The 112,886-nt window shown below is 34.1% G+C and overlaps 2 protein-coding genes and 1 long non-coding RNA gene across 5 annotated transcripts; 1 reads left to right on the forward strand and 2 right to left on the reverse strand.

Moving 5' to 3' along the window:
* Window positions 1-4,210: 4,210 nt before the first annotated feature.
* Window positions 4,211-10,185, reverse strand: LOC149925541 (uncharacterized). The gene is made up of 2 exons (XM_090160553.1): window positions 9,850-10,185; window positions 4,211-5,289 (listed from the first exon to the last, which is right to left on the reverse strand). The coding sequence occupies exon 2, from the start codon at window positions 4,829-4,831 to the stop codon at window positions 4,211-4,213; it is 621 nt and encodes a 206-aa protein (XP_090016679.1). The 5' UTR covers window positions 4,832-5,289; window positions 9,850-10,185.
* Window positions 10,186-10,448: 263 nt separating this feature from the next.
* LOC149925542 (ATP-binding cassette sub-family C member 1-like) lies at window positions 10,449-93,949 on the forward strand. Of its 3 annotated transcripts, XM_090159707.1 has the most exons (26): window positions 10,473-10,562; window positions 24,583-24,692; window positions 31,371-31,547; window positions 37,371-37,508; window positions 48,618-48,758; window positions 50,597-50,658; window positions 51,931-52,071; window positions 53,503-53,652; window positions 62,548-62,722; window positions 65,828-66,082; window positions 66,391-66,594; window positions 69,657-69,803; window positions 70,572-70,668; window positions 72,031-72,218; window positions 72,531-72,707; window positions 73,238-73,405; window positions 73,844-74,100; window positions 74,776-74,851; window positions 77,523-78,056; window positions 80,988-81,187; window positions 82,443-82,569; window positions 87,335-87,436; window positions 89,749-89,895; window positions 90,236-90,561; window positions 91,935-92,129; window positions 93,707-93,949. In XM_090159707.1, exons 2-26 carry the CDS (start codon window positions 24,645-24,647, stop codon window positions 93,822-93,824), a joined length of 4,350 nt encoding a protein of 1,449 aa, XP_090015833.1. In that variant the 5' UTR covers window positions 10,473-10,562; window positions 24,583-24,644; the 3' UTR covers window positions 93,825-93,949. The 3 variants fall into 3 exon arrangements, with proteins under 3 accessions (XP_090015835.1, XP_090015833.1, XP_090015834.1); XM_090159709.1 differs by lacking the exon at window positions 24,583-24,692 and having other exon boundaries at window positions 10,449-10,562; XM_090159708.1 differs by lacking the exon at window positions 10,473-10,562 and having other exon boundaries at window positions 24,202-24,692.
* LOC149925543 (uncharacterized) lies at window positions 22,729-24,411 on the reverse strand. The gene is made up of 3 exons (XR_016476826.1): window positions 24,034-24,411; window positions 22,940-23,111; window positions 22,729-22,876 (listed from the first exon to the last, which is right to left on the reverse strand). It is a non-coding gene; the product is annotated as an uncharacterized LOC149925543 (long non-coding RNA).
* Window positions 93,950-112,886: the final 18,937 nt, after the last annotated feature.

Consider the following 112,886-nt stretch of genomic DNA (forward strand, 5'->3'; position numbering starts at 1 on the left):
GAAACATGGCCTTGTACGGATAATTCCGCGGTGATGGCTATAGCACTTCGCTAAAAAGACTGGAGAGAAACAGATTTACGGGCGCTACGATTGTTTCGCAAATATACCGCTGCCGCCGGGATAGTCTTGCCATCCGCCGGGTTGAATTTTCATTAATGTTGGAAATGGGACTGTACTCGACCCATTCGCCACTTACTATACTGGCGTTAGTGAGCGGGACGTTGGAAAACTCCAATAGGTACTTCCATAAAATAACCATCAAAGTCCAATATAGAGTTTGTGCTACCGCAACTGGACTTACAACATTATTCGTTATACTGCCTAAGCTGTCATCAAAGTTCTGGCAGCAGTTTTCGGCAGGGGGCAAGACAGTTTGAGATGATTTTATATAAAGATCTATTCGGAGAAAATATCGGAGGGTTGAAGTAACGATTTTAGCTTCTTTCCGCTCGAGACCGAACTGATTATCCTTTTTCGTTTACGGTTTCTTTTATGCCCGACATTTTCTGTTTTACCACGTCATTCAATTCCAAAATGGTTTCCCTCCCCACTGTCGTGCCGTGACATTTAAGGGAGTCCTTAATCGGTACACCACTGGCGACGTCCGCCGCAACTCGTGCACCAGTTTTCCAAAACTTTTTTCCCAATAAAATGGCGCCCTTTTTCAAAAACGGGATAGCCCGTCGAAAGGCGGAGGCGATGAAATTTCCAAGAACGTAACCTCGCTGAACGGCGAGACCGTGATATACGGGTATAGCTCCATTACTCGACTGACAAGGCCCAATTGGCTTAAAATGTGCCGGTCGTAGTCCGACTGATTGATTAGTGAAGAGTTTTGATACTTCATGATGCGTTTCGTATAACGTTCAATATATGAATGAGGAGTGTACTAGGGCGGTCCTTATTTCGTTTATTTCTTAAATGTTGCAGTCTTACCCTCTAAATTTGTTCCAATGTTTGAAAACAGAATTCGTAAGAAATTTGGGGTAAATTGAAAATTCTCTATACCTTAGCATTATCCATATTTTTCGAGTTGGTTACTCTATCTCAAAATCAACCACTCTGTTGTTGAATATTTCATTAGATTATCTGGATTCCAACTGCTTTGGGTACTATCTCGCTCATAACGTTAATTTCGATGGATTGAAAAGTATTGGCGGAAACTGGCAGGTAGTGAGTGTAATGCGATATATCATAGTAATTATAAATGTACCAACCCCTTCTCCTAAAATAATTGCTGGTCGAATATTTTGGCGATTGGGACATACGGTTATTTGTGGTTATTCCAGGTAATGGAAGGGCCCGTCCTTTTACCGGGAGATCTTTGGTTCTGCGGGAAAGCGAGGAGTTCACAGCGCCCCTTTTACCCCCTATTGATGTACCGACGTGCCCAAGACCACTCGTTGGAATGTCAATTTATTGGAGTTTTAAATCCAATGTTAATCAGCAGAGCTACCCTACACTAACTAACTAACTAACAAAACTAGTAAGAAATCATAACGTAGTAATTTAAAAAGACAAACGTTTATTAAGAATGAATACTTTACAAGATGAACGACATATTAGGAGTGACGGTAATAATAAACGCTGTAAGCGAATATATATACACATAAGGTTAAAAAATAGTAAGATAAGATTAGTGATTAAAAATATATCTTATTTACAATAAACATTTTTTAACCTATTAAAAAAACTAAACGAGAAAAGCCGATAACGCTTTTTATCTTCAACACTCGCCCTCGTTGACGACTTTCTCGTACTGTCGTAAACTGAGATTCTGACGGTGGCGGGTGAAGACTTCTTTAGGCAGTGGCTTAGTGAAAATGTCGGCCAGCTGTTCTTCACTCGGGACATACATAACGTTGATGACGCCCTCTTCGACCAGTTCACGAACGTAGTACTGACGAATACTGATATGTTTCGTTCGGCGATGAAACTCAGGATTTCTGATGAGTTTAATGGCCCCTGCATTGTCGACTCGGAGTACGGGTACATCGTCGTCTACGTTGAGACCCAGGAAAGACTTGATTCGTTCAATCCAGACGACATCTTTCGCCGCTTCAGTGGCAGCTACCAGTTCAGCCTCTGTGGTTGATAGGGCAACGTATTGTTGCTTTCTGCTCGTCCAAATGACTGGAGTTGTACCAATTAGGCATAGTACTCCAGACGTTGAAAATCTCGTCTTTTCACAACCACCGTAATCAGCGTCGCTGTAGGGGATGGTTGTCATGGTATTCTCGGACTTGAATAAGAGACCCAGTGACTTGGTCCCTCTGAGATAACGAAAAATTCGTTTAACTCCATTCCAGTCAGCGACCTTTGGATTCGCCATTGCTTGGGTCGCTCGATTGACTGCGTATTCGATGTCAGGTCGTGTTCCTGTCGCTGCGTATCTGAGACTTCCAATGGCCGAGGCATATATGGTCGTTGACTCGAAACTCTCCTGACTTTGGTCGGTCGTGTCTTTACTGCCGATAGGAGTGCTCACTGGTTTACAATCTTGCATGTTGAACCTTTCAAGAACCTTCTCGATGTAGGCGCTTTGGTGTAAGAATACGGAGCCGTCGCTTAACTGATCGATTTTCCGACCAGGCGGAGGATCGACCATCTCGTAGACATCGAGTTTCTTCATCGCTGAGAGCTCGTCTGCCATTGCCTCCTGCCATTCTGTGGACTCGTTACTGGAACGTGCTTCGCTGGCAGTCTGTGGTAATGTGTCGCAGATCAGGAAGGCTTTATTTGTTGGATGACAGGTATGACACGACTGAACTTTCTTGAGAGTTGAGCGATCTCTGAGTACCGGACCACTCTTCTCAGAGCGGTTGTCTGACATTTCGTCAGAGACTGTTGCCTCATTGTGTCCGGTAGCCACGTCTTCCGACGCTTCGACGGATTTGGTTGTCTCGTCGTTTGAGTAGTCGGCAGCTCTGGTTGGCATGCCCGATGGTGCATTAGTGGCTCTGGTTGGTCCGTCTTTTGATGAGTTGGTGGCTCTGGTTGGCCGGTTTTCGCAAACGAAATCGTCGGTCAATTACTCGCCCTGGCTGGACAACTCCTCAGAGACAGGAATCCAGGAATCAGGAACGCACGTCTCGGGATTGAATTTGACATCTCCATCTGCATTGTCTTCATAGCCAACAAGGAAACCTTTATACGCCTTCCGAGACAGCGTCTTCCGCTTCTCTTTTGGTATGTGGACAAAGGACTCAGTGCCAAAGACACGCAGATGCTGGATCGATGGATTTGACTTCTCCGTCCATAACTCGTATGGGGTCTTCCCAGTAATGCAAGTCGGAGCTGTTCTATTCAGGACATAGACAGTCGTGTTTACCGCTTCAGCCCAGAGTTTCGGTGGTAGGTCTGATCTGGAGTGCAACATGGCTCGTACGGATTCCATAATTGTCCTGTTCTCTCTTTCAGCAACCCCGTTTTGTTCTGGCGTATATGGCATTGACTTGCGATGGTTAAGACCTTCTTTGGAAGTCCAACGATGAAACTCTTCATTGACATATTCGGTTCCATTGTCAGTGATCAGCTCTTGTACTGTGTGGTTTCGGGTTCGACAGAAAGCAAGGAATTCTTTGAAACAGTCAATGACTTCGGATTTCTTCGTTAGGAAGAATACGGCTCGAATACTGGAATACTCGTCTTTGAATAGGACGTAATATCTCTTCCCCTTCATGGACGGGGTAGGTGATGGTCCCCAGAGATCTGAGTGAATCCTTCACCCGGTTTCGTTGCCTTTTCCAGCCGAGTGCCGAAGCTGTGCCTCGTCATCTTGCCGTAGATGCACCCTTCACAGAGCTTATCAGAGCTCTGGTTGAGGACTGCATATCCGAGTCTTCTCAAGGTTGCTGCTACATGACGTTTATCCTAATGACCCATCCGCTCGTGCCAGACTTGTAAATCTGCTTTTCGGTCATTTCGAGGATCTGCTGCGATGTAAGCTGATTGGGATGGCTGCTTGACCATGACGTCCAGACGATACAAGTTCTCGACCCTACCAGGGACACAGAGGTTTCTCTTACCCCCGAGGACTTCATAGAGACCACAAGAATTTGCTGTAACTTTGAACTCCAGATTCTTGTTTCTCTTCATGGCGCTTTTTAATGAGAAAACGTTGCAGGCGAAATCGGGAATGTGCCAGACATTGTGGACGACATCTTGATATAGTTTCTTTCCGATCCGGAACTGAAACTTGATGTCTCCTTCACCATCCGATCTGGAGAGTTGCTGGTGTAGCAAACCTTCGGAAATTCAGGAACTTCGTGGCGTCGTTCGTAATATGCTGTGTAGCACCCGAATCAAAGTACCAGGCTTCTTCAGATGATGAACGTGCCACGAGACCGTCAGCTGCAATCAGACCCCCAATGCTTGCGTGGTTTCTGTCGTCATTACACGTCTTTCTAGAGGCTCGTTTCTGTCCCCGACAGTCTTCAGCAATGTGACCAAGCTTCCGGCAATTAGTACATTTTTGCTTACATCTTACGGTTTTCTTCTCATTTGAGGTGCCAGAGTAACTTCCGTTACTGCGTTTTACCATAAGACCAGAGGAATCTCCAAACGCGTCGTCCTCTTGAGTTGCACGGCCGATTAACAGACGTTCTAATTCTGCGACAGTCTGTTTCTCTGTAGGCATCGTATCCCAAAGCATACCAAATTCTCGGTATTCGTCCTGCGGTAGGGACTCGAAAACACAGGCGATGAGAATGCAGTCATCGAAGGATATGTCCTTTTCTGAATGTGCCGTTGAGAGAATATCTGCCCAAAGAGAGCACATCTGGGCAATGTGGGTAGCCATGTCGACATCAGGCGACTTCGTCGTGCGCATTAGCTGCGCCAGGAGCTTTCACAGACGATTGGACGATTTCTGCTCGAAGATTTCAAGTAGCTTATCCCACATCTCCTTCGGGGTGTCGCAGTTGGCGATCATGTTTTGGACCTTTTTGGACAAGGCTGACCAGATGATGCCACGGACTGTACTGAAAGCCACTCGGTACTTCTTGTTTGAAGTGTATTCAGATCTCTCTGCTACTGTTAATGGTTCCGTTGGTTCAAGCCATTCGCCAGTAAGGATCTCGTATACGTCTCGTACGGTTAGAATGTCGACGATTTGTCTTTTCCAACTCCTCCAATTCTCCGGACCTGATAGTTTCTCGACCTCTTGATGGTTACTAACGGAAACTGTTGACAGGATACGGATTACGGTGATGGTAACTGAAACCGGGATACAGCAGACTAGATCATCAGTATAGTAGTGGCGCAGTGGGAGCGTGCTGGGCCCATAACCTATTGGAGTTTTAAATCCAATGTTAATCAGCAGAGCTACCCTACACTAAACTAACTAACTAATAAAACTAGTAAGAAATCATAACGTAGTAATTTAAAAAGACAAACGTTTATTAAGAATGAATACATTACAAGATGAACGACATATTAGGAGTGACGGTAATAATAAATGCTGTAAGCGAATATATATACACATAAGGTTAAAAAATAGTAAGTGATTAAAAATATATCTTATTTACAATAAACATTTTTTAACCTATTAAAAAAACTAAACGAGAAAAGCCGATAACGCTTTTTATCTTCAACACAATTATATTTCTTATATTAATAATTTATTGTGTTTTTACGTATATATAATACGCGAGATAAATAACGCGAGTTTTTTTGAATAATGGTTATAACCTATATATCTATATTTTTATCGCGAGTACTGTCCAATTACTTAATTTGTTAATCTTTAAGTTAGTTAAATTAGTATTTAGATAGTTTTTAAGTTAATTTAAATGTTTGGTTAGGATATTAGGGTTAAAATTAATACATTTAGTGTTTGGAAATATAACAACTGGCTTCATACATTTCATTACAAATTTCTCCTAGACCCCAATTTATTAATGAGGACCCTCGCTAACCCCAGCATATAACGTTACGCGAGTAGTCCCGGGCGTATTAATTTATTATTACCTCCTTTTGTTTTTTTTTCATTGTAGCGGGGTACACAATAATAATTGCTGTCATTAAAGCAAATTTTAGAGATACTGTAATACCGGTCTTGGATAATACATTTTAAAATAATGAAATTCAGATTACAAAAGTTATGATTTCCCGGGGTACTTACTAAGATTTAAATTTATTATTCACGAAAATATTGGATGGAATTTAATAAGTTTGAAGCATATTTGAATAATAAAATAATTTAAAACTATAAATTATTATCTTTCGTTTTTCATTGTGGAAACATATTTTTTTTTCGTTAACCCTTAATACCTTTATCCCGTTAATTTATGGTTTTATATCAGCCATTTTCCCAGTCAACTGGTTGGGAGGGTTGTTGCCCTCTGTTTACCCTTATTCCTACGTTCCATGGTAAACCGAAACAAGGAAGTTTTAAAACCGCAATTTGGTAGAAAAGGTAAAACAAGTTGCCGAAAGGCAAAATACAAGTCCAGCGCTAGTTATTTGTGGAATGTCAATGCAGCTTAGTAGGCGGAAATATGTTTGATGTTTCGTGTATTGAACGGACTTGGTACGCGACGAATATAGGTTGAGGGATGAAAAAATTCTGATTTTTCCTACTAAAAAGGGTACCTTTAATTTCTAGTATCAGAATGATACAATATATACAATACAATTTATAATAAATATTTAAAAGAAGGAACTCATGGAATTTAATATTAAATGGATTGATAAAAAGTAAATTTAACATCAGATTAATCAGTAAGAAGAATAAAACCCTAAAAAATGAATTTAGCAAATTTAAACCAAAAATCCCATTGTTAGATAAAAAAGGTGTTGTCTATAAAATTAAGTGTAAAACGTGCAAAAACTGCTATATTGGGGAAACCCAAAGATCAGTTAAAATCAGGTTAAAAGAACATAAATATGCCTGTAATAAAAAGACACCCTAAATGGCATTGCCAAACATCTAATAGAAAATGATTATAAGCATGAAATTGACTGGGATAACCCAGAAATAATGTATTCTGAGTAAGATTATTTTAAACGTAAGTTTATTGAAGGTGTTTTTATAGCAAAAAAAGGGGAGGGGGGTTTAAATTTAAAGGAGGGTTTTGGAGAGGCCAAGTTTTGCGGCGTGATCACAAATAATAGATAACTAATATAAAAAATCTCAATGCACCTTTGTAAATAATAATAAAAAATAAGCTATGATGTCGGTATGTTTTTCTGTAAACGTTTTTAATTTAGTATGCCTGATGAAGTTGCTTGGACAGTCGAAAGCTTGCTGTGACTTTTTAGAAATAAAAAGTTTTATTAAATTCCATGAGTTCCTTCTTTAAATATTTTATTATAAATTCATCTACCATGGTATTAATAGGTTTTAAAGTTTTATACAATACAAATAATGGTATTTACTCAAGTGAAACCATTGAGTTGGGAATATTAATCTAGAGATCCAATCAAACACGAAACAAGGTTTTGAAAATTACGAATGTGCCGTCTCCTCTAAAATGACGAGAAAACGTTATCATATGACCCGTGGCGCCATCCATTATTTTTGAAAAAAAAATATTTTTGCCGTAAACGCGACTTATTTGAACGAACCATTGAGATATAGACGGCGCCACGGGTAGAATGATAAAGCAGACGGCAGTATTCTTATTTTTTAAAAACGTGTTTAGCGAAATACTGAAATCCGACGTTTTGATTGGACTTCTAGATTAATATTCCCAACTCAATGAGTGAAACAGGCTCCCGTCGATTTTTCAAAAGAAGTTTCGAATGAAAAATTAGTGGCTGGCAAAATACATCATAACTATTACATCGATAAAATATGATTTATAAATTAAGTAAATTGCCTTGGGCAAAACAGACTATCATTAATAAAATTAGAATTTGTAGAATAGTGCTATACCTCTGTTTATTATGTTACTTATGATGATTCAACAATTATCAAACCCTACTCCTAAATGAAATCATGAACTCGTAAGAATGGTTTTGATAGTATTCGCAACATAAAGTTCATATTTTAAACCTGAAAAACATTTTGCATATCACCTAGATTTCCATGTTAAATATACAACCTTAGATAGATGTAGATGTAAATAAAGAAAATGTAGATGTACATGAAATCTCTAAAAACTTGGAAATATTTTAGGGTTTAGACAATGAAAATTGAAATTCAATAAATAAAACGTTAAATAAAATATTTGTAAAATGCACATGCTGTATAATGCATCATATTTACACGGTTATACCAAGGATACAAAATCCTTGGTTATACAAGGTAAAATGTACAAATACGTATACTGCAGCAAAATATGTTACGTAAACTGCTACAAAATATGTTACGTATACTGCTACAAAATATGTTACGTATGCTGAAAAACAATTTTAGTTACATACGTATGCTGTTGTATAATGTATCTCAATTTACTAAAACTCAGATTTCCATTAGATACCGTACATACATGTACGTACGCTGTTGTACAATCTTATGTATCTGAATACTAAATTTCAGATTTCCATTAGATACCGTACATACATGTACGTACGCTGTTGTACAATCTTATGTATCTGAATACTAAATTTCAGATTTCCATTAGATACCGTACATACATGTACGTACGCTGTTGTACAATCTTATGTATCTGAATACTAAATTTCAAATTTCCATTAGATACCGTACATACATGTACGTACGCTGTTGTACAATCTTATGTATCTCAATACTAAATTTCAGATTTCCATTAGATACCGTAAAAATTAGTTACATACGTACGCTATTGTACCATGTATCTTAATACTAAATTTCAGATTTGCATTTGATACGTGTACAAACGTACAGTTACATACATATGCTGTTGTACAATCTATTACAATACTATATTTTAGATTTAGATTAGATGCATTTCATATACATACCTGGTAGGTCAAAACGGTCCAGTTCATTTAATACAAACTCATTAAGCCTATATTCATTAAGCCTATGATTAGGTAGGCTTATGGCACAACCTACTACAATTAGATATTATTGAAATTAACGTACCACAGAACAAGGACGGAATTGGAATGTAGTTTTCGAGGCGAAAGGAATGTGCTTACTTATCTTCATAACCTCGTAGACATTCACATATAGCTAACGGCCGCGTTGTACCTCTGACAATGGTTCCAGGTAATCCATTTCTCACCCCAAGTCGAATGGAATGTACCGGCTTCTCTTAATAACCTGGGAGATATTCACGGCTAGCTAGAGCCACTTTGTAGCTTTGACAATGGTTTCAGGTAATACGTTTTTCTCCGTTTTTACTATCAAAGCGTAAGTCCGGCACCGCCAATAGATGGCGCGCGCCGGACTAAAAACGGTACTGTCTCAGGTTCATAAACTTGAATCAAGATCTCAATTAGAAAAAAAGGTTGGTCTTAATGGAGTACTTTGCTAATTTAAAAATTTTAAAGTATTGTACAGCACAAAAGAAGCGTATCAAGTCTAAACGACCGAAATTTAATCGCAAATTATCCCCCTATTGGCAATTTAGTCAGTACATTAATTTGATAGCATAATTTAAGCAAGCTATAACAATGTATCACTTTATTAGAAAGAGTGTAGCCCTGAGATGAAAGGTCAAACTTCTGTCACTATTCTAAAACATAATAGAAAATTTTGCTGCCGGCGTTTTTCTCACAATAATAATTTTAAACACTTCGCTACGACTAATAACTGACGAAATAAAATAATATTTTGAAATTTTATTATCTACTCAATATTTCCAGCAATGAGCAATGAGAGTGCCTCATTGGAAAAACAAATCCACAATGGTTACCTTTACAAAATGTCCTCCATATACTAAACGCGTCATAGCTTGAAGTATTACTACTACATACCTTTGCCAATGTCACAAGTGTTACCGATCACGTAGCTCCATATACCTTAGGAATTCTCTTCTACGCGTATAGCGTTCAGTGAAGCTTTCGAAGTAAAAACACCTCTTCCACGTTTTACCGTAAGTAAAAACAACTTGGTTTTAATGTTTCGTTGGTTTCTTGAAATAAATATAGAAAACACTAATTAAATCGTAGGTCTGCCTGTAATTTATATGTTCCTTCGTGCCAAGGTGACCTTCGGGATTACATGGTCCGGAGCATAAGCGTTATTTCATAAGAAATCAAAGACTCAGAATCCTATCTGTCTCACAAAACCTAAATATTCGCCATTTAAACGTTCTCTGTTTCTTTCATAAAATATAAGAGATATTACTGCATCTTCAGGGTTATTTATAATATTAAAAATGCTTGAGTCTCAATTTATTTGCAAAGATAAGGAGAAACATGTACATTAGGGTAGTAAATGTGAAGACGAAAAAATCTCACTCTATCATCTTACAATTCTCAACAAAGATAACTCGAAAAGAGGTCATTTCAAGCTCTCTTTGTAATATATCTTTTTATAACATTAATTAATAGTTAAGTTATCGTTTTATATTGCAGTAACTACTTCGTTAATATATAGTTTACAAATATCTGGAAGGTTTTGAACCTAGTTTCTTGCAATGGAGGAAGATAATGGTTTCTATGGCCTGTGCGAAACGGTATTCTGGGTAAGTTCCGAAAGCTTTCCCAAGACTATTTTATTCGTATATCACTCATTCAGTATAATGTATGTTATTTTGTCCCTTAAACCTAGGAGCAACAAACACAACACCCCACACAAGGAGAACGCAACCCGTTAGCGTGTTTAAAGGCTAGCTGCGTTCTCCTTGTGTTTGTTGCTCCTAGCTTAAACCAATTTTAATCTTTAAGAGTTCAGGTGGTACTCATTAGGTTTTAATTTAAATTTGAAATGTCTCAGATCTTAGCCGTCTTTATAAGTTCCAATATATAAGAGATTATTTAAAGATAAATTTACCAAGAGCTGAATCAGTTTAATAGAACAGACAACAAATACCGTTGAAATATAAAATATTCGAAGTAAAAAAGATCAAATATTTCTAAAACACTAAGGTTTATTATGGAATAGGTTTAGATAGTTAAACGGTTGACAAATACTAGTTGTCGAAGAGGAAATTCAAAAAATTTAAATAACCTTTTCGGAATTCGATTATATTCCTCTACACTCTCAAAACAAAATGTGCAAACATAGTACAAAAATTGCACCCAAATCTCCGAAATAGAGCAATTTTCTAGGTTTGGAACGAAGATCCACATTTAACTATGTCGGCGGTGTTTTTTTTCATCTGTACACTAGCGTTTAATTTTAATTAATTTTAATTATGGCACTCTCAGACTCTCTCTAAGTCTCTTCTGGGTAATTGTCTCTTAGTTGTTTTAAAGTAAGTTTAAACTCACTATAATTTTTATCTTTTTCTTTAAATGCTCATTTGCAACTTTAATAGTCTAAACTATAACTGCATAAACAGCCAATAAATGGTTTCTTTGAGTGTCATTTATTGGATTGTGAGGGTAAATACATCTTTAGAGAGCTCGTTTTGGAAATTGTCTCATCAAATATAGTTTAATCGGAAATATGTGTCTGTTTTAAACTGGTATATCTCTCATGAATACACTTCTGTACAAATATGTAATATTTCTTCAGTGAAAAGCGAGTCCAGTGTTGTTCATGAAATAAGTGCAATTGAAATACAAAGTTATATTTTCCAAAATGTGTTGTAGTCCATCCAATAACAATGCGTGAATTTGTTTTATTTGATCCAAAGAAAATGTTGATCAAACTCGTGGTGTCCTGATTAAAACCGTAATGTTTTGTTCCTAAAATAGAGTAAGTATTATATCTTCGGTCTCAGATTTATATTCCCATATTTCTTAAAATAAAGTGTCATTTCTTCAATAAATATTCGTAGCATTTAAGCCCTTAAATTCTATCGTAGGCCCTAGACACTGTGCCTTATGGTAAGTCAGATCCTGGTAAGGGCGTGAGGGCACCAAAAGCCTAACTTGCCGGATGAAGTTTTTACTTTAAGCCAACCCTGTTCTGTTGTTATGCTAGATTCAGTGGGATTTCCCTGCTACAGATGAGATTCTATAGGCTGACACTGCTGCAGAATAGCTTTACAAGGACTAAATTGCTACAAACGACATTAATTAGGATCGCACTGCTTCAGACGATATTAACTAGGATCGCACAGCTTCAGACGACATTAATTAGGATCGCACTGCTTCAGACGACATTAATTAGGATCGCACTGCTTCAGACGAGATTAATTAGGATCGCACTGCTTCAGACGACATTAATTAGGATCGCACTGCTTCAGACGACATTAATTAGGATCACACTGCTTCAGACGAGATTAATTAGGATCGCACTGCTTCAGACGACATTAATTACACAGAAAAAACAACGTTTAGAAAATAAACGCCATTCTAAACGCCAAAATGCAACGCTCTTACAGTCATGTGTAAAAGCTATACATAAGTGTAGCAATTCTATTAAAAAAATGTTAAGTAAATACGAATCTCTTAATAAAAAATATTTTTTTTCTTTTGAAATGCCATAACTCAATTTGCCACAAGCCACTATATGGTTATAAAAAAACAACTACCGATAAAACTTGACACGTGTTACTCTTCTAAACGTACACTGTTAAAAATTACTGTAGCTTCCTGTTAAATTCCTGTTAAATTTTAACAGGTAAATTCCAGTACCAACTTTTACCGTTAGAGTTACTAGATAGTTGCTGTACGCAACAGCTATAGTCCTGTTCGTCGATTAACCGTTATATTAACAGTAAATTTTCGGTAATACCGTGTAACCGACGGCTTGAGCACGCCAGCTTGTGGAGGTTGCAGTTTTCACTAGTTTCAAAGTGTAACGGCTTTGCTGTGGTGCAATTGAAGATGATCGTATCACGGAACACAAATTATCATCAAATACAAAATAGTGAGTAGAATTTCATTATTTTAAAGTAATAATTAAGTTAATAATGGGGCCATTTTAGTTAAGTAGATATTTGTATTGTGTATTTGGTCAAGAATGTATTTATTTATGCTTGATTGGTATAAACAAATCGCCTAGGCGTAACTCAATAACGCGTCAATTTTTAAATTATCCCGTTAAACGCTATAATTTAAAACTTTAATTATGATTCTGAGTGATAAATTTGTATATATTATAGTTATCACTTTGAAGCAAAATAGCAGTTAAAAAAACACTGGTTTTTTAATGCTTGTTGGATTGAATGGATAAATTACTTCAGCTTTTATATAAATTATATAGGTAGGATAGAAAAAATCTTATTCAAAAGCTGAAGTATATTTTTTTATTTAACACCATCACTTAAAAACAACCTTGCCCAAGTCTGATAAGCTGCGTTGGGTAATTTTTCGATTCAATAATTGTAATTCTGGGAAAAAAATTGCATGCAATTAAGTTATCACATTGAAAGAAGCTTCAGTGTTTTCATAGTGAAATGTAAGGGAAGTTGGCTTTAAATATAGTGGAAAATTACCTTTGTTATTCTATGTTCACCCATTGAGTATGGTAACAGATGAAACAAAATTAATTAGCCAAACTAATACTGTAATATATGCAAAGTTTTCACTCAGAATCAAAATTATTGAATCCAAAAAATATTTAGCTATTTTATTATTACCCTACAGAGCTAGTCAGACTTAGGGAAGCTTGTTTTAAGATAAGTTAAAAATGAATTTGGAAAAAAAATTGCTTGAGCTTTTAAATTTACGATACAGATTGGATCACATTTAATGTGATGATTCTGAGTGAAAAATTTGCATAAGTCAAAGTTATTGGTTTGCAGTAAACTAGTGTTTTCAGGGTGAAATTTAAGGGAAGTTGCCGTTAAATATAGTTGAAAATTATCTTTTTAAGTCTGTGTTCACCCAATTAATATGTTAGGAAGTGAAAAAATTTCATATAGCAAGCTTTTATTAAATTTTATTTTGAAATTTTGGTATCCACCCTTTATCATATATTTAAAAGCTCAAGCATTTTTTTTCCAAATTCATTTTAACCAAATCTTAAAACAAGCTTCCCTACACATAACTGAACCAAGAAATATTTATCTACGTTATTAGTACTCTACACAACTACTCTGACTTGCACAAGGTTTTTAAAGTGATGGTTAAATTAGAATCAAAAAATAAATTATTTCAGGTTTTATATAAATGATATAGGGTGGATCCAAAAAAAATCTTATTTAAAAGCTGAAGTAATTTTTTTTAAATTGAACACCATCACTTAAAAAACAACCATGCCCAAGTCTGAATACCTGTGTTGGGTAATTCAAAGGTGGTTACATATTTTTTTCGATTCAATAATTGTAATTCTGGGGAAAAAAATTGCATGTAATAAAGTTATCGCATTGAAAGAAGCTTCAGTGTTTTCATAGTGAAATGTAAGGAAAGTTGGCTTTACATATAGTGGAAAATTACCTTTGTTATTCTATGTTCACCCATTGAGAATGTGATTCTGGGTGAAATGTAAGAGAAGTTGCCTTTAAATATCTTCAAAAATTATCTATCTTAGTCTGTGGTCACCCATTGAGTAAGCTAGGTGAAAAAAAATCCATTTAGCTCCCTTTTTAAAATTGAGTTTGAAATTTGGTTATCTATTTAAACTTTTTTACTAAAAATAATTGTAATTGTATTTTAATCACTACCGCTGAAAGAACCTGCCTAAAATCTTAATGACTATGCTTAATGTGCATATGTTTTTGGTTCAATAATTGTGATTTTGTATGAAGAATTTCCAGTTATTAAAATTATTATATTGTTTAGCTGCAGTACACTCATAGAAGACATTGAACACTGATGAAGAGTTTAATTCAAATTGAAAAATATTTTGGCTGAATTTATTAAAATCAAGATTGAGAAATGGAAACAGCTGGATTCCAGGATTTGACTAAAGTTTCATTTCGAGTATCTCCATCAATGGCAATCAAACAAGAAAGCTGAAGCTGATAATTTAAAAAAAACATCAATTGTTAAATTAAATTAAAGGTCTTTTTTTTCTGCCTGTTACCCTTTAAATTTACTTACCTGCCGCACAAATACCATGGTGGTAGGCCAACGTTTTCTGCAGTTGGCCTACCACCAGTATATTTGTGTGGCAGGAAAGTAAATTTAAAGGATGACAGGAAGAAGAAAACCTAACCCTTAGAGTATTAAATAGCAGAAAATTCACGTTTATAATTTAATTTCACCGAAATACAAGTGTTAACGAACGTTGACAGATTTTATTTTATTAATTGATTTGAAAATTTGAACTTTAAATTTTATAAATTGTATAAGTATTTTTAGTAAAAACAATCTTGGTGAGGTTTATGCACTTTTTGATGTTTTAAAAATTTTGTTCACATAAACTGATTTGATTCAATTGCTGTATCATGTTTTTCAAATAAAAAAGTTCACCAATAATTTAGTTTTATCTATTTAAATTTAAAATTGCCATTCATGTACAATTATCATGTAGTAATTAATATTTGGAATTAATTTTGGGTAGGCCTATAGCCCCAGCATAATTTTTGCGACAACAGGATAATAAAGTTCTATTGTTAAATTACCGTAAACGTAATGGGAAATTTCATGTTGGAACAACAGCAATTTAAAATTTACTGTTAATGGTACTTTATATTTATCGTGTCTAGAACAGGTTTTTACTTGCTACGGTTACAGGAAAAAATACCTGTAATTTTACAGGAATTTTCCTGGTAATTTTCTGCCAGGTAAATTCCTGTAAATTTTAACAGCAATTTTTAACAGTGTAACTATTATTATCTAAACGTTTTCCTAGACGCCAGCTTGCAACGCTCTCACAGACATGTGTAAAACCTAAACATATGTGGAACCATTTTATGTAAAACCTATACATGTACAAGCCTTTCGTGTGTAGTTCCGAAACGCGTTTAGACTACAAGCGAATATTTGATAAATCTAAAATTTTCAACTAAGTTCAAAAATTCTTTAAGATTTAGAAAATCTCAAAATATTTTAATTATTGTATTTAGATTTTTTGACTATTCTAAAGATTGTATTACATTGAAACAATACTAAAGAGACTTGAACGACTAGGAATGTTATCGCTTAATAATTTAAAACGAGTAAAAATATAGCAATGCTTTTAGTATGAACCAAGATTTTCATATATGGATGGTGGAAGATAGGTATCTTATAGGATGGTTTCACCCTTGACTGAAAGGTGGTTACTGGCAAAGTCAGATTATACATATACCTTTCACCTACTCATACTTTACTGACTGGCTACTTACTTACCTATAATCATACACTTACTCATTGTTTACTGCCTACACACCCACCTACAATCATACACTTACTCATTGTTTACTGCCTACACACCCACCTACAATCATACACTTACTCGTTGTTTACTGCCTACACACCTACCTACAATCATCCACCTACGCTTACCTACCTGCAATCACGCAGTACGGACAATTCTGTGGTGATGGCTTTAGCGTCCTGTCTCCCAATGACACGTGCACTTCGCTGAAAAGACTGCAGTTAAACAGATTTACGGGCGCTACGATTGTTTCGCGGTCAGCCGAACATACCGCCTTCGTCGAGATAGTCTTGCCATCCGCCGGGTCGACGACTCGAACTTGTAGACGGACTAACGTTTTTGACATGTCAATATACGTTTCGGAGTTTCTGGCCACGTTCAACGTAATTGTTGAATTTTCATTAATGTTGGAAATAGGACTGTACTCGACCCATTCGCCACTTACTATACTGGCGTTAGTGAGCGGGACGTTGGAAAACTCCAATAGGTACTTCCATAAAATAACCATCAAAGTCCAATATAGAGTTTGTGCTACCGCAACTGGACTTACAACATTATTCGTTATACTGCCTAAGCTGTCATCAAAGTTCTGGCAGCAGTGTTCGGCAGGGGGCAAGACAGTTTGAGATGATTTTATATAAAGATCTATTCGGAGAAAATATCGGAGGGTTGAAGTAACGATTTTCGCTTCTTCCCGCTCGAGACTGAACTGATTATCCTTTTTCGTTTACCGTTTCTTTTATGCCCGTTTCCGGACATTTTCTGTTTCACCACGTCATTCAATTCCAAAATGGTTTCCCTCCCCACTGTCGTGCCGTGACATTTAAGGGAGTCCTTAATCGGTACACCACTGGCGACGTCCGCCGCAACTCGTGCACCAGTTTTCCAAAACTTTTTTCCCAATAAAATGGCGCCCTTTTTCAAAAACGGGATAGCCCGTCGAAAGGCGGAGGCGATGAAATTTCCAAGAACGTAACCTCGCTGAATGGCGAGACCGTGATATACGGGTATAGCTCCATTACTCGACTGACAAGGCCCAATTGGCTTAAAATGTGCCGGTCGTAGTCCGACTGATTGATTAGTGAAGAGTTTTGATACTTCATGATGCGTTTCGTATAACGTTCACAATATGAATGAGGAGTGTTTATTTCTTAAATGTTGAAGTCTTACCCTCTAAATTTGTTCCAATGTTTGAAAACATAATTCGAAAGAAATTTGGGGTAAATTGAACACAATTTAGAGGTAGCTCAATGAGCTTGAAAATTCTTGATTTCTAATTTTTATCCATATTTTTCGAGTTGCTTACTATCTCAAAATCAACCACTCTGTTGTTGAATATGTCATTAGATTATCTGGATTCCAACTGCTTTGGGTACTATTACTGAAAATGACAAGGGTGTTCACTTACTTCGAGGTCTAAAGTGTAGATTTACGTGTACCTTTCCCCTTTCAAACTTGACGGGAACTCCCATCTCGCTCATAACGTTAATTTCGATGGATTGAAAAGTATTGGCGGAAACTAGCAGATAATGAGTGTAATGCGATATATCACACTGTTAAAAATAAAGGTTTTATTTTAGATGTCTAAAGTGCTTAAAACATTTTCCAATATTTAAGACCATTCAGGGTTTTACCATAGAATATATTTAAACCTTCTGCTCCCCAAATTCAGTCCTTTTGTGGAGTGTTTAAGTACTTATTTTACTCTCTTTTATACATTTTACTTCATAAATAGTAAGATGTTAATCCTTTTTACCTCTCCGAGGGGACAAAGTCCCCTAGGAGGGGTTATACAACGACCGTGTCTGTCTGTGGGTGGGTCTGTGGGTGGGTCTGTGGGTGTGTCTGTCTGTCAGGACTGCGAACGCGTTCGCATTTTCGGTGCAAAGTGTAATCACTGCGTACGCAGTTTCTCAAAGGGTTGGCAAAACCACCGTGTGACGGTGAGCGTTAACGGATGCATTTGCGGTTTGGTTTGGATGGTGTTTTTTCGCTCACCGTCGTGACGGTTTGGTGTATTACGTTTTTGTAATGTTTATGCGTAGGTTGTGAGTGTTGAATTTGTTGTGTTTGTGTTCTGATGGTTGTGCATGTTGAGTCTGTTGTGTTTATATGGGCGTTTTCTCTCCAACTTCTTCTTAATGACTTTGGGACGGACCGAGTGCTGAGTGTAATGCTACCTCTCAACGTCCAATGGCAGGGTTTCCACCAGTTGTACACGGTATTCGTCTTAGTATCAATTTGCGATCGCATCGGGCGGGATTTGAACCCGAGCCCTCCTGATTGACAGGCGGACGTTCTACCACAGAACCACCGACACTTGTTACACCTTATTGAAAATTAAACCTTCAGCTTTATCGGAAGCGTATTTAATAGAGTACGAAATTTTGGTTTAATTGAAATAGAATTGAAATTGAAATTATTGCATCGAAGAAATTCTAATTTAGCGTTTCTCTATTGATTAAAAACAAATGCGCCACCCAGGTTTCGAACCCAGACCATTCGGCTTGGCAGTCGAGCGCTCTACCACAGAACCACCGATAGCTGCTTAGATTCACTGAAATTAAGACCGGCATCGTAAGCATAATAGGTAATAAAGTCTTTTTTTATTAATGAATTTATGAAGGCCTAATCTGGTATTTTTTAAAGGTTAAATCTTGTTTTAGCGCAGTCAGCCGAGATTAGAGGGTTAAAGGGTAGACCCTGTGGGTGGTCCACTTTCTTAACGACCTATATATAGTTCTGTTAATTCATAGGAGATAATTTAACGAAATTGCTTTAAGAGGTGGCGGTTAGTCAAGTGGCTCTCTGTGCTTTGTTGATGGTAAGGTTTTTGCTTCTTGTAAATACATTTGGTGTGGATATTTGGATATCTACGATTTCTAACGCAGTCAATGATTTCTTGGGTGTGCGAGTCATTATATGATATTGGAAATTGGACGGCATTGGTCTTTTTCATGTGGTATGCGTCACAACGTCAACAGGAAGTGAACGAGTCGTCCACTACCAGATATCTACGGTATCTTCATCAAGGGCGAGTGTTGAAATAAAATGAGCGTTAAAGATGCGGCAAGTATTTCGTAAGCGAGTAATTCCAAAAAGCCTCTGTAGATATTTCTTTCATTAAAATTTGCTTCGTATTATATTTAACTGATAAACTTGTTCTGTAAAAGGGTTTAATTCAATTGTGCATTGTTATAGTACGTCTAACTTACTGTTGTAACTACTTAACTTATGATATTCTGAATAAATTAAAATTGGTCGTTCGTCTCAATTATTTTAATTATAATTAAAATTTTATACCGGGCGGGATAGAAATGGGTTAATATTTTTAACAAATAACTCTAAATTGCGGAGATATATCTTTAAGGGTTATCTCGAGAAATTAATACCACTAGGGACAATTCTACCGAGGAGAGGTATATTTTGGCTTGCCAACTTGTTAACTTTATTTTCAGTCCTTTATAGGCCCTTATTTAATTTTTTTATTATTATTCAATACGACTCAATAGATTAACCATTAACATGGCCAGATTAGGCTGGTTTTCGCTAGGGGGGAATAGTACTTGAACGAAGGGAGTTCATCACGTAAAGTATCATTTTATGCTTTCAGTTTTTTTATATACATATAGCAAGAATTCTTTGGTGCCGTTATTTGAGTTATAATAGTTTGACGCCATAATCAATATCCCCTATATTTAAATCTGTTATCAAATTTTTAAAGACTTAACCTTAGTTAAATATTCCTGGTGATTGTAATTTCTTCGCATTATGTTATTTTAAAGAAAATATTAAAAAAAATAACGTAGTATTCAAATACTAGTCTCGAAATTGGTCCATATCATTTTTTTCTACATTTAAGGGAATTAAATGGGTAGTCAAAAGGATTAAATGTTAGAACATAACTTTTTTATACCTTTACCACCAGGACTGGAAAAGGTTTATTCTTAGGGCTCGTTCCCTTTCAATACCCCAAAAGGTATTGTATTCAACATGAAAGAGTAAAATGGGTCTAAAATAATTGATTAGACCGTTTTCAGTAACCAAATGGTTTGAAATAAACTAAAAGTATAATTTTGGTCGTTTTATAAACCTTTATTTTTAACAGTGTATCTATATTTCTATCGCGAGCACTGTCCAATCTTTAAGTTAGTTAAATTAGTATTTAGATAGTTTTTAAGTTAATTTAAATGTTTGGTTAGGATATTAGGGTTAAAATTAATACATTTAGTGTTTGGCAATCTAACAACTGGCTTCATACATTTCACTACCAATTTTTCCTAGACCCCAATTTATTAATGAGGACCCTCGCTAACCCGAGCATATAACGTTACGTGAGTATTCCCCGAGGTAGGCCCGGGCGTATTAATTTATTATTACCTCCTTTTGTTTTTTTTAATTGTGGCGGGGTACACAATAATAATTGCCGTCATTAAAGCAAATTTTAGAGATACTGTAATACCCGAGGGGTCGGACATTCCCAAAAAAAGCGTACGGGATTTCGAAATCTCTGTGATTTCGCGATTTCGTCGAAGATTTTCGATTTCGTCGAAGATTTGCGATTTCGTCCAAGATTTTCGATTTCGTCGGAGATTTGCGATTTCGTCCAAGATTTTCGATTTCGTCGGAGATTTCGCGATTTCGTCAGAGATTTTGCGATTTCATAAGATTTCGCGATTTCATCAGATTTTGCGATTTCGTCAAAGATTTCGCGATTTTATTAGAGATTTCGCGATTTCATAAGATTTCGCGACTTCGTCAGAGATTTTGCGATTTCATCTAAGATTTCGCGACTTCGTCAGAGATTTTGCGATTTCATCTAAGATTTCGCGATCTCGTCAAAGATTTCGCGATTTCGTCTGCGATTTCACGATTTCGTCAAAGATTTCGCGATTTCGTCAGAGATTTCGCCATTCCGTCACAGATTTCGGGATTTCATAAGATTTTGCGATTTCGTCAGAGATTTTGAAATTTGGTCAGAGATTTTGTGATTTCGTCAGGGATTTCGCGATTTCGTCGGAGATTTCTTGCGAAGTGTACGGGATTTTGTACAAATGTCCGACCCCTCGGTAATACTGGTCTTGGATAGTACATTTTAAAATAATGAAATTCAGATTACAAAAGTTATGATTTCCCGGGGTACTTACTAGATTTAAATGTATTGGATGGAATTTAATAAGTTTGAAGCATATTTGAATAATAAAATAATTTAAAACCATAGACGTACATGTACGTGAGATCAATAAATTATTATCTTTCGTTTTTCATTATGGAAACATTTTTTTTTCCCGTTAACCCTTAATACCTTTATCCCGTTAATTTATGGTTTTATATCAGCCAATTTCCCAGTCAACTGGTTGGGAGGGTTGTTGCCCTCTGTTTACCCTTATTCCTACTTTCCATGGTAAACCGAAACAAGGAAGTTTTAAAACCGCAATTTGGTAGAAAAGGTAAAACAAGTTGCCGAAAGGCAAAATACAAGTCCAGCGCTAGTTATTTGTGGAATGTCAATGCAACTTAGTAGGCGGAAATATGTTTGATGTTTCGTGTATTGAACAGACTTGGTACGCGACGAATCTAGGTTGAGGGATGAAAAAATTCTGATTTTTCCTACTAAATAGGTACCTTTAATTTCTAGTATCAGAATGATACAATATATACAATACAAATAATGGTATTTACTCAAGTGATACCATTGAGTTGGGAATATTAATCTAGAGATCCAATCAAATCTGCTCCCCGCGAAACAAGGTTTTGAAAATTACGAATGACCCGTGGCGCCATCCATTATTTTTGTAAAAAAAATCTTTTTGCCGGAAAACGCGACTTATTTGAACGAACCATTGAGATATAGACGGCGCCACGGGTAGAATGATAAAGCAGACGGCAGTATTCTTATTTTTTTAAAACTTGTTTAACGAAATACTGAAATCCGACGTTTTGATTGGACCTCTAGATTAATATTCCCAACTCAATGAGTGAAACACGTACCCGAGCAGGCTACCGTCGATTTTTCAAAAGAAGTTTCGAATGAAAAATTAGTGGCTGGCAAAATACATCATAACTATTGCATAGATAAAATATGATTTATAAATTAAGTAAATTGCCTTGAAGAACAGTATCATACCTATGTTTATTATGTTACTTATGATGATTCAACAATTATCAAACCCTAATCTTAAATGAAATCATGAACTCGTAAGAATGGTTTTGATAGTATTCGCAACATAAATTTTATATTTTAAGACTGAAAAACATTTTGAATATCACCTAGATTTCCAGGTTAAATATACAACCTTAGATAGATGTAGATCTACATGAAATCTGCAAAAACTTGGACATTTTTTAGGCTTTAGACAATGAAAATTGAAATTCAACAAATAAAATGTTAAATAAAATATTTGTAAAATACACATGCTGTATAATGCATTATATTTACACGGTTATACCAAGGATATAAAATCCTTGGTTATACAAGGTAAAATGTACAAATACGTATATGGCTGTTCAATGAGTAGGTATACTGCTGCCAAATGTTACGTATACTGCAGCAAAATATGTTACGTAAACTGCGCCCTTTGTACCACCACTGCCCACTGGACGGGCGAAAAAGAAGAAATCAGGCGATAGTATCGGCACCTGGAAGATATAAATTGAAGCTTATTCCTTACCCCGTTCTCTCTCTACGCACCTCTCTCTTACCAAAGCAGCTGGCATCATGCATTGCGGGACGTGTTACGTTTCTATTTTCCGCCACCGGGCATGTCGTTAGTCCCTTGGTATGGCGGTAAGTCGCTTGTCTTTGACTTAACGTGCGCGGATCCTTTAGCTCCATCGTATTTGGCTAACCCTTCAATGGCCCCACTCTGGGTAGCTACCCAGGCCGAATCGAAGAAAAAAGCCAAATACTCGGGGTTAGAGAATCGTTTCCATTTCCAGGCTGTTGCCGTCGAGACCCTTTCGGTCATGACGGCCTGGAATTAATACACTCGAGGAAGGTTTGTTTGATCTACCATAATTGGTTACTTGTTGTTTCTAATAATATTTATTCTTGTACATTATCTTAATAAACCCCTATCAAAAGTCTAAACGACCGAAATTTAATCGCAAATTATACCCCTAGTGGCAATTTAGTCAATACATTAATTTGATAGCATAATTTAAGCAATGCAATATTTATCACATTATAATTAAGAACTCGACGGCCAAGCTATAACAACGTATCACTTTATTAGAAAGAGTGTAGCCCTGAGATGAAAGGTCAAGCTTCTGTCACTATTCTAAAACATATTAGAAAATTCTGCTGCCGGCGTTTTTCTCACAATCTAGGAGCAACAAACACAGCACTGTCCACACAAGGAGAACGCAACCCGTCAAAAGTCGTGGATTTTCTTGTGTACGTTTTTCATTGGCTAGACGCTTTAGCGCCTGCTGCCGTCGGAAGGGAAAAATTCGGAAAATGTCTCCCCCCCCCCCGCCCGTAAAACGTTCAGCGTAAAGGCTCGTGACGCTCGACCAATGAAATTCGTACACAACCCTTCGTTAGCGTATTTAAAGGCTAGCTGCGTTCTCCTTGTGTTTGTTGCTCCTAGCTCACAATAATAATTTTAAACACTTCGCTACGACTAATAACCGACGAAAAAAAATTATATTTTGAAATTTTATTATCTACTCAATATTTCCAGCAATGAGCGATAAGAGTGCCTCATTATAAAAACAAATCCACAATGGTTACCTTTACCAAATGTCTGGATTATACTAAACGCGTCATAGCATGAAGTATTACTACTACATACCTTTGCCATTGGTTATGTCACAAGTGTTACCGAACATGTAGCTCCATATGCCTTGGGAAATAATAAACAGCACTCTAGACGTAAATTCTCTTCTACGCGTATAGCGTTCAGTGTAGCTTTCGAAGTAAAAGCACCTCTTCCACGTTTTACCGTAAGTAAAAACAACTTGGTTTTAATGTTTCGTTGGATTCTTGAAATAAATATAGAATTTATATGTTCCTTCGTGCCAAGGTGACCTTCGGGATTACATGGTCTGGAGCATAAGCGTTAGGCCTATTTCATATGAAATCAAAGACCCAGAATCCTATCTGTCTCACAAAACGTAAATATTCGCCATTTAAACGTTCTCTGTTTCTTTCATAAAATATAAGAGATATTGCTGCATCTTCAGGGTTATTTATAATATTAAAAATGCTTGAGTCTCAATTTATTTGCAAAGATAAGGAGAAACATGTACATTAGGGTAGTAAATGTGAAGACGAAAAAATCTCACTCTATCATCTTACAATTATCAACAATCTCTCTGTAATATCTCTTTTTATATTGCAGTAACTGCTTCGTTAATACATAGTTTACAAATGTCTGGAAGGTTTTGAACCCAGTTTCTTGCAATGGAGGAAGATAATGGTTTCTATGGCATGTGCGAAACGGTGTTCTGGGTAAGTTCCGAAAGCTTTCCCAAGACTATTTTATTCGTATATCACTCATTCAGTATAATGTATGTTATTTTGTCCCTTAAACCTAGGAGCAACAAACACAACACCCCACACAAGGAGAACGCAACCCGTTAGCGTGTTTAAAGGCTAGCTGCGTTCTCCTTGTGTTTGTTGCTCCTAGCTTAAACCAATTTTAATCTTTAAGAGTTCAGGTGGTACTCATTAGGTTTTAATTTAAATTTGAAATGTCTCAGATCTTAGCCGTCTTTATAAGTTCCAATATATAAGAGATTATTTAAAGATAAATTTACCAAGAGCTGAATCAGTTTAATAGAACAGACAACAAATACCGTTGAAATATAAAATATTCGAAGTAAAAAAGATCAAATATTTCTAAAACACTAAGGTTTATTATGGAATAGGTTTAGATAGTTAAACGGTTGACAAATACTAGTTGTTGAAGATTAAATTTAAAAAAATTAAATGCGAATAGGGTACTTGCAACACATTTCCTGTTAACCTAATTACATTTTTCGAATAACATATACTTTGGGGAAAATATCTAATAGTTAAGCATCTCATTCTTCAGCCAACCAAAGTGTCAAAAGAATAAAACGTTTTTATTGCAAATACATGTATGTGCTGTAAAAATTGTACTAGTGCAATGAACCGAAAACATGGTTCAAGGCATTTTGAAAAACACCTCACGCCACTGCCATCTTAGCGATGTTAAGCATTTGATTAAAATTGTGGCTCCTCAACACTGCGAATAAAAATTTTATTACGAAACATATTTCACATTAACAGTAAATAATATCATAAGTTTATGATACCTCTGAGTAGTCAAATAGAACTATACTCTCCGCACTGTGTGTCAACGTAGCCTTAACATAAACCTGAACTGCCGAGGCCGACATTTCTCTAATCCCCTTTGCTGCGAGGCTAGCTTGAACGGCCTCAAAAGAGCGAAATTTCGATATTCCCTCGGTAAATTCGTTCCCCCGCATAGGAAAACAAACTGTTTTTTCTATTGGTTTATTTTTCTCATGTGACTCAACTAAAAGTCATGGTTATTGGCTAATGAAAGTAGCCGACAGTTTAAACGAGCGAATGAGAGCGATGTTTATATTGGATCTGTTGGAAATATAAACCTCTCAAGTGATAATAATAAATATGGCTAATTTGTGGGTAAAACCAACTCACGAGGAGACGACCAAAGGTGGTTCTCACCGATTTGGTTCAAAGTTGGGGGATTGTTAGACCTAGATGTAATATATGAAACCCGTTAAAGGGAAAAGTTACGCTGGGCTTCCGTTTTGCCATGGCAACCAAACATGTTTTTGACAACATAAAATAAGAAAAAGTCTATGTAAAATAAAATGCGAAAATGACAACTTATTGGCAAAACTTCAATAAATCAAAAAAAAACATATTTAAAAAAAAAAAAAAATTTAACATTTTTGGATTACTTTGGACAAATAGGTGGGGGATAAAAACCATTTTGGGTGAACTCGAGCGAATTTGAATAAATACGTCGAAATTTTAGGTATAATACAAAATATTTCTAAAACTTATGCCGTGATAACTGCCATATATTTTCGCCAATAAATCTTAAAATTTCTACATTACATTATCTGAACGATGTAAACAGATTTTTATATTTCGATAGAAAAACGACGGCATTTTATAAAATGGCGGATACAAATATAAATCAGGGTGCAATAAGTTAGGTAATTTGTATCCGATTAACCTAAGATTTTCTACGTTACATTATCTGCCCGAATGAATTCGTACTATAGATTTATATAGAAATCCGACACCATTTTGGAAAATGGCGGATATCAATAAAACTCATCGTGCGAGAAGTTCCGTAAATATTCGTCGATTAATCAGAAATTTTTTACGTTTCATTATCTGACCGAGTTAATTAGACCTATGGGTTTTCCAATAATAATCCGACGCCATTTTGAAAAATGGTGGATATAAATATAACTTATGATGCGATAACTGCCGAAATTATTTGTCGATTTACGTGAAATTTTCTACATTACATTATCTGATCGAATAAATAAGCCCCTTACACTGTGATATAAATATGACGCCATTTTACAAAATGGCAGATATCAATATCTCATAATGCGATAACTGCCGAAATTATTTGTCCAATTACTTGAAATTTCCTACTTTACATTACCTATTAAAGATAATAAATCCTATTAATTTTAATAAAATTCGAGGCCATTTTGGAAAATGGCGGATGTAATATAAGCTCCGTAATTATTCGACGATAAATCTGAATTTTTCTGTTTCATTAAATGATCGAATAAATAAGTCCTTTCTATTTTGAAAGAATTCCGAAGCCATTTTGCAAAATGGCGGCTGTCTGAGAATTTCCGTAATTATTCGTCAACTTTGGGGCTGTTCACAAATTACGTAACGCAGAAAAACAACTTTTTAGACTCCCCCCCTCCCCCTCGTAACAAAAAGTAACAAATGGAAAGACCCCTCTTGTCAAATTACGTAACAAATATCGACCCCCCCCCTTATATTATTATAGTACCTAACAACTAATATGCTGGTAATAAAGTACAATAAGATCAGGTACTACATTTTATTGTTTGTAATTTAAACTTGAAATGACAACTGTATTTTTATGCAACACTTTATACCCGCCCATGGGTTTTATTTTGGTGTCTTATCGAGGAACGCTTTTCCGTAAGCAGATATAAGGGACGTAAAAAGAGCGCTTTTGTCAATTTTTAACAATGAAAAATCAATCTAAACAGAAGAAAAAATTTAAAACTTTAAAATTCACGTGGTAGATCCAGACTAATCGTTCTCGCACTTTTGTCCATCCCGAGCGGGGGAAAATAGGCGAAACTGTAGATCAAGGTCATATGACATTCTTTTAAACGTGAGTAAACCAATGAAAATGCTTATGTTTTTAATAATTACGACTGTTTCTGAAAGTTATGAAAATTTTATTCTACGATATTAAAAATATGTGTTACGTAACATTTTAGTGAACCCTTCCCCCCCCCCCACGTAACAATTAGTAACGCTTGCACAAACCCCCTCTCCCCCCTACCGCGTTACGTAATTTGTGAACAGCCCCTTTCCTGAAATTTTCTATTTCTTACCGAGTAAATTAGTCCTATTTCTTTTGAGATAAATACTCCGTTTTTCAAAATAACGCACATCAATGTATCCCTTGGTGCGATAAATTCTATATTGTTATTGTTAAAAAAAACTATAGGAAACTTCATATAAAATGGGTAAATTTTAATACATTTCGGCAAAATCCAATAATATTGGGTAATTTCTTATATCATTGTAATAATAGAAAATAATTATGGTTAAATTTATCATTTAGGCATAATTTGGGTAAATTGAAATATTATTAAATTAGCTTAATTGGCATTGTAGAATTATTGGTAATTCGGGAAATTATTGTTAATTCAGAAAAGGGTTGTAATTCTTAAAATTTTGGGTAATTTGGAAAATTATTGGTAATTTGGGAAATAATTGGAAATTCTGGAAACTAATGGTAATTTTTGAAACTATTGGTAAATCTTGAAACTAATGGTAATTCTGGAAACTATTGGTAATTCTGGAAATTATTGGTAACTCGGGAAATTATTGGAATCTCGGGAAATTATTAGAAACTCGGGAAATTTTTGGTAACTTGGGAAATTATTGGTACCTCTGGAAATTATTTGAAACTTGGGAAATTAATGATAACTCGGGAAATTATTGATAACTCGGGAAAATATTGATAACTCAGGAAATTATTGATAACTCGGGAAATTATAGATAACTCAGGAAATTATTGATAATCGATAATTTTTCTAATAACAATCAAGATATATATTTTTATGCGCTATTTTGAATATGGCAGATTTCAAATTAATGTACAAATAATTTCGGCAGTTATCCCATTATGAGATATTGATATCTGCCATTTTGTAAAATGGCGTCATATTTCTATCACAGTGTAAGGGGTTTATTTATTCGATCAGATAATGTAATATAGAAACTTTCACGTAAATCGACAAATAATTTCGGCAGTTATCGCATCATAAGTTATATTTATATCCACCATTTTTCAAAATGGCGTCGGATTATTATTGGAAAACCCATAGGTCTAAATAACTCCGTCAGATAATGAAATGTGGAAAATTTCTGATTAATCGACGAATATTTACGGAACTTATCGCACGATGAGTTTTATTTCCAAAATGGTGTCGGATTTCTATAAAAATCTATAGTACGAATTCATTCGGGCAGATAATGTAACGTAGAAATTAAAAATGGCGTCGTTTTTCTATCGAAATCTAAAAATCTGTTAACATCGTTCAGATAATGTAATGTAGATATTTTAAGATTTATCGGCGAAAATATATGGCAGTTATTACGGCATAAGTTTTACAAATATTTTGTATTATACCTAAAATGTCGACCTATTTATTTAAATTAGCTCGAGTTCACCCAAAATGGTTTTTATCCCCCCACCTATTTGTCGTAAGTAATCCAAAAATGTTAAATTTACAATTTTTTTTTTTGATTTATTGAAGTTTTGCACAGGGGGATGCCAAAACGGAAGCCCAACGTAACTTTACCCTTTAACGGGTTTCATGTTACATCTAGGTCTAACAATCCCCCAACTTTGAACCAAATCGGTGAGAACCACCTCGGGTCGTCTCCTTGTCAGTGAAATCTTGCAGCTGAGAGTGGTAAAAATAATCCTAAGTTGATTTGAAAGTAAAATCTAAACTCAAACGCTAGCTTTAAGTTTTTAGAGCCAAGTAAACTTTCCATAACGATATATAGAATGAAAAACTTTATTCGATCTCTCATTAATTAAATACGGTATTCCATCCATAATTTTGGATTTATAATTCCTTTTCAATAGAATTTCCTTTTTCCATTCTTGGCCACTAGGTGAAGAGAAACGACGGTTCTTGCTCCACGCGAGCAGACCACACCAGTGGCGTCGCTAGGCTGTTTTAGGTAGCGCTTGAGCCACCTGAAAAGTTTCTGAAGCGCCTCCTAAAATTCCCGAACTTGATTTCATTGTTTTAATGAAACTCATAAAAGGGTTTCTATTACAATTTTGGAAATAAAAGGGTTTCTATTACAATTTCGGAAATAAAATGGTTTATTTTCTTAAAACGTTTCGTTATATACCTTTAATTTAGGTGGTTGGTTTCGGGAGAGTGAAGGGAGGCGAGGACAGAGAAGCTTCAACTTTTCCAACGTTATCTGAATTTGACCGAAGTTTTCTTGATAAAAATTATTTTTAAAAAAGTCATCGGTTTTCTGAGCCCTTGAGCAGGCGCTTAAGCACCCCCAAAACGGAAATTCTGGTGACGCCACTGGACGACACTAAATTTATCGTAAAGAACCCTCTCTCCCCTTCCACCCTACTAAGCTCCGCCTAGTAAAATTAGCCCCTCCCAAAATAGTTTCATTTTCCACCGCACAGCAGCGCTCCTTCCGAGGTTTTTTTGGATTTTTGTTTAATTTTCGCGGGAATCGAAGAGACCAAATTTTCTAGACAAAGGTTCCACCTTGAACGTGCTTATTTGACTATTAAGACGTATCATAAATTATGTTACTATATATATTTTCAATTTCACGTTGAAATTTCTTCTTATTCAAATTAATAATTAATAACTATTAAACAAATAATAATGAAAAATATTTTATGGGCTGGAGAAGGGACCTCCTTTTAAAGGAAATAACCGATATAGGTACGAGCATAAGTAACATTAAGAAATACTTAATAGTTAATATACTCCCTTTGCTGCCGATGTAATTTTTGTAATGGCCATGACCATTTAAATCAGTTCTCCGTAAGCTGTTCCTTAAAACCAATGCCTGTTGAAAATTGAAACACGCGTTAAGCTTAAAATAACGTTTATTTGGTCAATGCTGATTAATTATTGAATCTGAGTTATTTTCGAATTTGAAGTCTGAACCTTTATCACGATCAAAGTTTGTTACAGCGTTGCCAGATTTTTCTGACTGAATGTTTGTACAAAGGGTAAAAAATTATAGTACAACAATGGAAATTATGGTACCAATATAAAATAGTATTAATTACTTTTAATTTAAAGTGTTTGTTGCATAACATGCAGATAACTGTTCTCGTGACATTTCTTAATTTATGTGGAGTTGATGTAGTCAATATGGACCATAGAAATCGGACTAACTAACTAGAACAATTTTTGAAATATTGCCGCGCGCGACGATTAGAAATTCTGATTTCTATGGTATTGACTATCGAGTGATCTGGCAACACTAGATCGTGGGCTTAATATTTCGTCGCCTGAAAGCAAAAACTACGTAAATTTAACTATACTTTTAATTAGTATAAACTTACGTGGTTTTTGCTTTCAGGCGACGATTTTATGTATAGTTAATAAGAAATGCTTATTATTGTAGTAGTAGAAATTATGTAAATATCAAAATAGTACCATTATAGTATAATAGGTTGGAAATATGGTACATTTTGGTACTACATAGTACTCTCTCAAAATAATAGTACCATTATGGTATGATATTTGTACCATAATTATAGTACGTATGGCAACACTGGTTTGTTATGTTATTTATGGTATTATACGGCTTCATCTAGTTCGAACTGGACGGAAAAGTAACGTCAATTCCCTTTTTCAGGATTCAAATTTGACTTGGTATACTTCCAATCCAGATTTCACGCCATGTTTCCAACACACCGTTCTGGTTTGGCTTCCTTGCGCTTTTCTATGGATTTTCCTTCTCCCGGAAATTCAAACGTTCAGGCGATCGAAAAGAACTCATATTCCATGGACATTTCTGAATATTACTAAAATGGTTAGTGGTGCGTTTTTCTTAAGTGTGGTGGAACTGCTTGGCAAAGAATTCCAGATGTTAAAGGTTTTGATTTTTGTTTAGAGTTTAACATCTTAATATTAAATTTAATTTGAGAGTGGTGCAGAGAACTAGTTAAAACCACTTGGAAATTTGAATCAGATCTGCATCAGCTTTTGAGAAAGTGCGATAATTATCTATAGGGTACCGCGTTAAAATAGTTTCGTTTTAAATTTTAGCGCGTATCTAAATGAGGATTGGTAGTGATTCCTACCGATCAGCTTTTCCATGATAAAGACTGAAAAATTTTGAATAATGCTTCAAGCTTTCAATCAATTGAGGTTATTTTCTAGAGAAGATGTTTTTCTCAAAGGGTTTCCCCACATTTTCTGCAAGTTACTTTAAGCCATGAAAACCAAATGAAAATACAAATCGCAAATTGTTGAAGATGAATTCCAGTGGCGTTGTTAGGCCATTTTAAGGCGGGGTCATACCCTCATCAAACAAATTGACGAAGATCCCCTCAGAAAATTAAAAGCAGCTCTTCAAAATATAGAATACAACCAATAGAAACTTTTTTACTTTTTTTTAATAAAATGGTTTAGGATAATAAGTTAATATGAACTTCCAAGCTTATACCAATATCTTTCCACAACGCCTTCGCCAATCAGTGGTAATTATGATTAGCCATTCGTAATAATAAATAAAACAAGAGTGGTAGGACATAAGAAAACGCAGCTATAAAAGAAGTTGTTTTCACACTTATCCAACTGAAGACACAAAAGTGTTTGTCGCTCATTAGGACAAAAAGATAAATCACAATATAAATTATGGCAGCCCCAAAGTTAAACTACAAAATGCGTTACTTCCAACGGTTGTCCGAGATAACGCCTCCATCATAAATATGTTCGTCCAAAACAGCCCGCTAAATGTAGCACGGATTTCTGGAAAAAAGTAATTTGATTGGCCAGCCTTATCATTTAGACGACAAGGGTGTTCAAAGTCTAAATAGCTGTTTAAAGGGAACAGTGGCGCACCCAGGATTTTTTTATGGAGGGGGCCCTGATTGGTCTAGTAAACTAAGTTGAAATAATTTGAAGACATTTAATGAAAGACAAAGCCTTAAATCTTTATAAAAGTGTATTAGATGGTAAAGTCTAGTTTTCGTTTCTTTTTACAAAGTTCTTGGACAACTTTGTCATTAATCTCTCTATGTATATACAACATAGCCAATCCATTTAATCGAGATTCAGTCATGGTTGATCTTAAATAAGTGTTTAAAAGACGTAACGTTGAAGACTATGTAGAGTACCAACAAAGATAATTTAAACTCGTTCCCTAGATTCGAAATCACTCTCTCGCGCGTTGCCGATAGCGTTTACCCACTTCCCGCTGGAACTCGGAAAAAATTCGCTCCGTGGTTTACGCCTTACCGCAACCGATGGAGCCCGATTTTTCTGAGGTCACGTGCCGGAAAAGGGTAAACGCTTCGTAACAAAACCGTCAATGGGAAAGCTCTCAGTATTCGAAGCTAGGGTACGAGTTTAAATTATCTTTGGTACCAACTACCGAACCGAAAACGAGTCGAATTTCGTACTTTTTCTATAATTGTAATAAAGCAGAGTACGTGACGGTGACTTTATTTTGTATTTAGTTTAAACAAAACTAACTTTTCCTTTTATTTACTTTAATGTATTGAGTAATTTCATCTTTATAACTAACAAATATTGCACTCTAGTAATTTACTAGTGCCAATTATAAAAAAACGAATGAGCCAGCCATAAACCATGAGAGGTTCGGTAATATTATTATTTTGAAAAAGATAATATATTTACATGACTTCATATGGATTATGCTTCTTCGTTTCTTTATAATCAGTTACTAGAGTTTAATATCTGTTAGTTATAAAAATGAAATTACTCAATACATTTAAGTTAAATATAGGCTCTATCGGATAAACTCTATCCAGAGTAAATGAAAAAAAAAATAGTTTTGTTTAAACTCAGAATATTCTACGTCGCTTTCCCTGCGTTACCTCATTTTTTAAAACAAAAGAGAAAATGTCAAGCAGGGACGGAAATAAGCGCAGAGTCCACCGGAATCGAAAAGCGTAGATGAACTCGTAGAAGAAATTCGAGAATAAGGAAAAACAAATCATATTTTTCGGGTAAATTTAAAAAACCAATCATTGCCCGATATCATGGTCTCACTTCGGGAGGACATCGGATAATGATCGGTATTTTTCTGAAAAATTAAGAATTTGTACTCTAACTTTCGATTTTCGTCCATATGGGAATACGACCTTTAAATTTTTTCATTTCGTTTAGGGGCGGGGGGGGGGGGGGGGGTACTGGGCCCCGCCACCCTTTGGGTGCGCTAATGAAAGGGAATATAATCTCAGGTATTTCGTAATTCTCGTAATTTTATGTTTTTTGAATATATGTAGATTGCAAATGTTGCACTTGTAGTAGTTATTATTTTTTTGTTCTGAATAAGCAGAATTTTAAGTAAAATTCAATGGAATTATAATTAAATAAAAAAAACAATGGTTCACTGTAGCAGGATAAAAATTCGTCTAAATAATTTTTAAAATTTCCCATTTTTAAGTTCTTGGCATTTTACAGGAAATCCTTAATGGTTAATTGGTTATTTAAAATTGGAATACTAACAAGGAGACGACCCGAGGTTTTACACACCGATTTCGTTCAAACTCGGGGGATTGTTAGACCTTCATGAAAAATCCTAAAGGGAATTTATTCAATCGGCAACGGTTTTGCCATGGCAACGAAAAATGTTTTTGACAACATGAAATGGAAATTTTCCTAATGAAAATAACATGGGATTTTGACCGATTCTGTGAAGAATTTAAAAAAATTAAAATAAAATTAAAATACCAAAATTATAAAAAATTTATAAAAATTGACGAAAAAAATAAAATTGATCACATTTTGATCAATTTGAACCAAATGGGTGAAAATGAACCGATATGGCTAAAATTGAAAAAAATGTGATAAAAAAATAAAATTGGAAAATAATAGATCTAAATTAGCCCAATTTTAAAGTTTTGTAAAAATTATATAAAAATAAACTAAATTCGACCAACTATCTCGAAATTGTTTCAAATATTTTTTTTCAAAATGTTAATAACACTGAAAAAATTGATCAAAATCAATAGTTTCGATCCAAAACGATCAAAATTGATAGGAATTGATGGAAATTTATTTATATAGATAAATGGCTTTTTTTAAATTATTTTACAAATTTGGAAAATAATAGATCAAAATTAGCAATTTTTTTAAATTATTATTATAATTGATTATTTTAAGAAACAATGTAATACAAAACTGTTTTATTCGTTGTTATTAAACGTTTCTCGGTTTTTCTAATCATTTGTTTTCTCATATTTTACCTTTTTAAGTACGTTATATTTACACAAACATATTTATATACAGTACTTTAATACTATATAGGAAAGAAATTAGTTCGTCATTTCCGTTTTCAAACAACCAACATAATTTTTTACTAACAATTGTGAATTTCATTAAAAGTAACTTATTCGATGGTTTACTCAAGTATAATTGAAATATTTACGCGTTTACCCAATTTTATTTGAAATAATTAATAATATATCCCAATTTTAATTGAAGTCACTAATATTTATTGGTTTTACCCAAATTTGTTCGCTTTCATCCGTATTTAATTGTAGGCATGTAAAATTACCTTTAAAAGCCCAAAATCGTCAAAATCGCTGTCATTTGACGACTTTTCTTTATTTTATCTATATCCGTAGTTTTTTTGGTTCTAAAGGCTCTAAAATATTATTTACTTGATAAATAATAAATAAGAAATAAATGAAAATCATTAAAAATTATTTCTATCAAATAAAATTGGGTAAAAACCTTTTAAAAACTAAATATTTGGATTAAATTGGGTAAACCTTTGAAAATAAGTAATTTGTAATAAAATTGGGTGAAATTCATTAACAATTATTTATATCAAATCAAATTGGGTTAAATTCATTAAATTGGGTGAAATAAAGAAATTACGCTAAAATTGACCCAAATTGGAAGAAAAAAAAATATTAAAATTGGGTAAAATTAAGATATTTCGCTAAATATGACCCAAATTGGGTAAAATAAAGAAAAGTCGTCAAATGACAGCGATTTTGGGCTTTTAAAGGTAATTTTACATGCCTACAATTAAATACGGATGAAAGCGAACAAATTTGGGTAAAACCAATAAATATTAGTGACTTCAATTAAAATTGGGATATATTATTAATTATTTCAAATAAAATTGGGTAAACGCGTAAATATTTCAATTATACTTGAGTAAACCATCGAATAAGTTACTTTTAATGAAATTCACAATTGTTAGTAAAAAATTATGTTGGTTGTTTGAAAACGGAAATGACGAACTAATTTCTTTTATATTTAGTATTATAGTACTGTATATAAATATGTTTGTGTAAATATAACGTACGTAAAAAGGTAAAATATGAGAAAACAAATGATTAGAAAAACCGAGAAACGTTTAATAACAACGAATAAAACAATTTTGTATTACACTGTTTCTTAAAATAATCAATAATAAAAATATTTAAAAAAATTGCTAATTTTGATCTATTATTTTCCAAATTTGGAAAATAATTAAAAAAAAAGCCATTTATCTATATAAATAAATTTCCATCAATTCCTATCAATTTTGATCGTTTTGGATCGAAACTATTGATTTTGATCAATTTTTTCAGTGTTATTAACATTTTGAAAAAAAAAATATTTGAAACAATTTCGAGATAGTTGGTCGAATTTAGTTTATTTTTATATAATTTTTACAAAACTTTAAAATTGGGCTAATTTAGATCTATTATTTTCCAATTTTGGTCAAGTTTGATCAAATTGACCAAAATAAATACTTTGTTTTCCAAAAAAACGCAATTTATCTATACATTAATCCAATTTTACACAACTTATAAATTTCCGTCAATTCCTATGAATTTTGATCGAAACTACTGTTTTTGATCAATATTTTTTCAATTTTATATATTGCTTTCAATTTTAAAAAAAAATTATTTTAATCAATTTTGAAATATTTTTTTCAATGTTTGCATTTTTTTATTTTTTTCTCACATTTTTTCCAATTTAAGCCATATCGGTTCATTTTCACCCATTTGGTTCAAATTGATCAAAATGTGATAAATTTTAATTTTTTCGTCAATTTTTATCAATTTTTTATAATTTTGGTACTTTAATTTTTTTTTTAATTTTTTAAAATTCGTCAAAATCCCAGGTTATTTTCAATAGGAAAATTTCCATTTCATGTTGTCAAAAACATTTTTCGTTGCCATGGCAAAACCGTTGCCCATTGAATAAATTACCTTAAGGTTTTTCCAAGTTACATGAAGGTCTACCACTCCCCCAAGTTTGAACGAAATCGGTGTGTAACACCTCGGGTCTTCTCCTTGTAAGTGATATATTCCAAAATGTGTTGCAGTTCATCCAATTAAAATGCATGCATTTTTTTAATCGATCCAAACAAAATTTTGATCAAACTCGTGGTGACGTGATATTTTGTAATATTTATTATTATTTGAAATAATATGAAAAAATCGTTTACATCATTGAAGAAAGGTTATTTACCTCTGACCTTTGAAATTTTAAGTAAAAGTCTTTCTGTAGTTGACTGGTTTCCATATTTTTCCCTTAAGTTCTTACAGACGGTGTGTGAGGTCAGAAAAAGTTTTAAGACTGTTGAACAATTTTCTTTCAGTTGAAATATATTTTTTATTTGCCTTGAATTGAATGACACTTTTACTTTTCGTTTTAGGGCTTAGCATTTTCTCTGATGTTATCGGGGCGTGCGTGTGGCATTCGACGCTCAGGACTTCTATTTGTATATTGGTGTCTCTCAACAGTGACCGGAATAATTTCAATCAGATCAATCATTTCCTTAACGTTAAATGAGGTATGGCTACTTTCTTATTAGGGAAAAAACGCAACATTTTCATTATCGTATCATGCGTATAATCGTAGCACCATTTGACCGTTTTTGCAGAAAAGCAATCGAAATATTAAAAAAACACGTGGAAATTAAAAAAGCGACCAAATCTAAATTCCAATACGTAGTCACTTATCATATAAGGGTTATCAAATGTTTTAAAGATGAGACATTGACCAAGCAGAAGCTCCCTAAGTGGTTAAGGAACTGGCATTGGTAGCCAATTTATCTAAAACAGATACTAAAATATTATATTAACGCAATAATCTTTGTTGGCTCAGAAAATGGAATCAAATTAATTGCCACAGGACGTAGTTAAGGGGACATTTGAAAAAATGCGGAAGTTACATTTTTATATAATCAAGAAGCGCTTTAGAAGAAACCCGTGTACACCGGTAAAATATGGCCAAATTAAGCAATTACGTAGGGTACGGATGACGCAATATCTGTGAAACAAACCGTTAGAGAAGAAATAGAGCTAGTGGCATACTTATGAGTAATTATGTTAAATATGCTAATAGGCGTTCCTGATCCCAATGGTGGTTCGATGATTTTAAACCTAATGTTTGAGCGTTTTGTCGAGATTTTTTCAATAACCAGTCAAATTTAGAACGATCCCGATTACCTGAGCTGCAGCTTGAAGTTCACGCTCGAAAGCCCCGATGCCAGAGAACTCCGCTCACAATTAAATGATTGCTCGAATAATCGTGTCAGCTGAATTCTTTCGTTGGACTTCTCGCGTTTCGTCCGCGAAGCCAATGGAAAATGTTTTTGATATCAATGGGGGCTTAGAGGGTATCTTCCCATTGCGCCGAATCCCATTCGACCGAATTCCCAATAAACCGAATTCCGCCAATTTGTTTGATGAATCTAGCCCAATGGCGGGTTTTGTATTTTTCTAATAGACCGACGCAATATTTGCAATTGAGCGACCGCAAAAAAAAGTTTTTCTTTCTACTCCTTTTGATTTTTTATGGAAGCGTGTTAATATATTTTTAAGTCTGTTGGAAACGATTTTTTGGACTTCTTTTAATTAAATGTTTTTTATTAATACCATAATTTTTTTTGTTAGAACGTAATACCTTTAGGCTTTATGGTACGCTCAGTTCGCAGTTTGTTGAAATGGAACGTATAGCAAATAGAGATGGATTTGTCTACTTGCATAACGGGATTTTATTTGACCACTTTAAAAATTGCCTGGTTAGGTTAGGTTAGGTAACACTGCATGCTGTTCTGACAGATGCTGAAACGGATAAAACCGAATTTTAAATTCGCCAAAGTGCTGCTTTTTCGGTTGAATGGGATTGGGTTCGGTCGAATGGGATTCGGCGCAATGGAACAGATTCGGCTTAGAGTACGACCCTACCCAAGTTCGAGAAACTGTGATTTATTTTTATTCCGACCTTTTCTCTAATCCAAATTCAAATACACTTTGCCTCTTATACTTCAAAACTTGCCTAAGCTTTCCACCAGAATCTTCCGAGTCTCTTAAAATTCCATATTCTTTCGATGATTTTCCCACGCGCTTAAATCTATTTCCCGGGGTCGTTCTCCCGGTTTAGATGGGCTTCCGTCCGAGTTTTACGTCAAATTTTGGGATGACTTGGGTCAGGCCCGGTTCCAAGTCTACCGCGAAATTCTTAAAGGGATAATGAAATCGGAAAATACAGTACCTTCAAACTATTCAGCTTTCAAAACTAAATATTTTTCCAATTTACAGTCATTAGAAAAAATGTAAACTCAAATTTTAAGAAAATTAAAACTACGCCGAAAAAAGCAGACGCCGCCAACGCGAAATAGCCGTGTGTTTTGAAAATCCCGTTATCTGTACGGACGACCAATGAGAAGCGACGTTTTAACTTCAAATGTCGCCTCTCATTGGGCGTCCGTACAGATAACGGGATTTTCAAAACACACGGCTATTTCGCGTTGGCGGCGTCTGCTTTTTTCGGCGTAGTTTTTATTTTCTTAAAATTTGAGTTTACATTTTTTCTAATGACTATAAATTGGAAAAATATGTAGTTTTGAAAGCTGAATAGTTTGAAGGTACTGTATTTTCCGATTTCACTATTTTTGATAATTTAAGTGTTCTTCGAGATCTCATTGATCTCGCTGATGCTAACAGGGCCGGACTTAAAGATCCTGGGCTCATAGGCAGATAAGGAGTCTGGGCCCCCTGTTCACGCGCTGCATTTACCGTTATCACTGGAACTAAGCTGTGCCTGAATTTCCCTGATTCAGCGTAGAAGTCTGAGCTCTACGGTTATATTACTAAATAAAAGCTCTTGACAATCGTCGACTAAATATGCTATAAATATGCAACATTGCGATTTAAGGCTGCGTCCGTAAACTGCCAGGCAGAAATTTTGGTAACTTTAAAACAAAATCTTCTACCTAGGAATTTCTCCAACATAAATTACGATTGATATTATAGATTTATGCCTTTGAATACAGTAATTGCGGTCACTGGAGGGCCCCTTCCAAGGATGGGCCCTTAGGCCACGGCCTAGGTTGGCCTAGGCGGAAATACGGCACTGGGTGCTAATGATGAACCCCTCGCTTTCGTGAATATAGACTTTGAGAAAGCGTTCAATTCTATTCACCACGATCACCTCTTTAAAGTTCTCCTCACTTTCGGTTTCCCTCAAGATTTCTCCGCCCCCCTCGCCATGCTTTACACTGATTCTTCATTTCACATCAAAATTAATAACTCGCTCACTCCTTCCGTTAAATTTGAACGAGGCATTCGCCAAGGTTGCCCTCTGTCTGGCGCTTTGTTCTCTATCGCCATTGAACCTCTCCTTCGCCTTCTCGACTATGAACTCGCCCGTATTGACGAGTTAGTTCCATATCACCGTCTCACTAACGGCACTAACGCTGAGGATCTCACTGGAATCATTCGTGACGATACTGAATTCCCGGTTTTGAGAACTTGCCTCGATACCTTTTGGGTTCTTTCTGGTGCTCGCGTAAATAACTTGAAATCTGTCGGTCTCTGGTGTGGTAGTTGGCGCGGCCGTATGGACTCCCCTTTGGTTTTAGCTGGTCTTCCAAAGGCTGGAAATTCCTCGGTGTTCATCTGGGTCGCAGCCCGTCCGTGATCTCCAAAAACTGGATTGAACTTGAGGCTTTTCTCCGTGTTCTAGCTCGTTGGCACCCTATTAAACCCAACTGCTCTTTATACGGTCGCGTTCACATTGCCAACCAGTTGGCCGCCAGTATCGTTTGGCACAAACTAAAAGTGATTTTATTAATCGGTGCCAATCCGTCCTTGAAGCATTCGTTTGGAAAAAGGTGCACTGGGTGAAGAGAGAACATCTTATCCTTCCTAAACAAGTGGGAGGCCTTGGCCTCGTGTCCATTTCTGATTAAATCCGTTGCTTTCGCGTTGCGAGCGTAGCTAGTCTACTACGCTCTGCCCTACCCAACCTAATCACATTACCGCCATGGCTCGCGTACATGGACTTTCTCAATCGCTGTCTAGCCACTTTCTTACGAACAATCCGCGTCGATGTAATTCGCTTTATTACACCTCACTTTCTGAAAGTATTTCTACTCCTGATTTTAGCCTTTCTCTTGTAATGTCGAGATGGTAGCCCTATCTAATATTCCGCTATTCGATAACCCGGGTATTATGGACTCCGGTAAAACCCCCTTCTTGGGTACTCTATTTAGTCGTGTCGCTCGTCACGGAGTCTCCTCCATCATGGACCTCCTCGACCCTGACTCCCTTTGGTGGTGTCGTATCCCCGATCTTGTCAGTTAAATCTTTTAAGGCTTTGCAAAAAGGCGTTCTCGACGCTTTCCCAGGCGTCTTTGACAGTCGCGGTGTCCGAGATGATCATGTTTCGGAGACTCTTTTTCACCAACTATTGTATTAAGCTTGCCAGGCTCCATCTTTCCGGTAACGGTGTTTCTCGAGACGCCTACTCGCATATCATACGCTCTGCGAGTTTCCACGTCCGATCTTCCCACCTGGCTTTTCCGTTCCGAAATCCTACAAATTTTGGAACGTGAACAAGGTCAGCCCTTTTTTATGGCACGCCAAACCGGACAAAATTCGTTTCATTGGTTGCTGCCGTACGTTTTTAGACTCTTCCGTACTTTTATCTTGGTTCTCCCCTACTTTTTTCGACTCTTCCGTATATTTTTTGGTTCTCCCGCACGGTTTTCGTCTCTTCCGTACTTAGAAAGCGTTTGCTATCCTACTTTGAAATCGGTTGTTACGGTACTTTAAAAAACGACTGTTACGGTACTATAAAATCGGTTGTTACGTTACTTTCAAAATGGGTTGTTACGGTACTTTAAAAAACGACTGTTACGGTACTTTAAAAAACGACTGTTACGGTACTTTAAAATGGGTTGTTACGGTACTTTAAAATCGGATGTTACGGTACTTTAAAATCGGATGTTACGGTACTTTAAAATCGGATGTTACGGTACTTTAAAAAACGACTGTTACGGTACTATAAAATCGGTTGTTACGTTACTTTCAAAATGGGTTGTTACGGTACTTTAAAATCGAATGTTTCGGTACTTTAAAAAACGACTGTTACGGTACTTTGAAATTGGATATTACGGTACTTTCAAAATGGGTTGTTATGGTACTTTGATTTATTCGCAACCGAACGCATTTTCGACTTTTTTTAACTAAAGTACCTGGAATGTTAACGCCTCGGCTATTGGCGTGGCGGAAATATTTTGATTATGTTCAATTGAACGCACCAGTGGCTTAGGGGCTGTTCATAAATTACGTAACCCAGAAAAGGTACTTTTTCGAACCTCCCTCACCCTCTCAAACAACCCCCCCCATACCAGTGGCGTAATTAAGGGCTCGCAGACCCCACGAAAATGCGTTCGGTTGCGAATAAATCAAAGTACCATAACAACCCATTTTGAAAGTACCGTAATATCCAATTTCAAAGTACCGTAACAGTCGTTTTTTAAAGTACCGTAACAGTCGTTTTTTAAAGTACCGTAACAACCCATTTAAAAAGTAACGTAACAACCGATTTTATAGTAGCGTAACAGTCGTTTTTTAAAGTACCGTAACAACCGATTTCAAAGTAGGATAGCAAACGGTTTCTAAGTACGGAAGAGACGAAAACCGTACGGGAGAACCAAAAAATATACGGAAGAGTAGAAAAAAGTAGGTGAGAACCAAAATAAAAGTACGGAAGAGTCTAAAAACGTACGGCAGCAACCAATGAAACGAATTTTGTCCGGTTTGGCGTGCCATACCTTTTTCTGGCCGTCATGAGAATGCCACCCAATGGCGTTTATTGCATGACGCTCTCCCCGATCCAACTTGTTTATTCCATTTTGATCCTGACACGTACCCGACTCGGGACTGTCATTTCTGCCCGGCTGCGGGTGATGTACTGCGTATGTTTTACGCTTGTCCGACCGTAGTGAACATCCTAAGTCATCGCACTTTACACATAGTCAGCCTAAAAATTGCCTTTATACGGAAAACTATTGGTGTTAGAAAACCAATTATCGAAGGTAGAAATCAGCTCAGATAAAATACGTGACAACGCCCACCCTTAGCAATAAAATGTCTGAGTGATATTAAAAAATCGGGTCAAAATAAACGTTTCCTTCGCTTAGTCATTATTTCAAAGATACATTTTTAATGTTGAATGGTTTTGTTTTGAGCCTTAAGGGCTCCTCTCCAACTCATGACCCTGGGCCCTGGCCCAACTTGCTCAATTGGAAACACGGCACTGCAGTAGCAGATAGACTACAGTGCTACGGGAAATTAACCTTAGTTTGTGTAGTCAAATCAATATTTGTACCTGATTACGTGCCATATTATTGTTTATGCTACAAATAAAACTTTTAACTTCGCGCAGGGAACTAATATAGTAAAGCTAGGTAATAGTAGGAGTAGGGAGCTGTCGGTTAGCTCTCTAACCCGGCCACTGGTTAAAAGACTTTGTAAATCGCAAGATGACTTAGGCCTGTAGTGGTGACTTAACTATAAGTTTAGCTGATTATTATTATTATTTAAGGTTCATGAAAGGAAACAATATACTTTGTACAGTTTGACTTAACTAATTATAATAAGATAATGGCATATATTTTATTGATTTTGTTTACTTACTTTGATATTTTTAAGGGGGGCACAGATCCTTTTTGAGAAGGCACTATGGGCTACGGGCCTGGGTGTAAGTACGTATCCGTGCAAGACTTGTGCCGTCTCACGAAATTAAACGAATGGTCTATACTCCCCTTAGTTTCGGTTGCAAAATCGTTTAACTTGACTTTTGAAAGATGCAGAATACCCTTCTAAAGTGGGGAATTTTAATTTCAATTTATTTTCCAAAAGTGTTCTCCGGTAGATCCTCATTATTTAAATTTAATTTTAAATTACCCTGTACAAATAAAGTCGGCGTCAAAAGCACGCGGTACAAAGTTCGAGAAAGACGTCCTTCGAATTTGATAGCGTGACGGTATAAAGCTAAGAAAACTGTGGATATAGAGAGGGAGAGTGGAAGTATATGGGAGAGAGGTGCGATGTATGAATAGCGAAATACCAAATTAGGGTGGAGAGAGAGAGTCGAATTATGAGAAAGAGTTGCGGGACTAAAAACCAATAATGATAAGGAGAGTGGGAATGGTCTAACAATTTTGAAACGAGCTTATTGTCGACGTCAAAGTAGGACCGTGCAAGATATTTTATATTATTTGATTCGGCTAAATTATGACGTTGAATTTTGGGTTTACTATTCGAACCGACGCGACGAAGCGAAGTTTTGTTATTAATCTTCTAAAATACCAAATAATGAATTTAAGAAAACAGTATTTTATTCTGAGCTTGGGGAATATTTGACTGAACACTTTCCCGCCCTGCACCTCCCTTGGGGAATATTTGACTGAACACTTTCCCGCCCTGCACCTCCCTTGGGGAATATTTGACTGAACACTTTGCCGCCCTGCACCTCCCTTGGGGAATATTTGACTGAACACTTTGCCGCCCTGCACCTCCCTTGGGGAATATTTGACTGAACACTTTGCCGCCCTGCACCTGCACCTGCACCTCCCTTGGGGAATATCTCAATGGCCTCTAAAGCCTTTATTTTTGTAATATTTTATGTCTTTGAATAAATGAATCTCAAATATGGGCGCAGCGCTCAAAAACGTAATTTTTTACTATTTGATTTCTTAAAATTTTCCCATTTATTTGACATTCCCATCAAATTTTCGCGTTGCAACTTTTGCAGTGTTTGAGAGAAGGCGCTGAAATGTTTCGTGTAGCGTTCTCTCGCAGTGTTTTCCCCCTCTTCAAATGCCCTAAATCAAGAATGAGAAGTTGGCCTAAGATAATGGAAACGACGTAAGAATATTATATCAATAATGTTAGAAAAATTGAAGGGGGGGGGGGGAGTCAATCTATTCCATAAAGTTATCTACCATTATTTACCACTTTTCCCATTTTATGCTGCATTGTTATTTACCATTATTTAACAACTTTTATATCATTTTGTTATTTACCACCTCTTAAATACCACTCTTTCATAGTCGATAGACACTCCTTAAGCTAAGACTTCGATATTTGGATAAAAAGGGCCATTGATTTGGAATTTTTAAACCTGGAGGTATTTGGGCGAATTCTTTGGTCATTTTCGAAATTCGATTTGACGTATGGTTTTTAACAACCGAAATATTTGATTTTTGACAAAGACCCAGCATGGGCGCCAGCAGACATTATTGTAAGGGAGTGCAATGATACAGCGGCTTTAACGAGCTTTAACTAAAATTTAGTAGGGATAAACTAATGTTGTTAATTTTCCGGAAAAATGAAATGCGGAAAAATTTCCAGAAAATTTTCAGCAAATCGGAAAATGAAAAAAATGAAAGATAAATTACTTTTTAAGGGTTTTTAATTTTGTATCGATGTAAAATGTCTAATATCAGTAAAAATACTAAAAAAACATTAATAGTGTTACATTGTTAATCAGTTTAAACTAGTCTAGAGGTTTAGTTTTACTTTTAGATTAGAAAAAATGAGGTGAAAATGCCGCTTTATTTAAATTTGCAAACAATATATTAGACTAATCATGGAATGAAAACTTTTTATTTTTTTCGGAAAAATACGGAAAATTTTCCGGAAAAAAGGCCTCGGTCATTTACCGGGAAATTTTCCGACTTACAACACTAGGATAAACGCTCCCCGTAAGTGATATAACATGCATTTAAAATAATTGCTTCACTACTCTTTTCAAGTTTATTCCTCAAAATAAAGTTCGACAAGTTCGAGTAATACGTTGGTGTGGACGGGTCGAGGGAAATTGTGCACGTCCGCGAGTTCTAACGCGACAAAAGTATGTTTAAAAAAATTCTCGTAGTTAGATACTTCCCCCCGAAAAGGGTTTATTATAGACTTCTGGTAGAACTCATTTAGCAAATTACGAAATATAGTCCCATTTTCCTTTTGAATATAGCTGACTTTAAAAATAATGCTGTCTCCTTACAAAAAAAAAATATTAATTAAATTAGATTCCATAATTTCAACACAAGAAAAATTCTTAATTAACCATTGTATAAGGAAATGTCAACTCGTAGCTTTGGCAATAGTGGCCATTATGGTATACTTTTTGTTTTCTTTATAATATTAGTCACGCTACTGTGACATACTACTGCTATCTCCCTTTTTATTCGAGATCTCCCGCCAAACCGTCATTAGGAAAAAGGGTGAAATTTCCGTCTACTCCTCTTATTTTCGCCTAGTACAATTCATCTACTTGCAAAATGATTGCGAAATCACAGAATACCTTTCAAAAGTGGAGAAAAGCCAAGTATCTCGAATTGAAAATCTTTTGAACTACCTGTACACTAAAATACGGCTAAGACAGAATAGTTTTGCAGTTGGTCAAGTTATCTTTATTAACTTGGCCAAATATAGTCTAGTCGGCGTCAAAGTGCGCGAAACAAAGTTCGAGACAGACGGTATAAAGTTAGAGAGAAAGCTAAGAAAACTATGGAGGGAGAGTCGAAGTAAGAGAGAGAGGTGCGATGTATGAATAGCGAAAGACTAAGTTGGAGTAGAGAGAGCGAGTCGAAATATGAAATATCTCGATGTATGAGAGAGAGGCAAAATATAGATATAACGAGACCAAGTTTGAATATCGAAAGTTCAAGTATGAATATAGCACGACCAAGTATAAATATAGCAAGTCCAAGTATAAATATAGCAAGTCCAAGTATAAATATAGCAAGTCCAAGTATAAATATAGCAAGTCCAATTATGAATATAGCAAGTCCGAGTATGAATATAGCAAGACCAAGTATGAATATAACAAGAGGTAAAGTATGAATATAGCGAGTGGTAGACGAATTTAGTCCGTTTTGGCGTGCCCTACTTAACTACGATTTTGGGTATAGCAGGTGTAGACAATAGCATTGATACTACAGTAATGAAGAAACAGGTACATCAAACTGTACTTCATTTACTTAAAATATATGAATTGTTAAATATATATAACATTTTGAAACAATAGAAAAAAACCGCGTACCTTCAGCAAGCACCAGCACTTTTCACACACCACCAGCCTGAACAAGTGGGGTTTTGATAGGTATGACAAGTGTGTGGCGTTTTCACGTTTCTTATATGAGTACTCCACCGAGCGTAGGTGGTAGTGCTCCCCTTAGTTTGTCTAAAAAGATAAATGGTAAATTATATTAAGAAACTATAGGGTACCATTATTTAATTAAAATTAAATACAGCTTCTCATATTGTTGACAACACAATGAGAAAAAAACCAAGATTGACAATGCAAAATATTGTCAATGGTATGAGTAATAGAGTATATATATAGTAACACTCACTTGTCAGTTAAGATATTTCACTTACATTTATGAAATAGACCCAAGGGCTGAAATCCAACTTCTAGATCCGATCTGCCTGGGCCAACGGTAGTAGAAAAAATCAAAAGCAGTATTGTTAACGTTGCTATGTTCCTCGATTTTCTCGAGAAACATATTGACATAAATTTACATAAAAGTAATAATTTGGTGATAAAGAAGCCGTTGAAAATATCATTCATTACCTGTGTCCTCTGATCCTATCAGCAGTGTCGACACTGAATCAAGAACGATTGAATCGGCTTTTGGAAATGATTTTATACGCAATGGTAGCCCAAAGAAAACAAATTGCGCAATTTTATCACGTCTTTTCAAGAAATTTGGACAATGCCAATACAATTATGGTGGCCATACACAACTCTCTTGTTCTGGCTGAAAAGGTGCAATTTTATTTCAGTGATCTACCCTTTATAAACCAATAAATAATAACCCTGAAACATAAAATCATTTATTAGCAGTATGTCTACTCCTTTAAAATAAAATTAAGTAATATTTGTAATTACCTTTTCCCTAGCTTTCATATGTATTTCATTTGGTTATTTTTCAAAAGTGATTATCGTAACAGATAAATTAACTGGCAAAATTTCAATTAATCATAAAAATTGCGGTTAACCGTTTATCCATGGATATTATCCATGGATAGAAACGATTTAACATGGGAAAAAGGCAAAATGTTAGATTGGTATTACCAAAAATTTTTTTTTAGTCAATTCATAGTATTGGTAATTTCAGCGGGACATCGATTTCGATATTGTATACACCTTGATTCATCACATTACCACGAAGAAACTGCCCCGCCATTTCCCCAAAAAAATTTTCATTTTCGCTTCCGAACGCGTTTGCTGGAGCTTTCGTAGAAAATACAAGACTTTTGGTCTCGTTATTAAACGAGCCTTTTTCGTCTCTAAACCGTTGAAGTATTAGCTTGGCTGATTAGTATAACTGTTATTATTTTAACCTCATTCAGAAATACGGAAAAAGCCCTTTTATACTTTTTAATTTTTCGTTACACTTCATTAAACTTTAAATATTGCTAAATCTAATAATATTTCTCAAAAAAGGGGTTTTCAAAGAAGTAACTAACCTTAAAAGAGCAAGAAGAAACATAACTGTACTTAAATTATTATAGAATTTTATTTGATTAAAAGATATTTAATTTTTTTAAGTAAATTACACTCTAAACTAATATTGAATTTTGTTTATTTTTAGGGGCATATAGAAAATGTTATTACATTTTCATTATTTATTGCCGAATTTTCTTCAGTAGCGTTGCTATTTTTTCTGTCTTCAGTGCTAGATGCAAAACCTCAATACGAAAAACCGCCAAACACCGACTTTCTTTCTGATGAGGTACGTTATCATAATCTTCGTAATAGATTTAAGATACACATCACCTATCCCATTTATATAAATAGAATAATATTTATTTTTTTTAGTTAAGATTAGTTGGTGTACAAAAAATACGTTTGGATAGATATTATTTTATCAAACAACTCCGTGTAGTAGCAGATCTTTTATAATTTTTACTAAGTTACAATTTTTAACCATGGAACAACATTTTATTATTTATGGCGTTTGGTATATCTTTGGTAGAAAAATTTCAAATATTATTTTTTAAGTTAAAAGAACATACGCTTGTTGCCTCCATTTAAGCTGTGTAAAGATGGGTACATTTAAATTTTCTCTGTGATCTTAGCTTCTGTTTCATTTCTAAACAAAGTAACACCGTGCTTCTGCAGTTGATTTCTAATTCCTTGTACCGAAACATATTAAATCACAAAATGGAAGCTGTAGATTTATTTATTGTTATTTGTTTGCCTATCGTCTTCAAAGCAGATAAGTGTTGATTTTATTTTCTTACCACAATTTTTCGCTCCCACCCATTGAGTTGGGAATAAATAGAGGTACAACTAAATTTAGCTGGCGCGGGACCAATTTCGTTCAATATGGATACTTTATCAACTTTATCGTTCTACCGTGGCGGCATCGGTCTCTATAGTGGTGGCAACTATATTGCAATTGAATTTTTTCGCGAATCTGATGCGAAATAGAAATGAATGATTACTCGTAACAAACAAACCTTTGAAGTTGTTTAAAAATAATTTTATTCTGTCAACACGATCCTTTTTAACTCAAGTTACGGTGAGTTAGCTAATAATTATTTATTTTTAGCCATATAACTTTACAAAATATAGATGGCGCTACCGCCTAATTATAAAGATGAATTTCGTACAGTCTTATTAGAACTGGTCCCGCGTAACCATGGCAACCGAAATCGTAATTGTAATTCTAGCAGTATTATTCCCAATTCAATGCTCCCATCCAAGAGCACATAGGTTCCGTTTTCCATTCCGTAGTATGTTCTATTTTTTAGTTGAACAGAACGCTTAAAACAAGCTCTCCGATGCAGGCCAAGCCTCCAGAGTCCAAAATCGCAATAAAGAATCCTCTAAAGGCTAGTTCCCACTTGGCGAATTTTCGAGACGTATAAAATTTTCGCGCAATGAAAACGGACGCGTTTTTTCGGTCGCTGGGGAAGCGGTTCTGACTTTAGCGCGAAAATTTAAAAACGATGAAAACAACTCGTGCGGGTTTTTAGTAATGTTTTAGGTCTAACATAAAACATCAGTTCTAAATGAGCCAAATGGATTGATAATTTCAATAAATAAACGATTCTATTCGTGAGATAATTACCTTTACTTCAGTATCTTGGTCAAGTTGGCTGAGCCGCTTTACTAAAGACCTAGGCTTAATAAGTGACGGGCGGGAGCGGAATAGATCGAGGGAACACGTTTTGTGATTGGCTGAAGCTTTGTATCGCCAAGGTGTGGACGTCAAAAAATAGAACATTCGCTAGATACCGCGGAGACACGATTTTAGCGACCAATTTGAAAAAAATCGCAAATTTTATTCGCGAGCGTCAATTTTCAGCGCGAAAATTGGTTTTTTCGCTAAGTGGGAACTAGGCTTAAGGGTTTCGATCCAAATAACGGTCAAAGCGATTTGATTAACTTCGGATACGCATAATTTTCCATAAGGAAGCCTTATATTTAATTGGATAAACAGTTGCTTGAAGCAAACCTTCGTGATAGCACTATTTACGGATTTTATTCGGTATAAATTAGTTGTGTTTTGTTTCTATTTTTAACCATTTATATTAAACACGGTCATCCAATTATTTGGAACAGACTGAATCTCCTGAAGAGCACGCTTCATTCATTTCACAGTTGTCTTTTTCATGGATGAACAAGTACGTGTACCTTTTTTGAGTTAGCAGAGATCTAGAGTACGCGTGTACCTTTTTTGAGTTAGCAGAGATCTAGAGTACGTGTACCTTTTTTGAGTTAGCAGAGATCTAGAGTACGCGTGTACCTTTTTTGAGTTAGCAGAGATCTAGAGTACGTGTACCTTTTTCGAGTTAGCAGAGATCTAGAGTACGTGTACCTTTTTTGAGTTAGCAGAGATCTAGTTGGATTTCTTGTACCAACAGCTGGCTTAAACCTTCTGTTAGGAGCTTGAGATAACCACTGGTAGTGATCATTTAGATATAGTTCTATACATTCCGAATAGCGAGAAAAGCCTGATACGAAAATGTTTAAAGCTGATAAGCCTGGTCAAGGTTTTAGAGAGATGGTTCGATCACTTAAATATTTTATTCGGCGAAATATTTTTCTACCACGGATGGCGCTAGTGACGCTACGTAGCCCCTACACGTAATTTGTGGGCTTAACCTCATTACACCGGAGTACGTACGGAAAGGGAACACTACCAAGTTTTCGTGTCGATTGATCTCGTTTCTTTATGATGTCTAAATTAATTAATTGTCGCTTTGTTATAAATTCATTAACAATTTAATTAATGAAAAGTGCGAACAATCTTAGAAAACGTAAGCTAATTAGGAGCCAACAAATATTTGAGAAACTAAAATTTAATGTTCGATAATTAATTATAAATATTAAAAAAATTAATTTCTTTAAAATTCACACGTGTATAAATGAAACAAAAATTAAAGCTTGTAAAATTTAAATTTCCCGCTGTCTCCTATAAATTAGGCTGTACCTCAGTACTTCTATGTATTAGGGGAACGCCCATAAGTACCTGATGGGGCTACACAGTGTCTGGCGCGCCATCTATTTACCACTTTTTCTTTAGCCAAACTCTCCTATGGTAGAATTGCTATGTGATCGAACCATCTCTCTACAACCCTGGCCTGGTTAAATTTTAAAATCATCGCTTATGTTGGACTCCAAATTGTGATATAAAATGTCATATGTTTAGGTAGAATCTTGATTCTTAATAAGGATTGACTAACAAATTGTACTTCTTAACTCTGTGATGATAACATTTAAGTAGCAAGCGCAAAATGTTTCCATTAAACCCTACCATTAAATATTTAAGTTAATTCGGCGAAATTCGTGAAATACGTTTTTATCGCGCATCAATCGAAGTTTTCAATTTTGAAATAAAATAGTCATTACCCTTTGGAAAACCCTTTATCAGAAAATTATCATTTTCCATTTAGGTTAATAAATATCGGATATAGAAGAGAAGTAAAAAGCTCCGACATACCCAAATTGCAACGAAATCTAAACGTTAAGAACACAAATTTTCAACTGGAGAAATATATGTCCAAGCATTCGCTAATTTCCAAAGGAACAAAAAAGTAAGAGCAACTAATGTCATTTTCTAATTTTATTATGCAGAAAAGTATTCCTTGTTTGTGCCATATATTTGTGCACACCTGAGATTAATAATTAATACGAATGGTCTATTCATCGTATTGGCGTAACGGTTTGCATTGATAATAGAAATTTCTATAAGTTTAACAATAATCTAGTTTTTTGACCTAATAAAAATTTATTTTTCTTGTTACAATTACTCGTGGATATAGAATCTAGACATTTTCCCGATTTTTAAAACGAAGAGACAGCAAGGTGGTCTTGTTTGTTTCTAATGATCCGACACAAAAGCGAAATAACCCACTGTTTTCCATTTACCGAAATTCATCTTAAACTTTAATTTTATTGGAAAATGAATAAAATTATTTGAGACAGGTGTCAATTAAAATAGAAATACTGGCGTTGTTATAGGTGTTTCCTTAAAAAAAACCATAATAAAATAGAATGTTTTATCTGCGTTACGAGCTTAAGCTTTTTAGTACTTTATTTCTACGTGCGTTTTGCACGCTGGTTTCAAATTCCAAAAGGTCTCGCGACTTCAGTGCGTGCTCTCTAACTTCAAGAGCTACAGCTAAGTGACTTAGAAAAAAACATTTTCACATGACATTCCGTATTTTATAGACACAACTATTGCCGCACAAGTATTTTGAAATATTAAACGACTGATACGTTTCTATTTTTTTTATCGCGTACGATAATTATCCTCATTTTCTTTAGCACATCGTTTCTTGGAACTATATCTATAACAGACTAAAAGTTAAAAAAATTGTCTCTCATGTTGCTTGCAATGAAATCTCTTTGTGCTTGGGAGGTTCAGCGTTGACATCAATCATTTTTACAAACGCACTTTTATTGAAAACGTTACTGATACTTGTTTTAACTCGTCGACGGAAGTTGTTGCGTGCAATTTTAAGGTCAAAAAATTAACTTTGGGTATACTCCACTTAGCTTAACACGGTTTAATTCGATTTACCCATCCAATTGAAATTCCAGGAAGTATTTCATCCCCTGACTTTTCCTGGGTATATGTCTAATAGCTGTTGCAATCAGATAATTGTGACACATCTAAATGGAAATAAATCAATTGCACAGCTTCTGGCAGCTATTTCTATGAAACTTTGAAAAACTTAATTATTATTACGCGTTTAATATTAAGGTAACTAGTCACGATCAAATGCATACATACATTAAAACGCAATAATATATTATAAAAGGTGCAATTGCAACAGGAAGGAGGCTTTTTTCATAGCTGGACAGGGGAATTAAACAGCCTAGAAGGTTTGGGGCTAGCTCTGCCACAGCTAAGAACTAGTACCCCAACAGCAACAACTGCTTCAAAATCTCAGCTTGTTTAATAGAGTAGAAGCTTACATGGAAAAGCAACGCTTGACTGATCATGTTTTTTATATTTACAGTGCAGATGAAAGAGAAGAATTAAAAAAGAACACATCAATTTTCAATATCGAAAGTGCTCTATTGAAGGCGTTTGGCCCATCTTTGATATTCATTGCTTTGGTACAATTGGCTGCTGATATTATTTCTTTGATCTTACCATTAATTATCAAGTAGGTTTTGGTTTTAATAAATTGCGTGAGATTTAATTTAATAAATTTACTAACATTATACAGGGTGGAAAAGATCAGACCAACACTTAATTTGACTAACAATCTGAAAACGGAATAAATCGGCATTTGAAACTACAGATGTATGTAATGGGGTGTTAAATAAAAAATAAGCGAGACTTCTTTTGACTTCACTTTTTAGTTGTTAAGGATTATCTAATTGGATAATGAGTAATTAGAGATAGAACGAAGGTTTCAATAAGGGGACAACGCTTTAATGTTACAAACTTTGGGCGAATCAAAAAGGTGCCCTTATGTAAAAAACAAACTTCGCGAAGTGGATGTTCAAGCACGTTTTCACGCCAATCCTCACTCTAGCGGTAGCTCGGTTAGTGAAGAGTTGGAAGTAAGCCATTTGATTTATCTTACCAATTTACATCGGCACCAATATCATCCTTACCACAACAACCTCCATCAATAAAGATTTAATTGGACCGCGAGACATATTTCGTAACATACGTCATCCCAAATTTTGTTACATTAAAGCTCGTTGCCTCCTTATTGATACTTTCATCTTATCCAGTGGCGGCGCTAGGGGGTAGGCCAGGTAGACCACTGCCTACATTAAAATTTTGAGGGCCCCCAAATGGATCTAGAAAGGGTCTCAAAATTGTCCCAAGAGATAACATTATTTAGAAATAACAATGAAACAATAGTCGATAATGTATTTAGAACTTTTTGAGGTATCTCCTAGTAAATAAAACCAGTTCTGTTATATTTGGACTCGTTTTACTGTTAGAACTTTTTTGTTCGTCATGTACATCACTACTTTATTTTATTGAAGCATTTTGTTAAGAAAAGGGGGTCCCGGGTCGGGGGCCCATTTATTTGGTTTGCCTACCCTCGCGAAAATTCCTGGCGCCGCCACTGATCTTATCTCTAATTACTCATTATCCAATTAGATAATACTTAAGAACTACTATAGTGTCAAAAAGCGTCTTGCTTATCTCTTATTTTACATCCAGTTTCATAAGTCTGTAGTTTCGATACCGATTTATTCCGTCAGCAATTTTAAGATACTTAATTTTGAGATTTTAAGTCATATTAAGTGTTGGTCTGTACTTTTCCACCCTGTATTTTTCAGCATTTCAATTCAATTTATAATGTTACTTTAATTGCTTCAACGCTATGGCGTTTCTTCAAAATCCGGGAATTTATTCCAAAGTCAAATTCCCTTTCATAATAGTAGTTTAATAAATATTCAATCACCATGTAATATTTTCATTATTAAATGCATTGATCTGAAAATGGGATTTTCAGTTAGTACAATATCAAGTTTTAACATTTAAAAACAATTTAATTAAAATCTGAGATTACTTGAAATGGGTTTGTGAAAATTCTGATATTTTTTGAGAAACACTTTAAGAAATATAAAGTACCTTTTTAATACTTGTATTTTGACCAGAGAAAATTATTTGTGATTTTATCAATAAATGTCTAAAAAACTTTTTGTAAACCTAACATCATCATTGAATTAGTTTGAATGAAATTTATAATATTATCACACCTTCTAATGAATAAATTTATAATTACGTACATTATTAGTGGGGACATTATGCCATAACGTAAAAATGGGATAAAATTAAACGTAAATTTATTTAATTTTAATTTAATTTATTTTATTTAACTAACTAATAGATCGAAAAAATAAGAAAGATTTGTTCTGTTGCATTCGGTTGTCCTCAGGTTTATTTAAACACTGATTAGCAGTTGTTTTAGGGGACCACAGCGGATTGGGATATTTTCAGATTATTTTATTTTTTATTTATAAAAAAAATTGTAGAAATTTAATAACGTGATATCTATTAGGGTCAGAAGTGGTTCGATGAGGCTGCATACGGAGTGAAAAAGCAACGATTTAAGAAACTCCAACTTGAACATTTTAGAGTTAAAATAGTTTTCGATAAAGTAAAATTAAATAATTAACTAAGTTATCACTTGTAAACAACCATTTCTGTTCACTATTGTGAGAGTAGAAGTGATTATATATACTGCTATGATAATATAATATATATATATATATATATATATATATATATCTGTAGTAAACCACCGATATGAGTGGAATATTTTCTCGGTCACTCTGATTTTGGCATTCAATTGTTATTTAAAAGCTATTTCAAAAACGTAAGTAATGAAATAATATTATAACTAAAATTGATTATGAATATTGAGATTACGCAAATGTTATTTTTTGCCGTAACTATAGGTGCAAGGAAAATATTCTGAACACTACCCCTGTAGCATTTTTGAGTCGGGCCGACGCAGGCGTGTCTCTTAAAAAATAGTGGTCGGCCGACTGTCGGGCCACTTCACTCCGTTTGGTTGAAATGTCCTAGTAGAATAATAGTCGGCCAACCGTCGATCGACTAGAAAATTTTAGGGCTCGGTGTCGGTAAACTTTTAACCGTAACTAAGACACAAACGAATGTTTTCGAAAAATATTTCTTTGAATAAAAATGTTGTTAATATTTTTCGATCAATTTTATTCGTATAATTTGATTAATACGTATATTTTTTTAAATAAAGTTATCTTTTGATGTAATTATTAGCAAATATGTTCAATAGTTTTTTTCTTAGTTCAACTATTATCCAATAATCTAAAATTCACCTAAGGTTTTTTTCAACCAAAAAATTAAATTATTCTATCACTTTTTGGCCAAAACTTTATTTGATTATCTTCCGTGAGTTTTTCATTATTTATAGTTGGTAATATTTAAAAAATTCATATTTATCAATTACCGGAAAAAAAATCTTTAGACTTTTGGTTTCTTATCGTACTAAAAAAAAAAACGATTTTTAAAACTTATGCGCAAGGTAGTTGAAATAAATATTTCACGTTTAATTGTTGCGATTAACCATGGCTGAAACGTATGGGGCGCCAAACCCGAAAAAACTAAATAACATTTCTAGAAATATTTTAACACTTCTAGGAATATTTTAACACTTCTAGTATAGGAATATTTTCAAACTCTAGGAATATTTTCAAACTCTAGGAATATTTTCAAACTCTAGGAATATTTTCAAACTCTAGGAATATTTTCAAACTCTAGGAATATTTTCAAACTCTAGGAATATTTTCAAACTCTAGGAATATTTTCAAACTCTAGGAATATTTTCAAACTCTATCAATTTTAAGAATCCTATATATTTTAATAGACTTTCTATAGATATTTTAAAGCGTTTCCTAGTTATTTTAAGAGAGACGTTTCCTACATATTTTTCGGCAAAACGCGGGACAGAAAGCAGCGCTTGTAGTTTCCAATCGGAGAGTTGAGTGTGAACACTGTAAAGGCGAACTCTGATGGTACTTGTACCGTTGATGGGATGGTTCTTGTACCATTGCAGGGATGGTTCTTGTACCGTTGATGGAGAGGTACTTGTACCGTTGATGATAAGCCTCCACTGAAAGATCTAGATTTAAGGGTATCCTCTGGAAATCCTGGTCTCCTAATTCCTAATTGAACTCGTATGCTTGAGCTCTACGTGTTCTCGCCTCAAGAAAATTTATGGTCAACGGTACAAGTACCACTCCATCAACGGTACAAGTACCATCCCATCATAGCTAGCCTTTACAGTGTTCACACTCAACTCTCCGATTGGAAACTACAAGCGCTGCTTTCTCTCCCGGGTTTTGCCGAAAAATATATTATGTCCGTAAAATATGTAGGAAACGTCTCTCTTAAAATAACTAGGAAACGCTTTAAAATATATAGGATTTTTAAAATTGATAGGTAATTTTAAAATATTCCTAGAGTTTGAAAATATTTCTAGAGTTTGAAAATATTTCTAGAGTTTGAAAATATTCCTAGAATTGTTAAAATATTCCTAGAAATGTTATTTAGTTTTTCCGGTTTGGCGCCCCATATATAAGCCAATAAATAATAGAACAATAATTACCAGCGGCAACTTTTAGGAGTGTATACAGTAGCGTAACTAGGAACTCCGGGGCCCCCCTTGAAAAACGACTCGGGGCCCTTTTAAAAAGCATCAATTTCAATCATAAACGTTTGGGGGCCCCCTAGTTCTCGGGGGCCCCCCCGCGCCGCGAGGTCTGCGGGGGCGCTATTTACGCCACTGAGTGTATATCGTATAGCTTTGCTGTGTGCAACCGACACCTGTTTTCTTTGAAGGACTATGAAGAACTCCTTTCTACGTGTAACTTATTTGTCTACGACAACGTCTGCTACTGTTGACATTATCTATACGCACACTATGGAAGTTAAGCGTAGAAAAAATTAACTTGGGAGAAAATGAGTAAACTTGTAAGACTATAACTCCTATATTTATTCACCCTACACGTTTACTAGTCCTTACTTATGTTGTCTATTAAGGAAGTAAAATTTCCAAAGCTTACTAAAAGGTTATTATTTCAGAAGTGGAGAAAGAAACGTAATTAGCCTTTTCAGTTTACATAGAGCCACATAGTGGCAAATGCGAGAAGCTCATGAAATGCTGGATTTTCGTCTGCTAAGCAGACGATTTTTCCATAAAGCGTCTGCTTAGCAGACGAAAATCCAGCAGTTTATGAGCTTCTTGCATTTGCCACTACGTGGCTCTATGTAAACTGAAAAGGCTGATTATTGAAAGTGCGATACTTGTACCCGGGTGCTTGTAAGGACTGGTCACTCAATCGCGTTGTGGGGGCATTGAGGACCAAAAATGCCCGTCTCACTGAAACGTCGCCCCGTATTTTAGTAAACTGCGCAAACGACACAGGTTATATTGCGCTCTGGCCAGATGTCTGTAGACTTCCGCGGCCCAGATAAGAAAGGGAATTTTATGACCAACTTTATCCATTTTGTTAAAATAAAATGTATTTCACCGTTTCATTAGTCAGCATTGAAACTTCAGTTTATTTCGTGATTTATCTATCCATCCTTTTCGGAATTAAGTGTAAGATACTAGCAGCACCAGATGAAAACATAGTTATATTATTTGCTAAACCATGGTTTTTATTATAAAAAATAGTTAAAGTAGTTCACTATTATCCATGGGTAGACTAATACGAGTTTTTCATTAGTGTTTTATTACATTTTAGTCGGGGTACATCGCAACCGGAACAACAAATATGATTGATTAACGAAGAAATATGGTCTATATTTCCAGAAAAAAACTATTTGCTTTTTTTCGGTAAATATTTAATTCGTAAATATTTCGAAGAGTTATAATTTGATCTTATTTCTCTTAAAAAAACAAGTGTGTACAAATTTATTTAAATAAAAGTTCATATCGGCTTCATGATAAAAAAATACATTCGGGGAAAGTAAGGCGGCGGTGAATTTATTGCGATCAAGATAATGTTTTTTTTTTCAAACTATATAATTAGTTGATAAACAAACTCGAGATTTTACCGTTAAATTATCTGGAAGTTTTCCGATTAATCATGGTTAACTGAATTTACCGGTTGAAACGATCAGAAAAATCCGAGCCCTAGAAAATTTTACCGACTCTTAAATGACTGTTGGCCGAATCTGAAATAACTATGAGCTGACTTCAAGTAGACAGATTAGCGACTCCGAAACGACGTTGAGCCGACGACAAATTTATCAATATTTCCGACACTATAAAATATAACAATTTGATTTCCTAAAAGACATTTTGCTGTGATGGTTTTCGTAACACTTTTTTTCCTAAATTTGTAAACATGAACGCCTTATCGTAATTTCACAGAGCTAATCCAAACAATTTTAAAGGCAGAAATTGTTTTAGTAGTGCTCGCGAAACATTGACTCGATTTGAATTAATAATATATTTCTCTAACATATTTAATTACACGAATGTGACCTACTTGAGTTAAGAGATTTTTGATAAAGCAAACATTCTCCGGCTGAATATATGATCCTTTTCGAAAAAATAGAGTATAGCAAAGAAGTTATTTAAAAAGCTGTTTTAATTTGTTTTATTCAATCGCAAATTTTCACAGTTCTGTGCGATTAATTTCAAATAAACGGTTGGAAATAAGTCGACCATTAGTCGTGTTATAAATGTGCAATGGCTTTTTACCTCTCCGAGGGGACTTTGTACCCTACGAGGGGTTATACGACCACCGTTTCTGTCTGTGGGTCTGTCAGTGGGTCGGTCTGTCAGGCCTGCGAACGCGTTCGCATTTTCGGGGCAAAAGGTAATCACTGCGTACCCAGTTTCTTAGAATCAGGGAAAAGGTTTTTCCAAAAGCGCCCTCTTTTTGTCATTGGGTGTAGTATAATTTTTAATCGGCCGGGATTCGAACCAGAGCCCTCTTGAACGACAGGTGAGCGTTCTACCGCAGAACCACGGATACAGTTACGCTTCACTGAAAATTAAAAACTCTTTTGAGGAGAGGTATATTTTGGCTTGCCAACTTGTTCAAGTCACGAGAGCTATTACAATTTAAGGTCCGCGTTCGGACTCTAATTAATAGTTGCAATGATAAGACTTATTGGGTCGATAAATGGTCCAAAATATTAGGTCACCATACCGACTTTAAAAGGGATCAAAAACGTACTTACTTTTAGAGTCGGCATTTGGACCAAGACCGAAAAGCGACTTTTCGCCAAAGCCCGAGCCTAAATCAACTCTGTAAGGCGCGGTGTTACAGGGTTAACAGACTTACCAAGATTGTCAAAACACGTGGAATAAAAGCGACTACTCATATTTTATTACGTGTTGGTGGAGTTCGAGTAACAATCTTTTAAAAATTGGCGGCCATTTTTCAAGATGGCGGACAATCCTACTAGAATTGATTCCGGTGTCGTATAAACCCTCTAGCATCTGAATCGATACGTAATAGAAATACGCAATTTTAGGCTGTCGACCCAACGTCGTTTTGGAGTAAGAAACAGGTACATTTTTAGTCGGCACAGAGTTGACCTTTAAAGGCCGGCCGACCTTAACTCCCAAGGACATTTCGACTGTAAGACCAAAGGTCGGCCGACAGTCGGCCAGCCTAGCCATTTGAGGGCTTTGTCCGACGTCGGCCCGAATTAAATGTGCTATAGGGCATAATAAGAAAGTTTGTTTCTTTTATCTGAATTTCGTTACTCTTATAAATTAATACTAAACATAGTAAGGACGTTTTTGAGTCGGCAAATAGTCCAAAATATTAGGTCACCATACCGACCTTAAAAGGGATCAAAGGCGTACTTACGCGGAAATATCTCAAAAACGTCTAAGACTTTTAGAGTCGGCATTTGGACCAGGACCGAAAAACGACTTTTCGAATAATAGTGAGAGCGCATGGTTACAAAATATACCCGAATTGTTCGAAATTGGTATACAGCTCTGAAAATTGATATACACGTGCCTTGAACTATACTCTCGACTAACTAAATTTTATTTTTCAAAAAAACCGACTGGAAAACTTTTATAAGAAAAAACGCCCTTGTTGCCGAGGACGCGCGCATCTTAGGTTATGGGTTTTTAAAATAAAAGGTTCTAAGTTACAACGCATCTCTGAAACTTTAGGAATAAAAAATGGTAAATCGCGTGTAGCTTGCGTGGTAAAGGTGGAAAAGTTATGAAATTTTTTATGGTTATACGTGTCACAGTACTACTTAAAACCTGATATGGAACCACATCGAGATATTTTTTTACTTGACGTTTTTTACCATTTTTCATTTTTCTCCAAGGGAAAAATGGTAAATCGCGTGTATCTCGGGTGGTAAAGGTGGAAAAGTTATGAAATTTTTTATGGTGATACGTGTCACAGTACTACTTAAAACCTGATATGGAACCACATCGAGATATTTTTTTTACTTGACGTTTTTTACCATTTTTCATTTTTCTCCAAGGGAAAAATGGTAAATCGCGTGTATCTCGGGTGGTAAAGGTGGAAAAGTTATGAAATTTTTTATGGTGATACGTGTCACAGTACTACTTAAAACCTGATATGGAACCACATCGAGATATTTTTTTTACTTGACGTTTTTTACCATTTTTCATTTTTCTCCAAGGGAAAAATGGTAAATCGCGTGTATCTCGGGTGGTAAAGGTGGAAAAGTTATGAAATTTTTTATGGTGATACGTGTCACAGTACTACTTAAAACCTGATATGGAACCACATCGAGTTTTTTTTTTACTTGACGTTTCTTACCATTTTTCATTTTTCTCCAAGGGAAAAATGGTAAATCGCGTGTATCTCGGGTGGTAAAGGTGGAAAAGTTATGAAATTTTTTATGGTGATACGTGTCACAGTACTACTTAAAACCTGATATGGAACCACATCGAGATATTTATTTTACTTGACGTTTTTAACGATTTTTCGTTTTTCTCCATAGGGAATAATGGCATGTCAGGTTTTAAAGCCCGAGACCAGAGCGAATTTCCACCCCTCTTATCCTGTACTTAATTTTTTGACGAGTGACAACTGATTGACATCTCTGACAGCTTGAGTGACCGCCTGGACAATTCCATGTATTGTAGCTTACCTCTTTTTTATGCACATTGTATATATTCGATTCAAAAACAGTCAGAGCCGTCGGTCAAGCTGTCGACGCTGTCACTCAATTTTGCGGGGGTCAAAATTCGCGCACGAGAAAATGGAATCTCTGTTCTCGGCCTTTAAGTAGTACTATGACACGTATCACCATAAAACATTTCAGAACTTTTCCACCTTTACCACCCGAGATACACGCGATTTACCCAATAAAATTTAGGTAGTCGAGAGTATAGTTCAAGGCACGTGTATATTAATTTTCAGAGCTGTATACCAATTTCGAACCATTTATCACCATGCGCTCTCACTATAAAGCCCGACCCTAAATCGACTCTTTGTGCTACAGGGGTAACTACCATTGTATTTTTATAATATTTTTATAGCAAATGTTAAGAAAATGATAGGACTGTTTAACGTTCTAGGTGGCTCATTGAATTCGCCTCATCTGGTTCGCCAATGTGGCATGGGATACTCTTCGTCATTCTTCTTACTATTACATCTTTCATAAGAATGACAATCACTGACTATAGATTGAAACTTGCTATCACATTATCATCCGCATTACGATCTTCAACTGTCAGTTCTTTATATAAAAAGGTAAGCAAAACCTACAGCCAAGAGCATCGAATAGGGGAATCAGAAAAGTAAGAGGGTCTTCCCAGATGCACCTAAATGGAGGATCTGAGCTGTCTGGTTTTCTCAGATCTGATTTTGGAAATTTGCTAATACATGTACATCGAACCAAAGTTATCTTTTCAGTTTTTAATGAGGCCATTTTAGATGATACCAAAAATTACGCGCCAGGCGGAAAAGGTTTCCAACAGCGTTGAAATTTTATTCGCTACCAACCAAGTGGTTTTGGGATAGATTTGTTTTCTTAAAGGGGCTCCAAAGTTCGGTGGCAAAAAAAAAAGAAGAAAACTGAGCATGCTTTTCATTCCCTTGGCAGAGGCGGGCAGAGTCAACCGTAAATTTCGCACTTTACTGACTTTACACACATTTTGCCACCAAACTTTGGAGCCCCTTTAAGCTTCGATTTCGTGGGCGATTTTAAAGGTAAATGATTGGCATAAACACAAATTATTGAATATGTTTTGGACTGGCACATTAGTATAACAATCATTGTCAAAAAATCGAGCCGATTACGAGAAGATGGCGTTAATTGTAATCCGGCCACCTGAATTAAAGGCTTCAAAAGTAGCTTGATGACTTAGGCCTAAGGTGGTGCATTGGGAATTAGCCTAGCTGATTAAATTGTAGAGGAAATCTATAGGACCATATTAACCACGACGAAATTTGATATCTACGGCACAAGTAACATACAGATAAGAATTAAATCAAAGAGCTGTTGAACTCCATTATACTAAGAAAACCTATAGCAGAAATATAAAAACAAAGTCGGTTTCGCTTGAACTTACGAAAATACGATGATTTATATCTATAAAAATGCCGAAATTTTACATTTTAGATTCGATCTTTATAATATCCAATAGAAAACCAAGTCCAGAGTGTAACATATTTTTAAATATTGAATACCATTCCATCCACCACTTGATTATACGTCCTGGGGTAGCTGTAATAACTATCCCGTATTTCTAATTTATCTCAACCTCCGAAATTTCTTATTAAAAAAATCAAGAAGGTCACGAAATTAAACTGATCAGTTCCTATTTTATTATCACTTACAAGGAGACTACCCGAGGTGTAACTCACCGATTTTGTTTAAATTCTGGGATTAAGTAGACCTTCACGTAACTTAAAAAACCCCAAAGGGAAAAAATGCGAAAGGCTTTAGTTTTACCATGGCAACCGAAAACGTTTTTGACAACTAAAATATTATATTTCTCTATGTAAATTAACATAGGAAAATCGAAGATTCTAAGGGTCCCCCGTTATGAAATTATTAAAAAAAATTTTAAACCAATTTTTTTAATTTTGGGTATATATCAAATTTGATATTTACCCACAATTAACCACCTTTGTTTAAAAAAAATTGAATAATTTAGGAATCTTCAATTTTTCTATGTTAATTTACATAGAATATTTTAGTTGTCAAAAACGTTTTCGGTTGCCATGGTAAAACTAAAGCCCATCGCATTTTTTCCCTTTGGGGTTTTTTAAGTTACGTGAAGGTCTACTTGTTGCTGGGGTAGTGCCACCGCTAATAATTTAGAACCATTGATAAGTTTGCAAAACCGTATTTTACGTATTTGTCTAAAAAAACCATGGTACTATGCAACTTCTAAACTATATATAGAGTATAATGTTCTAAATATTAGACAGTTATATATCATGTCGGTTATCCTACTGTTCTATAAAAATGTTGACAAAAGTATTCTATCACCAAATAATTTTAATTATAAAACCCGCTTTGCAGCAAATCAAAATGTTTATATCCCTACTGCGAACTTATCTTTAGTACGGAGAAGTATTTTATTTCAAGGTCCAAAACTATTCAATGAGTTAAATATTGAGGTAAAATCAGCGTTGTCGATGAATTCTTTTAAAGCTAAATTGAAGTCATTTTTAATATCTAACTTGAAATTTGGAGGGTGACGTCTCTAATATAATAAAATAAATAAACGTATAAAAATGTTAAATAATTATTTAAGTAAATTGTCCCCCTAAACAAAAGCACTACTTAGCTAGGGGGAACTTTGTCCGTTAAAAAAAACCCATTGATGTTTAAGTTAAAAAGTTATGTAATTTATGTATATTTTGGACAAATAAAGAAATAATAATAATAATAATAATGAAACTCCACATTTGGTACAGCAGCCATCTCATTCGTTGACGTTTCTGCGTTAACCTATGAGCAAAAGATGTGTATGACGTGAGCGCCACTAGCGGATTATTACTTTTAGAATAGTTTTTACATTGAAATCAATATAACAACCGAGCGTGGCGCTGAATTCCTACACGTTATAGTACAGTTTATAGGGGGAAAATCCTTGCTCGCGGAATTTCGACGAATGTGTTGTTAATTATTTTAAATTTAATAAACCACATCAGTGAACAGGCTTCGGACAAGATTAAGTTGCACAAACCCAACAGATTAAAAAAAAATTCAAACCATTTTTGTCCCTAAGAAATCGAGAAATTTATGTAACATGCAAAATCAAATTTATTGTTAAGACAATGCTATGTTTTTAAAATAAAATAAAATTACGTAATAAAAAGACTGGATACTTCATGGCTAAAATTTATATATTTTTATTTACATGGGCGAGCTTTCGGACCGTGGTCCCATTTCAAGCCGAGGATTACAAGGCTTGAAAAGGGACCACGGTCCGAAAGCTCGCCCATGTAAATAAAAATATATAAATTTTAGCCATGAAGTATCCAGTCTTTTTATTACGTAATTTTATTTTATTTTAAATTCTAAAGCCATGGCAGGTAAAACCTTTCAAATTTTAAATGCTATGTTGTATAAGCTCTTTCTAGTCAGCAAACGATATTTATTTGTTTTATCAATGACTCTATTTAATTACACTAAGCAACAATAAACTTTGCAAAATTAAAATTTCCCTTTCACGCGATGTTTATCAACGCAAGTTTTCAGAAATCGACAAACAGTTTCACTTAACTTATAGGAAAGTAATAACTAGATTTTGGGATAATTTCAACTACTTTGTTATAAATCAATTTAATTGAAATAAAATGGAGCGCTGTTGAAATATTATTAGTATTTTTTTATTATAGTGTCTGCGACTTTCTCATAAAAGTCGAAGTGATTTTGCCAGTGGTACCATACTTAACTGCATGTCAGTCGACTCAGTAAGACTTGCGTTTGTGGCTCTTTCTTACCATCTTATTATCTGTTTTCCCGTGACAATTGTAATCGCAACCTATCTTCTGTGGACGTTATTGGGAGTCTCAGCGTTAGTTGGCATCATCAGTGTCATTTTATCCGTGCCATTCCTTCAACTACTAGCGAATACTTCTAGAGGATACCAGGTAATCAAATGTGTTTTGAATCTCACAACAATGCGCGGATCAGCGATTGAAGTTGCTGTTAATCTTCCTAAGTTTACCAATTGAATTGTTTTATGGGGCAAATGTATACAATTATTTTAATTTTACGAACTGTGATACCTACGTAAGACGAGTTAAAACTATAAGTGAGCTATTGTGAGAAAAGTGAGAATAAATAAGCTGTTTTTAAGGCTAAAAATAAGCAGATATAAATAAAGGCAATTATAAGAACGACTTGGAAAAGAACGTTATAATAAAGATACTTTTAATCTTTGTTTTTCTTTATTTAGCGCCGTGTAATAAATTGCAAAGACAAACGAATAAAACTGATGAGCGAGATTTTGAATGGAGCACGTGTTCTGAAGATGTACGCTTGGGAGAAGTCGTTTCAGGCGAAAGTTGATGAACTCAGGGATCAAGAAGTGATACTAATGAAAAAAGCAGCCATTTTACAAGCTATAAGTCTGCGTGTAATTCCCTTTACTCCCTACTTGGTAAGTAGATATTGGCTTACGATAACAATAATCAACTAGGCCAATACCTAAAGCACAATCTTGGGCTTAAGTCATCTAGCGACTTTTATCGCGATTAAATCAGGTGACAGGGTTACTATGCGAGCAGGGTGGTGGCAAGCTATACATTCCACATGATTCCACATTTCCCTAACCTAACTACAAAAGTAGCATAAGACCCAAAAGTGTGTCAGAAAGATATAGTAGCTAATGAGAGTCTGTCGCAAAGTAAAAAAGGGAAACGAAGGGGGGTCGGAAAGTACGTCATCAAAATCGAGGTATTCCAGCGCCACCGAGTGAGGCGTTTTAGAACGTATGTCAACGGGCGAGTAAATCGAAGAGAGATAATCGCGCCAGACTATAGACTAATTATAAAGTTGCTAGTACTATTCCAACTAGTAGGTTATGTAGTCTATAGTGTGACTATATCTCACTAGAAATTTTATAAGGCGCGAAGGTACAGCTGACACACTTTTGGGTCTTATGCTACTTTTGCTAATAATAATAACAAGAATGGTTCATGACACTGGCATATTTCATTTTAAAGTATTTTTTATCAAGTATTCAGCTAATAGTGATGGAACTACAAATAATTAATAATCTGGCTAAAAATCTTAGTGTAAAATACGCAATTATATAAGAATGTGTCGTCTTGATGTTTCAGCCCATAACTGCCGTGAAATCAAATTAGGAGCCACCAGTACACGTTGCCCATTCATAAATATGGTCAAATTATATATGGGTCTTAAACAACTCATTTATAAAACATGCCGCGCAAGGTCTAGCATATTTGATGTCCAGTAGCGTGATATGCGGGCTTTGTTTAACGACATTTATGGACAGACCCGTAAAGAACTTGTTTATATTTTTGATTTGACAACGCATTGTTAAGAGTTTATATTGGACTAAATTACCTAAAGCTATATTTTAACTGCTCTACTTGCGAGCCTAATTTTAGTTTTCATAATTTGAGACCTTTTTGGTTTTAAAAGGGAAGTTTTATTATTACTTTATCTCCTTTAGGGGGGTTGACTCTTTTAGAGTCCGAGCGAGGATTTTTTGGCTCGTTTTTCCTACACTCTAGGACTCCATGAATGTCCGGCTGCGTCACCCCTCCTTCCAATATCCGTTCTTCACGGGTTTCAAGGCAGGGATGGACCAATCGCTAACGCCACGGAAAAACCCCAAAAGGGCACTCTCGCGTTTTACATTGTGGTATTTTTACAAAGAGGAAATTTTCCACTGGATATTGGCAATATTTACATTTTAAGAACAGATAATACACTTTTAAAGGATACAAGATTTTACAAAAAATTAATACACTTTTAAAGGATACAAGATTTTACAAAAAATTCATACACTTTTAAAGGATACAAGATTTTACAAAAAATTAATACACTTTTAAAGGATACAAGATTTTACAAAAAATTAATACACTTTTAAAGGATACAAGGTTTTACAAAAAATTAATACACTTTTAAAGGATACAAGGTTTTACAAAAAATTAATACACTTTTAAAGGATACAAGATTTTACAAAAAATTAATACACTTTTAAAGGATACAAGATTTTACAAAAAATTAATACACTTTTAAAGGATACAAGATTTTACAAAAAATTCATACACTTTTAAAGGATACAGGATTTTACAAAAAATTCATACACTTTTAAAGGATACAAGATTTTACAAAAAATTAATACACTTTTAAAGGATACAAGGTTTTACAAAAAATTAATACACTTTTAAAGGATACAAGGTTTTACAAAAAATTAATACACTTTTAAAGGATACAAGATTTTACAAAAAATTAATACACTTTTAAAGGATACAAGATTTTACAAAAAATTAATACACTTTTAAAGGATACAGGATTTTACAAAAAATTAATACAATTTTAAAGGATACAAGGTTTTACAAAAAATTAATACACTTTTAAAGGATACAAGGTTTTACAAAAAATTAATACACTTTTAAAGGATACAAGGTTTTACAAAAAATTAATACACTTTTAAAGGATACAAGATTTTACAAAAAATTAATACACTTTTAAAGGATAAAAGATTTTACAAAAAATTAATACACTTTTAAAGGATACAAGGTTTTACAAAAAATTAATACACTTTTAAAGGATACAAGATTTTACAAAAAATTAATACACTTTTAAAGGATACAAGATTTTACAAAAAAATTAATACACTTTTAAAGGATACAAGATTTTACAAAAAAATTAATACACTTCAACACTTTAAAATTAACAATTACATACAAAATTACACTAATTATAAACATACACAAGATATTTAACACGTATACTGGTGGATAAATTAAGACCTTGCCCATAATTTATTTTCTTGGCATTCATGGGCTAAAATATTTAGACGTAGCTATGGGGAGGACGACACATTTTAGTTTTTACGCGAAGGACCTTGCGAATTTTAAGCTTAAGGTTTTTTATCAGATATAATATACCTTATAAGGTATATTATATCTGATAAAAAACCTTAAGCTTAAGTGTTCGAGTCTAGCCGCAATTCCAGAAATAATAGACCGCCAAAGTTTAATACGAATTTAGCTAGGGATACATCGAAATAGGTCTGAATTAAACTACCTGGAATAAACACACACTATCGATAAGATTAATGAATATCTCCTCAAATAAAAACATGTATAAGGTATAAAAAACGATATCGATCAAAGTTAAGATAAGATGATAACACAATATTAGAAAACATAAAACTTAAAGTTAATTTTTAATATACAATGAATCCCTATTATCAGAAATTAATGAGTTCATCGTCTTATAAGTTTGTAATCCCAACAATTAGCAAACATAAGTTAATTCTGTTAACTTTGTTAATTATTTATTAAGTTAATATTGGTTATTTTTGATCAATATTGGAAAACAGCATGCGTGTAAGAGAAAACACCGTATGGGCTTTTGTATTGTATTATAGTTTAATTTTAATCGAGAGATTAAGCTAAAAATTCGTTAATTAATTACAACGGTATATTTTTGACTAACTGTAAACAACATATTTTGCAGGGCTCGTTTCTTTCTTTCACGATGTTCGTGTTGTTGGATGATGATCATGTCTTGTCACCTTCAATTGCGTTTACAACTTTGCAGATATTAGCAGCAGTCACGGCAAATTCTTTCCTTTTGCCAGGTTTTTTAAATGATCTATCAATGGTAAAGCTCATTGTAGAGTACACTCTGTTTGAAAAGTCTTCGACAGCTGAAATTTTTGCCCTCTTTTAAATTCTGCTAGAAAACTATAATAGATAGTTCGATGAAACCAATTGCAACTTTTATTTATTTTCCAATATCTTTCGTTATTTATCGGTTTCGTCCGCCAAAAATTAATAGTTTGGTGGGAACCGTCAAAACTCATTTTTGACAACTTTTTAAATATTGGTTCTACGGCACTGACTCGCGCGTTTTTGAATTCACAATGGTCGATTCATATTTAGAAAGTGGAAGAATTATCCCTCTACAACCAACGGTTGAGAAGTTATAGCGTTTCCAAACTTTCCTCGAAACTAGGAAACACCTAAAATGCATCAAGCGATTATAAATAACGCAACTTCGACGACAATTTGGAAACGCGATAGCTTCTCAACCGTTGGTTGTAGAGAGATAATTTTTCCACTTTCTAAATATGAATCGACCATTGTGAATTCAAAAACGCGCGAGTCAGTGCCGTAGAACCAATATTTAAAAAGTTGTCAAAAATGAGTTTTGACGGTTCCCACCAAACTATTAATTTTTGGCGGACGAAACCGATAAATAACGAAAGATATTGGAAAATAAATAAAAGTTGCAATTGGTTTCATCGAACTATCTATTATAGTTTTCTAGCAGAATTAAAAAGAGGGCAAAAATTTCAGCTGTCGAAGACTTTTCAAATAGAGTGTACTTTTTATTATGTTGAAACTATAATTTTGTTTTCCTTTTTAGTTAAGGGTTTCATTTGAACGGATTAACGGAATTCTGAACGGTAGTGAAATAAAATCATACGTTCAAACTGGCCATTCAAAACATAAAAAGAGCATCGGTAAAATAATTGTTATTTTTCCACTAATAATTGCTTTTTCTACCAAGAGATAGATAAGGGAATGAAATTGGCCGTTTTCCAAATGTGTGTCGTAATTCACTGCAAAAAGTATTGGATGTTGGATCTAGAAGGGGGCCAGAAAGTGTAGCTACACTTTCTTTTATAAGTCGGGGATGTATATCGTTAGGTCCTGGTTTGACTTTGCGTGTGACTTTCCAACAATAGGGTAGGAAAGCCCCAAGTCCAAAGTATCGACAACTTCATCCAAATCGAGAACTACTTCAGGATGCGATTCGCTAGAAGAAACTAAACGTTTATATAATCCTATACAAAATTATGACAAACCAACAATAATACTCACATTAAATTATCGTCTTTGTTACACAGTTAATCCCACATATATTTTATTTTCACGATTCATACAAAAATAAGTTAAATTCCGAAATTTTATACGCTTGCATTTAAAGGAACGGAAATTTTTCCTTGTTAACTTCGAACAACTTTTTTGGATTATTTAAAGGGGAACGGCCAGGTTTTTTCAAATATGGCCTTTTTTCCGTATCAAAAGATTAACAAGACGTTCAATATACTAACACGTACCTTTTTTGTCTTGAAAAAATAGCTTTTGGCCCAAAAGGTTTAAACGAAAAATAACGCCAGGTGTTTGGGTTTGAATTTTCGCCGCCATCTTAGGGGCTGCCGCCAGCGCCCCTAACCCCGTATGAGCGATTTTCGAACTATCCTAACTTTTAGAATCGCGCAATTTAGGCTTAAAGGTGGATGCACACATAGCCTTCGCGCGCGAAATTTCGCTAGCAAATCGCGTCGCGTCACGTGACTTAAATAGAATGGAAGTCATGGCGCATGGGCGCGTGCGCGAAAATTCGCAGGCGAAATCGCTTGCGAACCGTATGTGTTTGGGCCTTTAGTCTCTTATAACTGGAACGCGCCGCGCGTGAAAACAAATTTTTCGCGTCTTCAGCAGCGCGCGCTTTTACGTTGTTTTTCTGCCTCACCGACTTCTCACCAGGTGTCGCGGCGGACGCGCGCTTTTCGATGGCCCGAAATTTCTTTATTTTATTAAAAATTAACCACTCAATATTTTTTAATGCGGTTTTCGCCATAAATTTTAGTTTTTAATGGGATATAGGGCTATCTAACTGGTTAAAGCTTTAAAAGAATTTGGCAACTGCTTGTTTGCTCTTTTTCGAAATTGATCAGTGCTAAATCGTGATTATCAGTTAATCTATTTGTTTTACCCAAATTCGATAAAAAAGAGTGAACTGCCTATTATTAAAAGCTTTTTTAAGAGTTTTATTTAATATGAATTGTTTAAGCGCTATTTATTGTTTTCTTTTGGAGCGATTGAATTTATTGACGGATATTTCACTTGGGATTCTTCGCACGAGCCCGTTGTCCACGGAATAAGTCTGGAATTTGAAAAAGGAATTTTGGCTGCTGTTGTGGGAAAAGTGGGATCTGGGAAAACCTCGCTGTTGTCGTCTGTTCTTGGTGAAACGGAAAAATGCCGCGGAGAGATCAGAGTGAATGTAAGATAAAAAAATTCGAAACTTATTTACTTCATCTAATTAGTTTTTATTCGGAATTATTGAACTCGAGTAAAATCAAATTAGGGTTCCTATGCTGGTTAATTACGACGAAGGCTTTAGTTATTGAGCTAAATAAGTTAAACCGCTTTGTGATAAATCCATTGGACATTTTAATGAAGTCCTCTAACTAATCACGTAGAGTTCCTAGCCACCCTATTAATCTATATTAAAGTATATAAATGCTTTTTTAATATGATTTGACTGGGTATCACTTTCCTTTGTATATTTACTGGTTGAATTGAATCACCGAAGGGAACTGTGGCTTATTGTCCTCAACAAGCTTGGATTCAGAATGCATCTTTGAAGAACAACATTTTGTTTCACCGCGAAATGGACCGTGAAAAGTACAAGACAATTCTTGAGGCGTGCGCTTTGGAAGAAGACATTGACATTCTACCGGCTTTCGACGAAACAGAAATTGGCGAAAAAGTAATTTAATTCCATTTGGGTTCATTTACTATGTTATAATAATAATAATATAGTAAAATAACAAAGAAAACAGTTTGATAGCGTACATAATATTGTGAATAAAAAATAGAACTTCATTAATAAAGTATTACGACTTTAAATATAGTGGAAAATTTTGTTTATAATTGAATTCTTATTATTAAGGTTTATATTTCAGAGATTAATCAATATATTTTATCATTGCGAGTGTTTTGATCATGTTATAATAAAGCAAATTTTATACATTAATGGATAATATTTCGAAAATACCAAAAGCTTTTAGTTAGTTTTAAAGGTTACTGAATTCTTTAATGGGAACCAGAGAAATTTCCGAAATTTAAATTTGGAGTAAACAATTATATAATTAAATTTACTAAGAATATTGGCAGAATATCTTTATTTTAAATTGTCTACATTTTAGTAATATCTGTATAATAACAATGTTCAAATCCTTACAGCTTATTTCTACAAAATCGCTTGAAATGATTGTTAATCTTTAAATATTTCTACAGGGAATTAACCTTAGTGGGGGGCAAAAGCAACGAGTGAGCTTAGCCAGAGCGGTTTACTTGGATCGAGACATCTACTTGTTGGACGATCCTTTGGGCGCGGTAGACACTCACACCGCAAACCATTTATTCGAGAGGGTGATTGGACCTAATGGACTACTTAAAAATAAAGTAAGTTTCAGTTTTTATAATACGCTTAGGCACCAATAACGCATTGTATTAATTGTGATCCCGGATACATTTGTGGGTAGAAAATGTACATGTCATACTAAATATGAAATTCTTCAATGATTAAACTTTTTAAGCTTTAAAAAAATATTTTCCTAAGCGATGTCGACGCTCACTGCATTTGTCAATTTATAGTGATGTTTTCATCAAATAAGCCCAAGCCCAGGAAATGACTTATAGCTAAGAAAAATGCCTATGGTCGAAGAACTTATACGAGTACCCACTTCCAAAACTAAGCATTATTTTGAATTAATCATTAGATAATCAGCACCTAAGTAAAACGACAATTATTTGGATAGAATTTCACTGTGATTAGTTCATAAATGAGAACACGTTTGTTTAAACTTCCATGGAATAACTTAATTTTAAAACTTGTTATAGACGAGAATAGTGGTAACCCACAATTTGTCTCTTCTTCCGCATTTCGATGTTGTTTACGTGATGGATAATGGTAAAATTGAAGGCAAAGGGACATACGAAGAGTTGCTAGAGAAAGAGGGTCCGTTCAAAGATCTCTTAAATGACCAGGAAGTACAAAGACACGAATTGAACGAGTTAAACAAAGAAGGAATTAAAAACAAAGGGATGGTTCAGAAAGAGAAATCGATAGCAGTCATAACGAAGTATATTTCTAAAAGGTAATTCCAATGTTCTATTCTGTAGTTAAAATCTACGGTGATCTTCACCGTTTTCCACTCCCTTTAAAGAAGAGTTCCGCTACATTTGTCAAGGAATTATTTGCTTCTTTGTTGTTAGAAACAGAGAACAAAGCTAAGATGACCAAGAAACGCGAAGACCCTATAGCAATGGGTATGATACACTACGCTATAGCAAAGAAAAACTCGAGTACAGTGTTTAACCTCGTTTATGCGCTTTACCATCGTTTAAGCGCTTTACCCTCGTTTAAGCGCTTTACCATCGTTTAAGCGCTTAATGGTAGTGAATAAGAAGATTTTTACTTTTTTCACCACCAGGTAATTATGAGTTGGTAGTTCACCACCGGGTGGTGTAGACTTGGTAGTTCACCACTGGGTGGTGGCCTTCCACTGCACTGGCTGTGACCGGCCACTCGTTCGCTTCCGGTAATGCAACCTTGACAGTTCATCACCCAGCACCACCAGGTGATTTTGCTTTGGTAATTCACCACCGGAAGGTGACCTTTCACTGCGCTCGCTAGGACCGAACACTCGTTCGAGGACATTAATCCGTAGACCCCAACAAGCTGATGTCCACTCTGACATATAATTTTAAATGCTTTATATTTATTTTATTCTTACCCGATTTTAAAAAATAAAATTTATTTGCAAATTCAGGGAAGAAACATTAGGAAAAGAAAATGAAATGGTTGGAAAAAAGATAATTTCAGAGGAAAAAATTATTCAAAGTAGGGTAAGTATATTTGAAACATTATTCACCCATCATTTATTTCTTAGACATTTTTTACTTCCATCGCATATTTGAGACGAACCAATTGGTTAAGTTTGTAGACATTTTTGCTGGGATCCAATCGTTTAAAAACAACAAACTTGATAGTCTTCTTATTGTGCAGATCAATTCGTCAATCTTTCCTTTCTGTAAGATTAAAGAACTGGTTTGCTACAAAGCGATTATCCACTTCCGGCATGGACCTCCGGAAACCCGGGCTCGATCGGTTGCTAAAGTAAGCTTTTAAAGACGAGTCGGGCCCACTTTTTTTTCGGCCTGACCCGACCCTACCCGAAAAACGTAAACATAAATTTTGCCCGATCCGACTCGACCCGAAATAATTAAAATAAAATTTTGCCGACCCGACCCGAAATTTTTTAAATTAAATTTAGCCCGACCCGACCCGACCCATAAAAATTGAAAATAATTTTTGGCCGACCCGACCCGATAAATTAAAAAATCGATTTTGCCCGGCCCGGAAACCCGACAAGACCCGAAAACCAGATAATTCCCGAAAACCCGAAGAACCGCCGCAACCCATAGCATGAAGCTTTTTTTATTTTATTATATAGTGTAGATGTAGATATGCATTATAAAATATAACAAGAAGCATTTATTTATTTAAAAAAATTTTGTGAAGAAAAGTTAGTTGCGAAAGAGTTGAAATTTGTTCATCCCGTGCTGGAAAATACACGTTCGTCACTCGTTTGTGACGCGGGAATACCTAGAATTCTTCTAGCTATATTTTTTCAAAGTACGCCGAGACACGTGACTTGTAAATTCGCAATTTTAACGCCGTGAAATGGAAAGTAAAACCAAAACTAAACGTAAAAGAAGCTTAGGCGAATCGGACGACTGAGACGACCTGGAAATGATATTCAATAGACGCTAGTCGTGCTGCTTGCAGTACTCATTACGTCACTACGTCTATCTCTCACCCGCACCCTCTCTCTTCCTCTATCCCACTTCGTACAACACCCGAAGGGCCGAATCATTTCACAAGCCCTACGCAGTAGGCAGTCGCGGGTAAGGGTCGGGTCGGGTCGGGCCGGGCCGGGCCTTTTATTAAAAACCGGACCTTTGGAAAATTGGCCCGGCCCGATCCGGTCCATTTAATTTTAAAATAAAAAAAAAACCGGCCCGACCCGACCCGAAATTTTCAAAAATTAAATTTGCCCGACCCGACGCGTAAAAATTAAAATTTATTTCTGCCCGACCCGGGCTGGGCATAAAAAGCCCGATTCAATCGGGGGCCCGACTCGTCTCTAAAGCTTTCAGAAGTTAGTTACAATGGTAACTATGGAGCTAAAGTTTTTGGAATTCCGACCGGATATGGGTAAATGCTGTTGACTTCACTCAGGGCAGTAATTTCGAATTGAGGGTATGATGTCCAAATTACCTTTGATTTAAGGTACAACTTCGGAACTTAGGTGGACAAATTAATAATTGATCGAGTTTCTATATCTGTGTCTTCTTAAGACTATGTCTTACTCAGAGAAATTTAGAAAGAAATATAATTTTTATTTAGGTTGGACGAGATTTTAGTTATTATCTCTACGATTAGTTAACTCGGTAAAAATACTAATATTCCGTTTTTGTTGCCCAAGTTTTTATTTTCTTTGTCGATTGGATGTAAACCAATATTTTTAGAATAATCTCTGCATTCACGCTAAATTCGAAATTAATTGCTACACTTCTAGTTGGAAAGAATATTTCCATCCTCGTAAGTAGCAACAAAAGATGTGAACGTTTTTTTAATGCTGCTAGCGAGCGTGATAATGGAGCTCACGGAATTCCTACAAACTTTTTTGGCTTATGCAATATTTAGAAACACAGTATCAAACAATGGGCTTGAAATGTTACTGGTGGTACCTCTAAGTCTATAATTAGAAATGTCACTCCATTTCAATTAAAAATTATGTTTTGAATGATCAAGTATTGATATTAAGTAAACTTTCAATGAAACGATCATCGATTTCCATAGAAAAATGTATCGTATACTTCATAAGATTTGGCGACCTTGCGCGAGGATATATATTATTGATTTTGGGGTTGAGAATAACGCGTTGAAACTAGCGTATCATGCACATTTGTTTTACCTAAAACTATTGATGTTTGGAAACCAATCTAACGTAGTGAAATTGCGACAAAACTCACGATATGTTCTGGTGGCAGCGGCAACAAAAACTAAGTGGATTTTTCAAAATTTCATTCATTTTTAATTGAATATCTTACAGTTAAAAGTTATTTCGTAGCATATTTCAACCTTTCCTATACACACATTTTTTATTAAAATTAATGTTTAACAACAATTAAAAATATATTACATTATTATAAAATTTAATATCTCCATGAATAGAATTTTGACGAAGTTTTTGCATATACATAAATAAAATGAAAGTATGACCACCGTTGCAAAGTTAAATCGTTATTAACAAGTCTTTTAACGTCGCAACTCAAACGTGTGATCTGTGAGAACGTACGTAGCGTTGTTAATTTATTTTTCAACTGTGCAACAGTGGTTTTTCTTTTCATCTTACAGATGTCAAATGTGTCCTAAGTTTAAAAAAAACTAAAAAATAGAATTTATCTCAACGTTTTCAGGTATAAACTATTTTTTCCTTTTGTATTTCAGGGAGTTTTTTCGGTGGCATGTCAATATTTCAACCTAATTGGTTTAAAGAGCTGTTTGGCCATTTTAATTGGATTTTCTTGCGCTTACGCTTTATCTGTGTATTCCAATTATTGGTTGGTGCTTTGGACTGCAGATACTAAGTCTTCATATGTGGATCAGAGCAATGCCACTATGTCCAAAATTCAGCGACTCTCAATATTTGGAACAATTAATCTGGCCCACTTTAGCATTTCCTTAATATCAGGAATATTTTTATTTATTTTAATGTTAAACGCCGCGGTTAAAATTAATCGAAAACTACTAGAGTCAGTTCTTCGATCACCGTTAGCCTTCTTCGACACCACTCCAGTTGGACGTATCCTCAATCGCTTTACATCTGACATCCAGGAAGCCGATCAAGGAATAAACTTTGGTTTGTTAATGAGTATCGGATATGTATTTCAGACGGTATCTTTATTAATAGCTGTAATGGTGGAAATTCCATTCTTTGCGTTGGCGATTGTGTGTTTCCTGGTGCCTTTCATATTTATTAAAGTAAGAACCCATTTAATTCTAATTAATACAAAACATTTGTGGTTAGCACTTTCGCCTCGCAGCAAGAGGAGCCGGGTTCGATCCCAGCTTGTGGCACTGGGTGAAAACTCGGAACAACTCCTTCTGCGTTGAGTTTGCAAGTTATCTCCCCCACTGGTTTAAGGGGTTTTCCCCCGAGCTCTTCGGTTTCCCCTTCCACAAAAACTTGTTGAGGTTAACGGTAATAGTTAGTGTAGGGAGCTGTTGGCTCGATCACGTGGCATGCAGGGCTTGCCACCACCCTCCTACGCAGTGTAACCCGGCCACCTGAATTAAAGGCTTCAAAAGTCACTTGATGACTTAGGCCTAAGGTGGTGCCTTGGGTATTAGCCAAGCTGATTATTATTATTATTATTATTATTAAAAAGTAAATGAAGATTACAAGAAAAATTGTTTCGATGCATAATAGTTAATATTTAAAACCAGTTCTTTGATTTTAATCAGATTGCGTTTACTAAAATAAAGGATTTATTTTAATAATAGTTGATTTTGTGTAAAGAATTTACGTAAACTCAACATCAATGTTACTTCTTAGTACTAACAAAGTACAATTAAATGTTAAATGCCAAACGCGAACAATATGACGAGCTTAAGTGTTTCTAACCGATTTGATAAAAACTCGAGGATATTTAGTAGCTATATGTAATATAATTACAAATGCCGATATGATAGCTTTCAAATGGGCTATAGTTTGCCAGTGAAACGGACCATATTTTTTAAACTTACAAACTTGTGATTTAACATGGGAAATCAGCGACTTCAACGGAAAAAGTTGAAAAAAATAAATTGGAAAATAAATGAAAATATTTCTTTGGTAGGTTAGATTATTTTGCCGTTTGAGAGTTAAAGAGGAAAAAAAATGTTTTTTTTTTAATTTGGCTATTTTAATATTTACATTTAATTTGGGATTAAAATTGTTTTTTCGTGGGATTTTTAATGAACACTTCTATACGATTGATATTATGGTTGACAATTATTTAAACTGATGGATTGGTCAAATAACTGTATTGTTACATTTTTTTCTATACATTAGTATATTTGGTATATATTTTTTAGTATTATACTTTTTAAACAAGGCCTATCAAAGTAAACTAAGGTTAAAATTGTCTTATGAGATATATGTGTAAAATAAACTGGCTTTATCAGCCTCCTCTGAAAAGATTTAGAGCGAGAATCGAGTCTATTTCGTTTTTGGAATCTCTTCATAAGTCATTAATCCTACAGCTTCAAAACAAAAGAATCAATTTGATCAGTATAGCGTTTAGCCAGAAATTCTTCAAGGAACTGCGGACGAAGTTAAATTTTAGAAGTGGTCGAGGACAAAATAATATTTGAGTAAAGTCCAAACCAAGGAAAAGTCTTATCAGAACTCGAGCTGCCCCTGCTGTTAAACGAAACTAATTTTTTACAAAAGGTGTTTTTATACTATACCTGAGGTCATGTGACAATGTTGTTTTAACGTCACTTAGCTCAAGGACAGTAGATACAGGGACGAGAAAGTGTATTGGTGGCCTCTGTTGGAATATATCACCTAAAACGACCTAAACGCAAGGAGAGTTAGTTGTAAACAAAAAAATGGCGGTCACCTAATTTTAGCGGGGCTTGACGAGGCTTAAGTGTTCAAAACAAATGGGCATTTTTTATTTACGCTCGTAGTTTTATTTTTAATTTAACACCAAAATGGTAAAAACTAACTACAATAATACTGTCCATGGTGAACCAAGTCTTAACAATGGCCGCGGTTTGTTTACATCTAACTACCCGTGAATATGAAGACGTTTAAAATCAAATTTTTCCCCCCTGCTTTCTCGTCCCTGTATCTACTGTCCTTGCTAAGCTGTAGTGTTTGAAGGTAGAGAGCACGCGAGTAAAGCGCTTAAATAACTGGCGGGACGCGAATAAGAACATTTTATACTTCTCATTTTGGATTGTGTTATATTATAGAAACACTTTTTCGATACCGTCGATGAATTAAAACCATATAACAATTTTGCGGTTATATTGTGAAATGTTGTTTTCAATTTTTAAAAGATCTGAGTATGGGATAGTTTTTTCGCCTTGAAGGCCTATCGGCCGAAGTACCGCATATTTTCCCCCAATTAAAGCTTAGTTTTCTCCCCTACTTATTGGTCTCTTTACTTGTTCGCGTTTTTACTCCTGGGATAGTTTGACACTTGCTTGATAGAAAATTGATATATTTCCGAATATTTGTGATAGATTTCCACCACTGATATCAGAATTCTTCCTGTCAATTTAATTATATTTTTTAAGCCACCAAAAAAAATCAAATTACTTGATTTTTGTTCTCAGGTGCAGGTAAATGAAATCAATCCCTTCTATGTTAAAATTCGCAAGAAAGTAGAAAAGTTCATATATAAAAAGAGGGAAAAAGCTAATCCATAACCGATTTAAATTAATGATAAAACTTACGGAATACTCGGACCAATAGGTCTTCGAGAATAAAATTTTATTCAAGTTTAACTATTCAAAGCCTAAATCAATAATGTCTAGTTTGATGCTACTCTAGATGATATTTTTGATGTATATTATGACGTATAAAGAATTTAATTCAACAAAATTATATTTGGGATAAAAGTTCTATCGTCTATACATTTCAAAAAGCAAAAGGATAAAAAACATTACACACGGCTAAGCTGCGCGTAAGAACCTTTGGGTGTTTCCCCCACCCTCCCGGGCCCCTGGGATAAAGGCATTAAAAGTCGCTAGATGACTTGGGTCTAGGGTGGTGCCTTCCGTATAAGCCTAGCGAATATGAAAACGCATATTGCTGATGCAAATTATTTGTGTTTCATCTGAAACTGGTCATAGCATTTTTATTTTAAAATATATTTTATGGTAATACTTAATTTCGACGAAACTAAATGCTTTCAGGTGTATTACTCGAAATCTCATCGACAGTTCAAGAACCATTACGTCAACTCAAATTCTCCTCTGTTCACTCATTTTTCTGATACTTTGGCCGGTGCCAGCGTCATTAGATCTCTGAAAGCTACAGACATATTCACCGAGAAAGCATTTTCACTCATTGAGGATAACGAAGCGAAATATTATTTATGGACAATGAGTGTGAGGTTAGAAACTTTCATATATTTCAATTAAACAAAGTGTTATCGCGTGTAGTTTACAATATGTTTTATTTATTTTACTTATATCAATTATATTTAACTTGGCCTCTTAACAATTTTTCTTATTTATGTTCTTGGTGTGTTGAACAATTTTAATATTCTTTTTTTGGCACTTGAATTCAAACAACAGTAGAGTAAAGTATATTATTGAAATTAATTTCGTGTTTTGTGTAGTGGCCAGTGAAGTCGCTCTTCCTCGTTTAAGGGGAAGACTATACTGGCCATTGTCTATTTTCGCGCTATTTCAAGCTGAACTCTTTTAATTTTGTATTTTCACTTATAAAATTAATATTTAAGTGTAGAACAGCCTCTTGTTTAGTGCCTAAAATATTTTTTACAATTTTAAATTTAAAAGTAATTAAGTTATTTCGTTTTAATTCGGATCCCCGGAGCTAAACAAGTTGCGCAAGCACCGAAACTACCCTTTAGTTAGGACCTTATATCTCGTTAACTATTAATATTAGAAATATTAAAATTATTCTAAGCACTAGAGGAAGGTTCAGCCTAATAAGAAAAATATAATTCAATAATGTAATTGTTAAAACGGAAACGTTCAGTTTGAACGAAAAAGAGGCTTTTACTGTATTCTTCCCCCTTAAAGTTCTTGCGTTACAATTTCTGTTGTAACGGTCATGATAATTGTGATATTAATCTCTACACTCACTCAACCAGGAAACACAAAAAGGAAATTGTTTTCAACACAATATATCCAGGTTGATATTAGTTATATGTCATAGTTTTTGAAATCCGGTACATTTAAAAATACTGATTTCCATATTTTCCAGGCGGTGCATGTATTTCGTGGACGTACTAGTGATCTTTAAATATTTTTTTCCTCGCTTTAATAATATTGTATCACTAGTTTTTTCCCTGCAAAGATATTTCGTATTAAAATCCGTTAATTTCTAATGATTGCAAAATCTGGACTATCCATATTTACAATTAAATTAGTTGAGTATAAAGTTATTTTCTCTAAAAAAGGTTAGTTTATCCTTACGTTTGGCCTATATTTTGCAAAATCGCTTTTATAAATTATTCATCTTTCAAACCAAACGAATTAATAGGACCAGAATAGTTTATACGAAAGCCACCCCTCTTGTGGGGGAGTAGATCGTACACCATAAATCTTCGTCTACACGTTTTAGAGATAATGATTAATCTGTTTAATAACGATTTCGAAACTATATAACTTTATTTTCAGATGGATGTCCTTCCGGGTAAATTTGTTGCTAAGTGTGCTGTTACTCATCGCTTATCTATGGGCAATACTGTCCAAAGATTTCCTCTCACCTGGAATTGTTGGATATATTCTCAACAACTTGAACACGGTTTGTGTTATTTAATTATCACCTCAGTAAAATGATTCTAGTTACTTTTTCACTAGGCGCCTTCAGAAAATTTATTTCACTAAGTGAATGGTAAAGTATCGAATACATTTATGAACAAAACCACAAAGAAAATGTCTAAGTACATGAAATACATTTAATAATCATAATAATAATAATAATAATCAGCTAGGCTAATACCCAAGGCACCACCCTAGGCCTAAGTCATCGAGCGACTTTTAAGGCCTTTAATTCAGGTGGCCGGGTTAAAATGCGTAGGAGGGTGGTGGCAAGCCCTGCAAGCCACGCGAGCCAACAGCTCCCTACACTAACTATTACCGTTAACATCACTCGATATTACAATAGTAATAATATTTTTTTGTGGAATCTATTACACCTACGCAGGAAAATCTTTAGTTCAGACGTACCAATTACAAATATGATCAAAACTTGAGAAATAAAAATAGTAAATTAAGAAATAAGAAAAAATGAATATTAATCCAAGCAATATTTTTCAAATTTTTTTGTATGTTAAATAGGACAGAATGTCTGAACTTTATATACATTTTTCTGACTAGTCTTAATTTTTCTGACTAGTCTTAATTTTTCTGACTAGTCTTAATTTTTCTGACTAGTCTTAATTTTTCTGACTAGTCTTAATTTTTCTGACTAGTCTTAATTTTTCTGACTAGTCTTAATTTTTCTGACTAGTCTTAATTTTTCTGACTAGTCTTAATTTTTCTGACTAGTCTTAATTTTTCTGAATGAAATGAACCAGTCTTCCCCAAGTAATCGCTTTTATGTTGTGACGCTACACGCATTGTTCGGCAGAAGTACAACAGGTGTTTTTATTAAGTAACAGCAAGGAGTAATGAGGGTAGTAATTTTCTTTTGGTTTGGTTTTTGGGGTTTCTTATAGAAATTTGTACCTTGGGTTCAGTGGGTACTGCGGTTACCCGAAAAAGCCCGATATTTGATTTAGAGATAATTTGTTTTATTATTTTATGGGCTGAAATGAAAAGTAAATCAATATGTTAAAAAAATTTAGACTATAATTATTAAGGTGGTCCTTATTAAATTATTTCTTAAATGTTGATGCCATGCCGTGTGTTTCAAAGTATGAAAATCTGGTTCTTAAGAATTTTGGGGTAAATTGAATAAAATTTCGAGGTTGCGCAATGAGCTTGGAAATTCCACAAACGGCATTTAAAGTATTTTATATTTTGCGAGTAAGTATATAATAAAAGTAATAATCAGCTAGGCTTATACCCAAAGCACCACCCTAAGCCCCGGTCATCTAATTTATAAATTAAATGACAATTAACGCGTTTCCCTATTGTATTTCTAAACCAGATATGTAAAAATCATTCAGTTTGGGTATTAATCATTTAAATTTAAAAACTACGTTATTACTATAGCCATTGGGGCCTTTAATTTTTGGCCCTTGATTTCTCAGCGACCATTGAGGGGACAAATATGAACGATACGTCTATGAATAGGGAAAAAAACCTCTAAAGCTACGTTCACACTAGAGCCTAAAACCCAGTTTATATCGGTTTGTATGACAGTTTTGACCGCCGACGATAATTCTTGGTTCACACGTGCGAAATCTATTCAGCCCTGTTCGCTTATAACCAAGGCTTAACGCCATTTCAAATGATGACTAGAATTTTGAAAATACTAAAATGTATCCCAAAACAATTAGTTAATCATGTTTACTATACATACAGTAATATTATTAGACATTATTTAGAATTTAATCCCCATTATTTTGGAAAATACGAGCAATTTGACTTCCCCGCCTCGTCGTTTTGAAAGCGATTCTAAGCGAGCGGACTTGGACAAGTTGCTTCCCGAACCAACACGAGGCGATTTCTCACTAGTTATCTAAACGAAGCGATTTAAGGGGTAAGTGGGAACGCGGCTTAAGAGGCGTGTTAACCGTTTGGACCCTCGGGGTCCCGTAACTCACGGGCATTGATTTCTCGGCAGCCGCTGAGTTTACAAATATAAATGATACGTCCATTTATGGATGATTAACTTTTATCTCGATCGCGATACTCATTGGGGCACTCGGTGCTCCTTTAATTTGGAAAATTGATTTCTTGGAAACCATACATTTGGCCCATGTGGAACTAATATAATGGCTGAGCTGACTTGTTAATACTAGGGCGTCTCAAAACCCGGAGCCGGCATTCTCGACAAAGACTTGAGCGGAGCGTGGGCGCTACGATAATCGTGAATTACGGAGTTGTCGAAGAGTTGTAAAACTTTAGTAATGTCGTATTTTTGAACCAACTTAAAAACAAGCAGTTTATTAGTCCAATGTTTTTTATAATTTATAATAAGTCCACTCTTTATTTTTCGCTCCCCCTCTCTTTTCTTGTCCCCCCCTCTCTCGCGGCGAAGGTCTCCCTCTCCTAAATAATAATTTATTAGTCCAATCTTTTTTATAACTTATATAATAAGTCAACTCTTTATTTTTCGCTTAAATTATATCCTGAACGGCAATGCCTTGTCCCCCCCTCTCTTTTCTTGTCTCTCGCGGCGAAGGTCTCCCTCTCTTCCGGACATTACCGCGAATTTCCCTCTCTCTTCTCCGTCTCGTTCAGAGTCACTTTCTCTTCTCCCCCAAGTGCGACACACACACATACCCACACACATACACACACACACACACACACACACACACACACACACACACACAGCCAACTTTCCCATTGAAGTCACCACAGTGAGAGCTCCACTCACTCTCTTCGCTCGTTCGCTCCGCTCAATAAAATTCAGAAAATTTTATCACATTGGGTTTTGTAGCCGATTGACACATGTTTAGTAGCCAGTTCTGAAATAGATTTATACTTGCCATAATAATAATATATTTAACGATTATAATGAAAGATCACGATTATAATGAAAGATCACGATTATAATGAAAGATCAAGATTATAATGAAAGATCAAGATTATAATGAAAGATCACGATTATAATGAAAGATCACGATTATAATGAAAGATCACGATTATAATGAAAGATCACGATTATAATGAAAGATCACGATTATAATGAAAGATCACGATTATAATGAAAGATCACGATTATAATGAAAGATCACGATTATAATGAAAGATCACGATTATAATGAAAGATCACGATTATAATGAAAGATCACGATTATAATGAAAGATCACGATTATAATGAAAGATCACGATTATAATGAAAGATCACGATTATAATGAAAGATCACGATTATAATGAAAGATCACGATTATAATGAAAGATCACGATTATAATGAAAGATCACGATTATAATGAAAGATCACGATTATAATGAAAGATCACGATTATAATGAAAGATCACGATTATAATGAAAGATCACGATTATAATGAAAGATCACGATTATAATGAAAGATCACGATTATAATGAAAGATCACGATTATAATGAAAGATCACGATTATAATGAAAGATCACGATTATAATGAAAGATCACGATTATAATGAAAGATCACGATTATAATGAAAGATCACGATTATAATGAAAGATCACGATTATAATGAAAGATCACGATTATAATGAAAGATCACGATTATAATGAAAGATCACGATTATAATGAAAGATCACGATTATAATGAAAGATCACGATTATAATGAAATATTACGTTTTTATTAAATATACCGATTATAATGAAATATAACGTTTTTATTAAATATACCGATTATAATTAAATATTACGTTTTTATTAAATATACCGATTATAATTAAATATTACGTTTTTATTAAATATACCGATTATAATTAAATATTACGTTTTTATTAAATATCATAATTAAAGCTAAGTATCACAATTGAAAATAAATATCACTATTTTAATAAAATATTATGATAATACTTAGATTGCACGATCACAATAAAATCTTACGATTATAATTAATTTTTTTTGGTTCCCCCCCACCCCCCAATCTGGTTTGTTATGGTTGTGGTTTTTGATGGTTCACGACGAGCGAAGAGCGAGTGCTCGATGTCATTCGATTTGTTATACGCGTTTGAGAACGGCGGCGTAATCACCATCGCCGAAACTTGTTACGCACCTCTTTAAGGGAAATCGTTGTGTTTTTTCTAAATAATTACTAGAACTAACTTTTACACTAGGCTTGGAGTACTAAAGTGATAACACGATTATAATCAAATAACACGATTATAATTAAATAACACGATTATAATTAAATAACACGATTATAATTAAATAACACGATTATATTTAAATAACACGATTAAAAATAATATAAAGATTATAATTAAATAACATGATTATAATTAAATAACATGATTATAATTAAATAACATGATTTTAATTAAATATCAAGAATATAATTAAATATCACGATTATAATTAAATTACACGATTATATTTAAATAACACGATAATATTTAAATAACACGATTATAATCAAATAACACGATTAAAAATAATATAAAGATTGTATTTCAATAACACGATTATTAGAAAATAACACGATTTTAATTAAATAACACGATTATAATTAGATAAAACGATTATAATTAAATATCACGAATATATTTAAATATCAAGAATATAAGTAAATATCACAATTTTAATTTTATTTCTTATCTACCTCATTGTTCGTTTTTCGCGAATTTATTTCGATCATCCTGTAATTTAAGTTCTCAATAACTAATAATGTTAAGCTCTCAAAATGCTATTTTTTGTAATCGTTCATTGTTCAATTTTCCAACTTTTGCAGATTGCACCTTTGGTGTGGCGCATATTACTTTACGGGACACAAGTTGAGGCTTCTTTTGTGAGTCTGGAAAGGATTTTTGAATATTTCAAATTAAATCCTGAAGTGAGTAAAATTTATATCCGCACAATTTTAGTTTTTTTTAAACTATAATCCAAGGTTATTAAGATATTTTGTGCCCCTTTACTAAAACGAATACTCTATGAATATCTATGTGAGTGAATTATTTAAAGTTAATTTGTTGCTATGTTATTATTGTACTGCAGTTTACATATTTTGTGTATATTTCAATTTACAAATTTAGCACGATTATTTAAACTTCAAAAATGTTCATAAAAAATCCAGAACTGTAAAAAATATTTGAAAATAAAGTATGTTCTGAATCAGCTGTAAATTAAGCTACGCGGCTAAAATATTTTCAAATGTGAAAAATGGTATAATAGTTAAGAGAGCCGAAGTTAATCATTTAAAGGAGCAGGAGCCTAATGTTTTTTTAAAAAGTTTAACATTTAAAACTAGGAGGTTATGTTTCATTAAAACATTCAGTTTTATTTATTAAAAATTAAGTCACTCTCCAAAAAGAGATTTGCTTCAAGGCAAAACTTTATTGGTGCCCGTACTTTAAAAAAATTGAACGATTCGCAATTTTATAGGCCCCAAAATATTTGATTAACAAACTAGACTTCATGAGTTTAATATTGTCTAGAGCACTTGAGAGGATTTTAGCTCCGCAACAAATTAGATGATGTCTAGGGCCCGGAACGATGCTATGTAATTTGAATGGCCCTTTGCTAGGCTCATTTGTATTCAGGGACCCTAACAAAATTATGCGCATTTGTCTAGAGCCCGAGACTTCTAGTCTAGTGCTCGTAATGGTGCTAGATAATGAAACGAAATGGTAATAACACCGAATAAGGACTAGGGTCTTTAATAGTGTTCTAAGTTAGAAAATTTCCCGGAAAATTTTCCGTATTTTTCCGAAAAAATTTAAAAAAAGGTTTAATTCCATGATAAAAGTCTAATTTATTGTTTGCAAATTTAAATAAAGCAGCATTTTCGCATCATTTTTTCGAATCTGAAAGTTAAACTAAACATCTAGACTAGTTTAAAGTGATTTACAATGTAACAATATGAATGTTTTAAAGTATGTTTACTGATATTAGACATTTTATATCGATAAAAAGATAAAAACATTTAAAAGTAATTTATGATTCAATTGTTTTATTTTTCCGATTTACGGAAAATTTTCTGGAAATTTTTCCGCATTTTATTTTTCCGGAAAATTAACAACACTAGTCTGAAATGATGCTAAATTCAGACTAGGGTTTGTAACGAAGGTAATTGTTATTTTACAAAATTAGCCCACTTATTTAAAATAGCAATTGCGGTCTCTTTATCATTTATTTTCATTCCATAAAATTAATACAGACTAGATAAATTTTTTTCTCGAAATTTTCCTCTATATTAATTTAAATTGTAAAAAGGTGGTCATCGTCTTCAATAAATTAATCGACTTTTATCCAGATTAGGGGCAATGCTGCCTAATTAATTATTATTTTAAAAAAGGTAAAAATTTTTTAATCTTTAGATAATGTAATCGAACTCTTGAACAGTGAACTAAATAATTAACCAATAAACACTTATTTTTTATATTTAATGCGAAAGTTTTTAAAGGTATTCTATTTCGAATTGGTTTAACTTGAATGGTTAGCTCTATTAAGAACTATAGGCCTTTCTATAAAGTCATTACGCTTGCCGAACTTGTTTTAATGTATCGCTTTCGTCACGAGATACGTAGAAGTTCAATTCAGTCTAGGTGGTTAGATCTTTATAAAAAGGGCGGCTAGTGAAACGTCACTTCTACGTCACGAGTGATGCGCCCAATACATCTAAACAAGAAGGCCAATGTTACTTTATAGAAAGGCCTATTGAAAGGTCTAGAAAAAATGTTGTACTTGTAAATAAAATAAATTGCAAATTTCAAAGATTCATCACTGATGTTTAAAATGGGCGTGATTTTGAAGGAAAAATGTGTATGTTAGGAAACAATAAGTTTAGTACTCAACAAAGAATTAGTCTATAGTGCACAAGTGGCAGGGGCGTATTAACCATTAGGCAAAGTAGGCACGTGCCTAGGGCGCCATTTTTCTAGGGGCGCCAAAACTCTGATAAAGCCCCACGGTCCATGTACTTGGCTTGCCCCTACTCAAAATAACGCTGAAAAGGTTTTGGGAAACTAAAATATATTTATTTATTTATTTATTATAAACCGATACGCCCCACCTTAGCTGACCAATGCCAAGGGGCGCCAAATGTTTATGTGCCTAAAGGCGCCGAAAGGGTTAATCCGCCCCTGACAAGTGGCACAAAGTGTATTAATGCCTGTATCATTTCATGAACGTTTTTCTCCCACACAGGCAGATTTGAATAAACCACGAGCGCGTCTACCGAAGCAATGGCCTGAGAAAGGTCAAATAATATTTCGGAATTATTCAACTCGCTACCGCGAAGGATTGGACCTGGTTTTAAATAACATATCTTTCGTTGTAAATCCAATGGAAAAAGTAAGAAATTAGATAGTTTTAAAAATATTATTAAGAATTAAGATTCATGGTCTACAGAATCACTGAAAGCCGGAAATGTTGAAGTTAATTTTTGTGGAAACAAACGCTTCACATTTTCTGTTAACCTTCTAAAAACATAATTTATTTTTTTCAGTAGTTGCTTATTATATTTAAAAAAATAAAATAATATATAACCCAAAATTATAATGAAATATAAATGGTTGATTTTGCTATATAATTTCAAATTTTGGTTTTACTTTGTTGTGGCCTTTGTTATAAAAATTACAAAGATTGTGAGCATTTTCAAGATAGTCAAAGTAATTTCTATATATTTAAATAGGTTGGTGTAGTAGGAAGAACAGGCGCTGGAAAATCTTCTTTGGCATTGGCTCTGTTTCGGATGATTGAGCCGGCAAACGGAGAAATCATTATCGACGGACAAGACATCAGCCAACTGGGTCTACACGATCTGCGATCCAGAATCACCATCATTCCGCAGGATCCGGTTCTCTACTCCGGAACCCTGAGATTCAACTTGGACCCTTTCAACTTAAACAGTGACGACGAACTCTGGACAGCTCTAGAATTAGCTCATTTAAAATCTCTCGTGAAGACGTACAAAAATGGGCTAAGTCACGAAATGATGGAAGGTGGACAGAATTTAAGGTCAGAGTTTATTAGAATTTTCAAACTGTGTGAATAACGATTTTGATACGGGTCTGCAGTTTTGAAATCCTTTAAAAAAAATTGGATACCACGGCGTTAGAACTCATTCAGCGAAATTTCACCAGTTCTTACCACAAATCTTTTCGACCAGATTTATTTGCTAATATTCCGCGTGGCAATATAATATTTTTATCTTTAGCCGCATACTATTTGATAGTTATCTTTTTACGCGTTAAAATCCTTCAAGGCAGCCACGTTCAATCCAGGCGATTATATGAACTTTAGTAGCAGACCTAAGCGTACTAACTGAAGCTCACTTGATGTTTTGTCTTATAAAACTAATTTTCTTTACCTGAACAATAGGCGAAAGTATAAAGTCGATGGGGAATGAAAAAATGGGACTCACGTGACTACATTGTAATTGATTGACGTCGCGTCGTAGTGAATAGCCATTTCTGTAAAATACGGTGATTATGTTAGTTTCGTCATTTTTCGTTCGTTGAACGACTCGTGCAAAAATGTGCGTAGAGTAGCGATCACGCGTGGTTTTTCTTTTCCATTTTTAAAGTTTGGGCAAGACTAAAATAGCTTTATAGTTTCACCTACTTTTCGTTTGTTTAATTAAATTTAGTTCTTTTAATGCTTTGTTTCGTCCTGGAAACCACAATGTACATAATATACAAAGTTGGTGTTTTCGAACTTAATATTAAAGTGTTGGTTGCACGAAATTTTAGCTATGGCTATTTAATGATTCATTAGAAATAGCAAACATTTTATAGCAAGTACAGAAAATTTCATCAAAATTGGTTAAGTGGTCTTTGAATTATTATAAAAAGAAGTCGAAATGGTGGAAATCGAGTTTTTCGGCGAATTTCCAGACTTCTAAAATTCTTCTCGGCACCCATGACGTCAGAAAATGTGAAGCGTATCATTGGCTAATTGTCTGTAATACATTTCCTTACATCTGGGATTAAAAGCGGGTTGATTTAACACCCAGGAAAAAGTCCTACGCAGTAGTAATTGACATACACAAGCCTACGTAGTAGAAAAACGATATGAAACCGAAGGCTCCTTGTAAATTCTTCAAATCAATTTATTTTATCCTACTTTTCAGAAAATTAGAGAAGTATAATTTGGTTCTAGAGGCTAAGTTGGTGTGGCTTTGCCGAATGTGGTCTATAGTCCATGATGATAGACAGTTTTCTATTATAAACGTCATGATAAACTCTTCTGTCTCTTTCTTAATGAAATCGTTTGTCACGTGGTGCATAACGCCATTAAATAAAAATTACTTAAATGATTGATTGTTATAGCTATATTGGGAACAACGAAATAGTAATTATTAATAAGGATAGCTTTATTTTTTTGTTTAGCGTTGGCCAGCGTCAACTGGTCTGTTTGGCAAGAGCGCTTATCAGGAAGACGAAGATTTTGGTGATGGACGAAGCGACGGCTTCTGTGGACATGGAAACGGATGATCTCATTCAAGCCACAATTCGGGACCAATTTCAATCTTGCACAATTATCACCATTGCGCATAGAATAAACACTATCATGGACTATGACAGGTAAAAATACACGCAATTGACTTATTAATATGTTTTTAGAATATCCTTAAAACAAAGACACACTTTTTTCAAGAAATACAATCTCAAAGATTTCTAAGACATATTGCCGCGCGGCACCTTGAATCAGCGTAAGAGATCTCGCAGCATCTTCTGAGAATGAACGGGGATAAGGGGCAAGGCTCCACAATTAGAAAAATAAATGTTTCATAACAACGAGTTCCCTCACCGCCTATAAGAAGAAATGATAATAAAGCCAAACTAGCAACCTAACTAAAAATAATAAAAATCATCAGCTTGGTTACTAACCAAGTCACCACCCTAGTACAAAGTCACCTAGCAACTATTTGCGGATATTGGTTCGTGGAACCTAGGAGTAACAAACACAACACCCCACACAAGGAGAACGCAACCCGTCAAAAGTCGTGGATTTTCTTGCGTACATTTTTAATTGGCTAGACGCTGTAGCGCCTGCTGCCGTCGGAAGGGGAAAATTCGGAAATTGTCTTCCCCCCGCCTATAAAACGTTCAGCGTAAAGGCTCGTGACGCTTGTCCAATGAAATTCGTACACAACCCTTCGTTAGCGTGTTTAAAGGCTAGTTGCGTTCTTCTTGTGTTTGTTGCTCCTATGTTTTAGCAGGTAAAAATTAAATTAAATAAAGAACGCACCCGGTTGTCAAGTGGACCCCGTCAAAGCACGGTCCTAGCTAATGTTTCTGGTGCTGGCGACACTGATACCAGGGCGAAGATTCTCCGGCGGTTTGAGGAACCCATTTCGTAATGATATACTGCATTTCCAAAACCTGCAGTTCCGCCGCATTTTTAAGAGGGCACGCGCTTTTAGTACTTACACAATTTGCCAACTCAAATGAATTTTCTGGAGTAACTAAACAAAATTACTACATTGCTAAATGAAACTATTAGGCAGGAGGTTTCCTCCCAGTGCAAAAGACGATATAATGGTTTGAACTGCGAGTATCCCAAGCAACCGATAGATTTTCAATTTAGCGTTATCTATTTACTCCGAAAGGGCTGATTTCATTTTTGAGGTGTTTCGGATATTATTTATATAGAAGTTTTATAATTTTCATTTGTGATTTTTAAGTTGAATTATCTTTATAATCAATGAAATAAATTATAAGGTTCGAATTTGTTTTAAATTATTTATTTGAAAAACGATCCGGCATTCGATAAATAATTATTTAAAGTTTAAATTAAGATTTATAGACTGTGGCTCCATTACCTGGAAAATTTCCATTCAAGCATATTAATCACACGAACTGCCAAAGACATCGTCATAATGTTTAAACCAAACACGTTCAAGTAATTTTCATTTTCACTAATTAAAGGCCAAATAAATAATTATAACTTACAAAATAACTGGTACCGGCGGCTATAGAGGTGAAATTATATTTCCAAGTTAAATAATTTCAGCCACTCCCTCCGTAAATCGTAGGCCAATATCTATTAAAATTACAAAACTACAAAACAAAATTAAAGGGTAATAATGCTATAATATCTGACTATTTAAATTTAGAAATTAATTTTACAGTTGAATAAAATATGAATTTATTTTCAGGGTGTTGGTTCTCTCTCAAGGGAAAATCGTCGAATTTGGCGCTCCTAGTGATCTTAAAAGAGATAGCGAGTCATGGTTTTATAATCTATCTAAATATTCGGATCTTGAAAAGCAATAGCTAAATGGCAAAGTCTATAAAACTGTAACATTCTGACAAACATTTTATTCAATATCAAGCGCTATAGCCAAATAGACAATACTTTGGGTGTTTTAGAGTATGTTTTCTTATTAAAACCAATTATCGAAGACTTTGTAAAATATTTCTTGAAATCTTAAGAATAAATTTAGAATATCAGTTGAGTCTTTTTCCTTAAGCATTCATCCAGGATACCTTGTAAAGTATTCTTAACAACTCTAACGGAAAATATTCCTTTGAAAATCATGTGGGATGCTTATGTATGAATTTTTTAAACCAATTAAAATTATTAGTTAGGCATATTTTATACTAAACAATAAGGAATTTTGTTTTCAAAAATATGAAAACTATAGAGATATATTCCTTTGAGTATAAGCTCGTTTTGTGTGTGATACGTAATTTACGTATATGCCACTGTGGTTAATTAACACATTGGAAATTGTTTAGGAAACTTTTAGTAGTAATGTTCTTTTACTAAGTTTTTGAAAAGCAATGAGCGTTCTTTGATCATACTTAATTGAAAGTTTCGTTTTTTTTGGTATCCAACTAGGAGAAATCGATGTTTGAAATAGCAGTGATCCGTTAATGTAAGTACCCAAAAAAGCAAAATAACACTTTTATTCTCCCAATCTAAATAGATTCTTATAACAGGGCTACAAATTATGGACCAATTACTTTACTTTCGTGTATTGCCAAAGTTTTTAATAAAGCATTTTTGATAGACTTAACTCATTCGCTATAAAAAATAACTAACAGATTATCAATTTGGATTTAGATCCGACCGAGGAACTGACAATGTTCTAGCAAGGACTTATAAAAAATCCTGGACACTTTATACATAGACGATTTTGCTTAGGGGTATACTTAGACTTGCGCAAAGCGTTCGACAGTGTCACAGTACATGAGCGTTTAATAAATTCGGTGTAAGAGGCAAAAACCTTTTCTTAAATAGTTATATTCTAAATTTCAAACAGCAATTTCAATATTCGAGTCTAATTTTATTATATAACGATATTTAAAATGGGTTTAAATTTACCAAACCTAACATTTCTCAAATTTTAAAAATTCCGCAGTGTAAAACTGGACTAATCTCATGCTTTTACCACTGTGCCAATGCCTATATTTCTTTAAAACCAGGTATAAAAAATGCCCCTACTAGTTTAAAATTTAAATAGTTAATAAAAAAGGTAATTATAAAGGAATACGGCTCAAATGTAAAAAATAATTATTATTTTCCTCTTATTTAAATATTTCTTCAGTTAATTTTCCTTTCTTGTTTATTTAATTTTACACATTTAAATATATTAACAAGTTGGCAAGCCAAAATATACCTCTCCTCGGAAGAGTTTTTAATTTTCAGTAAAGCGTAACTGTATCCGTGGTTCTGCGGTAGAACGCTCACCTGTCGTTCAAGAGGGCTCTGGTTCGAATCCCGGCCGATTAAAACATTATACTACACCCAATGATATAAAGAGGGCGCTTTTGGAAAAACATTTTCCCTGATTCTAAGAAACTGGGTACGCAGTGATTACGCTTTGCCCCGAAAATGCAGGCCTGACAGTCAGACCCACAGACAGACAGACACGGTGGTTGTATAACCCCTCCTAGGAGAGGTAAAAAGAGTGCTTACAAGTCGCCATCTAACATTATGTATTTTCTTTCTTAAAGGGAATATAACCTGCAAAGCAATCTTTATGGAAGACCCCTTTAATTTTTCAAGTTTCCCTGTACAGTGGCGCCAAACATTTTTAAAGCCAAAAGGCAAGAGCGGCCAGAGCTTCAAACGTTGGTGTTCCACACCAAATACCTGAGGTTATATTCCCTTTAATCAAATAAAATTGAATTCGGTTGAATTACAATAACCTGGCGCGCCAATCAAACGAATATCAAAATTTCTTATTTCAAAATTACGCGCCAATTTCGCGCCATAAGTTACAAATTTCGCACCAGATTGGAATTTCAAGAAATAGGATTTGAAACTAGGCGGGCTAGGATGACGCCAGCTCGCCAATAATTACAAATTGCAAAAAAATATAGCACATGATTGGGCGCCTATTTCGCGCTATTGTGCGCCACTAGTTTCAAATTTTGCGCCATAAGGGTTTATGACTGATAACACATTTATTTTTTTTAATTCAGTTGCAAAACTCATGAAAAAAAGTAAACATATTGCATAATATCGCAAAAAAACATAAGTTTAATCATTTTTGAAACCAGGCTAGCCAGTTTAACAAAAATCACAAAAGTAACAAATTTCTATGTAATTAACTTTGTTATATTAGAAAAATTACGCGCTATTACGCGCCAACGATATTTTATTTCGAAACTTTCTGCATTGGTCTCAAAATAAATTTGAAACCTGGCGAGCTAACTTAACGCAGAATGACAATATGGATAATTAGTTTCAGAAAAAAGCCTAAAATTACGCGCCAATTATGCGCTATTAGGCGCCACCACTTTTAAATTTTGCGCCAACATGGAAAATAGGAAATACTTAAAAATAGTATCTTATCTTGTAACACATATAAGCTACGTAAAAATGGTAAAATATAATTTTATTATTTAGTTACCCAAAATAGCCTAAAATAACGCGCCAATTACGCGCTACAAAGCGCCACCACTTTTAAATTTTGCGTCAACATGGACATTAGGAAATAATTAAAAATAGTATCTTAACTTGTAATACATAAGCTACGTAAAAATGGTAAAATATTATTTTATTATTTAGTTTCCCAAAAAAAGCCTAACATTACGCGCCAATAGGCGCTTCGATAAAATCCCCCATCAAAGTCTAATATAGAGTGTGTGCTACCGCGACAGGACTTACAAAATGGTTTTCGTTATGCTGCTTAAGCTGTCATCAAAGTTCTGGCAGCAATGTTCGGGGGGGGGGGGGGAGGCAGGACAGTTGGCGATGATTTTATATAAATATCTATTACGTGCTATTAGGCGCCTCCACTTTTAAATTTGGCGCCAAAACACAACTTCGAAAAAAATTAAAAATAATAAATTAAATGAAGCCATTCAAAACATATCATACAAGATTCGTATAAATGGGAAATTTATTAACTCCTAGATCTTACAAAACTATTGGTCAAAAATACTATTGTCATTTTGGCTCAAAACTATTTAATATGTCAGAACCAAACATAAGATTATGTACTAACTACCAGGAAAAGTAATCGAATGGCTTATAAAATTAAATCTTATAAACCTGAATAATATGTAAAACCACTAACCTCTGAAAAATAATTACATCCTTGTATAACGCGAAGTTCATTCTTTATTTTTTTTGTTACATTATAGTATTGTTATATGCACTGTATAAATTTAATTGAATGTCCCTACCACGCACGAGTATTATACTCATGTGGCAATGGGACGATGAATTAATGTTTACTTATCCTATGTATATATCCTTCCTAATCAATAAATTAACTATTCAATTCAATTGAAACAAAGGTTAGTAAGATTCCTGATATTGAAATACAAGTACGGAAAATACTAGACTTAGAAACTGCGGTTGCCTTCTGTTCGGATAAAATAGATGATTTTACGAGGCAGATAGCTTAGATGATATTTTTTTCACACAACTTTGTCATATCCACTTCTAATTTGGAAGATCTACAAATAAATAATAAAAATCACCTTCTAATTTTGCATCTAAATATACGGAGTCGTAAAAAACATTTTGATGAATTTTTAATATTTTTGGAATCTCTAAATCTTGTTATTGATATTATTGTATTAACAGAAACTTTTAACATTGCAAACGCTAACCAGTTCCATATTGATGGATATCAAAACGTGTGCAGTAACACCTATGTAAACAGGAATGATGGTATTATAATTTACCTACGCAACAACCTAAAATTTAAAAAAAATTGAATTTACGATATCTGAGGCATCTGTTCTTAGTCTAAGCGTTACTTTACCCAACAACCAAATATATAAAATTTTGGGTGTATACCGATCTCTAAATAATGATGTAAATCCTTTTTTAGAAGATATTGGGATAAAACTACCGACTCTAACCAATAATAACAATTTAATTTTGATTGGTGATATCAATATTGACATTGGTTCAAACACTCAAACTTCGCTGGATTATTTGTCAATACTATACGAATGTGGTATTTCATCATGTATAACTTCTCCCACCAGAGTGACTGATACTACGAGAACAATTATCGACCATTTGTTCTTGAAAAAAAATGATAATTTAGAAATTCAAACGTTAGTATATGACACCAGTATTACAGACCACTTTCCAATATTAGTGAATATCCCCTTAAGGGGTTGCCCAAATCAAGAAAAGCCTAAAAACCGAAATTCGGCTATTTTTAATTATGATTTGTTAACTAACTATATCAAATATGAGACATGGTCTATGACTTTGGGCGAAACGGACTGTAACAATGGCACTGATTATTTCTTAGGCTCGCTCAAAAAATGTATAACTTTATCTACAAGGCATTGTAAAGTAAAAATTTCCCATAAAAACTTTAAAATAAAACCATGGATCACCTCAGGATTAGTCACTGCTATTAAATATTAATAAAACTAAGTATACAGGGGGTATGACTTGGTCTGCAATTGGGAAATCTTCGTCTAAATAACTGACTTACTAGAGTAGCATTACGACGACCTTCTCCGTAAACTAATTCTAGCATATGAGCGCGCTGATCTCGAGTGTAAAGTGGCATACTGGACAACAATCGGCCAAGCTGAGATAATGTTTTAACTTTGAAATGTAAACGCTTTAAATACTACTCGGACAATTGATATTTCACGTTAAAAAACAACAAAAGAAAAATAAGCGTAATTTTTGGTCTACAAATCTTTGTTTGATGATCTTACTCGTAACCACGTCGAAATGGAAGACGCGGTCTTTGTCTACTTTGTCTAATTAGGTGTTGAACGTAATAAATTTCTTTAACAATAACTTTTTGCAGATCTGATTATTAACTACATAGCTGAAAGCATAAGTTCCCTAAAATAAATGTACATGTGTGTTGTGATTATGTACGATTGTTTACGTTAAAGGCTATTGCCTGCTAGTACAACTTGTTTTTTCCCCCGACCTCCAACCTCAGTGAAAAATAGGTCTTTTTCAACCAAACCAAAATTATTTTTACACTTTCGACTATGCCCTACAACTTTTCTATTGAAACATTTTGCGTGACACCTACCGGTGAAAAAATAAATTTTCCAAAACGGCACAAAATCGTTCGATTTTTCTGAAATTTAGTAACCAAAGCCTTCCATACCTAACAAATAAACCCTGAAAATTTCAGAACCCTAGCATAAATACATTTTGAGAAAAATGGCCTGATCGAGCAAATTGAGACACCCGGTATATGCTTTGCAAACAGACTCTTCGAAAATGTATATAAAAATTCGATTAAAATTGTAAATAATTCTTGTAATACTTCATGTGATGTTAATTATTTAGAAATTGAAAGAGTCACAACAATTAAGTACTTAGGTCTAATAATCGAAAGCTACTTGAAATGGAAACCACACATTGACTATGTAATTAAAAAACGCCGTTTATGTTTGTATAAATTTTACCAAATTCGAAATTTCTTATCTCTAGAATATCTTAAAACCGTATATTATGCCCTAGTCCAGTCAATTTTGACTTAGGGCATCATTGGATGGGCGGTACAAATAAATCTATTATTGAGCTTCTAGAAATAACCCAAAGAAATATTATAAGAATCTGCTTAAAGAAAAATAGACTTGAACCTTGTATAAATTTGCATGATAATTTTTCAGTATATACAGTCAGACAGTATTTTAATTTATACTTATAAAATTAGAGACTCGTTAACACCTTGTAATGTTAACAACACCCGTTTTATTACCGATATGAACCTAAGTATAAATAGAATGTCTAAATCTTTTGGACAAAGACATGCCCAATTTTTGGGTACAAAACTTTATAATTTATTGCATATTAATATTAAAAATAGCCCTAATGTTTTCACTTTCAAAAACAAATTGTAAATGGCTTGTAGATTTGGGATACAAAGAATCTCTTACACTTTAATTAATTAAACTTAAATTGTGGTATTTTATTTTTTATTTTTTGTTATTACAATTATGTTTTTGTTGTATGGCCACTGTGCCGAAGGCGAATTTGATCTGATTTAAAATAATTGTTTGGCCCCTCCCACGCACGAGTATATCTACTCTTGTCGATTGAGGGGGATGTACTACTTATTTTTTTCATCATTGTATCACCTTATGGCATCAATAAATTAATCATAAATAAAAATAAATAAAAAAATCAATAAATCAACTATTCAATTCAATTCAATTCAATTCAAAATACAAAAACTACGTGAATATGCTAAAATATTATTTGATTATTTAGTTTCACAAAATAGCCTATACTAACGCGCCAATTACGCGCTATTAGGCGCCACCACCTTTAAATTTTGCGCCAACATGGCAATTAAAAAATAATTAAAATTGTATCTTAACTTCTAACACATATAAGCTACGTAAAAATGGTAAAATATTATTTTATTATTTAGTTTCCCAAAATAGCCTAAAATTACGCGCCATTTACGCGCTATTAGGCGCCACCACTTTTAAATTTGGCGCCAAAACGGAACTTCGAAAAAAATTAAAAATAATAAATTAAATGGTAAAATACAAAAGCTACCTGAATATGCTAAAATATTATTTGATTATTTAGTTTCACAAACTAGCCTATACTAACGCGCCAATTACTAAATACGCTTAACACACAATAGATAAAAATATACGACTGAAAAAACGAAATAAATTACAAAAAACTAACTAGGTGGACCACCCACGGGTTCTGCACTCGAAAATAACGGAGGTGTACAATATTACAACATGAAATTTAAAATTTACTGTTAATTGTACTTTATATTTCTCGTGTCTAGAACAGATTTTTACTTGCAGCGTCGCTACGTTTACAGGAGAGATGTGAATATTATATACTTCTGCAACAATTTATCCTTAAATAGTGCCACTATAGTAGGATCCTACTATAGTTTATTATATTCTGAGATTTTGCTATGTGCCGCTTTGAGCGACCGAAAAGACAACCCCATAATTTTAAAGAAGGTAGGCCTATATTTTTAAACAAGGTAGACCTATAGTTTTAAACAAGGTAGGCCTATATTTCTGAAGGTAGGTCCATATTTTTAAAGAAGGTAGACCTATATTTCTATAAGGTAGCCCTATATTTCTGAACGTAGCCGTATATTTCTAAAGGTATGCCTATATTTCTAAAAGGTAGCCGTATATTTCTAAAGGTAGCCCTATATTTGATGATAATTTTGTCCTGCCATAGTTAACGCTAACCACCACACGGTGGTTTTGCCTACCTTTAAAATGCAAACACGATTTTTGACTTTGCCCGGTAACGCGTTCGCAGCACAAACACACACACACCCACACCCACACAGACAGACATGGTGATCGTAAAAACCCCTCCTAGGGTACATAGTCCCCTCGGAGAGGTAAAAACAGTATTTTCTAGTGATAATATTTCAAAAATGATTATTCTTCTATCTTATTTGGAAGTATTATTTATAGCAATGAACTTTTTATCAATAAATTTAAAGCCAAAAGAAATTATGAATCCGCGGCAGGCAACAGTAAAAAATTTATTTTTATTTCCGGCGGGACGGAGCTTTCAAAGTGGAATAGACAAAATTGTGCGGCCCTTAGTTGTGTAAATTCGAGAGCTAATAACCCCTAAGAATTCTTTAAGGTAATTACTACTCTTTATGTAATTAAAACATTTCTTACGCCTATTATCCAACTACTACCACTAAGCCTTGTCACGTCACTTAATTATTATTCAGATGTTCCCAATGCATTGAGAGTTCTGGGAGGATTGATTTATTTGGACGAGAGTTATTTAAAGCTGAGGTTGTTCCGTGTGCTAATCACTTTGAAGCACACTTTTTTTATGATATCTCCAAATGGTTAGATATGTAATTATTCTTTATAATCTCTTTTTTACTGAATTTAATGTCTTTAAAGAAACAGCCTGGTAAAAAATGAATTGCTTTGAGGGTGAACTTTACTACTATGTGACTCTAAACCATGAAATTTATATCATAATCACAGAAACCCTGGATGTAATTTATCAACTGAAAACAATATAGAAGGAATCCATAGTACTGATTATACTTGAGTATATTAAAATAAACTATTGAAGGCCAGCTATATAATAAAAAACGAAAACATTCACTAGTGGTACCATTATGATGTTATATTTTCTAGTAGAATTAACAAGCATATTCATTTTATAGGTCAATTCTGAAAGTCAGTGAATGAAAATTCCCATCCCCTTATAAAGTGAACAGTCACTTCACCTACATTATAATGTTGTCTTAATCGTGGGAAATTGTCTTTGCGGTGTTAAGACATAAGTGAATTCCCTTCTCCTGAATTTTGGAATTGACCTATAAGTCGCAAGAAGACTTGGCTCTTATACCCCCATGGTTCCAATATCATAGGTAAATAAAAAAAAATTGAATTTGAAATCTTAATTTAACTAAAGGGCTAAAATATATTTTTAATAGGAAAACTGAAGTTTTGAAATAAATAATCATGAATGGATGACAGATTCAGGCCCAAATCAAATCTTCCACCTCCAAAGCTGTTTTGATAAGCTACTACAGATTACAGATAAACAAAATCTCTTGGAAATCACAATATTATTGATATACATGTATTAAGAAAAAATAATAAACTTTTTATTTACTATGGTATAATTGTAATGATTAAAAAATATTTAGTACTACCAAATACCAAATCAAATAATCGGTTCGCCAAATCAAATAGTGCTTAAAACGATTTGTCAAATATTTTATTTGTTGACCAAAATTTTATATTTGAAAATAGCTATAAAAATATTTGATAATATCAAATCATTTGGTATTTGGTCAAATAGTTCCAAATCAAATAAACCTTTCTTAGTGTTTTCCTTAATTTTATCGCTTAATTTTAACCATTTATTAATTTGCAAACCAAATATGCATATCATTTGACCCTAACACCGCTAATACTAGGGATATCCTCTATATTACTGTCAAATGTTAAATTTGGGCTGGTTTGCATCACTACATTTAAGTTTTCTACATCTTTGATACTTAGATTTGATGGTTCTAATTCACTTTGTGGTACATCTTCAAACAGTACAATTTCAGGTTGTTTTAGAAATATTGTTGGAAAAGCATTTTTTACCAGGTTGTTTCTTTAAAGACATTAAATTCAGTAAAAGAGAGATTATAAAGAATAATTACATATCTAACCTCTTGGAAATATCATAAAAAAAGTGTGCTTCAAAGTGATTAGCACACGGAACAACCTCAGCTTTAAATAACTCCGCCTCTCGTCCAAATAAATCAATCCTCCCAGAATTCTCAATGCATTGGGAACATCTGAATAATAATTAAGTGACGTGACAAGGCTTAGTGGTAGTAGTTGGATAATAGGCGTAAGAAATGTTTTAATTACGTAAAGAGTAGTAATTACCTTAAATAATTCTTAGGGGTTATTAGCTCTCGAATTTACACAACTAAGGGCCGCACAATTTTGTCTATTCCACTTCGACGATTTGCTAAAACCCTCCATTTTGAAAGCTCCGTCCCGCCGGAAATAAAAATATAAATTTAATTTATTTTTGCAGTACGAGCGCCCGCGCGCAGGTGGCGCTAGCGTATTTTAGTCTGCCAAATCTCCTATTGAGATGCTCATCCTTATGACTGTACCCCGTGTTCCAGTCATATTCCTTCATCCATGGCGATACTCTGGATGATATTGGGCGTTTAATTTCTCAACACTTTCTTCCGTCCGTCCCTTTTTATTTATTATATATCCTTTTATTTGAATATTAAACTATTCTCAACTTTTATTTTGCTGTTTCATTTTGGTTTGTAAAACATTTTCGTAATAAGGTGCAAATGCCTCGTAAGTTCAAAGCTGTCCTGTTCAAGATCACTACCAAATTTTCCTATTAATTCGTGGAAAAACTTTAGTTTCGACTAATTAGCCTATATTTATTTAGTAGGTCGTGTGACCGCCTCTCTAGACATTTTCAAAACGTGAGAGAATCCATTCCAAACTTTGGAAGTTGACTCTCAATCTTTGTTTAATCATTCAACGTAACGAGTTTCCGCCGGCGAAAAGGAAAGACACTTTTATATAGGTCGGCATTTTTCCAAAAATGGCTGGTCGAAAACCAAAGGACAAGGCTATTGTACAGCGTATAAAAGGCGCCATAAGTAAATATAAAGAAGAAATATATATGAATAAATCGGTAACTGGAAAGTCCTTTCCAATATGGCACACCATTAGCAAGAATCTCCACGGAATTGTTAGTCCTAATGCTATATACACTATTGTAATAAAGGGTCGCTACGAAAGTCACGATATTATAGGAATAAGTCAACTCGAAAGCAATAACGATAATGCTAATTGCGAAGTACTCGATGAAAAATCAGAAAAAAATAGCGAAACTGAAGGCATTACCATTTCTGATATTTCTTCAGACGACAAACAAGATAATGTCAGTGTAATCGCATTAACATAACTCTTACAGCTGACGAATACGCTAGAATGGCTCCTAAGCAAGAAACGTACGGAAAAGTGTCTAAAAGGGTTAGAAAAGTATTTCAAAAAGGAACGTGGACACATATAATATTTAGACACTTCGCTGAACACACACGTTTACCTTGCACACTTGTTTTCAAACAAGCTACTGTAAGCCGAAGTGGTACACATTTTGCTTGTCTAAAAGGTCAATGCAAAGAATGCCAATCGCGGTTTTTAGGTTATATCGAAGAGGAACCGACCGTCAATACGAATGTTCGTGTTCTGTGTACCTACAAGGGATCCTATTTCCAACCTCATTCCAATAAAAAAAACAAGTTGGCAAGTCAAAATATACCTCTCCTCGGTATTAATTTCTCGAGACGACCCTTAAAGATATCTCCGCAATTCAGAGTTATTTACTAAAAACGTAATCCAGGTTCTATCCCGCCCGGTATAAAATTTTAATTTTAATTTAAATAATTGAGACGAAACAACCGAGTTTAATTAAATAAATTAAGTAGTTACAACAGCGAGTTAGACGTACTAAAACAATGCACAATTGAATTTAACCCTATTTACAGAACAAGTTTATTAGTTAAATAATACGAAGCCAATTTTAATGAAAGAAATATCTACAGAGGGTATTTGTATTTTTCTCGCTTACGAAATACTTGCCGCATCTTTAACGCTCATTTTATTTCAACACTAGCCCTTGATGAAGATACCGTAGAATAGCTATATTCGATATCTGGTAGTGGACGACTCGTAGACTTCCTGTTGACGTTGTGACACATACCGCATTAAAAAGACCAATACCGTCCAATTTCCAATATCATATAATGACTCGCACACCCAGGAAATCAATGACTGCATTAGGAATCGTAGATGTCCAAATATCCACACCAATAATAAATGTATTAACAAGAAGCGAAAAACTTACCATCACAAAGCACAGAAAGCCACTTGACTAAACCACAGCTCGTATATCAATAAATGACCGTAGACGGAATAGTGCGACACCTTACCATTAACAAACAGGAATTTTCGACGTTATTATCATGAAACCGGATAAGCTAAACAACACGACGTACACACTATAAAGTCTCCTCCAAAACTGGACGTTTTCGTGGAAAAAAATTAACCTCAAAAAGCAAAATATAAAAACATAAGATCAAATAATAGACAAAAAACAACATTATCTCGATCAGAAAAAATAACATACGACCCTTCCTTTGCATAAAACCCAGATACATATTATATTAAAAAAAGAGTATCCAAAAAAACTAAACCTACTGACAATTAAAGAGTTTAACAACGTCCTTTAATAATATATTACAGATTTATAACACAACGTAAAGGAATCAATAACACAGCGGCAACGAATCAAAGTCCTAAGACCACGCTCCCGGTTCAATTCCCGACGAAATAAAAATAGGTTAACAAAAATTAAAAAACAAAATTCAATAAAAAATATCCACAAATATTGTATTCATCCGTTTAGTAACAAAACCCGCCTTATCGTAATGGTTCCTTTACTTTAATATTTGCCCTAAGGTGAACTATCCGCATGGCAAAAATGCGACCCGAGTTCAACTCCTGATCACGATCAAATTTTACATTAAAATACTTAAATATTTAATTAAATATTAATATAATTTATAAATATTTAATTAAATATTAAAATAATTTATAAATATTTAGTTAAATACAAGATTAATATAATTTATAAATATTTAGTTAAATACAAGATTAATATAATTTATAAATATTTAGTTAAATACAAGATTAATATAATTTATAAATATTTAGTTAAATACAAGATTAATATAATTTATAAATATTTAGTTAAATACAAGATTAATATAATTTATAAATATTTAGTTAAATACAATATTAATATAATTTATAAATATTTAGTTAAATACAAGATTAATATAATTTATAAATATTTAGTTAAATATAAGATTAATATAATTTATAAATATTTAAATAAATATAAGATTAATATAATTTATAAATATTTAAATAAATATAAGATTAATATAATTTATAAATATTTAGTTAAATACAATATTAATATAATTTATAAATATTTAGTTAAATACAAGATTAATATAATTTATAAATATTTAGTTAAATATAAGATTAATATAATTTATAAATATTTAAATAAATATAAGATTAATATAATTTATAAATATTTAGTTAATAATATAATTTATAAATATTTAAATAAATATAAGATTAATATAATTTATAAATATTTAGTTAAATACAAGATTAATATAATTTATAAATATTTAGTTAAATATAAGATTAGTATAATTTATAAATATTTAATTAAATATAAGATTAATATAATTTATAAATATTTGATTAAATATAAGATTAAATATAAGATTCATATAATTTATAAATATTTAGTTAAATATAAGATTAATATAATTTATAAATATTTAATTAAATATAAGATTAATATAATTTATAAATATTTGATTAAATATAAGATTAAATATAAGATTCATATAATTTATAAATATAAGATTCATATAATTTATAAATATAAGATTCATATAATTTATAAATATAAGATTCATATAATTTATAAATATAAGATTCATATAATTTATAAATATAAGATTCATATAATTTATAAATATAAGATTCATATAATTTATAAATATAAGATTCATATAATTTATAAATATAAGATTCATATAATTTATAAATATAAGATTCATATAATTTATAAATATAAGATTCATATAATTTATAAATATAAGATTCATATAATTTATAAATATTTAATTAAATATAAGATTCATATAATTTATAAATATTTAATTAAATATAAGATTAAATATAAGATTAATATAATTTATAAATATTTGATTAAATATAAGATTAAATATAAGATTCATATAATTTATAAATATAAGATTAAATATAAGATTAAATATAAGATTCATATAATTTATAAATATTTAATTAAATATAAGATTAAATATAAGATTCATATAATTTATAAATATTTAATTAAATATAAGATTAAATATAAGATTCATATAATTTATAAATATTTAATTAAATATAAGATTAAATATAAGATTCATATAATTTATAAATATTTAATTAAATATAAGATTAAATATAAGATTCATATAATTTATAAATATTTAATTAAATATAAGATTAAATATAAGATTCATATAATTTATAAATATTTAATTAAATATAAGATTAAATATAAGATTCATATAATTTATAAATATTTAATTAAATATAAGATTAAATATAAGATTCATATAATTTATAAATATTTAATTAAATATAAGATTAAATATAAGATTCATATAATTTATAAATATTTAATTAAATATAAGATTAAATATAAGATTCATATAATTTATAAATATTTAATTAAATATAAGATTAAATATAAGATTCATATAATTTATAAATATTTAAAATGATGTAGAATAAATTATAGTACCTAACGTTATAACTTCAAAAAGGACATTCGCCAAAGCTGTTTTTTAGAAAAACACCGTACCTTATCAAGCGTTGGTGGCACAGTGGTTATAGTAAATCTCTCACGCAGCAGACCCGGGTTCGATTTTTTACCTATTTCAAAATTTCGAAAATGACAAAAAAGAAAAAATAGATATAAATTGACAAAAAAACATAAAAACTGATCAACTTTTGATAAATTTGAGGTCAAAACCCCATGTTATTTTCAATGGGAAAATTTAATATTTTGTGTTGTCAAAAACATTTTCCGTTGCCATAGCAAAACGGTTGCCCATTGAATAAATTCCCTTTAGGATTTTTCAAGTTACATGAAGGTCTACAAATCCCCCGAGTTTGAACAAAATCGGTGGGTTACACTTAGGGATGTCTCCTTGTCAGCACTCGGTCCGTCCCAAAAGTCAATAAGAAGAAGTTGTAGAGATAACGCCCGAACAAACACATCAAACACCAACACAACAGACTCAACAAACACAAACACAACAGACTCAACAAACACAAACACAACAGACTAAACACCCACAACCATTATAACACAAACACAACAAACTCAACACCCACAACCGTCATAACACAAACTCAACACCCACAACCGTCATAACACAAACTCAACATTCACACCGTACATAAACATTACAACAATCAAACTGAGTTAAAACCGTCGCGACGGTGAGCGTTAATTAATTAATCCGTTAACGCTCAACGTCACACTGTGGTTTTGCCAACCCTTCGACAGTCCTAGCAACTGCGAACACAGAGATTTCGAGAAACTGCGTACGCAATAATTAACCTTTGCACGGAAAATGCGAACGCGTTCGCAGGACAGACACGCAGACACACAGACAGACGACACGGTGATTGTATAACCCCTCCTAGGATTTAAAGAGACAAAGGAAAATTACGGGGAAGCAACCCGTCACCCAACCCACGGCCCGGAGAGCGCGCTTGACCTCGCCTTCGCTAGCGTTGACCTGGCCACAAGTCACCCTTGGAGTGTCCTACAGCCAGGCACAACGATCCCCTCCCAATCCTCATTGGGGAGGCGTTTCACGATTATTATTATTATTATTTCTTTATTTGTCCAAAAAATAAATTTACATTACTTTTTTTTTAGCTTAAACCTCAGTGGGTTTTTTAACTCAGAAAAATTCCCCCTAGCTATAAGCAGTGCTTGTGTTTAGGGGGTATTTTACATAAATAATTATTTAACATTTTTAATACGTTTATTTATTATATTAAAGACTCTCCGAATTTCAAGTTAGATTTTATGAAAGACTTCAATTTAGCTTTAAACGAATTTATCGACAACGCTGATTTTACCTCAATATTTAACTCATTGAATAGTTTTGGTCCTTGAAATATGATACTTCTCCGTACTATGGATAAGTTCGCAGTGGGAATATAAACATTTTGATTTGCTGTAAAGCGGGTTTTATAATTAAAACAAGTTGGCAAGCCAAAATATACCTCTCCTCGGAAGAATTGTCCCTAGTGGTATTAATCTCTCGAGATAACCCTTAAAGATTTATCTCCGCAATTCAGAGTTATTTACTAAAAACGTAATCCCGGTTCAATCCCGCCCGGTATAAAATTTTAATTATAATTTAAATAATTGAGACGAAACAACCGAGTTTAATTTATTCAGAATAATATAAATTAAGTAGTTACAACAACGAGTTAGACGTACTAAAACAATGCACAATTGAATTTAACCCTATGTACAGAACAAGTTTATCGGTTAAATATAATACGAAGCAAATTATAAATAATTAATTAATTTTAAATTCAATATAATTCATAGTGGGGTGGCGGAGTGGTTAGCACTTTCGTCTCGCAGCAAGAGGAGCCGGGTTCAATCCCAGCTTGTGGCATTGGGTGAAAACTCGGAACCACTCCTCCTGCGTTGAGTTTGCAAGTTCTCTCCCCACTGGTTTAAGGGGCTTTCCCCCTAGTTCTTCGGTTTCCCCTTCCACAAAAACTTGTCTAGGTTAACGGTAATAGTTAATGTAGGGAGCTGTTGGCTCGATCTCGTGGCATGCAGGGCTTGCCACCGCCCTCCTACGCATTGTAACCCGGCCACCTAAATTAAGGGCTTCAAAAGTCGCATGATGACTTAGGCCTAAGGTGGTGCCTTGGGTATTAGCCAAACTGATTATTATTAAAGCGTAAAATGTTGTTGAAAAAAAATTTACAAAAGTGTAAAATGTTGTAGGAAAAAAATTGACGTCAATAACTTTATAACAGCGTAAAGGACTATCGCTTAGCTGTTTTTGAAAAACACCGAAGCTTAACAAGCGTCGGTGGCTGAGGTGTTAGAGTAAATCTCTCCACGCAGCAGACCCGGGCTCGATTCCCGGCCGGCGCCAATACATCGCAAATAGACACTAAGACGAATACCGTGAACAATTGGTGGAAACCCTGCCATTGGAAGTTGAGAGGTTGTTAAACACTCAGCATTCGGTCCGTCCCAAAAGTCAACAAGAAAAAGTTGGAGAGAAAATGCACGTACACACAACCAACACAAACATAACACAACCAACACTAACATAACACACTCAACACCAACAACCGTCATAACACAAACTAAACATTCACACCCTACACATAAACATTAAAATAACGTGATATCCAATCAAACTGCATCCACACTGTCGCGACGGTGAGCGTAAAACCATCAAAACCAAACCCAACCGCATTGTAATCCGTTAACGCTCACCGTCAAACGGTGGTTTTGCCATCCGTTAGACTTCGCTCCCTAATTCCTAGCAACTGCGAACGCAAAGAGCCCTAGCAACTGCGAACGCGGTGATTTCAACACAAAGCGTACGCAGTGATTACACTTTGCCCCGAAAATGCGTACGCGTTCGCAGGACACACACACCCACACACACACCCACCCACAGACACGGTGATTGTATAACCCCTCCAGGATACAAAGTACCCTCGGAGAGGTAATTATTTGGCGATAGAATATTTTTGTCAACCTTTTTATTGAACAGTAAGATAATCGACATGATATATAATTGTCTAATATTTAGAACATTATACTCTACATAGAGTTTAGAAGTTGAATAATACCATGGTCGGTTTAGACAAATACGTAATATACGGTTTTGCAGACTTTTCATTTTCAATGGTTCTAAATTATTGGCGGTGGCACTACCCCAGCAACTAATTCCATATGAGAGAACAGAGTTTACAATAACTATAATAGACAGATTTTATAGTAGCTAAACATAAAATATTTCTTAATCGATAAAAAGTATACAGGGAGTATCTCAGTGTCTTAATGTTTTGACTAATTTGAGAATCAAATTTTCATAAATTATCTACGCAAATTCCTAAATATTTCGTAGATTTAACGCTCTCTAAAGCCTGACATGTACAATTCAATATATTTTTGCAACTGACACGGTTATAAACCTTTATATGTCCATCAATTGGCTTACCACTAGACGTATCAGAAAATGTAATATAACAAGTTTTTTTTTAAATTAAGGCTAAGTAAATGATCATCTAGAATATTTTTTAATCTATTTATACCTTTGTTAGCTTTAGTGAAAACCTCACTCCATGTTTTTCCGCGGTAAATTTGTACCATGTCATCAGCAAATGACACAGAGTGATCAGATTCATTGCATTTAGAGATAGTATTTATATATATTAAGAACAGAATCGGACCAAGCAGGGCCGGATAGGGACCTTGTGGGGCCCTAGGCCCAGACTAGTTTTAGTGCGTTTCGATGGGCGTTTTTGAACGATCTTCGTAGTTTTGTTCGGTCATACTCAAATCAACCAGAAAATAAAATTTTATTGAAATTTCTTTATAAATCGTATCTCTTCTTTCCATTTGTGCTTTGAGAGTATCGATTATCACGTTAAATGGACCTCGGGAGCATTTCATTTTCTACAGTTTACCGCCGTCAATATCAGGCAACAGTTGTTTTGATTTCCTTTCGAATTTATCAAATTAATTTCTTAATATAAGAATGTAATCCGACAATGACTGATAGAGCGATGAACATGTTTTTAAATCTAGTTTTTCTCCTTGGAGAGATTTACTCGTGCTGTTAAAGAGTTCCAAGATTTCGTCCCAAAGTACCAACATAAATACGAACTCGAACTCTTGCATTTTTTCGCAATGTTTTCTGCTTGTTGTTTTGTTTCTCCTTTGAAAATGACTGTACAATTGCACTAGTTGAAATTGCGTGCGCTTCCCAGCGAGTGTAGGAGAGATTAAAGTACGCTTTCGTTATCCAAATAATCTTTGAGAATTGACAATCGGTGGGTTGACGCCGAAAAGAAATTGTACAGTGTAGAAATAATTAGCTGCAATGGGACAGCAATCGGCAGGACGGTGGCCAACAAGATTAAGAGAATGTGCAGCGCATTGTATGTAAACTGCTAACGGGTTTTGGTCTATTTTTGCTGCATTCCGTTATATCGGCCTGACATATTGGCAGCATTGTCATACGACTGTCCTCGGCACTTTGAAAAATTAATCTTGCAAACTTGTTCCAAATAATTTAACACCTGTCGAGCCATTTCTTCTCCTGTGTGACTTTCCATTATCAGATAAGTTAAAAAACGTTCCACTGGCTTTCCGTCAGTTTGTGAAACGTAACGTACTACTACACTCATTTGATCAATGTGAGTAAGATCAGGAGTATAATCAACGGATATACTGAAGTATCCCGCCGAATTTAATTCCTCTATAATAGCAGAGAATCACTTAATCACTCATTAAGTCGATCAACTCATTGCATATCGTTTTGGATAAATATGACGGATTTCCCTTGCCAAAGTTACCGTATTTTGTAATATGGCTAGCTAAACCCATAAAATTTCCATTTTCTAAAGATCCAAATTTCTCATTTGAGCCTCGAAATGTAAGTCCACGTTCTACTAATGTTCGAATTACAG

The sequence above is a fragment of the Leiobunum rupestre genome, chromosome 10, assembly GCF_980474605.1.
Source record: "Leiobunum rupestre chromosome 10, qqLeiRupe1.1.hap1, whole genome shotgun sequence".
Taxonomy (NCBI): Eukaryota; Metazoa; Arthropoda; class Arachnida; order Opiliones; family Sclerosomatidae; genus Leiobunum; species Leiobunum rupestre.

Coding starts and splice junctions, on each gene's coding strand:
- LOC149925541 (XM_090160553.1), bottom strand. CDS start 4,831: ATGCGCACGACGAAGTCGCCTGATGTCGACATGGCTACCCACATTGCC.
- LOC149925542 (XM_090159709.1), top strand. CDS start 10,515: ATGGAGGAAGATAATGGTTTCTATGGCCTGTGCGAAACGGTATTCTGG. Junction 10,563..31,370: donor TGTGCGAAACGGTATTCTGG/GTAAGTTCCGAA, acceptor TCCCTTTTTCAG/GATTCAAATTTGACTTGGTA. Junction 92,130..93,706: donor ACTATCATGGACTATGACAG/GTAAAAATACAC, acceptor ATTTATTTTCAG/GGTGTTGGTTCTCTCTCAAG.